This window comes from Zootoca vivipara, chromosome 10 (genome assembly GCF_963506605.1).
Source record: "Zootoca vivipara chromosome 10, rZooViv1.1, whole genome shotgun sequence".
Lineage (NCBI taxonomy): Eukaryota > Metazoa > Chordata > Lepidosauria > Squamata > Lacertidae > Zootoca > Zootoca vivipara.
The window spans coordinates 46,116,727-46,260,905 of NC_083285.1; the positions used below are offsets into that span (position 1 = coordinate 46,116,727).

The 144,179-nt window shown below is 44.9% G+C and overlaps 2 protein-coding genes across 10 annotated transcripts; both read right to left on the reverse strand.

The window, feature by feature from the left end:
• Positions 1 to 422: 422 nt before the first annotated feature.
• TOM1 (target of myb1 membrane trafficking protein) lies at positions 423 to 33,785 on the reverse strand. 4 transcript variants are annotated; one of them, XM_035126694.2, is made up of 16 exons: positions 33,665 to 33,785; positions 24,355 to 24,439; positions 21,680 to 21,758; positions 21,080 to 21,229; positions 20,074 to 20,208; positions 18,291 to 18,437; positions 17,538 to 17,654; positions 17,170 to 17,303; positions 17,023 to 17,056; positions 16,444 to 16,552; positions 15,873 to 15,993; positions 10,281 to 10,356; positions 8,017 to 8,079; positions 3,176 to 3,235; positions 2,002 to 2,041; positions 423 to 1,557 (listed from the first exon to the last, which is right to left on the reverse strand). In XM_035126694.2, exons 1-16 carry the CDS (start codon positions 33,714 to 33,716, stop codon positions 1,409 to 1,411), a joined length of 1,551 nt encoding a protein of 516 aa, XP_034982585.2. In that variant the 5' UTR covers positions 33,717 to 33,785; the 3' UTR covers positions 423 to 1,408. The 4 variants fall into 4 exon arrangements, with proteins under 4 accessions (XP_034982585.2, XP_034982587.2, XP_034982588.2 ...); XM_035126696.2 differs by having other exon boundaries at positions 16,444 to 16,549; positions 33,665 to 33,761; XM_035126697.2 differs by lacking the exon at positions 8,017 to 8,079 and having other exon boundaries at positions 33,665 to 33,761.
• A 2,307-nt stretch (positions 33,786 to 36,092) lies between these two features.
• Positions 36,093 to 53,427, reverse strand: HMGXB4 (HMG-box containing 4). 6 transcript variants are annotated; one of them, XM_035126687.2, is made up of 11 exons: positions 53,233 to 53,365; positions 50,277 to 50,382; positions 49,566 to 49,711; positions 48,469 to 48,544; positions 46,518 to 47,515; positions 44,807 to 44,888; positions 42,813 to 42,877; positions 42,430 to 42,535; positions 41,099 to 41,268; positions 40,109 to 40,231; positions 36,093 to 37,873 (listed from the first exon to the last, which is right to left on the reverse strand). In XM_035126687.2, the coding sequence occupies exons 2-11, from the start codon at positions 50,305 to 50,307 to the stop codon at positions 37,829 to 37,831; spliced, it is 1,842 nt and encodes a 613-aa protein (XP_034982578.2). In that variant the 5' UTR covers positions 50,308 to 50,382; positions 53,233 to 53,365; the 3' UTR covers positions 36,093 to 37,828. The 6 variants fall into 6 exon arrangements, with proteins under 6 accessions (XP_034982578.2, XP_034982579.2, XP_034982582.2 ...); XM_035126688.2 differs by lacking the exon at positions 53,233 to 53,365 and adding an exon at positions 52,993 to 53,132; XM_035126691.2 differs by lacking the exons at positions 50,277 to 50,382; positions 53,233 to 53,365 and adding exons at positions 47,775 to 47,886; positions 48,837 to 48,954 and having other exon boundaries at positions 49,566 to 49,675.
• Positions 53,428 to 144,179: the final 90,752 nt, after the last annotated feature.

Below are 144,179 nucleotides of genomic sequence, written 5' to 3' on the forward strand. Positions count from 1 at the left end.
AAGGATGAAACTGGGTATGATGGGATTTTTAAAACGCAATTTCATGTAATTGCAATTATAAACACCGAGGTTGGGTGAGTGGGAATTCATCGATGTTGTAGAATAGGATGATAACTGTTGAGTGATGAAGTGTAACTTTGAAATGAAATAAAATAGTAAAAGTGAGAGAGAAATTATTTTTAGTTTGGATGTGATGGCTCTAGTAGTAAATACAGATGGTGTCTGATACCAGCAAGAGCACCACTGTTCCTTTCCTTCCACTGCCATCCCAGACAGGATTCTGTTGAGGATGCAGAGCCACCATCTCTTCTTGCTCAGAAGCCCATAATCTCCTCCTGCTCCTCCTCTTCCCCACCTTGCAAGATGGCATTTTACCCCAGGATCCAAGGCCCAAACGTCAGTGAAAGCACGCACATCTCTAGTGAAGTCAAATATTGTCTTTAATAAGGAATATAAAAGGCAAGTCTCCCAGTTACATGGAATAATTCAGTATTTCACCCCAACGAGCTCCACCCATTAACACAGTGAACGCTGTTTCCTCGGTGTGTTTTCTGATAATGCACAAAAAGTGTCCAGCCTCTGCAGCGAAGAGGGATAGCTTGTGAGGAGGAGCTCTAAGGGAAGGTTATGGCAGGGAAAGAGAGATCATGATCAATGGGGGCCGTATGAATTAATTTCAGAAGAGGCTGCCTCCTGGATGTTCCTGTTTAGGAGGCAGGAAGAGCCCAGTTTTAGAAGGATTTGGTACCACTGAGAAGACATGTGCCTTCTTCCCTGTGTTGCTTCATAAGACAGGTACCTGGGCTGGCTACAGTGAACTTGCGTGTTCTCAAAGCAGTCCTTACGCAATAGGCAGTGTTATAACAGAGGCCCACTCGGGTTGTTACCCTACTCCCAAAAGTGTTCTCTGGTCATTAAAAAGGGTTTCCGCTGTTCCTGCTCAGCCAGGGGAGGGCAAAGGATGGAAAAGACATAGACGAGAGGGGAGCTGCTCGGTTTTACAACGCAGTGCAGCTGCCTATAGGGCTGGTAAGAAACTACAGATCCCACTAGCTATTTCCAGCATGGATTCTTAATAGTCTCTTCATCAGGAAAGGAACAACGAAACTGTCTTGCCCACAAAGGAGGAACCCCAAGCCCGCCGACTCACCGGGCGACCCATTTGGCAGCTCTGCAAACCCTTCCCGCTTGTTTCTCTCTTGCACCCCCAAATGCAGCAATGATTAATCTAACCCCAAAGCAGCCTAGAAAAGGAGGCAGGAGGAGAGGAAAGGGTGGGGTGGGGGAAAGGTGTCTCTTCCCCAACACACTCTCCTTTTGCTTCCTTCCTCTCCCACCCCAAGAAAGAGGAGTGCAGTGCAGCACACAGGTCCTCTTGAAACCACAGCACACCAGTCCACAGTAGGGTTCATAAAGCAAACATCGCCTCCTCTTCTTTGTCCTTCTTCCGCGGAGGGCCAGAGCTGCTGTTGGAGGAAGGAGCTCCAGTCGGGGGACTGGGAAGTGTAGGCAGCCGTTCTGCCACTTTTGCTCGCTCTTCCAGGAACTTGTCGAACTCTGGCAAGGAAGAAGAAAAGGGAGAAGGAGGAATCAAATCAGAGTTGGAAGAGCCGTGAGCATTGCTTCTTATGTAATCGTTTCCATGGACTGGAAAATGTGTAATTCCAGATATCTTTGGAGATTGATAGTTCACATTCACTGTTCAGGGGTGCCAATTATAAACACAACGCCTTCATGCAGGACATTTCTACATGATTAAACATGGGAGCAATACATCCCAACAGACCTGTGCAAGGAGAGCCACATTTTGGGATTTTTCAGAAATCCCAAAGATTGAGAAGCCATTTGCACAGATTGCTCATTCATAGAAAATGTTTTTTTAAAAATATATATATAAATGAGTAGACATGGAATCAATCAGCAGACAACATCCCATGCCTGCAAGAATTCATTGGAAACGTAACCCTCAAAGGCAGGGCACAGGGTCTGCTAGCAACTTGCCTTCGCTGGTGACTCCCTTTGGATCCACTGTGTCGTTTCCCTGAGAAAAGAGAACACAAGGAAGTGTGGAAATTATGGCAGATCATATGAAAATGTGCAGGGCTTAATTACATGGACAGAAAATTCCATTTTTATTGGGACAGGGATCTAGTGTGTGCTTACTCGCCTTGGTTTCCTTCACCCATACCAGTAGAAACAGATAGCACTTTAAGGCAGAAACAGGATGACATATGAATAGCAAAAGTCTACTTCCCCAAACCACCATTTTAGTCAAACAACAGCCATTGCCTTTCAGAAAGGATGAAATGCAGCGAAATTAGTTCTACACCAACGTCAGAACAGACAAGACTCCAGGGCAGTGGAAAAAGCAGACCCTGTTTTAGCCAGTAAATGAGGAGGCTGATTCACACAACTAACTTTCCTGTGGCAGGCAGCTTCAGCTATGTTTTGCCTGCATTTTGTTCATGGCAAACTAGTTATCTGAGAATTGAAAACTCAGGTCATGTTTGGGGTTTATGATGATGTAACCCTGGACTGGGGTGTGTGGAAATGAAATGACCCATGGCAGATAGTGTGGCGATGCAAACCACACCTTAGCTCAATATACCGCAAGCATCAGGTGCTTATAGTAGTTTGCAAAGTAGTAAGAATGGGAAGGGGCATTAGAAGCAAAGGAAACTGCATAATGACATGCCAGACCACTGATGCATGTAGCTCAGTGAAGTTTGCCGCAGAGGCAGGCAATGTAGTGCCTTCCAGATGTTGTTGGACTCCAACTCCCATCAGCCCCAGCCAGCGTGGCCAATGATCAGAGATGATGTGAGTTGGAAACAACATCTGGAGGTTTCCAACAGGCATCTTCCAGCCCTACATGGAGATGCCAGGGATGTGAAACTGTGACCTTCTGATGTGCTTTACCCCTGAGCTAGGACCCCAACTCCAGAGACAGAACACCCAAAGGCTGATTCCAGGTAGCTTTGCTAAGCATCTATTACAGATATTTAAAAATAGAAAACTGGCCTCATACCATGTCAGACCACTGGTCCATTTAACTCAGTACTGTAGATACTGACTGGTGGCAGCTCTTTGGGGTTTTAGGCTCTACCACTCACCTAATAAGTACGTTCATAATCAGCCATCACTAACAAGTATGTGCTTTGGCTATGTTACTTACCACATCAGTAGAGAGCCACTGCTCAATATCTTCCATGATGGCAGCTTGGGGGACGGGAACCTGGCAGAGAAAGAGAAAACAACAAAGAAAGGCAGGGAAGAGCATGAATGAAACCCATCCTTGCAAAAAATGCTCTCTTAAGTGACAGCTGCTTATTTTACTCAGCACTTTTTTTTAGGACCAGTATCTGATGGGAATCCATTTCCCGTACCTACGGGACCGCCTCTCCTGGTATGCCCTGCGGAGGACCTTAAGGTCCACAAATAACAATATTTTGGAGATCCCGAGCCATAAGGTGGCTAGATTAGCCTCAACTAGGGCCAGGGCCTTTTCAGTATTGGCCCCGACTTGGTGGAAAGCTCTCTCACAGGAGACCAGGGCCCTGCGGGATTTGACATCTTTCCGCAGGGCCTGCAAGACAGAGCTGTTCCACCTGGCCTTTGGGTTTTGATCTGGGCCATTTTAAAATGAGGCTGCATTTTAAAACCATTTTTTAAGTCTAAATTGTATTTTAATCTGCATTTTAATCAATTGTTTTTCTTTCTTTTACGTTTTATTGTAACATTATTGATGTCAGACGCCCTGAGCCTGGCTCTCACTGGGGAGGGCGGGGTATAAATAAAAAATTATTATTATTATTATTTATCTAATTCCAACATCACTTGAGAATGGTTAGATGATTCTCAGGTTCACCTTTCAAATGGCCTAGGCCTACACCTGACCATGAATGACACTGATAAACAGCTACGTCACGGACTGGGTCTCATGGGGGATATCAATTAAGCAGTAGTTTCAGAAGTGACCCTCAAAGATGGCAAAGTTGTTCAGCCACAAGATCTGTCGTGCATACACAGTATTATCTAATATTATGCCACCTTGGGAAAAAGGGCAGGATATAAATAGAATAAAACCAATTGGGAAGCCCTAGCTGATTTTTAGTCTTTATTAACACAACATGAAAAAAGTTTTTATTTCGATTCTTAGCATGAAACACTAAGAAGGGGCAAACATTTTTTTTAAAATCCAGGATTAGATTTTGGTGAATTGCGACAAGCTGCCTATCACAAGCTGCAATGTATTCCAGTGAACTTCAAATACCACAGAGCAAATCCCTGTAGCCACGGCATTTCGAAAATATCAATATTGCAGTCTTTTGCATTCCTGGTCAATTCAGGACACACCATCCTGTTTTTCAAGCTTTCCTGCATAAATCTAAGAGCAGGCACCCCCAAACTTCGGCGCTCCAGATGTTTTGGCCTACAACTCCCATGATCCCTAGCTAAGAGGACCAGTGGTCAGGGATGATGGGAATTGTAGTCCAAAACATCTGGAGGGCCGAAGTTCGGGGGTGCCTGTCTAAGAGGATCGGAAACTTCTGATTTTATTGAAAGCAGCGAATTTGCACATGCTGAACCACATTCCAGTGCCACAGGGAAATGCCTCAGTGGATTTAACATTTTGCCACCACTTCCTGATGCTAATGCCACTCAATGCTCTCTCTGCCACCACTGAAACAGGCACATCATTATGAGTGAATTGGGATGTGGCATGTCAGATCTGCTAAGGATTCTTCATTCACTTTCTCTCACCCTTCCTGTTCTTAACGGGTCCGTTTCACTTTAAAGTAAAATTCAGTGAGATTGTTAAATGCAATGCTATCTGGACCCCACCCTTCATATTGTCACTTTAGAAAATTGCTATGCTTGCACCTCCAATTTGGAGCACATCTTGGGTCCGGTGGTAAGCCCAGAATTGGTGGACTGGCATGCAAGGTCCACCTGGCCTATCCGTGAACTCCTGGCTATCTTCAGTGAATGGCATGCATTGGAGGTTGCCTTCCTGCATGTCTGAATCTTGGGTACTTGAATGTGCCTGCTCATCTCCGGCATGCCACCTTCAAGATGCTTAAAACCACAGAGCAGCTAATGGCCATGACCTTCCTATGCCCTACTTGTGAACTGTCAGCAGCAGACCTCTAGTTATGGCTAGAAAGCAAATGCTGGATTATCACTTTATGGACCCCGGTGGGACCCAGGAAAGCATCTCATACAATCTTAACACCCATGGAAACGTAAGGCCATGCTAAGACTATTGGACTTAGCTGAGAGGGTGAAGTTGACGTGTGCAATTAAGAGAAAAACCATTGTCAATATTTACTAAAGATTGGAAACTCCTTTGCATGAAAAAGAATTGAAGTGGATTTGCACGAGGATTGAAGAAATTATTGGTTTATAGAAAGAGGAATTGTTGGGTGTTATCCTGGAGTGGATGTCTTGAATATTTTTCTATATATAGCTGACAGACGAAGAATCAGAAGTTCTATTCTTTTCTCTGTTTCTCTCCCCTCCCTCCCTCTTTTATTTCTTTTCTTTTAAATCTATTTTTGGATTGTGTTTTTATTTAGATTAGTGTCTTGGGTATTTGATATTAACCATTGTATACCTTTTTCAAACTTTAATAAAATCTATTGGAAAAAAGAAACAGAAGGCCATGCATAAATTCTTTGGTATTTTAGGTGAAGAGCTGAGCTATTGCTACTGAGCATATAACCTGTATATGCAGTCTAACAGAATTCTGTCTTCATCCTAAACAGAAGGGAAGAGCCTGTGTGATACACTGGATTGTCTGGAATTATACTGTAATTCCAGGAAATGAGGAAGAAGTAGCTATGGCAAGGAGAAAGTCATGCTTCCTACAACGATTCCTTCCAAAATTGGACCCTGTGCTAATCCAAGTTATGGGAAGCTGCTCAAGGTGGAAAAAGTGATCTCCATAATAATGAATTTTCAAAAGTGAGGTTTCCCCTTTCACTGTGAAGAAGTGCTTCCCCCCGTCCTCGCCAGCACTCAGATGATCTCCCAGATTCAGAGATTCTTAAATGCAATAAGGAATTTCTGCTTTAAAAAAGAGACAGAGCGCAGAGGAGAACAACTAGCAATTCCCATAGGTTACCTTAAGCAGAAGTAAAAGCGAACAGATTCTTGCTATTAAGTGTAGGAAATTTTGCTTCCAAATCAAAGAAAAAGTGTAAAAGCAAAATGTCAAACTCCATCTCACCCAAGAAAGAAAAGATCCCTTTAAAGCCATTACTCAGAGCCTGAGCTATTCTTGCCTAACCTTCCTTCCTCTGCCAAGGTAAAAGCTCTTATCTGCCCAGCCTCCACCAGACTGGTTAGCATAACTGGAGATGTGCTGAGGTTTGAGATGGAGTGGCACAATTTAAGAAAACGAAACCAAGATCTCCTTTGTCCCTAGAAGAGCTTTCCAAGACAGAGGGAAGAGAGGCATACACAAGCCAGTTGGTACAGTGTGTGGGCACACCTTGGACAAAGCATCTCAATTGGTCTTCTAATCCTGTAGCCATTTCCCTCCACTGGTTCAACTGTATATATTGAATTTGGAACCACAGAAATAAAAATGACAGACAGCCCAATACTGATCAAGTTACGAGTGTAAGTTCCCCTTGAGCTGGCTCTTATTGGGTGGCAGAATCCTGAAATGTTGGTGCTGCATGGAGGATATGGAAAATGGTGTGTCATGCATGAGCTCCCTTCTGTGATGTGGCAACCTAAGAGCTGGCCAGTAGTACTAACCCATCATCCCATAGATGTTCTCACCTGGTGGGAGAAACATCTCTAGTCTCCAGTGCAGGAGGAAAAGACAGCAACGGATCATGGGTACAAGATGCCTGGCTGAAAGAGGCTTGGGGGGGGGGGGAGGTTATACTAATAGATTCAGAGATCAGTTTTTATTCCACTAAGGAAAGAATGGAAAATCTCTAGCCTGCCAGGCTTAGGGTTGCCAGATTTCAAAAAGTAAAATTCCTGACATCCACAAAGTTGTTGAGCTTTTTAAGGAAGACCCCAAAATTTTTAAGCATTGTTGTTGAACATACCCCCCAAATAGTGATGTTAAGCCAGGGGTAGGCAACCTCAGGCCCGTGGGCCGGATGTGGCCCAATCATCCATGGACGGTCCAGGAATCAGCATGTTTTTACATGAGTGGAATGTGTCCTTTTATTTAAAATGGATCTCTGGGTTATTTGTGATTTCATTTTTTTTCCTTTCCAAAATATAGTCCAGCCCACCACATGGTCTGAGGGATGGTGGACCGGCCCATGGCTGAAAAAGGTTTCTGACCCCTGTGTTAAGCTTTTGGAGCTGTTTCTATTGCTTTTTCATATATCCAGGTTTTCCCTTACATTTTTACGATTTGGCAAAATTTTCCCAGCACCATTTTTACACCCGGAAGCCAGGACATGTCAGGAGTTTTCCTGACATATGCAGCCAGGCCTCTCTTTGCTTCTGGCACTCCAGTATATATCCCTATCCCAACCTGCATTGAACTGGCTTCCTGGCCAGACTGCCATGTTTCAATTCTGTGTGCTGATGAAGATACTCTATTCCCAGTGCACAACAAGGAAGGCAAAGTAGAGGCATGTGTGTCAGAGAAAAAGCATGTGATGTATCTAAATATGCGTGCTTTAGCCCCATCCATTCTCTGTGTTGGTCCTGCCCACTTTGGGCATGCAGCCACAAACTACTGTACTTTCCTCCAAGGGAATCCTTCCCCTTAGAGGGGAAAATATTCTGCACCATTGCACTATGTTGATGAGAACATAAGGCTTAAAAACGGTTCCTTGTTTTCTTTCCTTGTGTTAAGATTTCTCCAGTCCATGAAGCCTTACGGACTGTGGATTCTATTACTGGGAGAGGTTGCTTGACTTCCAGCCCAGCCACATTACTTTCTCTGATGTCTGTCCCCACACACTGTTCAGCCAACACCGCACCCTTGCATAGCAGCCTCTATTTTGCTCTTCCTTGGCAGCGACACATTCTCACCATTCCTTGGCGCATCATCCAGTTTGCGATTGGGGCTCCATCAGTGGAAGCACCTGGCTCTGGCTAGTTGAGAGAGAGTTTGCTTTCAAAGCAGCTGGAAAAGGTGGGAAATGTGGGGCAGGGTAGGGAGAAATGCAGGCGCCTTCCAGGATAAAGGGCTCGTGAGCTCAGAAGGGAGAGCAGCCCCCCCCTCTCCTACAAATTAAAGAGAGCTGGGAAATTTCCTTCCTCCCCATTTTTGTTGAGACACAAACAGAGTGAGGGAGAACCCCCCCAACCGAGCTCATGGCTTATGACCATAAAGATATAGTTGCATTGCCTCCGGGGACGGAAAGGTGTGCAAACCCTAAACCAGTTTCTTTCCCTATGGATGGGAAGGTCTGAGTTGAAGAAGGATGGCCTGCAAGCCTTCTAACCCAGACCTTGAAAACAAGCAGGATTTTAAAGCCTGTGTGATCATAGTTAGTCCAACCTCATATACTTAACAATGCATCGGGCCCAGGGGCTAATCCAGCTGCATTCCTTGCCAGACTGCTCCACACCCTTCTCAAGTGGCTTTGCCTGGCTAGAATGTCCCATTGGACTATAATAATATCTCTTGACAGAGAGACAGAGAGACAAGAAAGAGAAAAGAAACCTCTAATTTTGTGTGGCTGGAATGTAGCCTACAATATGATGGCACAAGTCATATCCTTTGCTCTGCCCACCTTTGCCTCTGGTCCCACCACTGCAAGCCCATCCTATCACTGGCTTGTGGCCCCTGGAAGGTTTCTTAAGATGGAATGCAGCCTGGAAAAGGCTCCCCACCTCTGTATTAGCCCCTGGGTGGATCCCCTAGACATTACATACATGCACAACCTCTTTTTACTGTATTTTTGTGATTTTAAAATGATTATTTAGTTGCAGGTTTTTAAGGCTTTACATCTTGCATTTTGATAGCTGCTACTAACTTGTTACAGCTCAGAACCATAATACACATCAGCAGTAACTGAAAATGGCTGTAGTATTACTGAATTATTATTATTTTTACTTTTTCGTCTTATTGATCGAGAATTGTTTCAAAACGTTACTATTTCTCTGTATGTACTGAATTCTTAAATAAACTGCTTGATATGCTGATGCTTGCTTGCTTGCTTGTTGTTGCTTTGTGCTGTACAATTAGGTAAAAAAGGTAAAGGTAAAGGGACCCCTGACCATTAGGTCCAGTCGTGACCGACTCTGGGGTTGCGCGCTCATCTCGCATTATTGGCCGAGGGAGCCGGCGTATAGCTTCCAGGTCATGTGGCCAGCATGACAAAGCCGCTTCTGGCAAACCAGAGCAGCACATGGAAACGCCGTTTACCTTCCCGCTGTAGCGGTTCCTATTTATCTACTTGCATTTTGACGTGCTTTCGAACTGCTAGGTTGGCAGGAGCTGGGACCAAGCAACGGGAGCTCACCCCGTCACAGGGATTCGAACCGCCGACCTTCTGATCAGCAAGCTCTAGGCTCAGTGATTTAACCACAGCGCCACCTGGGTCCTTGTACAATTAGGTACTTATGATTTAATAGTGTGCAGTTGCATGTTCTGCCACTATCGCTGTGGGGACAGGGGAGATGTGTGAGTCCATGTTTAGGTGTTAATGAGATAGGAAAATACACGAAACTATGTAATTAACCTCCAAACCTGCTCTGATGAACTGAGTGAGCAATGACCTAGGTCAGGAACTGGCGTGGGGGGAGGGGAGAAGAACGATCCCCCTCCGGTCCGCATACCGGCACGCCCCTTGCCCTGTCCCAAAGGTGATTTACGACCTGAGGCTGGCGAGCTCTCAGGCACGCGTAGCAGAATACTCACAGAGATATTAAGCACAGTGTAGAGCCACGAGGTGTGCACTAAACTACTTTATTGCTAAGTCTAGAAACGACAGAAAGCAAACATGTCTTCTCATGTCCGAGAGAAGAGCAGGGAAAAAACCAGTGGCAGGAAACAGAATACAAACATCCGTCTCCCGTGACTCCAGCAGTCCTTCTGCTGAAAACATAAACACAGTCTTGTGACCGTCCAATAGCTGCGCGGTGAGACAACAGAAACCTAACACTACTCCCACTAGCTCCAGCCAGCATGGTCCATAGTCAGGAATTTTGGGAGTTGTAGTCCCCCCAAAAGCCTCATACGGAGGGCACCGTGGTATACATGGACCTACAGCTGATGTCTTGGGAAGGCAGGGGGCTAATCTTTTCCATGGAGTGGTCATGGAATACCTTTATAGTTAGCAACTCACCGCTGCTGTGTTCTGTTGCCGGGCATCCAAGGCTCCAGCTAGTCCTTGCCTGGCCAGAGGGTCTTCATATTTCACCCTGGAAGAGAGAAACAGGTCAAAGAGAGAAAAAACCAAGCGGAGAAGCTACTGAAGGTTATGCGCTATGGCATCGTCTTTGAAACTAGATATAGAAAATGGATGTGCTTGGGGGTCCTGCTTTTCCTACGTACACAGGATTGTTTACATCCTTTGTCATAAGGAAGAACGACTGAAATTTGGTGAACGTCAACCCACACACTCTCTCATTGACAGCAGGGCCAAGCTGGGATAATTTCTGTGAAAATGTTAATATTCAAAGGACACTTACTAACCATTCGGCAATTTTTCAGGCTGGATGTACATGTGCTAACAAGAGCCCCAATGGGCTAGGATAGTCTAAGTGGTCATTATATGAAGCACTGACTTATTTCTAAATGGACACTCTTTGCCCTTTGTGACATAAGCTCATAGACCAATTGGATCAATTGCAGCACCGTGATGTCATCAGGTCTAATATGTGATGCAGATTGGGTGGGATCACTTGACGAAACAGAGAAAGAAACAAAGAGCACCAGGGCAAGAGCAGGGGAGTGGTGGTGAATAGTCACAGACAGCCATGGAAAAGTTTATAGCGTTATAAAAGGTGTCCAGGTTCCAGGGGGTGGAACCTGGACATTGCCCGTTTTGAAGTGGGTCTGAACCAGTGGAACACGACTCAGTTGTACTTAGGAATCCCAACAAATGTGACGATTATCTATTTGGCTGCCATGAGTGCTCAAATAAATGCATGAAAAAGTGAGCAATGCAATTTATAAACAAATAATAAACAAATCCATGCAAGGCAGGTTAGTCTGAGAACCAGTGACTTGCCCAAAAGGATGCCCTGTGAGCATTATGGCTGAACAGTGGATTTTAGCATGGCTCATCTATATCTACACCCAAAGCTTTTGCTATTATACTACCTTAGCTCTCTCACACACATATATACCTTGTTTCTCAAAAAATAAGATGTAGCCATAATATAAGCCATAGCAGGATTTTTAAGTATTCAAGGAATATAAGCCATACCCTGAAAATAAGGCATAGTGATAGGCGCAGCAGCAATGCCAGCCGCGGCAGGAGGAGGAGGAGGAAAAAAATAAGACATCCCCTGAAAATAAGCCATGGTGTGGTTTTTTTGAGGAAAAATTAATATAAGACAGTGTCTTATTTTCGGAGAAACACGGGGGGTATGCATAGTTAGAGATCCCACTGAAACAGCCCTAAAGTTGCACCAATATTCCATGAGTTTTGGGAGTTTATTGTGGATTTTGCAACATGACCTAGCACTGTGAGTATCAGTCTTGGTCCTGGTGTCAAACCCAAGCTCACCCATGTACTAAGAGGTTCTAGGCATACCCTTTCTCTCCATCTCAACCTGTAACATAAAGAGGGACTGCCCTCGAGGGTTTGAAGGAAGGTAAAATGATATAAGGAAATGTGTCTATCACGCACCTTAGGGATAGGCTATAAATAGAGATTATCCCATATAGGCATACTAGCATACTCAGACCATACACAACTCCTTCATTGCTAATATACACCACACATCTAGAGTTGTGTGTAGAAGTAAGTAAATAATAATAATAATAATAATAATACAGTAATAATAATTTAAAAAGAACATTTTGTGCCCAGACATTCCAAATTCTGGACCAAGAAAATTTCTGCACTCTATATTGTTCAAATGAAGTACATATGCATAATTTCTCTTATTTTGTACAACAGATGCTGTGATCTTTACAATCTTGCATGATTTAGCCTGGTATTGCTAATTATGAGTGGAGTCAAGGAAATATGGTGGACACTGAAGCTTTAACCCAACCACCTCTCCACCTCCTGAGATTTCTGCAAACATTGCCTCCACGCTTTCAAGCAGAGCTTTTAAGACACAGGGACTAGAAAACTGCCATTTATATATTAAAAGGGGGGGAAAAGAGAAAGCTGGGATTCTCAGAAAACTAAATTCTGCACTCACTGTTTCTGCACTTTTTCTATGCTACTGCAGAACTGTGACATGCATATAAATCTGAATGCACTTCTGTTCTACCTAAGCACATGCCCTTAAAATACATTCTACATCCCTCCACATTTCTGTTTTGTTTTGAGAGACACAGTGGGCAAACGTATGCGGTGCAGATGGGCTTGGACAGATGTAACTGTTTCTGATTAATCAGTGCATGCACAGCTACAACAATACCTCTGCACTCAAATATCATGACTGCCCCATTTCCTGCGAGAAATACCTTCAGTTTCAAGACCACCCCGCCAACCCTTTGCCCCCACCCTCCAATCTATGCAGATTATTTCTTACACAGGAAGGCCAAAGTTTCCTTGGACGATGATATCCCAGTGGTGAGCTCCCCCAAGCCATGTCTCTGTCCCTCCCATGGTCACCGGGAACTGTTCCCTGCTGGGGCCAAGGGGTTGGGCCACTTTTGCTCAAACTTTTCAAAAAAGAGCTCGTCCGTGAAAGGCCCGCTGTGCACAATGGCGTCAAGAATGAAGTAGAGTGCCACCACCATGCCGCTGATGAGGCAGAAGGGCAAGAAGGGTTTGAGGTGCTGCCAGAAAGTCTGCAGACAGATGTTCATGGGGCTCTGGGAAGACGCACGAGCCAGCTGTGGTGGTTGTCCACAAAAGGGGTCTCGGTCTGGAAGCAAAGTCGCAGGAAGGGAGGGGGAAAAAGGCACAGGAGAGCATGAGGGGCTGTAGAAGAGACAGTCCTGAGATGGCTTGCTGGCAAGAAAAGTAGGAGGCAGATAGTCCAGTTGGGAGAAAGAGGAATAAATAGAAGGAGCCTCTTTATCGGAAAGATCACACTCGTCACAGGAGGATCAGGTTTTGCTGGAGAAGTTAACAGTGCTCAGTTCCAGGGTTGGGAGGAGAGTGGCCGGAGTGTGCGCCAAGAGGTTGGGTTTCAGCATAAGATCAGCTGCTTCCAGCCTTCTCGCTCTCTGCCTTGTTTCTGCACCATTCGACTGCACTCCGCACTCAGCAAACCATTTGCTGAGAACATTCGGACAGCCTGGTACACAGGCTCACAGCATCCTTCTCCCTGTGTCTGGTGTGCTTCCTTCAGTTGGTGAACTCGGCTGGCTCTTTGCGAGGGCAATCTGTGAGTCAAGAATTATAAGCCCTTTCAGCGGCAGAAAGAGCTGCAGCAACGGCAATTAGAAGGATGCTGGCTCGCAGCCCGGTTTGCTAAGTGTTTGGGGTGGAGTGCATTTCGTGCCCAAGCGTAACCGCACATGCCCAAAACAAACATCTGTTTCTACAATCAGTAGGGGTCACTGAAAGGCTTCTTGCAGGTTTGCATTACCGAGCCTAGGACTTTTCCCTCAGACACATCTGTGGGTTTTGGAACAACAAGGCCGAATTTGCAGAGTACAATGGAAAGACCAGATCTTCCACACCTAAGTCCTCTACAGAATAACCATGCTTAGCATTATATAGTACTTCCTGAGCACGCAGAGTGCTCTGCATAATTTTAACCAGAAATCCTTCAAGCAGCCAACCTGAAAGATAGGTCGTAATTATAACCAGCCCCATATTGCAGATTTGGGATGGAGGGGGAAAGGGAGGCTGTGAGAATAGTGGCTGCCCTGAAGCCAACTGGTGAATTCATGGCTGAGGTGAAATTGACCTCAGGAACTTCCTCGTAGAGTTTAGCTGAAGCATCAGGCTCATCCTATTTGCGGGAAGTAAAGGAGATGGGGAATGTTTCAAGCCAAGATCCACTCAGTAGTCACTGGCCATCAATTCCTCATCCCCTTGATGTTCCACCATGATGTCCTGTTGCACAGGGGGAGTGTTCTGGGGAAAACATTTGATGGCCCTTCTTCCCAGAAACCCCCACAGCTCAATGGTACATCATGGTATAGCATGTGAAGAGGCTTCTGGGGGGAAAAGACTGTGGCTGTCAGAAGGAACACTGACTGCCCCAGCTGTTACTGCCATGTGGTGGCTGTGAAATAAGGCATAAGGATGTGAATCCTTGAAATTGTCTCCAAGTTCCACAAAAAGTTTTCATTGGAGACCTTTTGGCCTACTCTTACATTTTGGCTCTCAAGAAATCTAGATCATTGTAACTGGGACAGCAGGAGCAAACAAGGTATGTGACTAAAGATACAGATAATGTATGGTGCAGGGAAAAGTAAACCTCCTCTCTACAGGAATATTCATTCCTTGCTTTAACCCCCCCCCCCAAAAAAAAATAGTTCAAGTCATTTTTGCATGTGTGAGATTTGTTTTCAAAACTAAGGAGAAAAGGGAGATTCCAAAATCTAGAGACTTTCACTCTAGGTTACCCCAGAGAATTTTTTAAAATGCATTTATTTACTTAGTACCGCAATAGCTATTTCCCTCTGGGGACTGTACAAGAAAATACTAAAGCAAAATATAAAAATCATATGAATTCTGTAATGGAAAGAAGCAATGCTAAGTACAGTAGGTGCATTAGAAGAAGAGGTTTCTCTCCTTTTCCAGGCTACCAGCATGGGCCACCATAAGAAACAAAATACAAGTATTGGGTATAGCTGGTGTTTACTCTCCTGGAGTATTCTCTGCAGCACTGACACACAGTTCTGCTCTCCATTTGGCCCACACTGTTAACAATAAATTATCCATTTCACTGCTGCTAAAATTACTGGAAGCCATTAAAGAATGACAACAAGGGGGGAAAAAAGAGTAGTGGAGAGAGTTAAATGCTAATGAAAATTCAAGTCTGCCTTCATTAGTTCTGGTGGGGATGGAAAACAGCAGCAATAAACAAAACAAAAACAAATCCGTCTCCTAAAAGACCAGGGTTTTAAACAGTACAGACAGTCTGCTCTTGAAATCTGGAACTCCACCACCAAAGAACATTCAGACTGGAAAATCAAAGATGGGTGTGATGTTGGAAGACTCACTCCTGCGCTACAAGCAACCATGCAAAAGGGAAATGGAAGCCGGCAAAAGAGCAGGGACAAACATGTAGGCTTTTTCCTATCCAGAAAAACTGGGCATAAGCAGGGCTGAGCCAACAGAGTTTGGAAAACAAAATATCTAACAGCGATTCACTGAAAATAGAAACTATTTGTCCCCAAAGGACTCTGTACTGGCACTCAAGTCCCTAGGGGGCTTCAACGACACATGCTGAGTACAAGCTTGTTTGTTTCGTATCTCTTATTAAACATACTATTCATCCGACAAGCACCCTGGATTTCAGTTTTTCCTTTTCCTACTTGTGATACACTAGAATTTAGGGCTTATCCATTTGCTTAAGCACATGGAAAAAAATATCAAGGGGCAGAGGGCCACAGTTTCTAGCAAAATAAGTCCTGCATTTGAAAAAATAAAATAAAAATTCTGCATGGATATAAATCATATTTTGCACCAAAAGCCAAATTCCTCTGTTTCTATACATTATGCAAACCTGCATAACTTCTCTTGTTTCGGGTATGAATGAATGAACATTCATTCTTAAGCCTGAACAGCCAGCATGCAACTCTTGTATACAACACCTAATTTGCCGCAGCAGGTGCTGTCACTTACTCTTTGCGCTGATCGGCCAAGTTGCTGCCTCGGGTCAGTGCAAACATGTCAAACTCTTCCTCCAGCTTGCCAGAATTGTTGAGGGACTGCAGTCCTGCACTGACGCTCCCGGAACCCAGATCTGCAAGGTGTAGAAAGTCAGGAACAAGGTAACATCTAACGCACGTTCCGATCAGCAAAGCATAATGTGATATACTACCTGTCTGAAAATAGGATCACAGGAGGTTTCATTTCTTTTTGCCGGAAGGGATAATTTTATGAAGGGTTGCATGCGCCATGCCTCCTCTGTAAGCCACCTCTCCCCTCCCTCCAACCCCCCCCCCCATCCCAAGTGCTACTATCAGGGTAAGTAATGAACATCTGCATACGTTTGCTGGCTCGACCTGACTGATTCTGCTACCTTATATTAAATTAATTCTGAAGTTTTTAAAGCAAGGACTGGGGGGACATAAAGAAGAAAAGATACAGAAGCTAGAAGACAGGTGAGCTAGTGGCTCCCAGAATCATGGGGCTGGGGTAGGGGGCAGAAAAGGGAACGACACAGCAGAAGGGAAACAGGTAAGTTACTCACTCATTTCTGCAAGCTGAGATGAAAGCGTGGAGGCGGCTTCTGGGCTTTTTTCTACTGCTTTAGGTCCCACATCAACCAAATTGCTTGCATTTTCTGCATTGCTTAGCTGCTTTAAAGAGACAGAAAGTTTGCTTCATTATTTTGAAACTATTCTCACAGCATTTCTAACCAACAGCAACAACAGCAACAACAACAATAAAATTATCCTTATTTATTACTTATACCCCACCCATCTGGCCGAGCCTCCCCAACATGGTTCTGCTTCAGGAGGCCATGAGTTTTGAATAACTGAGGAAATCTAAGACACCATTCATCACCCAAAATAGTCTGAGAAATTTGGAAATAATGGAATCAGCCTCACCAAGAATAAGACAAAATATCTGACTCCACCACACTGAGGACTATCTTACCCTTCTAAGAAACATGAATAATAATAATAATAATAATAATAATAATAATAATAATAATATATTTACACCCCACCCATCTGGCTGGGTTTCCCCAGCCACTCTGGGCGGCTTTCAACAGAGCATCAAAAACCTTGTTAGCATGCATTAAAAGGAAGGAACACTCATTCACCTTAGCAGGCTGGCCAGATCGGAGCCGTTCGAACCTATGAGAAAGAGAGAGGTGAGCAGATGGGCTCAGGTGGAAGGCTTACACAAGCTGTTTTGCTTGCAAGGAGGTGAGGGCAGGGGAACGAGCAGGGGAGGGGCATGGGAATACCGTTCGTGGCGCAGGAAAATGTTGTTGAGGTTGTCATTGACAATGAGCAGCTCCTCTGTTAGCTGTTCATTGAGGATGCGGGGGATCAGCTCCAGCACACGCTGCTGCATCGCTTTACATGTCCGGTTCAGTTCCTACCCGCGGTAAGAAAACGTACATTGTGAAAACTGAACCAAAAAGCCTAGGTTAACAAGTGGCAGCTAGTAACCAGCCCGGGCTAAAAATCCGTTCCTATTGCTCAAGTCACTGGCACGATGGGTTATTTTTGTCGGCATAAGCTAAGCCCACCTCAGCACTTGCTGGCCTGAACCAAGTTAAGTCCTTACTCACAGCAGCAGAAGCAAACTTGTGTTGCAGCCGCTTCCTACCTGGAGCAGGTCAAGGTCGGAGGTTTCAGCTTGTCCTGGCACAAGCTCTGTGAGCATCTCAGACATCACTTTCACATTCCCATTCACCACTTCCAACTCGCTGCGTAGTTTCCCAATCTGAAAGCACAAACGCCCACCCATTAAGTCCAGCTGGGCTTTCCACTCTCAGAGAAGGACGAAGGAAATTACCTTGTATTATCAGACAACTGATTGACCTAGCCCAGTACGATCTGATCTCTCCAGAGACAGGTTTTCCCCCATCCTGCTGCCTGTGATGTATATCTGTGTATACATACGTGTGTGTGTGTGTGTGTGTGTGTGTGTTAGGACCTGGCCATACCCTTGCTAAACAAATGAGACCTCTGACAGTGCTCCTTCAGGCACATTTTCATTACTGTTGTAACTGTGGAACTTGCAACCATGGAAGAACCGGGGTTCCTTTTAATGAAATAGTCTTTTCTCCATATAAGGAATTGAATGGCTTGTGGAACTCGGGGGGGGGGGAGGGACCCCCCAAGCTGGATGTATTGCAACAACATCACTATACTGTAGAGATGGAAAGACCTAGAAAAAACCCGGAAAAATTGGAAAAGTGTGTGGAATATTCAAACTATATCAAACTGTGGTCCCCCCCCCCCCAAATTTTCCTGGGGAAAAAATGGCTTTGGGAAAAAACAGGTCCCACCCCCCAATTTTCCCATTCCCCCCCCCCTCCAGGCCTTCCCATCTCTATTACGCTGAAGTTGAACCTACCTGGTCTGGTGTTGGTGTGATGGGGGCATCTGTGGTGGCCCCTGGAGAGACAGGGAGAGACACAGGATGCAGAATAGACTCTATTGCTTGAGGAGAGTCTGCTGCTGGTGAATTCCCTCCGGTAGGGGAGCCCGAGGTATATACGGTCTAGAGAGGAATCCGTAAAATAAAAGAGAAAGCGGTTCAGTAAGAGCTGAAAAAAGCAAAGGATATTTATTTTTATTCCAACTTTATTAATTCACCCAGCTACGGCAGGCATCCCCAAACTGCGGCCCTCCAGATGTTTTGGCCTACAACTCCCATGATCTCTAGCTAACAGGACAAGTGGTCAGGGGTGATGGGCACTGTAGTCCAAAACATCTGGAGGGCCAAAGTTTGGGGATGCCTGTTCTACGGTGTTTTCTACTTTCTTTGGTGTTCCTCCGAGTAATTTGTTTATTAATTACATTTATATGGCACCTTTTTCTTCCAAGGAGCTCAAGGTAGTATACATGGTTCTCCTCCCCATTTCATGCATGCAACAACCGTGTGAGGTGGGTTAGGCCAAGAGATGGTGACTGGCTCAAGGTCACCCAGTGAGCTTCAGGGCTGAGTGGGGATTCGAACCCTGCTCTCCCAGGTCCTAGTCCAATACTCTAGCCATTACGCCACAATGGCTTTCCAGTAACGAGCTGGACATGAAGCCCACCAACCTCCTTACATTCTCTGGGCTGACCGTTAATCCTCCTCTATGGATTCCAAAACAGACTGCCCTCACTGAGACGCACCCCAGCCACAGGTCCCAATGAGCTGGCGGAAACTAGGTTTTCATCTCCGTATGTGCAGTGAGGACTCTAGTAACCCTCAATGTACTGCTTGCTTTTTAAAATTGAAGAGACTGAATTAGGTCTTGTACTAATGGAGAAACGGCTGAAAATATACTAGGGTCCAACCTTTCAGGCCAGCTTTTCTTCACCATTGTGAAGTAGGAAACCATTTCAGACAAATCCAAATGTTTCCAATAATCCAAATGTTGCTGTATCTTATAAAATAGCGAATAAACCTATCTGCATTATATCTGAATGCAACAGCAGTGCATACATTATTGCTGAAAATGCAGGGAACATTCAAATTTTTTACACTTTATCTTGAACACAGAATCTGGACTCTCAGTTTGTTCCACTTCTGCAAATGCCTTTCCCTATGGTTCTTCACTCTTCACATTTGACTGGCTTTGTATTTAAGCCCTTCCAGGGCAGTCTTGAGCAGATTGGGCGCCCTGGCGCTGAGGGGCGGAGATCGCTCTGGCGCCCCACCCTTGCAGGGCGCAGCATGGTTTCTGCGCGGCTTTGCCACACAGTGCCCTGCCTACCGGCCCGGCGCCCTGGCGCACCGCGCCACCAGGGCTCTACCTAGAGCCGGCCCTGAGCCCTTCCCTCGTCGCCATAGACAAGAAGCAACAGCATGCAGGCGAGTGCTTGGGATTCCATGCAGGCTTGTGAACTGGATGGCGGAGAAGGTGGGGGCAGTAGCTCACTGCATCTCTCCCCCAAGCATGAAAACTAAGTGGGCTGCCAAAGGAGAGAGGGAACCCCCCCCTCCTCTGTCCCTAGAACAGAACTGCAGCAGGCTGGTGCAAGAGGAATGGAGCTCTCTGCCTCTCTTTTGCCAGCCCCTAGCAAGCTAGTAAATATGCTTGCAGGCTAGTAACTTTTGTGGAGTTATTTGCAAGGCTGCCTTATGCTCTTTCAGGAGCTACGGGCTTAAAAAGACCCTCGTGACGAAAGGAAAGTGTTAACCTTACCCTTTGCGGTGTATGGATGGGTGAGAGCATATCGAGATCAGTCATGGGAAACTCCAAGCCTTTCCTCCTCAGGTCCTCATAAACAGCCACAACTCCTGTCAGGTCTGGTGTACTACGGAATGCATCTGCCCAGGACTGCAGAGACAGAAAACAGGTCTCATAATCTGTCTTCCCTTTCTTAAATTCTCATGGGGGAGAAGAGCAGGGTGTGTTATTGCTAAGACTCTGTAAGAGCACAGAAAAATTGCATAATGTGGTATCGGGAGCAGGATTCAAGTTTCCTGAAAATCTCTGCTTTATTTGTTTATTTAGCTTCTAGGCCTTATGGCTTCAAATATATGTATTAAAAAATGTGTCAACTATGTCAGCTGAAACTTCAGCAGTGGCTGAATAATGTTTGGTAGCTGAAAGCAGGCTTCAGTGCCCTGTCTGCCTTCTTCTTCCTCCTACCTTCCTTCGTCCGACGCAGGGATACATTATGCAAAACAGCATATGCAGAACACATTATGCAAATGAGATAAAATTATATTATGCAAATTGAATCTCTCTCTCTCTCTCTCTCTCTCTCTCTCTCTCTCTCTGTGTGTGTGTTGCAGAATTCAACTTTTCTGGACTGAGGATTTGGATTGTAAAGAGTGTAATTTTTTACTTTTTAAGAAACAGAATACACTCAGACCTGAAAAAAACCTGGGTGTGTGCCTCAGCCCAGGTTCAGACTCAAAATAACTATATATATTGTGGGGCTCACGTTTTAATTCTGTGTCACTGTTCGCATGCAGCATGGTAGGGGCAGACACTGTGCTAGAGAGATTAATGCACAAAGTAGCACCTTGCCATACTTATATAATAATAATTTAATAATTTATTATTTATACCCCGCCCATCTGGGGTATACTTACGTCTGAACTGACATCCTTTGCTCCCTTCTGTTTCATTTGCTGGGAGTTATTTGCCCGCGAAGGAAGGCAACTGTGCACACTTGTTGCAACTCATCTCATGCACTCACCTGTATGAGGGTCAGCACCTTGTCATGTACAATGGCCGGAGGGTTGTTTTTGGGAAGAATAGTTCGCACCAGCACACCTTCCACAAAATCCTGGCTAGCAATCAGCGTGTGGAAGCGGTGGCCACAGTTTTTGACACATGTTTCAAGGACCTGTAGAACCAAATAAGATCTCAGTGAAGGTGTTTTAGGTCCTCCTTCCCATGCAATCCCAACTGGAAATATCAGTATATCCACTGCAAAAGTTCCAAGTGGCAGGCAGGCATAAGGATATGTTTCGGTACCCAGGGTATTTCCACTTGCTTTTGACTAAATCAAACACGCACAACATATTTTTGTAGTCTTTTGGCGCTTCCCCACTGCTTAATCCAAGATTTAACATCCCCGCTCAAAGGTTTTTATTTTATTTTATATACCTTCAGACTATCTCTGTCATTGTTTTAACTACTGAAGTAAACAGAATCAAATGATTATAATGGCACCCTGCCCTAAAACTCCCCCTGAAACAGATGGCAAGAAGAAAATGCAGAAGGCTGCTGGGTCGGTGGGTGGGAAGAAATTGATGGGTTCTTGTGCTTCTTGAGAAAGGGGCATCATACTCACTGTCAAAGCCAGCATCACCTCATGGAAGTTCTTATTCCCCACAATCCTTTTCTTTATGGCTCGGAAAGCATCTTTGGGGCTAAGAACAGAAGAAACAAGATTACAAAAGATTGGAACAGAGACAAAATATGCAGCTGGAATTTGCCAGGCCATAAGGTTTCATCCGTTTTGTTCCTCAGTCACTACTGTTAAGAAGCCTACCCAATTCAACCAGCCAATAGAGTATGCTATGCTAGCCATTCCCACAATATCAGTATCTTATCCCCAAAGTGTATTTGCTTGAATTAGAGGCAGAAATGCAGATATCAACAGGAACAAGAACGGCAAAGAATGCAAAGAGCAAGATACAGATAGGTATAGAAATTTAATACAAATTAAGTAACTAAAAGATGTGCAAGGGAAAGTGTTATTCATGAAACATGTCCAGGTAAAGTCCTATATTGTTGTCTCCTACAGAATGAAATGAAAGAGTCATATCATATAGCATGCCAGAAAGGGACAGTCTTGGGCAAAATCAGAGAAGAACATAAACAGCCCACCTACTGAAGAATATCCTGTTTCAAAGAGCACATTCATTTTGCAAGCTTGAGATCCATTCCACCAGTAGCTTTACAGGAGTAATTGTGAACGGAAGATGAAGATGAAGAATTCAGAAAGCAAGACATACAAACCAAACAACCGTTATTTATTTTGGCATGTCTTGCTTTTTTGACACTTTACAAGCTTTCTGGATGAAACCCAAAACTTTAGCAACACCTAACAAACTTTTCAACACAAGGCACTGTGTTGTGGGGTGGGGCTTTTTTTGGCAGGAGTGGGGGCAGAAGGTGGAACGAGATGCATTGTAGTATAGAGAAAGAGAAGCAGAAGACAAATGTAACCATGCTAGGAGGCAGTGGATTTTGAGAGCAGTTAATGATGGTTGGGGGCTACCCAGTGGTAATCGAACCCCAACTACTGTGCTGTTGCCTGGTAGTGCTGCCAGAGGACTCATGGTTGTGGTGAGGGGGTGAACCAGCAGCTTGCAGCTTGCTGGGGGTCCCCCCCAAACCTGGAACTAGTCAGGAATAGGATTACTAGCTTTCACCAGGCAGAGGGCCTTCTCGGTAGTGGCGCCCGCCCTGTGGAATGTCCTCCCATCAGATGTCAAGGAAATAAACAACTATCTGACTTTTAGAAGACATCTGAAGGCAGCCCTGTTTAGGGAAGTTTTTAATGTTTGATGTTTTATTCTGTTTTTAATGTTCTGTTGGGAGCCGCCCCGGGTAGCTGGGGAAACCCAGCCAGATGGGCAGGGTATAAATAACAAATTATTATTATTATTATTATTATTAACATCACCAATGACACTTAGCATATTAAAAGGGCTTCACAATGTTTATCCCGCTAACAAAAATTAAACCAATGAACCTTGCATCTCCCGAAAACAAATAAAGGCAAACAACCGCCCATGGATTAGACCACATCATCAGATGCACATCTTTTACTCTCACAACAAAAGATGGGGATTCATTAGCCTGAGATAGGTCCCAAGCCCACAGCTAAGCTAGGATGCAAATCCATTTCCCCCCAATGTCCAAGTAAAATATGGAACCTACTAGAACAGACCCAATGAGCCACAATGGTATTGTATGAAAAACAAAAGTGTGTGTGAGTGAGTCATGCTGGGCTCATGGTGGGACAAAGGCCTAGGGTTGGAACAGACATAGGGGCTCCAAGGCGGGCGCGAGGAGATACAGCTGACAGAAACAGGACAATGCAGCCCAAAGCCATACCACGTTGCAATAATCAAAAGAACAAGACGGCTTCCTTTATTTTCTGTATGGGGAGATATCTGCAGCCACGTAAGCACTGAGCTGCATTCCATAGAGGCACCACTCCTATTGCATGTTGTTCTTGCCCTTCCTGAGGTCGCCAGCGAGCCCACTGAGAGTTATTTATAGTGTTCAGCATGGATGGGTTTGGCATTCCTCAGATTTCTGGATGCCTCAAAGCTGGGTTGTTCAGGGTATGTGCATGAGAGAGACAAAAGATTGGCAGGGGGAAATGAAGGATTTGGATGGATTGGAAACTTCAGACTTCTTTGCACCTCTCTGCTATTACTGTACTATCCGTATACCTGGGAGAACCTCAGTTGGAACTGCGTAATGTCAGAGCACTGAATGGGGCCAGGTGAGATTTTTTTCTGTCTCCGTAGTCACCAGCCTGGAGAGTATTAGACTCCCAGCGAGGGAAAAGAAGACAGAGACAGAGAAAGAGAGAGAGAAAGAAACGGAGAAGGGAAAGGAGGCCAATAAAGAAGGAACCCATCAAGCAGTAAGCTGTGTGAGAAAAGGAAAAGAACAAAAAAAGGAAATGCCAGGGAAAGAATGCAAGAGAGTTTAATGCTATGTAAAAAAATTACGGGAAAGAGCTAATGGTATATCTGGCAGCTGGCAGTACAAAAGCCGGCTTCAAGCAGAACGTTGCTCTGGCAGCATTCTCTTCTGAAGGTGTCAAGGGACTTGGGCTTTTAAGACTAATGACTTACATTGCCAACCCCTACACAAGCAATTTTTCCCTGAACACTTTTCCCACTCATACACATTAGCGTAGACTGATGCAAGTCCGTCAGTGAGCATGTGCAAGCATATGGATAAGGCCACTTGTCTTGTAAGCAGCACTGGCTTCCTTACCCTTCTTCTGTCTCATTAATGATATCACAGATTTCCATGTTGAGGGCCCAGTTTTCGTTCTGTAGGGAGCCATCAGTAGCTTTCTCTGGAGGAGGAAGAAAACAGACAACATCCTTAGATTTGCTTTTGAAGTATAGAATCATAGTTGGAAGGGACCATGAGGGTCATATAGTCCAACCCCCTGCAATGGAGGAAACTATTTTCCCCCAATATCTTCTTTTTCACCATTTTATATCCCAGTAATTCTTACTGCTGAATTTACTCTATCACTGCTAACTTTTTAATATGTTTACAATAATTGTCGAAACAATCTATAAAACATACTTCTTTAAATACTTTTTCATCCTGATCTCTTATTCTGTTTGTTAATCTTGTCATTTCTCTACGTGGTACCTCTACTTACGAATTTAAAGCGTTCCGAACGCACATTCGTAAGTCGGAAAAAATCGTAAGCCGAATCCCATAGGAATGCATTGGGAGAAAAAAATCGTAAGTCGAAGCAACCCTATCTAAAAATTCGTAAGTAGAAAAAAATCCTATCTAAACCGCATCCAAGATGGCGGACGGAGCTCCGTTCGTAAGTAGAGTTATTTCTAAGTAGAGGTACCACTGTATTAATTTCGTCTGCCATACTTCCTTTGTTGGTATTGTATCAGCTATCCACTTCTGAGCACATGCCATTCATGCTGCTGTTGCATACATAACAAGAGATTTCTGGTCTTTAAATACACTTACATCTATTATACCAAAAAGAAAAGCTTCTGGGTTTTTAACAAATCAATCTTTTAAAACATTTTTTTCCAGCTCATTGTAATGAGATTTAAAGTCCCAGGCTTTATAAATGGCAGCTGCAGCGGAACTGAGAATGGAAGAGAGGAAGAGGCAAGATTCCAAATATACACCTCCTGTCCAATAACCTTTTCCACAACAGACCTAGAAATAGCCTCCATATGGTCAGAAGCACTGGCAGTCTGTGAGGTCACCATGACATCAGTAGCCTGTGCTGGCCACCGCCAGCCACTCAGCTGCCATGTACCTGAATGGTGGCAAACCCAGCAGCTGCTAAACCTCTGCATCACAACACCTTCTGGTACAGGCCACAGGTCCCCATCCCTCATGTCTCCAGATGCTGGTACAGTAGCCTATAAACAACTGCCTCCTGAGCCACTGCTGTTCCCAGGTCTCCACCTAGTGACAGCTTCTGACTGTAACCAGCCAACACCTGAGCCCTATTCCAGCTTTCTCTTCATGCCGCTGGCTTCATGCCACTCACCCTCTGGCAGTGCAAGGATTCTCCTTGCAGTACAGCATCAAGGCGCAGGAGGGAAGACAGTGACTTCCTTGTTCTTCCTCTTGTGTTGCAAGGAGAATTGCAATGGGGCACTGAAGTGAAGCAACAGTCAGCTATCATGGCCAGCAGCTAGGAGCAGAATCTCCACGCTGCACGGCCAGAGAGTAGGGCAAACAACATGGGGAAGACACAGCAGCCCGTTTGTAAACTTCCAGAAATATCTAGGTTCTTTCACATTCTTAAGGACTCCCAAAGAGGCCCCATAAATCAAGCCAAATCAGGAGCAAATACATGTGAACGTATAAGAAGGAGGGAAATCAAGCTTCTTATTTCCATATGGATCTTGTCCTTCTCATGAGAGGATAGCAGCTTGCCTTAGACAGCAAATTCTGGGATACTCATTACAGGGCAAATTGTATTTTCATTATATTTTTACTGGGGGTGGGATGGGGAAGAGACACACAAAAATGTCATGGGTAAACTCTGGTCGTACAAAAGTGTAGAAGCTGTTTAACTTTTTAACATCCAAATGAATGGGATGAGTAACAGAAAGCAAGGAGGGCAAACCCAGTCTTTTGATGATGTCTCTTTCAGTCGGTGTTACTCACTCACAGCAGAATGTTGAACAGCAAGTTGTTATTACCAGCGTCTCCACCCTGTAATCAGCTCAGCCTTAACCCTTTGTGGCAAATGGGGCAAGTAAGTCTGGGCAGAAGCCTGGACAGTGTACAAAGAGAAAACGGACACCAGCCTAGCAGCAGTGGCACATGAAAGTCTGCAAAACAATAGGCTGAAAGAGGGAAAGAGAGAACAAGTCTATCAATTGTTCACAGTAGCATGTACCAGTGGCCAGTGGAGTAGTGGGACAACTAAGCATTGCACTTAGATGTACAGGTTAGGATGGCCATCAATTGTACATGGAAGTGCTCCTCTGCCTTTGACAGGTATAAGGTAAGAAGAACTTACAACACTTCAGGGAAGTTTTTAATGTGTGACATTTTAATGTATTTTAAATTCTTGTTGGAAGCCGCCCAGAGTGGCTGGGGAAACCCAGCCAGATGGGCGGGGTACAAATAATATATTATTATAATATTATTATTACTCGACTGCATTGCAAATATCAGAAAAGGCTTTCCTAGGAGAATTTCTGAAGCTCTGTTGAAAGGGATGGACCTATCACTGCTGTCTAAGGAGTAGTCAAGGATGTCAATGAGATAAGGAGGGCTGGAAGTATTCTGCACGGAAAAGTCTTGGCAGCAATAGTCCTTGAAGGGTAGTACAGTCGTACCTTGGTTTTTGAACAGCTTAGTTCTCAAACATTTTGGTTCCCGAACACTGCAAACCCGGACCGAGTGACTGTTCCAGTTCGTGAACTATTTTTGGAAGCCGAACGTCCGACGGGGCTTCTGATTGGCTGCAGGAGCTTCCTGCAGCCAATCAGAAGCTGTGCTTTGGTTTACGAACGTTTTTGAAGTCGAACACACTTCTGGAATGGATTCCGTTTGACTTCCAAGGTACGACTGTAAATGATGGGTAAAATATATAGCTGCTGAAGTCATCAGGGCTTGATGATACACTGAAATTCTCCGGATCAAAAGCTAGCAATTTTAGTACCTTTTAAAAACAAAACAAAACAAAACCCAAAACACACATGTGAGATAATTTTAATTCTATTTTCAGAGTATACAATACTCAAACTTCATTAGGTTATTAAGTTTTTATATGTGTTGGAAGCTACCCAGAGTGGCTAGGGCAACCCAGCTAGATGGGCAGGGTATAAATAATAAAATCATCATCATCATCATCATCACCATCACCATCATTATTTTAATGAACAGGAAGGTAATAGCAAATGACAAGGATAGTTAGGGACAGGTGTAGAACAGTAAAGATGCCAAAAGCTACAGTGGCAGAAAGTGACCTATATTATTAGAGCAGGTATATCTTCAGTTTCTGGAAATGATGACAAATGTCACCTATTCTTTAAGAATATAATACCTTTAAAATCTCCCCGCCCCCTAGCAATGAAGGCTAGGAACTTCTTTGAATGGATGCCAGCCTCAGCAGAGGTAGCCACTTTCTGTGCGCCAAGTGAGGAATATGGGGCTGGTCTACGAATGCAGCAGAGGAACAAAACAGAATCAAATGAGCTACTTTAGACTCAAAGTGGGGGATACCACTTTTGAATACCTCTCTGTGTAAAAAGACTCACGGATTGAGCTGCTGAAAAGGGGGATACTGTACTTCAATATTCCTCTTCATTACATTTCCCTCTGCCTCGGTTCTAACTGCAACTTTGCTAACCTCTACCCCAATGTGAAGAGATCTATTCAAGGTCCCAAAATATTTACTTTCCAGAAAGGAATGCAAACAAGCTGCGCATACTCCTCTCGCAGTCCAGGAAAGAGGCTTACTAATAAGAAGAGAAAGTCCAAAGGAGCAGAACTCAGCCAAACAACTAGATGACCCACCAATTCAGAATCCAGTTTTATTATGGCCAACAGCAACAGCTTTGGAAGTTGAAACAATTCCTTGTATTTTGACGCATGTAAAGTACACACAGAAATCAAAGCAGAGACCAATACCAGCCAGTACATGGTGAGATTAGCAAATAAATCCAAGGACAATGCGAGCAACAATATATAAGGAAGGCTGGGCATATGTTGCATATGCAAAGTAAAAAATAAACATAGAAAATCCAAGCTGCTTTCAGAATGAAGGCTGCACATTTGCGCTAGGCACACCGATTGTCGGACAGATAGATACAGATATATTGCAGTATTTCATCTATTTTAATAAAAGTACATAAATGTCCACATGTCAAACTCCACACAACTTTCCATGATGTGTTTGCTGGTCAGCATAGAACACACACAGGCAAAGTTTTACAATGGGTGGCTAGCATTCAGTTCAGTTTACTGCTAGGTTTATTGCAGCCCAAGAACTTAACCATATTCTCACTAGGGACCATAGACTCATATTTTAGACTCAGCCGCATACCTGCAACACTGATATAATACCAGCATAGCTTATAGGATTGTTGGAAGCGTTGCTGTGGTAACAACTGGGAAGCATACTGAATCAAATTTTTCAAAGTGTCCTGTAATAATTATGATTATGATTATTAAGTTCTGAAAGGAAGTAAATGTGATGGAACAGACATCTGTTCTGTGAAGATATAGGCCTAGGACCTGCACCTACGTACCTAGACCAGAAGTATATGGATGCCAGGATAGAACCTTTGCCACTGAAGGTGTTAGGACATGCAAACTGGGGACAGAGCTCAGCTGCCAGCTCGGGTATAGGAAGGCCTCCAAGAGATCTTTGGGAGAAAGGCACTGGGTTGCAGCGCTCACCTCACTTTACTGGCCGAGGGAGACGGCGTTTGTCCGCTGACAGCTTCCGAGTCATGTGACCAGCATGACCATGCCACTGCTGGCGAACCAGAGCAGCGCATGGAAACGCCATTTACCTTCCCGCCGGAGCGGTACCTATTTATCTACTTGCACTTGACACGCTTTCGAACTGCTAGGTGGGCAGGAGCAGAGACTGAACAACGGGAGCTCGTCCCGTTGCAGGGATTCAAACCGCTGACCTTCTGATCATCAAGCCCTAGGCTCTGTGGTTTAGACCACAGCGCCACCCACGTCCCTCTTCTCCTACCTAGCATAAGACAAAGGTGGGCATCTTGTAGATGCAGAACTACCACTCCACAAATCCCTTTAAATTAATTTAAAATAGCATAAAATATTTGACTGAAGTAAATTAACCCAACAAAATATGAAGTATATTATTACCGTACGTTACATTATTTTTCAGTAATCAATTATAAAGGAAAACAAATCTGAAGAAGTGTGCATGCATACAAACGCTCATACCAATGACAAACTTAGTTGGTCTCTAAAGTGCTACTGGAAGGAATTTTTAAATTAAAATAGTTATCAAACACACTTCTCTTCCAGACCCAAAGAGAACACTCTGTTATTACTACTATTTCAACTTATCACCTGTTTTATGGGAACTGTCAGTGCCATTTCCAGCAATTAACAATCCCTCTGACAGACCACAGGCATTCAAGTGGAAGTGGTTGTGGGTGAGTGTGGGTGGTCCAATTCTGACACCTGACAATCAAGCTCAGAGGTTTTTTTAACTGCTTGAGAGGGAGTCTCCTGAAATACATATATGCAAAACCCTTCAACAGCTCCATCAACAGCTATCAGTCAGTCAAAATTTGTCAACAGCTATCAGTCAGTCAATCACCCATTTCCACCACCCTTCTGAGTGATACCCCCCCCCTTTCCCTACATAAGCGCCTGGGGACTTCTGCTTCAGTGTATCTGAAGAAGTGTGCATGCACACAAAAGCTCATACCAAAATAAAAACTTAGTTGGTCTTTAAGGTGCTGGTGGAAGGATTTTTTTTATTTTGTTTCGACTACGTCGGACCAACACGGCTACCTACCTATAGCAAAATCCTTCAACGCTCAACTCAAATTGTATCATCTCACTGCTCCCATCCTTCATCTGAGTGAATGTGGGATTATCAGATAAAAAAGAAAGGAGGGAGCATTACCACATGGGACCTCTGGAGTGACCTTAAAAACTGAGAATGAGCTACACGCCCACTCAAACACTATCTACAAAAGAAGTGGGCCACAGGGATGCTGACAGTGCTACAAACCTCTTCTGTCACTCTAATTGAGCATTTTAAAGAGCACCTTTTTAGACAAGACACTTCATACAGCTAGAATTTTAATCAGTTCCAGCTTCTTATTTGTAATAAATCCACGGGATGGATTTTGAGTTAGTGATTTTTTAAAAAAAAAGGGGGAAGGAGGAAATCCTGGATTTTACTGCTTTGATGAAGATTTACATAAACACAAAGGCTATTCATTGGTCACATGAAGGATCTGGATGCTGGGCTCTGCTTCAAGAGCTGTAATTAGAACCAGCCACACCTTCTGAAAACTAACCCAGGGCAACAAGGCTTCTGCACAGAAGGGTGTATCAGACAGCAGATCCACAGGAGCCCAAATCTCACTAACAACAAACATGCCAAATTGTAGGTTTGCTTAGCAAATGGAGCACTCCAAGCTTCAGCTTGTGCAAGCCTCTCTGGCTTACTTCAAAGTCAGTTCAGGAGGGTGTCAGTTTGCCTCCGGGGTGTGGTGACTGGCAATTTTGTCACACAACATTTAAGTGTTATGTTTTACAGGCCTGTCAGGTTATTTCAGATTTCAGGGGGCTTGGGTATGCTCTATAACTGAAGCATTTACTAGCTGTCCTCAAAATAAGTGCCAGGAAGGATGTTTCAGTGAAAATTCTCAGTGCAACTATCAGATTAAGAATTGATTTTTAACCCTAGCTATTCTCTGTGATATGGTTCAGTGCTGATTACATTGTTGTAAACAATAAATGTGCCTCCCTTGAAAGGGGGCAAAGCTTTTAAGCTGGTTTTCAAACTATAGAATAGGGATTTTAGAAATATCACCTAGAAATAAATATTGCAGTATTCCATTCAGTTTCAAATCACTTTTACTCAAATGATTCATCAGGCACTACTTCACAATGATCCTAATTGGATAGATTTAGTCTTCAATTCAGCATATTATACATTGTTATTAGGAGATATTTTCTGAAGACTGACATTATCAGTACAGTAAAGGTAAAGGGACCCCTGACCATTAGGTCCAGTCGTGACCGACTCTGGGGTTGCGCGCTCATCTCACATTATTGTCATGTGGCCAGCATGACAAAGCCACTTCTAGAGAACCAGAACAGCACACGGAAACGCCGTTTACCTTCCCGCTGTAGCGGTACCTATTTATCTACTTGCACTTTGACGTGCTTTCAAACTGCTAGGTTGGCAGGAGCTGGGACCGAGCAACGGGAGCTCACCCCGTCACAGGGATTCGAACTGCCGACCTTCTGATCAGCAAGCCCTAGGCTCAGTGGTTTAACCCACAGCGCCACCTGGGTACAGTACAGCCAAATCAGTGTGTGCCATGGGGATGAAATAAGTACCGGTAAGTACGAAGAGAACTGTTATTTTATGCTAGCTCTTCCTCATGTTTTAACTTCTGAATCATCCTTCATTAATCAGTCACAAACCCATGACCAATAATCATTTAAAGGGATTAAGTCTACACTGGACAGAAAATGCATGAATTTAACCACATAATATCTATATTCTCATCTTAACTTTTTTTTTAAAAAAATACAGTAATATCCACCTACTGGATCCTGACTCACCAGTGGGTCTGATAATCTCCAGAATTTTCCCATGCACTGTGGAAACTTTAGCTGAACATAGCATTATCAGAAGATGGATATGAATGACAGAACAGAGCATTTAATATCTGCCAGCCTTTAGTGCATCCTTAACTAATGAAAACTGGAGAAAATATACAGGATTAGGCATCCCACTCCACTCCCTCCCCCTTTTTGGTGTGGGGTGCAGTGGCAGTCAAAATTGTGGCGCCCCAAAGCTCTGTGCACAGTGCAACCAAACTGATCACACTCCCCTAAATCTGCCTCTGTGGTGTTCCTGTTTGTGTAGAGTTTACAAGGAATCCCGAGGGATTTAAATGCCCTCAGTTTTATAATCACTTGTAGCACACCTCCTACAGATACCACTGGACTGCCTCAGAAATAAAAATTTCCCTGTCTTCCAATTCACGAGCCAGTATCAGCGATAGTCATCTGCTAAACATCCTAGCAGGCCCGCCACCGGGATCCACCACTTTTTGTGGCTAGACAACCCAAAGTGTCAGGCAGCTGGGTCTCACTGCTGTTTAAATTTCCCACAATGCCCCATTACAACAATGTCAGCTACCCAGTGCTGCTCCTGCCATCCTAGCATATGAACCCATGGATGAAGGACCACAACCTGTGCCTCACTCTCTTGGCCCTCCCCCCCCATTTTTTTTAAGGAAATAAAAACTGGATGTACGGTACATTGCCAAAATATAAGATAAAAAACAAATAAAATAAAACCTACATACAGCAACAGTGTTTTGTGTTGTGTATTACCGGTACTTTGACAAAATACATATTTTGTTATTTGCAAATGGCTTTAGATGGTTCATAAATTACCATATAGCATATGTTCAACACAAAAAACAGTGACAATTTGTTGTTGACAAAGGACCGCTGGACAATAAAGGGCCCCATTACCTTCAGTCGCTTAGGACCTCATCAAACTTAAATCCGGCCCAGCATGTACACATTTAGTGGTTCGCTGGAAACAATATCAAGCCTGTTTCTCTGGAAAGGAGCTTCTCTCTATGTCTCTCCTTGGAACAACCATATGTGACTAGCATCTTTTAGGATTGGCTTCTGAGATCTCTAGGTCAAAGACCAGCTTGCTTGGAGTTTTGCACGGAGGTGCAAACAGAAGGCCAGAAAGCAGCACCTGTTTAAAGTGTCCTGCCAACAAATGCTGTTGCGACACCCGCAGCTTCCTCCACGCCTCTACACAGAGCCACTAGGTTGGCAGCCGAGGGACTTTCAGCGGGACTTTCCCCTGAGTCAGGTACTTGACAACCTCTCCATATTGTCCTCAGGCAGCCCCCTGCCCTCGCTTTGGGAAGGGGGCCGGGGTGAGCAGCGAAGAGGCTTTGGCTCCAGGGGGCGTGGCGCCGACTCGGAGCGGGGCGCGGTCCCTTTAAATGAGAAAACTTTTTATCTAGTGCTCGAGACTCCTCCTGTCCCCCCCCCCCTCACCACAAGCCCCGATTGGCTTAGGAGCGCAGCCCCGAGAGCCCACCTCCTCTCTCGCTCCCTATTGGCTAGCACTCGTTGCCGATCAACATAATCCCGTCTTTCCATTGGCCCAGCTACCCTGAACACCGCCTTTGGGGGACTACAGGCCCCGCCTATTCACAGTAAAGGTAACCCCCCCCGCCTGAGGTAAGAAGCTCGATGTGGGGGGGGGTAGAGAGAAATACGCGCAAACGCCACAGAAGCGAATTTGCGGAGTTGGTAAAAGGAGGGCCGCGGCGAGGTTTGGCGTTCTTACCGATGCGCTGCCCCACGGGAGAGCTGAAAGGGTTGCCCAGGAGAAACTCCATCGCCGCTGCCGCACAGCTCAGCAGAGATCAGCTGACATGGCCCGCGAGAGCGCGTCACGTGACCTCCTCGGGACCGAGAGAGGCGTGTCCGCAGACCTCCCACCCCCGCCCTCGTGACGGAAGCGCCCGGCGCGTTCCAAGCTGAACTTCAAAGGCGATGTTGTTGGGGAGCTTTACGGAAGGGATGACTCAGCGGACCAAGGGGAAATGGAGAGCCCGATCCCAAACATGCTCGCCGGGAAAGCAAGTCCTAATGCGTGTGGGACTTGCTTCTTTGCCAGCATGCTTGAGAGTGGAGGCTTTCAGCGGAGAGAGGTCGGTTGGCTTATGACGGTGGTGGGTGACGTCACAGCGGAGTTAACTGGGACACAAACGCGCACACTCACTCTCCACCCCTGCCCTGTGGTTTGATATGTTCCTTAGGCAGTTGCTGCTTTTGGAATAGCAACGTGGCCAGTGCAGGTCTATGAAACCTGGGGTTTTCATAGATCGTTGTGCCTGCCAAACGAAAATGTTTCTCCTCCGTGTACCATCCAGACTAAAGCACAGGATCAAAAATTTCATCAGATGCTTAAACTGTAGCAAACTAGTTTGGAGCTAGTCTTGGATTAAGAACAAGATACAGATATGATCGGGAAAGATGATGGACTTCTTAGCCTGGCGCTGACTAAAATCTAGTTGGAGAGGCAGGTTCATCAGTTAACACAGCAATTAAAAACACGCATAGAAATTTAAAACTGCTTCCAGCATTCTCGGTCACTAGAACTTCCTTTGGGAGTGTTTAAATCCTGCCTAACCACAAAAAAACCTCACAAGCAAAAGAATCACCCACAGGAATGTTCACTTGAAGAGTAAATGGTTTCCATATTTGACAACATACGGTATAGGTCAAGGATCAGCAACCTTTTTCAGCCGTGGGTCAGTCCACCGTCCCTCAGACCATGTAGTGGGCCGGACTATATTTTGGGGGAAAAAATGAACGAATTCCTATGCCCCACAAATAACCCAGAGATGCATTTTAAATAAAAGGACACATTCTACTCATGTAAAAACACGCTGATTCCCAGACCATCCGCGGGCCGGATTTAGGTGATTGGGCTGCATCTGGCCCCTGGACCTTAGGTTGCCTACCCCAGGTATAGGTGAACCATTGTGTTCTTCAAATGAACACACTAGGATTCCTCATGGCTGTTTCATATTTAGGCAATTACAGCACTGGGCAGTATTTCAACCTGGGCAGCATAGGAGGCACAAAGTCATTCAGAACCACAGAATTTGTAGAGATGGAAAGGACTCTGAGGATCATTTATTTAGTCCAACCCCCTGTAATGCTGGAATATGCAGCTGTCCCATACAGGGATCAAACCTGCAACTTTGGCATTATTTTAAAACATTTATATGCCACCTTTCTGAGTAGCACTCCGAGTAGTTGCATAATAAATTTCAAAAATAGCATAGCTGCCAAGTTATCCCTTTTTTTAAGGGATTTTCCCTTATGCTGAATAGGCTTCCTCGCGAGAAAAGGGAAAACTTGGCAGCTATGAAAATAGTATCAATGAAAATGCGTAACATGAAACAAAATAGTAGTTCCATAGAACCAGCAATTCATGAAAAACAGGTTAGGGAAAAAAGGGCTCCTAGCCAGTGTTGTTTATGTAAAGACACCTTCTGACATACAGTAGTCTTAAACCTTCTGACAAAGTCTTAAGAATTAAACAGAAACCCAATTGCAATCAGTGAGTTAACACAGTGACCGTTACCAGTAGATCATACTGCTTGCTTTCAATCTAAAGAAAACTGGTGGAATGAGTGAAAGTAGAAGGATAGTTATGGACTACACAGAGGCATGTAAAAATTACTAAAAAGAGAACTTGTATAGTTGTGGAGTGTGGGGGTAATGAACAGGGATGTTGTAAAACATTTATTTTTTAATAATAATAAAAAAGTAATTTGCCAAGACCAAACATCTCATAGATGAAATATTGGTGGTCTTGAGGAATATGAAATTAATCGAGATTCAAGTTCCGATTTTTTTTAAAAAAGTTTATATACATTAGGCAAAACATTTATACAATGCAATTTGGACTAGATGGCAGGAAATAACAAATGTAAAAAAGTATGAGGGGTATATTCAAAGCTCTCCAGTACCAAATGTCACACAACACAGATTATACAAATGTTTACAAATTTTAAATAAAAATACATCAGTACATTTATCTTTTAAAAAGTCAAGTTTGCCATAGTGCAGATGGCAGAACTGAAGTAGAGCCCCTTCAACTCTTTGACTCAAAGCCAAATGTTACATGTCTCCTCTAGAAAGTTTCTGACAATTATCCAGGTTTAAAGTGATTGCGCCAGGATTCTCTTCACCACTCAAATGTTACTTGAGACACAAAAGGCTCTGTAAAAATCAAGACGTTAGCTCCCAGCACATGGGTTTGTTTACGGAATAGCACCTAATACAGCTAGCCTGTCCCCCTTGGGGTTAACTAGGGAAAACTTGTGAAGAAAGTGAGAACTTTTTTTATTAAAACGTTGCCAAGAAGTTTGGAAAAAGTGGGCAGAAATAGTTTTCATACACTGAGACTGTGATCCTAAAGTGGGTGGAGCACATGGAATGCAAAGGTGGTTCTATTGCCATATTCAATTCCCTGTTGGGCTTGAGCCAGCCGGGCGGAATGTGGGTACAGTAGAGGCTTTTAAACTGCCAGGAAGACCCTAGGGGTCTGAAGAAAGAGCATGTAATTTATTTATTTAATTTGCTAGTCCTGGAACCAGAATTATCCAACTGTCTTCCACTTTTAAGTTTTCTAAATAACAAGTGGCAAGGGAACTTGGGGCAGAATATAAAGTTTTTAATTTTTGTCTCCATCCAACATCCAAATCCCACCGCTACTATTTCCTTCATTGCCAGCCTATGCCTGAAAAAGGCAGACAAAATGCAATTTTGGCAGGGTATCCAGGTAAAAACACGTAGTTCTCGATTTCCATACATGGTTGGTGGAGGGGATTTTTGCTTTCATTATAAGCTATATACAGAAATATACAATATAAATTAATCTACTACAGATGCAGTATATGAAAATGTAAATACACACGTTAAAAATGCCACACTTCATCCTAGGTGTGAGAGAAGTGCTTCCTCAAAGAGCAACAGGCACTCGAAGCGCTAAATCCTGTGGCTGGGATAAAGGAGCTGCCCTCTCATTCTCTTCCTCTCAGCTAAAAGCCCTTAAATTTCAGCTTAAACCACTGCCTCTCTACAACACACATTTCAGCACCATGAGAGGAGGACCATGTCAGTTCACTGCTGGTGATAAGCAATTATAAATCAGTATGTGAACTGTAAGGGAGCTGGAGGAGCCCCGGCCCTCAATCTTTTATGGTGTTACCTTAGGTACTAGTTTTTGAAGGGTACTGGGAGTGGGGGTAGAGAGATAGCAGAGGGGAAGATAAATTAGCTAAAATCAGGAGGAGTTGGGCCTTGTGGATCCTCCTCTTTAGAATATCCCAGCACAGTGCTAAAATACCATAATCCATTGATTAGCTACAACCTGTGAAGAAGTGATGCAGGCTTTCACTAGGATTTACTACTTATCCATCTTAAGAAGCCCTTGTTTCTCCTAAGAATTTGAGAATTCACTCACCACACCTGCTGAATCTGTATTTAGCAACCTACCTACAACTGGAAGATTTAATGAGGATTCCTGGTGCCAGCACAAGCCCTCAGCAAAACACTATTCCCCTCAACTTTCTTTCCCAGCATTATTTTTAACAACATGCAAGCCAACTCTTCAATTAAACTTGCTCGACTTTTCCAAGTAAAACCAATTCGTTAAAAAACCCCAACCATATTAAGGCTAATCTATCAAAATATTTCCCACCTCTAATTGTAGAGACATCCAATCTGAGATAAAAACCGATTCCCACAAATTACGGTTGAAACTTTTCGTAAAATCAAGCAAAATAGTTACAATTCTATTTGATATGTTACAGACAGAAAAACCTCAAAGCCCTATACATTGTCCTCTGGAAGAATACCAGGATAGTGTATCTGTACACACTTCTGTTACTTGGCAGCATGTTGTTCACTTCCCATTATCCTTTTCCTGTCAGAGTCCAGGCATGATGTATGCAATGTTGTCCAATGTGTTTGACTGGAAAGGTTTGCCAGGGGGGGAGAGAGAGAGAAATGCATATTAAATTGAATCAGTATCTTACAAAAAAAAACCCCCACAAGCATGCTTTTGACATTAATGCAGCAGAACAAATGACTTAGGAAAAACCAAACACCTAAAGACATGACAAGGGTAGACAGAGTGCTTCCTTTGGAGATGCACAAAAGCCTGTGGATCTTTCAGAGGTACTGGGGAATATTTTCATTTGTCCTGGGCTTTGATAGCTGTCACTAAGCCAATAAAGAAATATTTCAGCACCAATGATTTTGTGGCACCCTTTTGGCTGGTCTTGGTAGCTGGACCAAAATCTGTGGTCCTCAGGACTTTCAGCACATGAGCAATAAGCTCCATGATGCTTGCAGGGGTTTACTCCAAGGACACTAGGAGTTAGGTCCTATCTAATTCACTTCTGAGTAGACAGTAAGATTGGGTCACTGATGGTGTGCTTTATCTTTGCTACTCATTGCCAATATGGTCAGCTTGCCTCCCCAGACAGAGACTCAAAATGGCAAGACTCAGCCTTCTGCGGAACTGGAAAGGGGAACAGATATCTTCCTGGATTTCTGTTATAACCTCCAAAGCTCACTGCAAGTCTTAAGAGATGATCTCCACTGCTTCCTCAACTCCAAGCTGGAGAAGAAAGGACAATGGAACATTCACCACGGCGAGCAAAACTGGACTGCTGCTCAGAATTAAGTTTTACTTTACTGATTTCCTGCTTTTTAGCACTGAATGTATTAGCTTGCTGCCTTGTGCTTTAATTTTTAACATGGAAGGTGCCTTGAGCATCCTAGAAAAGGCAGGATATGAATATTTAAAATAAATTCAAGACATGTTTTTATAAAATTGCAGTTCTTGCATAACACAGCTGCCTGCTTGGTAGAAAATATGAACAGCAGGTTGCAGGAGGGACAGCCTTTAATACATGTTTCAGCTGCCTGGGGCAAATGAAGCAACCCTCCACATAATTAGGTGTGCTCCACAGCCAATGTGCTGTGATGGTTAAAGGGTTAGTTTAGAATGGGGGAGACTTGGGTTAAATTCTCATTAGGTGAACTTGAGCCAGCCACCACCTCTCATGCTAACCTACCCCACAGGGGACGGGGGTACCATCTCTGTTGCCTTGCATTCATTGGAGAAAAAGTAGGATACGGATGCCAATTTGTTTTCTAAAATGCACTATACTATCCTCTATTTATTTATTTTACTTTATACAAGCTTTCCTTCAATAACAAAACCATTATTTATTTATATCCCACCCGCCCCAATGAGCTCAAGGTGGCGTAGTTTTGCCCCTTCTCATTTAATCCTCACAACAACATCCCTGAGACTTACCGTAAGTTAGGCTGAGAGACAGTGGCTAGAAAGGACTCAGGTCCTTCCCAACTCTACAATTCTATGACTGGCCCAGGGTCACCCAGTGTGGTGCAGAGCAGGCTTGGGATATGAACCCTGGCCTCCTAAATCCTAGTCCAGCAGTTTAACCACACCACCACACTAGTCCTCTAAATATTCTATTCATATACAGTCATACCTTGACATCCGAACGACTCGACTTCCGAAGGTTTTGACTTCCAAAGTCGACAACCTCGGAAGTCTTTTCGCCCCCCGCGCGCATTCTGCGCCTGTGGAACGGATCGTCTTCGTAAGTCAAGGTACCACTGTACAATGAATACAAAATCTGGTAGGGAGTGTATATTGCATCATCTCACATACAAAAAAGTGTGCTTTGAACACAGGAAAAGGTGGGACTGAAGTGCAACAAGGAAGACATGTGGACGCCACCAACAAATTACATACAAACTGTATGTTCAACCCAGCCAATGGGTGCCAGTATTGCACCCTCCATATGTTGTAAATACAACTCCCATTGTTACTGACCATTGACCATGCTTGCTAGGGCTGATGGGAGTTGGAGTCCAACAGCTCGAAGGCACCACACTGGCTACTCCAGGACTAAGAAATACATGATTGTGCAAAGGGCAGATGGAAAAAAAGACAACTTGAATCCTGCTACGTTCAATCAGCATTTCCTTTCTAGAAACTCCTTAAGCTGTGAGAGAAGAGGGTACTAACATGGGAGTATCCTACATATAAAGCAAAGTGCTGAATGTGTGTGCTACAATTATGGCAAAAGCCATGCCTTTCATGGGCAGAGGGAAGCTGTAAGAAATAGTGTGAGACCTTGGCATTCCAAAACAACACAGAACTTACCAAAACATGTTTGGGGCAGCCGTTTAGTTCAGGGAGCTGGGACGTCAGGCATGCCAAAGGGCCTAGAGCACAAATGATTGAATCCAGGAGCACTGATAAACTTCCTGATACAGCTACCATACCCTGGGAAGGAAAAAGGGAAGAAGAAGTAGTAGTAAGAGATTTGGGAAGCCCAGAAGCAGAGCCTGACTGTAGCAGAAGTAAGTCATATGAACAAAGTTGGAAACAAAAAAACCACCTGAAAGCAAAAAGTAAATAAATAAAGAATACGAATAAAGGGAAATGTACTCAGGAATTGAATATCCAGACACGAAATGTAGTTAAACTAGTAAATAAGGGTAAAATCAATTTGGGTGGATTGTTACTTCATGCCACTTTACAATGCAAGAGCTTTTCACTCTTAATGGATTCATCATTTCAGGGCAAACTGTTTGGGTAGCTGCCAAAATCCCCATTTGGGCATTTTAATTTAATGTCATTAGCAGTAATGCAGGGCGTGTCATCTTGTTCTGCACATGCAGTCATCTCAGAATGATGCCATGAAATGGCTGCGGGTAGTTTGTATACTAGACTAATGTGATCAACAGTTTCCATCTAATCCCTCAAACACAGCAGTAGCCAAGCAATGTATTTTGGAAAACATTTATTCTGCTTTATATATATAAACCTTGGTTCAACCAAACATCTTGACATAGGATTGGAAACCATGAGATTTTTATTTTTTTTAAATGATGGCAACTCAGGAATGAAGCTTGCTTAACCTGCAAAAGTGGAGTCCTGATACACAACTAAGAGCCCTTGGGGCAAATAAAGTTCCACGGAGTGGTGTACACACTCGTTCAATGTGGCACTGAATGCAGTATGCAGAACAGGCAAACTTGTTCAATTCAGCTTATTCCAATTAGTTATCTGAACTTTGTGAATAAAATAACAGCTCTATTGTTTAAAAATGAAATGACTACATTCACGTGCGAAGGTTCCTGCACCTACCTCTGTCTCCTGTAGCCTGTGGCCAATAAGACTTAGAGATTCACCCAGCAATTGCAGATGTGCAGCAACATCTATGGGATCCGTTTCAGGAACTTTGACAGGTGATGCAGAGAGCACTACAGTGCTAGATGGAGACTTCTTATGGGGTGAAAGTGCCCCTGTTAGAGAAGCTGAAAACAGAAAGTAAAACACTTTTTTTTTTTTTTTACTTACAGCCTCTTTGCAATTCTGAAGTGACCTGGAATATCCATTATACATCTGGCCACTTTTCTAATGCATCATTTTCCAGTAACAGAAGTAGCAGGAATTCTTTCCCACCTAACTAGCAGAGCCACTTCAAAGTTCCCTCTCCTCTTATTTCTGCATTTTCCATAATATGAAAACTCTGCATCAACTGCAGAGTTTACATAGCCAAACTATATGGCTATAGAAGTTCAGCCCATACTATTTCTTTAACCCACTTTATTTTTAATGCAGTTTTATTTATTTATGAATCATCTCTTACATTTGGCTCTAGCTGATTCACAAACATACCACAAAACAGCTAAAAAGGTCTTCAAAACAGTACAAAAAGCAAAATATAGGTGTTCATTTTTTACTGTTTTTAAACCTTTTCATCCAGAGGGAAAAGCTTGTTGGAACAAAAAATGTATTCAATTGTTTTGCAGCTACAGTAGCAACAGCCTTAAGGAAACTGAGAATCAGTCTGTCCTTAATTATTCAGGTTTCACATTGTCGGCCTAATTTGTACAGATCTATTTGGAATTTGCTCCAACAGCATTTTCGAGCAGCTTTATATTCTGCACCATACACCACATGTGGAATAACTTTCCCCGGAAAGATCTTTTAAGTGCAGATCTTAGCTTACCTCCTTGAAAGCAAGCATAGTTTAATATGGCCTTACTTATAGTTTGGAAGTCCTGTGGATACCCAGGTATGATTTTCATTAAACTGCATTCCTAAATATTTAAAGCCTTTAAAGTATTCCAAATTAGTATTATTGTCTGTGTATGTGGCCTAGGCCTTTTAGTAAGCAAAGTAAGTTTAGTTTTAGCATAGATCAAAGGTAATGTTCTTTCCCCCCCAAAATGAAATGAATTCAAAATCTTAAAAGGGTCCCTCATACTAAGCATGGATATAGCAATATGGAGGGTCTGCCATCAAAAACTGTGTGGGATAAATACTGATGATCTTTGAAGATCCTGGATTACACACACACACACACACACACACACACACACTCAAAATGGACTAACAGACACCCTCATCTTACACTTGAACAGCCTCATTTTAAGAATGGTATGTAAGAAACGGTGGAATATAGAGGTTACCTTTCAGTTTTGGTGCACCCTCTGAGGAGGTTGCTTTCCTCTTCACTGTTGTAGCCTCTGCTTTATTCTGCTTGTGTTGCAAATACTGCGCCTTCTGCTTCCAAACCTGCAAAGAATAGGGAAAACAAAACTAGTGTTAAAAAAGGCAACATCAGCTGCTCAACCATACAGATGGAGCACTTGTAAAGCAGGATGTCTGGCCAATTGTGTGTGTGTTTGTGTGTGAATCAATACCAAACATTTCCCATTCGCAAGCAGGGGTAGGTGATATGCAATACACAGATTTGGAATATTACCATGGTGGCAGGATTCCAGGAGTGGTACCAAGTCAGTTTTCTGCCTACATGTGTTACTTTCTGTAGAAATGTTTATCAGATATTTACCAGCTTATCTTTCTCCGGAAGCTGCTTCCAAACTTCTGCCAGCTTTTTGCTCAGATCACCAAAATCTAACGGGGAATCAGAGAAATTAAGCCATTCAGAGAAAAGCAGAGATTTTCTATGTACATTCAGTTAACTACTTGAACCGTTATAGGACTCATTGTTTACAATACATATGATGCTAAAATTTCTCATTATTGCCTGCATACATGGAATAACAATCGATGGAACAGTTGGGGGGGGGGGGGAAATCACAGCGAGGAATTTGAGCAAGAATATAAGAAGAGCCTTGCTGGAACCAGAGACCTAGCTAGCCCAGTATCTTTCCCCCACAGGGGCCAACTAAATGCCTATGGAAAGCCCACCAGGAGGATAAAGGGAACCATACTGGGTGAAGTCATCTTCTTCTATTTGAGTACAGTACCACTCCCACTTTTGTTCCCCAATGAACAATATTTAGAGGTATACTGACCTGATTCTGGAGGTATCACACAGCCATCATGAAAAGTAGCCTTATTCTCTATGAATTTGTCTAATCCCCCCTTTTTTATTAAAGGTTTTCTTGATTTACAGAAATCAGATTTGTTACAGATTTGTAAATTTTTACAAATCGGTTTCATTTGCTAAGACATTGGGAAGAAAGGGGGACAGAAGTAGATGGGGGGTGTCAGGTGACGATGTTTCTATTTTACTTAATATGTGTGTGTGGGGGTTTGTCAGTGTCACTTGTGCAGGTTCTCTGTTGTTCCCTTGTGTTCCTTTGGTGGCGAGAGAGGTTGGGGTTGGCCTAGCGTATGGTTGTTCATTTGTGGTTGGCTGCAGTGGTTTTTGTTTAGTGTGTGAGTGGGGTGGGTAGGTGTTTTGGATCAGGTTAGCCATATTGATTTGTATGCTGGTGGTGGATTTTTGTCATTGTCTTCTTGGGCTGTGTATGTGATAAAGGGAACCATACTGGGTGAAGTCATCTTCTTCTATTTGTCCCCGTGTCAGTTTCAGCTTATTGGTTAATTTTTCTAGTAGAGCCGTTTGTCTAATCCCCCCTTTAAAGCTCTCTTACATTAGTGGCTGGTCTGAGTCCATCCCACACAATGTTGTAATGCATGCTACGTGGTCAGGACTTGGGACAAAAAGTGGAAAGTACCAAGAGCCAAGAAATTCAGAATTCTATGCTTGGGAGGATATGTGACAGCAGAATGGAAGGTAATTTCCACTGCTATGCATGGCATTTAATCCTGTCATCTACCCAGAGAAAAAATATTGTATGTCTGCCTAACCTCCTAGTATTCACAATTTAAATGCTAACATGTTTGTTCCTAGCAAGGGTGCTAATCATTTTTGGTTTATGACATAAGCCACAATTGCCCGTTTCTAACAGGGATCTGGAGGTCTGATATGTCTGTGTTTCTTAAGTTTGAAAAAAACCCTTCAGTCCCTTTACATGGGGTTCTGCAGAGGAGACAAGTATGCTGATCTAGACTCCCCAAGCTCCAAAAGTCATGTGCACAGAGCCATCATTGAATACTTTGAAACAGCCTGAGTAAAGGACTTTTGAATGTCCTGCTTGATAATCACACCTTGACCAAGTAGTGAAGAATGGCATTTGCATTACAACTCTTAGTGCCATTTTTATTTTTGCTGCCACTAATACCAAAGAGACTGCCCAGAATGATTGGTTATATGCTTTTTGAAAAAGTGTATCACCCAGATTCATAATGGGAACACAGAGCCTTAGCTGGAGCAGACAAAGTTCCTTCATTTCTTCTCCACAGCTTGTGCTTTCATTTTGCAGTGGCCCAATGGGCAGGATCCAACATCGTGCCAGTAAAAATGTCAGGCATTCCCCTACCTATCTCTCCCCTACCTCTCCTTTCCAAAAGGTCCCCCAATTCTCTGGAGCAGATGGGCTGCAGGGGGAAAGAGAGAAAGTGAAGTGCAGTGTGTCCAAGTGGGATGCCACAACTGGATATCTCCCAAACCTTACCGGACACTTCTATTACCTATTCCTGGATGCTCAGCCACAATGTTCACACGATACTCTTTACAGAATACTTGGTAGGCAGACATGTTCTTCTTCTTTGGCTAATCAGGAAGAGGAAAAAGAAAGCAAGAAGTTTATATTGGAATATGTTGTAAAATGTTCAAGCTCCTTTAGAAATCCCCAAAGAAAATAATCTTCTGGTGCATTCTCTTAGACAAGTTAGAAGTGGGTTAATTTCAAGCTGACTTTTTGTATGATGTATGTTATCTAGCTACGGTACTTATATTCTTACTCAGTCCTTGAGGTCATTGTTGGAGGCCTCTCTGAGTGCAAGTGCCAAATGAGACCCAGAGGATGGATATGAAAGAGAAGATATTCTGTGGCAGCACTGCATCATCTTTCTCAGAAAGGCATGCCTGGTGCATACTTGGTAACCTTTTCAGTAGCAGGCAAGTACTTTTATTTTCCCATGTGTTTTAATGGATTTTTAATCAATAGATTGCTTAGCGTCAAGGTTATTTATATCAAAAAGGGAAAAAGTCAATGTAAGTCTGATTTAAATAAAGTTTCCCACTGATACTTCTTCCTATTTCCTAAACAATGGTGGGAATCTGACTATTGTTAATTTACAACTAAGCAATACCATTTGTTATTATTTTTAATGCATTTTTACAACTTATATATACATTATACAATATTCATCATTTATCTCTTATCTTCAGACTTCCCAGTCCATCTCCTCCATGGCATTTTCGGTAGTCTTTTGTCGGCTGCATATTGTATTATTCTACCCATTCCTTTAGTTAGTGTTATCTGCTCCTCATATGTTCATTCCTACTTGTAGGTTAAATTGACTATTATACCCTGTAATATACCACTCATCTTATCTGAGACTCATCCTTATTTCTTAAATTCACAGTCAGTTACTAATTCTGTGTATTCTATCAATTTATTCTGCCAAATTTCTTTTGTGAGTATCTCTTTTTCTTTCATTTTTTTTGGATATACTGTACCACTCTAGCTGCGGTGGTCATAAACAATACCATTTAAACCACTCTTTCTTTCTTACCACTATCATGCTTCTATCAGCGTTAGTCATTATTGGTTATTACTTAGTTATTATTATTTAGTTATAGTTATTATTTAAGAGAAACACAGTAGATATAATTTTTTAAAAATGCAGTGTAAACAAAAAAAATCTGATTTATTACAAATGTAATTTTTTATCCACACTGGTTTTTTCTGCATTTTGAGGTTTTGATTTTAAAAGTTTCACTGCCCATTTGTACTTAACTTTTATTGATTTGTATCTGATGTGTTGTGTTTTATACTGCAATTTTATTCTGTAATTGTTTTGCTATTCTCATTGCATTTTATCAATGTTTATATACATGACTCAAAGAGCTTCAGCTACTGGGCAGCACAGGGCTGCCATCAATGAATAAAATAGCTACCGTACTTCTACCAGCTACTTTTACCAAAATATTTCTAAAGCAGAAACTGATTTGTTTCAATGTTGAACACATTGGGGGGGGGAGTGTACTCCTTGAGAGTGTTTCTGGTTGTCTGAAGTTCAGGAAGACAACAATCAAGATAATTTATATATTCGGTTCCTATTTTTGAAGTTAACTAACAAAACCGCAAAGAACACTCTAGCGCCCTTTATTTTGGGAACAACAGTCCTCAGCATTTCTAATTACCCACTTGTGCTGCCACTTTTTCCTTTTTACCTTTTCTTTGTCCAATTTTTCAACCTTCTCCTTTTCTTCTTTCTTCTTCTTCTTTTCACTCTGGCCATCTGTATGGAAAACAGGTGGCGGTGGAGGAGGAGGGGCAGGAACGGCAAACTGCGCACTGGTTGGAGAGACTGGGAGTGGTGCTGTTACTTCTGCTACTGCCAGTGAAGAGGAAAGCCCAGAAAGCCCAGAACTCTTTTTGGATTTGGAATGCTTCTTTTCCTTGTGCTTCTCCTTGTCCTTCTTCTTCTTGCTCTTCTTTGATTTCTTCTTCTTCTTTATCTCCCGGTACGAATCATCAATTACTAGCTCTCCAGCTTCCAGTTCACCTCCAGAGGACGAACCTGATTCCGCTTGTGGTTCCAGGCCTGAAAGCTCAAATTCACTGCTTTGGCCTTCGGGGAAGAGGGGTGTGTCTGGGCTAAAGCTCTCAGCAGCTGGAGAGGGATGTGGATCCTTCTCCAGTGGTTTGTGCTTCTTTCGGGATGATTTCAAAAAGCCATGTGAATCATGACTTGGGAGAAACGATCCCTGTTCATCCCGAGCTGACTTCTTAGAGGATTTCTTTGTGGCTGACGGATGTGGAAAGGGCTCCTCTGTTGTGCTTCCCCCCTTCTCCTTAGGTGAGAGGATGAGTTTCATCTTTAAGCCATCAGGTTCACGCAAGGTCAACGTTTCATTGTTCACAAAGGGGGGCTTCACCTTTTTGGACTTGTGGAAAGTACTTTCATCCAAGGACAGGTCACTGCTACTGCCACTCAGCTTTTTCTTGTGGTGTTCCTTCTTGCCTTCTGAATGGCCAGAGGCAGAGAGTGAAGAATGAGATGACTTTTCAGATGTCTTCTTCGAGGACTTGGAGCCTGTGGCCAAAGGCGAGGTGATGGCCTTAAGCAGATCCATAGCAGTGTCAGCAGAGGGTGGGGTTGTCACTACTTTTTTCCTCTTCTTTGCAGACGATTCCAAAGGCAGGGATAACTCAAACGAAGAAAGTTCTGAAAGAGTTCAGAGAAGGAGGATCAATGGAAGTGTACCCAACAACAAACGCATCTTCACTTGCACACCGTCATATCTTCATGGCCTCATGTCCAGGTGAAGATATTCGGCCTTGAACTGCTAAGAACTATCCTACAGTAAATCAATTTTGGTTTATAAATCAGTGAGGCCAATTGGCGAGGCTGAAATATAAGGACACATTGGTTTTTAAGAGGCTGTTTGTTTCTGGTGTATTCAGTAATGGTTGGCAGCTCTTACCTGACCTGTGAGTGGTGTCAGTGCAACATTCTGGGAGAGGGGAGGTGGCAGTGATAAACAAACACACTGACAGCTGATCTTGCCTCTTCTCCTATCGGTAAGCCAGTGACACCTGTGATGGGAGGCCAGGCATGAAAGTCGACCACATGGCTGTTCCCCAAGTTGGTGAGGCTTATTTGACAGCAACACAAAACCAAGCCTCGACCAAGCCCTGTGGAATTACCCTGCCAATGGATTCATCAGGCACCTTCTGTTTCAACCTTTAAATGTCTGCTGAAAACCTTTCTATTCCACCAGGCTTATTCAAGCAATTAAGAATACCCATTTCCATAACAGTTAGCTGATTTATGACTTTTAAACTTTATTTGTTGTTTATTGTATGGTTTTATGTGTGAATGTTGTAAGCTACCCTGATGCTATTTATGAACAGTGGTATATAAATATTTTTGTAAGTAAATGAAAATAAATTAGCAGACAAAGTGAATATGCAATATATGCAGCTGCCTCCCTTTCACTGATTGGCCTCTCCCTTTGGACTGGAAGCTTTGTGGAAAAAGACCTGGCAATCTATCACTTTACCTCCAGGAAGCACAAAGCCTATTGGCAGAACCTTAGAAGTACAAATTGAACCTTAAAATCACCACTCAACTTTTCTCCTTTGCCATATCCCTTCCTATGTTGCTTCCACTCTTACCTCTGTAATAGTACTCATTGGAGTGCTTCCTCTTCTTCTTATAAGCGTCTGTCCCCAGCAAGAAAATGTCACTTTCCTACAAAAGAAGAAAAAGAAGATAACAGCATTTTGGAAATAAGAAAAAGAACCAAGTAATGAAGGCATATACATATTCTTTTCTAATACAGATGATCATAGAATTCACATTAGCTAACATAAATGCTCTCTATGGCATGGCATTTCTGTGCTTTGAAACAGAAGATGGTCTGAGTTGCCATGTGAATTGATATTCTCAAGAGAAAGCAGAACTTCCCTGTTTAAGAGTGGAAAACAACTTTTCCAAGCTGAAGATTTAGAAAACAAAACAAAAACAAAGCTCAAATAATCACCTCTAGACTAATAGGAGAGATTTCAGGTCAAAGGAAATGTTTTGAGGAAAAGCTGTCTGTGTTAACATCCCCAGGGAATTGAATGAGATAGGTCACACCTCATTATTTTTCAGGCTACCTGCAGAATCAGGCAAACAACAACATATCAGTTTGCATCCTGCAACAATATAATGATGACCTATGCATCCAAAAGAATAATTTCTATTCTGTAATGATCATTCAATCTCTAATTCAAACAACAGTTTAAGATGAGTGGATGATAAAAAGTTACATTCATCTCATCCTAGTTTTTAGAAGGGGGTGCCATTTTATAGAACTTTCTAAAATAGGGAAATACCCTGTTTCTCATATTTTAAGGCATCCCCATAAAATAAGCCATAGCAGGATTTTTAAGCATTCAAGGAATATAAGCCATACCCCGAAAATAAGACATAGTGATAGGAGCAGCAGCAATGCTGGCCGCGGCAGGAGGAGGAGGAAAAAAATAAGACATCCCTTGAAAATAAGCCATAGTGTGTTTTTTTGAGGAAAAAATAAATATAAGACGTGTCTTATAATATGAGAAACACGGTAGTATGACTTCTAAATATGTTTCTACAACCCCAAGAATCCTGTTCTCTCATTTCTCTTAATGTGGCATTTACTACCAACAGAGCAGTCCAAATTGGGTGGGAGAGAGGCAAAGTTGGACTGGCAAGCTTTTCCCATTCTCTTCTCAGACTCTCTCACCTTCAGCCTCTTCTGTGAATTCTTCCTGACCTGAGCAGCTATCTCCTCCTCTTCTCGAAGCAGGTCTTTGTAGGAACGTTTCTTTTCTCGCTGGGTTCTGCCAGCTACAAGTCCCACGCCATCAATTCGGTCGCTCTCTAAGCAGTCTGAAGGAGGAAACACTGGCATGGTCAGAAATAATCTATGCACAAGAGAAAACACTATGCACAAGAGGAAGCAAGCAGTCACAGTCACACACACACACAAAATCTACTCACTACTGTAAAGCACTGCCCCAAACCTTTAGGGAAATGCTTTAGGCTGCCGTATCAAAAGCTGAAGCTTTATTCCTACTCTTGGGTTTCCCCCCCTTGGATAGCAAGAACTGAAAAGGCTTCTCAGCCAAATGAGGACCTAGGCATCAGTGTTGTGTTGTGTTGAAGGTCTGGATCCAGTCCCCAATCCAATTATAATTCTACGGAGCTGACAAGGGTTAGGAAGTGTTGCTTGTGGCCAAGCCTGATAAAAATTAATCAGCACTTTGGAGCTATTCCTTGTGAGACTCATGTTTCAATCCAGGTACACTTAACTTTCCGAGTATAAGGGAGGGATCTGGAATGCTGCAGAAACCCAATCCATGCAGGACACTGGCTTTCTTTCCTAGTCTCTCACTCCACGGACGGGGGGTTGTACTTTCCTTGTAACACCTCTCAGATTATGAAACAATCCTACCTTCTTTTTTCTTGGAGTCATCATAAGCCATGGTGGTCCTGCAGGGGCCTGGGAATGTGTTGCCACGCCTGGGCTCCTTCCCCCGTTCCCGTCTACAGGACAAGGTCTAAGAAACAGAGAATGAGAATAACCCTCCCATAAAGTGGAATCATAATGCAGAAGGGGACTGAATGAAGATTTTTTTTAAAAAGAATGAAATGGGAAGCAGGAGGGTGAAGTGGTGTGCCTTCTCAGCAGTTTATCTTTATCCTCCAGACATTCCAGGGCTTGGAGAAAGATCCCAGATTCAGCAGGCGGTTTGGTTCAGCTGATTTTCATGTTAAAAGTCAGGAGAGGAATGTTTTTCAAGGTGAGAGCTAAGCCTGTGTTCCACTAGTTTTAAACAGATTAACACCATGTGATATACAGTATTTCAATGAAACACAAGGACAGTGACCAAATAACTATATTGGGCTTTTGTATTGTTACAAAAATGTTCAGAGTGAGTACTGTATTGAATCCTGCATTTTTTTAAAGGAAAGTGTGTAAGAGCCATGGAGGTGAGGGAATGAGAGTTTTATAATATCTTATTCTAGGATAAAGTGAATTGACTGGAGAGAAGAATTTAATTTTTCAGTCCTGTGTGATGTTCAGTGATGTCAAACTTTAGAAGCTAGTGATGGTGCAGCAATAGTATGCATTAGTCCTATTATTCCCACAGGTGTTGTTCAGAGTACCAAACTGGGGAAGGAAAAGGGAAGGAAAAGGAGGAGAAAGAGAAAACTGAAAGAAGCAGTCCTTTTTCCAGGGCCTCTGCAGCATTTCCAGTCTCTGTCACCTCAGATGCTCAGGATTTCCCCAACCTGCCTCAGGAAGGATACTGATTCAGGAAGTGGGGCACTTGCTATTTCTGTTCTTGAATAATGCTTTATCCCCCTTAAAATGACAGACATGCAATATCTCTCAAAGCATAGTTGTGCGGTTTTTATTTTGAGTCTCACAATAATTTAAAAGGATTCAGCTCCTGGATAAACATGATTTCCCCTGTATAAACCATTTGAATTTTGAATGCATTTATATACAGCTGTAATAAAAATGCTGAATTAAAGCATAGGTTCTTTAAAAGGGGGAGTTTTGACCTCCTTATAGTAATGTATTTTACAAACAATTCAAAAATACAAGATGTTAACCGATATCAGCTGTTAGAGATCTTAATGTAAACTAGTGGGTTAAGTTCCTGAAGAATATTTCAGCCTGTGAATGGAATAATATTTCACCTGATGAAGAAGACTTTGAAGAATAGTTATCTGCATATTAGAATTCCCTCAGTAATTTGTTCTGATGCATATTATTTATGATGCATTCATAACAAATTCACTAACAGAATAAAGGGAGCTCAGAAACCTACCTTGTTTTTGCATATAAGCTAGAAAACAAGCCTCTGCTTCTTCATGTACTTAAAGGTCAGGCCTCACACAGACAATCATACAATAAGCTGTAACTCAGCAGAATTGGTCCATGTACAAAGCAGGGCTCCCTGGTTATAGGCAGGGAGAACTGGACGATTTACAGGATTGACAACTCAATTCTATACACACTTATTTAGCAATAAGTGGGCTTGAACAAAGTAGGATTTACTTCTGATGGGTGCTCACAACCAGCGCTTGCAAGTTACCTTTCAAGTGATTTTAACAACCCCAGCAATTTAATTTTGTTACATCACGCAGCCATCTTTCATAGGAATACTTCTGAGTTTTCCAACTTGCCAGTAGTAAATAGGCTATCAAGCATTTGACTACAATAGTTATCGGAAACAGTTTTAAATGACATGGTGCCCGGAAGAGTGGTATACCACAAGCAGTACGGGAACATTATCGCCCATACCATGAAGTCCACACAGGCATTGGTTATGTGAAGAAAGGCAGCCACCCATTACTCAACTGCAAGGGACTTACAAAGTTTTATAAGATCAGAAAAGGGCAACTTATGTTTCCAGCGTTATTCTCCCTCTAACAGCTCTATTTGTTCACACATCTGGGTTAGCTCAGTTGACAGAGCATGATACAGTACTTTTAAATCTCGGGGTCATGGGTTCAAGCCCCAGTTGGGCAAAAGATTCCTTGCTCCCTTCCAACTCTACAATTCTACTACCGGTAGCAACCCTCTGAATACTGTATTAGGGCCAGCAGATGCCTCTTATTTCCTGATATGACACCCTTACGAGAATAGGCAGACACCCAAGTCCTTGTGGAGCAGCACAGCCCCATGCGGCAAGCCCTCGGCCAGCTCTTTACTCTTGACCTGGAGCCCAACCATGCCCCGCTGCTTCCTTCTGGCCGGGTCAAAGCCTGCATTTCTCCCCCATTCAGCACCAGTCTGCCACCATCCCATTCATTCATTCTGAGCATCTAATCGAAGCTCCACAAAGGCCCCCGAGTTCGGAGCCCGGCAGCGGAGCACATTCCGGCTCGACACAAGTCACCACAGAAGGATGCCAGAGATCCAGGAGCAACAACACCCCTTTATTTGTTAAAATCAACTCCCGCCCCTGCTAGTTTTAAGAAGGGGCGAGGATCGTTTCCATCACTCCCGACAAAGGACAATGCCTCGATTATTATCGCCCCAGTGGCCGGAAAACAGCAGCGGGCGGAGCCTGCGGGGCGTTGCACGGAACAGCACCCGAACCCAGAGCTGGCAAGAGCAGCGGCCAAGCCCGCGACGCCGGCCGCTTCCTCACCTGCGGCTGCTGCTGCTGCCCATTTCTGAACTGCACCTGGTCCAAGCCGCGCAGCAACGCCCTCTGTCGGCAAACCCCGCTCGCCCCCGGGATGCCCAGGCGCTACGCCCACTGCGCATGCGCACCCGCCCCTCGAGTGGGTGGGGGCAAGAACCCCGCGCGACCCCTTTCCCGCCTGCTCAGTTTGAACTGGCCCCGGCCGTTGGCCGCCCTGTGGCCCCTCGCCCTTCGCGCGCTCACCCCAGGCGGGCTTCAGAAGCCTCCGGAACGGGGCGGAGGAATTTGTCGACGCAGCGAGTGGCGGCGGGCAGATAACGGAGCGACCTGCCCCCTCCCGGCAGAAGGTTGTCTTCCCTCCCCCGCGGCGGAAGGGGGTGGGGGAGCGGCCAGACTCAGATCGCCTCGCCGCTTCGAGCGGCCGCCATCTTGGTGTGGGAAAGGGACGCCCGCCAGTTTCAGCCGCTAAGGCGAAGCAGCCGAGCGCCGAGCTCCTCCGCTCTCGACTCCGTTAAGAGAGCAGAGGCTGGAACCTGGCGCCGAGTGCATCGATTTGCCAGGTGTTTGGGCTTCTGCGAGCGAAGTACAAAAGCTGGTGCTCAGGATGCTACCGAGCGGCGGTTCTAGCACCCCTTTGAGTTGCAATTTTTATTTTTCTTCAGAAAATGGGGAAGTAAATGTACAGTAGAATCTGGAGAGCCAGAGTTTATAGGATTGTTTATAGTTCAATCCTAGGCATGTCTGCTCGGAATCAAGTCCCCGTATATGTACAGAAATGGGACCTCCCCCCCCCCCGGTTTTGTGCAGAATTTGGGTAACTACAGTGGAAGTGGAACTACAGTGGAACTTGCTTCCTACCGTAATAAACCTCCGTAGCGTTGCCCGTCCTCAAATACGTGAATACAAAGAGGCATTTGTTAGTGATTTGTCTTTTTGTTTAAAGGTTTCCTCGTGTACCTAGACGGCAGTTGGCGGTGTAGCACAGGTCTCACTACGATTCTCAAAGAAGGTTTAAGCAGTTATGTTGTATAGGGTGAAACAGGGAACTCAACCTTAGTCCAATTTGTGATCAGCTCTTAATTGGATCAGGATGTGGAGCAGGTATGGGAAAAGAAGAGGAAGGAATGACCTGAACTCTCAGGCATACTATGTTTCCCTCCGTGTCCAATTAGAGAATGTTAGCACCCCTTTTTTTTCAACCAAGTGTTCACCCAGTGTTTACTTTCTGCTGGGGTTCACCACTGTTGTTACTCAAAACTGAAAAATGTTTACACTAGCACATTACATCATTACTAACCACTTACACATCACTCCCCCCCAGATGAAACTTGTTAGCAAAAAAAAAAAAGGCACAAATTTGCACATCCTGATCTATCTATCTATCTATCTATCTATCTATCTATCTATCTATCTATCTATCTATCTATGTACTTCTCATAGGGACACAGGTGGCACTGTGGGTTAAACCACTGTGCCGCTTAGGCTTGCCAATAGAAAGGTCGGCGGTTTGAATCACCGCAACGGGGTAAGCTCCCGTTGTACGGTCCCAGGTCCTGCCAACCTAGGTGTTTGAAAGCACGTCAAGTGCAAGTAGATAAAACATGTACCGCTCCGGCAGGAAGTAAACAGCGTTTCCGTGTGCTGCTCTGATTTGGCCAGAAGCGGCTTAGTCATGCTGGCCACATGACCCAGAAAAACTGTGTGGAATCAGACAAACGCTAGCTCCCTCGGCCTGTAAAGCAAGATGAGCGCTACAACCCTAGAGTCGTTCACAACTGGACTTAATTGTCAGGGGTACCTTTACCTTCATGCACTTCTCATAACAAGTAGTACAATTTATGTTGAAATACAATACATTTCACCATAGTGGAGAAGACGGTGACCTAGGACCATGCTTAGTCTGCTATCTAGCTTCTAACATTCAATGGGCAACTTCAGGACCCCACCCTCCTTTCTGATAGTAATTCATATTTAATCTGAGTTAGACCAAATAGCGCTTTAAATAGAGGACTCATCAAATAGAGGACTGGCCTGACATTCATTGCCTATTATCTCTTCTGAGCACACAGCATTAAATCATGAAGGACAGTTTTCACAGGTGTGGTTTTTAGGAAAATGATGTCATGGGCTAAATTTGGTACCCCAGAATAGCAAAATTGATCCATGGGCTGGAGGTTCTTTATCCTGGAACAATATAATCCACTATTGTTTACCTGCTAGTTTCCCCCTTAAAACTACTTCTGCCTCCAATTAGTCATTATCATGAAACAAATCTAGAACTGCTTCAAATTACAGGGCTATGTAGACAAGCTATCAATAAACACAAGTATAGGAAGTAATTCTACCATTAGAGGCTGAAGGAAGTGTATTTTGTATCACATTTGAAAACCAGGATGATGATGACATAGAATAGATGAGACAGACATATGATTAGTGAATAGGGACAGGGGAAAGTGTAGAAAGCTTTTCTCTCTGCTTCCAATAATTAGGCATAAATGTACTTCCTTTGAAGGTTAGTTATAGCAAATGGTTTAGAGGCATGGTTAGGTTGTGTTCCAGATTGTATGTGGGGGTGAGAAAGCATATGTTTTTCTTTCAGTCTTAATCATAGAAATGTCTTGTTTCTTTGAAGGAAATGAATTTTAGTCATTAGAATTCAAAACACTTTGCTACGTAAAGTTACTGAAATGCTGTCTAATACAGCACACAAAGCTTACACGATGAGCTCACTTTTTACTCTAGTTTCACAGAAGTGTTTTGAAAATTCTATTATGTGTCTTCCAAGCCAAATTATGAAAATAATAATAATAATTTATTATTTATACCCCGCCCATCTGGCCGGGTTCCCCCAGCCACTCTGGGCGGCTTCAAACAAAACATTAAAATACAGAAATCCATCAAACATTAAAAGCTTCCCTAAACAGGGCTGCCTTAAGATGCCTTCTAAAGGTCTGGTAATTGTTGTTTTCTTTGACCTTTGGTGGGAGGGCATTCCACAGGGTGGGTGCCACTACCGAGAAGGCCCTCTGCCTGGTTCCCTGTAACTTGGCTTCTCGTAGCGAGGGAACCGCCAGAAGGCCCTCGGCACTGGACCTCAGTGTCTGGGCAGAACGATGGGGGAGGAGACGCTCCTTCAGGTATACTGGAGAAAAGACAATTTCGAGCATTATAGTGTGCTCCCAATTGATCCTCTGCAAGCAGGAGTTGAATTCAGCACCTTTTAAATTTGTCACCAAATACAAGTACTGCCAGGTGTTCAGGAGCTGCTGATCAGAGCTTCTAAATGCATCTGATCCCTGCCACAAGTTGGATTTGCTTAAGGTGCTGAATTTAAGTTTAGCACTGAATACAAGCCCTGCTGGAGTTATCTGCATGTGGGAAATTGCACATTTCCCACATGCAGCTGATTGAGGGCAGCTGATCCCTGCCACAAGCAATAGTTTGCCCTTTTGGTTTATGCACTGCTATTTTAAGTTCCAGTGTCAGTTAATGAGAGGTGCATTCCTTGGCCATCGTAGATTTGAGAACTGGAACAGAGTCCAGTTTAAGTTTTGATAACATTAGTAGATGATTCCTGAAAGTTCCATTGAATTCAGTCAAATTTACTTCTGAATTAATATACATAGAATTGGGCTGTTAGCTAGCATGATACACTTGCATCCAAACTTGCACCTTCACTGTAAATCTGGTATATCTTTTTCCATCAGTGTAAAGCCATATTTTATTATGTGCTGCAGCAAAACAATATTACACTCTTCCACAAGTATTAAATCAGCTTGAGAGGCTTGGATCTGCTCCTGCAATAACACTGCTCCTTCTCTCTTATTCCACCACAATACCGTGTTTTTCCTTTTTTAAGACCCCTTCTTATAACTTTTTTTCCCTAAAAAAACCCACAGGGTGGCTTACTTTCGGTGGGATGTCTTATTTTTTTATTATTACCGGTACAGTTTTTGCGGCTCAGGGCACTGGCTCAGGGCACTGCTGGGCTCTCTTGAGTGCACGGCGCTGCAGCAGCCATTGGTTCCGGGTGGCGGGGCGGCAGGTGTCCTTGGCCGGGCCAGGCGGAGGCCACTGGCTCAGACGCTCCGCCCGCCGCTGCAGGGCGCTCCAAGCTCCTTGGCCAGGCCAGGCAAGGAAGAAGCAGTGAGCCCAGCGTTGGCGGCAAGCACGGAAGCGGCAGGGACGGTGGTGGACGAGAAGGCGGAGCGCAGGGATGTAGCCAGCAAGGCAGGAGCGCGATCAGCTGTTAAGCGGAGCTCTTGGAGCGCCGCTTCACAGCTGATTGCACTCCTGCAGTACATAGAGTGACTCTGTGAGTGGAGGTGCCTGTGGGGGTTGGTTTCCGTAGCACGGAAGTATGGCTTATTTTTGGGATATGTCTTGTATTTCTCAAATGCTTAAAAACCCTGCCATGGCTTACTTTATGACTACGTATTAAAAAAGGAAACGGGGTAATAGTGCTTTTTCATCCTACGGACATGAACAAACAAATAAGGAAATCAGAAAGTCTCCCACACACTGCCTATTTTGGCCGTTGTTAGTTTGCTTATTTATTTTCCATTCCGTAATTGTTTCTGGTTGAAGAAACCTGAATAAAAGATTATGATGACTAATAGATTTGCACATTATCAATGCTCAAACACCCCCATAAACTGCTCTAGTAAAATTAGTAGGATGAACAGCTGTTATCATGCTTTTATTCCAATGACAACTGTAAATGAATTTCAAGGCTTTGTTCACATAGAATTTGTCTATAATATTCAGAGAGGCAGGCAGCTGACTGAGCACAAGAACAGCAAATCTTAGGAAGAGGAGGAGGCAGAAAGAAGGAAAACAGATTTCCCCCTTCCTTTCTGGGTATGTACATCTCTTCTTGAGATAAGGCAGCACAGCACCTGTTGCATAGCTGCCAAGTTATCCCTTTTTTAAAGGGATTTTCCCTTATGCTGAATAGGCTTCCTCGTGAGAAAAGGGAAAACTTGGCAGCTATGACCTGTTGTCTTATCAATATAAAGCTATGATATTTTTAAAATTTGCATTCTTCATTCTTACTTGAAAAATTTAATTTTAAAGAAACCACCCACAAATTTTCCTTGGGCTCAGTAGCCTGTTGTTTCTAGTAGCCAATGAAACTAGACTTTCTCACTTTCTATATATTTTATTTCCTTCATCTACATATTCCCTTCCCATAGACCATTTTAAAATAATGCTTACAGCCTAAGATACAAGACGTAATACAAGAAGGAAAAGCAAAAAGCAAATTCATGTTCCAACTTTTTCATAATGTTACATCATCATGGAGTGGGCATCATGTGGGTGGGCTGGGGAAACCCAGCCAGATGGGTGGGGTATAAATGCTAAATAATAATAATAATTATTATTATGGGCAGCCAAATGGCAATTGGTCCCAGCTGAGCCAGTGGAGAGGTCCTTGCATAAGGAGCTGCTTTATAACACATCACACCATTGGTCAATCTAGCTCTGTATTGTCTACACTGACTGGCAGCGGGTTTCCCTGGTTTCAGACAAGAATATTTCCTATACCCACTTGGAGATGCTGGGGATTGACTTTGGGCTTTTCTGCAGGCAAATCATGCACTCTCCCCGCAGAGCTATAGTCTTTCTCGGTGTTTCACCTCTTGCTCTGATGCAGGAAGATTGAATAACTGCTAACATTCTGTAGCAGCAAAGTGAGTGTCTGACAACAGAGGTGTCGTACAATCTTACCCCTCCAGTCTGTGACTGTTACTGCATTTGCTTACAAGGCACAGTTGTATTGGCTGAGTGAGCTTTGGAATAGATTTAGGGTAGGTTTAAAGCTTGCGACCCACCAAGCCAATTGCAGCCTAATCTTGCACTGTGGTCTGCTAATTGCTTGAAGGTTCCCAGTGTCTACATCAAAAATGGGATTTTCTAGGCCCAGTGAGAATGTGTGCGCAGGAAGTGTAATATGTGTACGCACACATACCTATGTGGAGGACCTAGTAAGATGAGAGTGGTGTCTCTGAAATATAGCAATCAAATTCTACCTTTGGAAATAGACAAAGTGATAGTCTAATGCCCTGTGAAAACCAATGAATCCATTTTGCACTGGAAGTTGACTGCTACTGTCTAATTATGGCAATGTATATGCAGTGTTTCTAGTTATCTCTGTTCTTGATCAATGCCACATTCAGCTCCTTCAGAATAGATTTAATCGTGCCTAGATTTTCTTATTTTACTCATTTCATAAATTGTATATATTGCTTGATTGTAAAAACTCAAAGTGGTTTACAAAGAGACAAGAGTGAAAAGCAAATACTGTATTTAAATAATTCAAAAAATAGTATCAGCAATAAACAAAAAACAGATGCACATGCCATCTCAACTGGGGGGCACAACGGAAAGGGCCTTCTTGCAGTGCCCCCACATTTCTGGAATACTGTACAGTACTTTACCAGCTGTGCTTTGGTAGACCCTAACACTTCAAGATTTTATGATAATCCTTGCTTATGTGTGCTTTTTTCAATTGTTGCTTGCTTATGTGTGCTTTTTTCAACTGTGTTCTTGCTTTTTAAAAATAGTTTAAAAATATTAATTTGGTCTGGTTGGTTTATTTCCCCCTGACTTCTATTGTATTGCATTTGAACTTTACAGCATCTTGGGTCGTTTTTTAAACCTTAAAGGTGGCATACAAATATTTTAAAGGGGGGGGGGAATCATGCTTATGCACATGGCCCCTTGGTGGTGCTGTTAAACAAGGTTTCCACTCCTCTGTCTCTTACACTGCAATTCTGATTAGAATCACACACTTTCTTCCCTGCCACAGTTGCCTAACGTATAATCACAGCAAGACACGAACGCCCTTCCAAACACTGAAAGTCTGCATTAAACATGAAAGTGTGCATTAAACATGAACCAGCCCTACTGAGTAGATTCCTCTTTAAGCAAATATATGTTTCCCCACTATATTACTGTGATATTGGTCTTTCTTCCTCAATTTCTTCGTTTAACTAGATTTCAGATACTGGGAAATTAGAACAACAGCACTAAAGGGCACAGAATGCTGCTCTACCTGTATGCCAGGAACTCAATTTTTCACTAGGCTATACTTAACATGATTATGTTATGAGAGGCCAGCTATACTGAGAGGTCAGTATATTTGCCCCATAGACCAGAAGTTTTCTACCACTGCTGTAGACTAACAGTACTACATTTGGAGCAAGATTTGGGAGCACTTGGCCAGAGCAGTTTGAGTGTGCTCCAGCAGGCCTCTCTTGTTAAAGAATAATAATAATTTTAATAATATTTATAAAATTTATATCCTGTCCACCTTGCCGGATTTCCCCAGCAACTCTGGGAACTTACAACATAAATAAAAACACAACAAAGCATCAAACATTAAAAAACAAAATATCCTATACAAACAGCAAACAAACCAATAAATCAATAGAAACCAATAATAACAACAATAATAACAATAATAAACAGTTTACAGTTATACCCAAATTAAAATAATTTCCAACCCCAACTAAATGTTTAACCAACATCAACATCAATAAACAGATGACTCTATGGGCCAAATTATAAAGCTTATCATATATGTGCAGCTCCTGTCCAAAATGGTGCCCATGCAACTTGTTCATAACTTTTACTCAATAGATCCAGCATCATGATGATCTTCTAGAATCTAGAAGGTCTTATCTGATGCATTCTTCAGTTCTCCATCCCCACTATACATGATTGCTGATGTTTGGAAGGGAAGGGAGGGAGGTCTCAGGCATCAGGGAATCTGATCCCCCCACGGAAGGCTGCCAGGAATAGATAAGACAGGGAAAGTTCTTACCAATGTCTTTTATTCAATATTCACAGACAGAGGCTTAGAAATGCAGCCTCTTGGAGTAATGGTGTTGCTCCAAGTAATTCACCCCCCCCCTTCTCTTCACTTCCTCAATCGTCAACAGCAGCACCCACCTTATTGTGGCCATTTAGGGTCATTTGTCTCCGAGCCCTATGCTCTCCTACTTTCAATGCCCACCGGGTTCTGGGAGAGGGGGGCAGGTCTGGAATGCTAATGTGTCAGCCACCTGCTCCATCTCTGCCTCCTCTTCCTCTCCCATTATTTCCCAACTTTGCCCTTCATCTGCCTCTGTGCTATGACCTCCCGCAAACCACTGTTGTAAATCTATACTGTCTTCCTTTTCTCTGGAAGGTTTAGGCTGGGGAGGTGGCCACCACCACTCCTCCTCTGTCTTGTCTCTGACATGAGGTGAAACAAGTTCTGTTAAAAGTTATAGAGGAAGGAGAGGAACTTTACTGTCCCTAAAGTTTTGCAGTGTTCAGTTCAAGTGCTATGTAGTTGGACTTTCTCCCCTTAATATACCTTTCTGAAAAACTGAAATCTTTTCCAACTTACACACCTTTCTACCTGAAAACCTATTCACTCTGGTGGTTAAAACTGACAAGATTTGTACAAGTTCCTTCCTCCCAATAACTGGTTTTAGGTTTTCTAATCATTGAACATTACTAAAAAAAATTAGATTATTCAGCCATTATTGGTCTAAATGCACTGAGTACCATCAGATTTTGTTTTCCTTTAACTAAATAAAACTTTATTATTATAATAAATAAGCCTGCCTAATATGTCATATCATCTAGCCTTCAGGGCTGTATCCAAGTTCATCAAGTGGAATCAGACTAGATGAAAATTTTCTACCCTTGAGGCTTCTGAATGAAAAGGCTTCTGAACTAAAATGAGATACGAACATTAATGGAGACTCATCAGCATCAGAATAAACTCAAAAATAGACATGACATCTTGCATTTGCATAACTCTGTCAGCTGCTACTATAGAGACAGGGATCTATTACCTCTGTTTATGCTGCTGCTAACATAATTTATAGCAATTTATTCTATAAAAGTAGATTGTAACTCTGTTGGCTGGGAGGGGAAAAAGAAATCACCTTAGCTGCTCTGAAAATAAAAATGGTAATGTGTATAATAGATTTCTGATAAAGTAATTTGAACGGTGAGCTAATATCTAGGCTTGGCTAAATGCATTTTAGTGAACCTCATCACAACCCAGCAGCTAATCTAGATGCATTTATAGACAGAAAGATAATTCCATCTCCTGACCCATGCAACTTTTGTTGAATGGGACATGATATCATTCCACCCACAATATCATATTCTCTAGAATTCCGGAGAGCGGCTCACATCTGAAGAAAGAGAAAGTGCTAGGATAGAGTCAAGTTTTGTTTCATTTCATGTATCTTAATATGCCAGCTATAAAACAAACTTCATTCTTATGCATTTATCCAGTTGTTGAAGCACAATTCAAACTGCCTTAGAGGTTAGATGCTACTTGGAGCTATCCAGGGTGCTGCCCACTATACTTGTTCACCTTTTGGCCTTTTACATTTGCTTTTCTTGGCCTTGCTTATCTGGGTCTGCCTTTTGCTTTGCTTGACTTGATTTTGCTTTCTGGAGCCTGAAATAGTGGTATGTGACCTGGTGCCCCAAGACTCTACGGACTCAGGTAAAGGTAAAGGTACCCCTGACCGTTAGGTCCAGTCGCGGACGACTCTGGGGTTGTGGCGCTCATCTTGCTCTATAGGCCGAGGGAGCCAGCATTTGTCTGCAGAAAGCTTCCGGGTCATGTGGCTAGCATGACTAAGCCGCTTCTGGCGAAACCAGAGCAGCGCACGGAAACACCGTTTACCTTCCTGCCGGAGTGGTACCTATTTATCTACTTGCGCTTGACGTGCTTTCGAACTGCTAGGTGGGCAGGAGCTAGGACCGAACAACGGGAGTTCACCCCATTGTGGGGATTTGAACCACCAACCTTCTGATCGGCAAGCCCTAGGCTCTGTGGTTTAGACCACAGCGCCACCCACGTCCCTACGGACTCAGCTATATAGCTGCAAATAAACATTTTAAGTGTGTTCTAAGTGCAATATACCATGTGACACTAGATGGCGATGGTGAACCTTAGGGAAAATTCAATGTATTTTAAAAAATGCTTAAAAAAACAACAAACCCATTTACAGAACGTTTTTTTATATGTGTGTAGATTCCACCTGAGTCTACTGCATGTTCCCACTTTGGCTGGAATCCTGTCCCAAGGGTGGGACCACCTCTGGGGCAGAATGCTAACTAGTTTCCAAAAGCTCATTTACTGTGATGCAGTTAGACTCCTCAGAGATTTGGGATTGACTGCACCTCTAGATAACAAGTTAGTGGCTAACCTGAATTTGTTGCCATGTAATCTGTGAAATGGCTCTTTCGCCTTTCCTGTTTTTACAAATCATTTCAGCACAGCTGTGTGGTACTGAAAAGCTGTGTGGTATTCTGCAAAGCATCCCCAGTTCCATTGAAGAGGGTTTGCTATTACTGATCTAAGCTGGAGACACTTTAGCTTTGCAAATTTAATGCTTCTCTAGCCACCCCCCTCAAAGGTCATCAACACCAGGAACACCCAATCTAAGGGTAGAACCAAAAATGTATTTATGGAAAGACAACATGGGGCAGTTGCACAGAGTGATACATTTGAGGAAGAGGCATTGCACCATCAGACATGCCTTTTAATTGGAGCTCTTTCCCAACCATTGCTCTTGCGGCGGGGGTGGGGGCGTGCACACACAAAATGCTATACGAAGGTCACAGCGCCAGTTCCTCCTTGGTCAGAGTGACAGAGAGAAAGCAGGAGGGGCAGCAAGAGAGAATGTGTGTGCATGGGGTGGTGTGTGTTTGTGCTTTGAAAATATTGGCAGGAGGGAGACAGATAAGGGACTTTGAGCTAACTCACAGGAGATAGAGAATGTGAAATGAGTGATGGGCTCTCTGCTCACACCAGTCAGAAATAAATGCTACATATATAAGACAAGTAGGCTTATGGTGTGTGAGACAGTGTGTGTATGCCAATGCTCGTCTTAATCCTGTTTAATTTATTACTTAGCCAGCAGAGTAAACAGTGGAGTTAAAGGTTCCTTTTTTCTCCCCTGCCTTCTAAAACAAACAGCTGGATGATATGTGATACCGTCCACAAGACTGGGGGGGGGGGTGAGGTGTCCAGCCTGCCAAGATCAGGCTGGCAGCACCAGCACTGAAACAGACTAGTTCCAAAGTAACTCTAGAGAAGCTGCTTGTTGGCTTCACAATGGCAGCTAAGTCCTGCACAGGAGGGAAAGTCTGAAAATTGGGTCTGTGCCTTGTGCGAGGGATTCCTCTCCTTGCAGGCTGAGCTCAAGTCACAATACAGCAGAGTTGGGGAAGTTGGTTCCTCAGAAAAGTCACGGCCAACAACAATTCCCAATTAAGCTGATACGGCACTGCCACCGTGGTGTACAATGAAGCTGTGACACCACTGGGAATTGAGAGAGGAGAGAATTTTGAGTATTTAGGAAACCAACAAAAGAGTGAAAGAGAGAAGGGTCAGAGCAAAGGACACAGGGTGTGGGTAGGTGGGGGTCATATACCATCTGAACAAGGTGGATGTTTATTTGATTTTTTATATATTTTAGTCCATGTATTTAGTCCACTTCCTATGAAACATCTCTAAGTGATTAGCAACTATATCCTTCTCAGAGGAGAGTGGGGTAGAGGCAGCATCTGACATGTGCTTTAAGGTGCCATTAAAGGTAAAGGAACCCCTGACCATTAGGTCCAGTCGTGACCGACTCTGGGGTTGCACGCTCATCTTGCATTATTGGCCGAGGGAGCCGGCGTATAGCTTCCATGTGGCCACCATGACAAAGCCGCTTCTGGCAAACCAGAGCAGCGCATGGAAACGCCGTTTACCTTCCCACTGTAGTGGTTCCTATTTATCTACTTGCATTTTGACATGCTTTCGAACTGCTAGGTTGGCAGGAGCTGGGACCAAGCAACGGGAGCTCACCCCGTCACAGGGATTCGAACCGCTGACCTTCTGATCAGCAAGCCCTAGGCTCTGTGGTTTAACCCACAGCGCCACCTGGGCCATTAGGACACCAATATTCTAAGACATGTGGCTTCATTATGAGTCATGTTGGCCATCCCTGCCCTTAAATATCAACCACCTAATCTGTCCCATAAGAGATGCAGGGCTCTTGCAGATAATACACTTTCTTGCTAAGGACTTCACATATTCTTAACCAATAACAGACACGATTTCTGCCCTGTTGACACAATGTGCTACCACAGTGCGAGTAAGAAAGACAATCTTGCAGACTGTACGTGGAGCATTCCTTTAAAAATACAGGCTGGCTACTTTCAAAGAGCCCTAGCTTCAGAGCTCCTATAGCTCACTGTTTTGTGCCTGACTTGCTCAGCTGAGCTGCTTTGCAAAAATGAACTAATATTGATACTTGTTTCTGAGCTGAAGGGATAATGCTTTAATCCTTTTAGGGTAGGATTCTGACTCCACTGAAATCAACAGCCAGATTCCCAATGGTTTCCGTGGGAGATTAGGTTTTTGAGGAGGGATTTGAATGGGGTAACTTGACAGAGAGAGGCTTTTCTAAGCAGTGGACACAACATGGACACAGGTGCAAAGCAAAAGAGGTCTGTAGGGCATTGAATCTCTTTAACCTCAAAGGCAATTCTTTTATGACCTGAAAATGTTCATTTCCCTCATTACTCTTACTGCCTTCATAGTCCAAAATGTTATTAGCAAACATATAAAATTAGCCAACCCTCTTTAAAATCTAGCTCTAGTGTTGGGTTGGAGTGACCTCTTGGGGCAATGAATTCTATAGGTTAATGCTATGCTGCACCAAGAATTATTTCTTGTTTTATTGGTTCACAACCTGCTGCCCTTTAAAGTCAGCAAGTGGCTGCTGCTTCTCGTAATGTTGGGGGGGGGGGGTTGAGGTAAAGAGAGAGAATCAATCTATTTTGCAGCAAACCTTTGATCATCCTGAATGTCTCAGACATGCCACCTTGTAACCATTCACCCTTGCAGGCTAAATAGCTCTCATCCTGCAGTCCTTCATCTTATGCAAATTCATCTGCTCTGTTGACCTTCACCAGACCTTCCCAATGACTTCTACATATCTTTCCTTCACTAAACACCCTCCTGAAAAGCAAACTATTCTGACCCACAACTTCTTGTGTTATTCAAAAGGTCAATTCCTATGTCTGCACTGATTCATGATGATGAATGTGATTCCCCCCCACCACATTCCTATTAATTGCCCCCTAATCTTCAAAGAGATGCAGATGCTTAGTTTCTTTAAATTCAACGCAGATGCACCAACTTCTGTTTTTTAAGTAAAGGGATTTCATTTTGTTTGTTTGTTTATGAAATCATTTGGCCCTAGGATCACACTGTGGTCTTGAAGTGTGTCCGCAAACGGGCTCACAATAAAAGAAGAGAAGCACAATAATATCCAGTTACAATACTATAAAACTGTGCTGAAGATAATCAACCAAAACACTATCTGCAAGAAGACAAGAAATTCAAAGCCAGATTAAAAGCTAGGGAGAATAAGATCATCTTAGCTGATTGCCTAAGATTAAAAAAGGAGGAGGCAGCTGAATCTGTTGAGGATGTTCTAGCTCTGATTTTCCTACTCTGAGCAGAACATTGGACTACTTGGACCACCAGCAACACTCTAGGACAGGCATGTCAAACCTGTGGCCCTCCAGATGTTTTGGACTACAATTCCCATCTTCCCCAACCACTGGTCCTGCTAGCTAGGGATCATGGGAGTTGTAGGCCAAAACATCTGGAGGGCCGCAGATTTGACATGCCTGCTCTAGGAATACTCTAGGAACCTCTTTATGGTGGAAGTTCCACAGCTTGGGTGCTGCAACTAAAAAGGCTATACTCCAACCAGCCATATTTCATAGATGGTGGGTCATGGAGCAAGGCCTCTGATGATGACTGCTTTGAGCACATTGCAAGCAGGCACCTGTTAAACTTTGGTTGCCTTTCAGGATCCCTTTTAACCCCAGAGTTCCCTCTCTTCCCTCCCTTCAGCTGGAAGGGTCATCTCATCCAAGCTCTGATGTTGCATTGAAACAAATCAAGGGATTTCTGATAGAATCTTCTCCTTAGCATAATTAACTTGTGGCCCTCCAGACATTGTTGGAATCCAGTTTCTATCAGCCCAGAGATTAATTAATTTAAAGGAATGTTATTCCACTCTTCAGCCAAAAAGGCTTTCAACACAACTTTCAGGATCACTTTTTTTAAAAAAAGTCCTAACTGTCAGTCTTAACATCTAAAAAGACACAAGCTAAGTGGAAAATGGATTGGGAGGGAGGAGGAAATGAGCAAACTCAGCTACAAGTTTTAATTACCAGTTCTTCTAATGACAGCTAGGTGGAAAAGCTCATGGAGAGAACGTGCTAAAAACGCAGTTAATTCCAGTGCTGTCTCCTTGTCCAAATATTTTCAGATGACAGCACCTCTAAAAGTGCAACTTAAGTTTTAGAACATGAAATAGGAACACAAGCTTTTTAATATCATCTAGTTCATATATCAGTTAACACATATTTGCCTCCTCTCTCTCCCTTGAGTGGTATTTGCATTCAAATTTCACACAAAAAACCCCAATCAAAATCTAACACACAGAAAACACACAAACCAATTTCCTCCCATTTAAAACCTAATTGCAGTGGAACAGCTGAAAGAAGAGACTGACATAACTTTCTTCTTCAGGGAGAGAGGCGTTTTCTTGTATTCATTCATGAATGTCAGACAAGCAATTGGTAAGCTGTTCAATTGCACAAATCTCCATTAAATGCAGATGTCAGTCTGAGAAAATATAAATGTTCTGAAGTTTTTTAAAAATGCAAGAGAACAATTTCTGCCCCAAACGGTCAGTGGCTCAGGGATTCATAAATTCAGCTGCACAGATGCCAGTGGTGATTTTAAAATTGTGTCTGGCAAATAACACCCCTGAAAAGGCAGAAAATAGACTTCCATTTCTTCCATGTGTGCATGACCTGGCAACTTTTAATACGATTTCCCCACCCAATTGTCTTCCTTGTCATCTTTTCTAACCCCATGTCACTTTGCCATCCTTTATCATCTCTGCAACCATTTTGCTTATTCTTTTTTGCTCTACTTTTAGACTCAAACTGCTGTTTCCCTCTTTTCTCCTAATTCCCAGTCACAGCCATAGCCACTCAGCCTTGGAGGTGTGTGTGTGTGTGTGTGTGTGTGTGTGTGTGTGTGTGTGTGTGTGTGTACAATCAGAAGATACAAACATGTTGGGGAAATGGTGGGTGCAGCTCCATCATCATCCAAGGAAATGCAGCCAGACTCTCAAGTGGTGAGCCAACATCAATGCTCCATGGACACAGAGGGAACCAATGTGTCCTTGGAATGGGGGCAGGGAGTGCATTCTGCAACACTGGATTCACCCAACATGGAGAACCAGGTAGAAGCACCAGTTGCAGCCAGAGGAAAATCTGAGCTACCCTCTGCTATAGTGGCCCTCCACACATGCTCCTAGGATGGCTAGCTAGAATCCCCTTGTGACAAATGTGACAGACTCTCTGGGTGTGCAGCAGGTTCAACTCTCCCTGTTAACAACGCTAGAGAAGTCTGTTTTAACTATTTGTGACAGTGTTTTATTAAAACCACAATCAGGTGTTTTACTTGTGTGAAGGATGCCCTGTGCTCACCTATTCCCCATTCAGAGGTTCACAGTAATGAGGAGGCACTTCTGAAACAAAACTAGATTAATAATAATTTATAATAATAATATTTTTGTACCCTGCCCACTCTGGATGGCTTCCAGCATAATATACAGAAACACAACAGAACACCAGACATTAAAAGCATTCTGATACAAGGGCTGCCTTCAGATGTTTACAGAAGGTCATATAATGATTTTTCACTTCGACATTTCATGGGAGGGCATTCCACAGGGTGGGCTCGACTACTGAGAAGGCCCTCTGCCTGGTTCCCTGTAACTTCACTTCTCGTAGTGAGGGAACCGCCAGAGAGCCCTTGGAGCTGGACCTCAGTGTGCGGGCTGAACGATGGGAGCTTTATATTTATTTACACTCAGTAAGGGTTTTAAGCTTGATGACTACTCATGCAAAGCACAATTCTTAGTTCCAAGCAAACACCATTTACAGAGAACTTAACAACAACAACAACAACAACAACAACAACTTTTATTTATACCTCACCCTCCCCAGCCGAGACTAACACCAAGTATCTAATACATTAAAAACACAAAATCAAATGATTAGTTTAAAATAAAATTTGAATCACATTTAAAATCATAATAAAATTAAGTGGGAACCCATGAATCATAACTGTAGGGGTAAGGAATTAAAAGTTCACTAGGCCCGGCCACCCGTGCTGGTCCCACACGGGCCGATAGAAAGAGCCAAGGAGGCCACTTACATACAGGGTCCCATAGTATAAGGGGACCACCAGGGGTCAGCAAAGAGCCCAGCAAAGAGCCCAACCTTACAGTGTTGTAGAACACCCCTGAAAACAAATCAGAATGAATACTTAATAAAGACTGGACTAAAGGTGCTTTCAGATGGCCACCATTTTCAGGTGAGATTCAACCACATAAATTCTGATAGCACAATTAAAGCTGATTTGGGGCTCTGGCAAAAACAAACAAACAAACAAAACCCACTCCCCCCAATACCAGACTTTTTGCAATAAGGAAAACTATGGGAAAATGCGCTGGAAAATGTGAGGTAACTCTGGCTTTGGCAGGTCATCTAAACTCCCCACAAGCAAATGGGTATGACTGCTAATAAACAGGCAATGGCGTCTAATCTCTCTGCAAACAGACCAGGTTGAATGCTCATGAAACAAGTCATCTGGAAGCAAACATAGCCTCGCCTTTGTGTCAGCTTTGTGCAATGAGATCAGGATGAATGCTCAATAAAAACAGGTTGTCCGGAAGGGGCTAGAGGAGGAGGAAGCTGAATGTGTCAAAGGAGAGCTCAAACCCAGGCAGGGTTTGCCAAGGCAATTGCACCACCACCATCTGGGCTAGAAAGCACACAGGAGCATATTACATCTCTGCTGATGGCTGGGAAGGGAATGAAGTGGTAATGCATATGCATGCAGGTGCAGGAAGTGACACACGGGCAGGAAGACAGTGCATATGCCACTTGAGAAACAAGTCACTGTGTGCAAACCCAGTGGGCATGGGGAGGCAGCCAACTCCACCTTGCCTGAACCCAAGGGGTTCTGTGGATGCCTTTGTCATGGCAATGGTTTATCTAGTGTTCTGCTGCTCCTGTAACCCTTGAGCTGAGGGGTCTTTGGTACACGGTTGCCCTGATTAGATAGCAAGACTCTTGGGGTGAAATTATTATTTTGCAGGATCTTTGATTTCCGTGGTAGTTCACAGTGCACTCTTGGTTTTCCTTGTCGCTTACGCAGGGCACACACACACACACCCCGCTATTCCAAATGAAACAAAATAGTCCGCAAGGAAAATAGTTTATTCTGTGGAAAATCACAGCCTGCCAGCAGTGCACACATTATAGAGATTACAGCATTAAAAATTTAATTTGAGAAATTCTAAAGCACTTCATATTAAAAACTCCCTGAGATATACTTAGAGAAAATGCTTGTAGAACTCATAAGCTAAGCAATGCTTTAGTTATGAAATGTTAAAGTATGCTTTAATTTATCAAGAACAAGTTTGTGTCACGAATATTACATTTCCATTAATGCAGGATATATTTTTCTGTTCTTTTACTTTTGTCTTTTTTGGCAGTAATTGCTGTAATTTCTTTCGGGGGGGGGGGTTTAAGGGAAATATAAACATGCCTCAATTATATTAATGTATCATTATATATTTTTTGGAGAATCAGTCGGATGATACCCTGGGTCCCTACCAAACCTGTGATCCTGTATCTGTGAGGATACAAGGGAACCTGTTGAACCAGTCAAACTACCAGGTAGTTCCTTTGTTAAGGTAATGGCCCAAGCCGGTCAGTTGTACTCATCATTCACATCTTAAAAAGTGGGCGCTGTTGCTATGGAGACAAATGGATGGGCCTTTCCCCATCTCACCTGGCTGGATGCCACATCATCCGACCTGGGATGAAGAAGCGGCCAAGATGGGGAGGGCTGTATATGTGGAAGTTGTGTGAGTCTGGCTCATACTGGAAGCTGGAAACACGGAGACAAGTGTGCTCTGTGCTGAACCCTGGGGGCTGTCCTGGAAACCTAATAGGGATGCAAAATCTGCTGGTGTGTTAAATATTGCGAGCCCTTCCATCTTATGTCCAGGTTGTATTTATGTGTAAATGAAACCATATGTCCTAAAGACTCCGCAGTCTCTGCTGACCTTCATTCCAAGGAAACTAAACACTTGGTAATGGTGGGAACCTTTGCTTGCAGATTGGGGGTGGCACTCAAAAGTATTAATGCTCAACTCAGTGAAGACTAATTCATAATGAAGTTCTGTCTCAGTCTGCCCCCATCTGCCAGCCTTCTATTTACAACCAGTCCAGTGGGCAGAACTCCGTGTCAGCTTCCTCCTCTTTCTTAGTCTCAGAGTTGACCTTCCACCCCATTTGGAAGGAACACGGTACCTTCTAAAGAACAAAACCATTAAGAGTAGAGCAAAAATTACCTAACAGCACTGTTGAATTAGCTCAGATGCTGTCTGGTATGAGCTAAATTTATAGAGAAGGAGAAAACAGCAACTTCTGGAACTGCTGATCTGGTACGTTCGCTGAGTGCTAAAACACACGTGCCATTATTAGGGTTTTGGGGAAAAGATGTCTGAGAACAGCGTGATCATTTCTATTATTTTAAAAATAGCTTTTAGATTATGCCCTTTATTGAGTTGGTGGCATACCAGCCTGATGGCCATTGCATTTGAATTTCCCGTTACATCCATTTTGTGCCATCAAGGCAAACTCATATTTGCTGATTAATGCTATAAGCCGAGAGATTTGCTCTTCCCTTTTGTTTTGTTATTTTTCTAAATTGAATTTAGCACTGGCAAACGGCTGCACAATAATGGATTTAGAGTTGGAAATATTTTTCTTAATCTCTAGCACACAATGCCTGTGTGTTTACAAGATATGCAAATTTCTTTGCCACTTCTCTCCCCACCCCCCTAATACCTTTCCACAATGTGAGTCACAAGAACATCCCTCCGAGTTAACTGCAAGTTAACCCAGAGAGATGCTCATTGAATTACATAACTGGAATGAACCTCCAGGTTATTTAGCCTAAACCATTGAATTGAGGCACTGGGGTGTAACATTTAAACAGCACTGCCTCTAACACCCAAACACAAGGATATCTCCCCCTGCCCTGGGCAGTAGTGTAGTGGAAGATTTAGAAGTGCAAGACATCCAAAAAGAGTCCAAAAAATGCAGACAGCAGATTATATACATAATCTTACATGCATCTATATACCTATATATATATAGATACAGGGCTGTAGCCAATGAACTCATCCTGTTAGTGAAAGGACTTTCGCTTGCACAATGGAACTTTTCCTTAACTCTTCCAACATGCCCTCATCCACTCCAGAGGGTTAGGGGACCCTCAAAGCAGATAAGGGTTTGTTTGCATGGGGGGCGGGGCGGGGAGAGGAAGCGGAAGTTCAATTGCACAAGCAGAATTCCTTGTGATAATGGGATGGCTCTGTTGGCTATAACCCATTACAACCCTCTCTGTTCCCCCGAGCAATGGTACCTAGCATAATATCAAGTTTATTAGGATCAGCCAACAGTCATGGCAAAGAGTTCTTAGCAGTTAGCCTGTTGGATTTGGGCTGGGTGACCTGGGACTGATGGGAGCTGTAGTTCTTATAATGCAGTAGCTCTCTTTTTAATATATAATGCTTGGTTATAGCTGAGTGCTATGTGCTCCATAACGGGACATGTTCCTGCTACTGCGACTGATGCTGACTCATCTGATCACCCATCAAGCTATGCGCAAGGTGCACTGCATTCAGAGCATCTGATACCTGTAAGCTACAGAACACCTGTGCCTATACTCATCTTTGCTGATCTAAACAGCAGACTGGAATGAAAACACACGCAACAATTTAAGAGTCATAGAATGGAGGTGGTATGCTAGCTCCTCTTCTGCTTTGTAAACAAACAAGTGGGATATTTTCTTTTCTTTTTGAGGGTGAGCTTTGGCGGGTGGGGGAATGATTCTGCCGTATCTCAGCCCAAACAGGGGGAAGTTAGCAGTGAAGGCACCCTAACTGGCTAGTCCCTGCAGCATCACCAACATACCTCCACCCTCCCCAAACCCTGGAGAAGATTTGCATCTATTTTAAAAGGTATTTCTGAGGGATGAACATAAATGTACAAGCGATGTTCATAAAGGTGGCAGACAGCCCCAACAGCTGCATGAGGGGAGGGGCAAGACTGAAGGCTAGTGTGCATTCTATAATTAAAGCTGCAAAACTAGTTTGTGGATAAGTATTCATTGAGGGGCACTGGCTAGCGTAATCCATTGCACAGAATCCTATCCAATTGTAGTTACTATTTTCAGCATTTGTGCTACAAAACTGCACCAGGCCACCGGCAATGAAGGAACCAGTTGTGTGGGCACACTCTCAGCTATTTTCTGCTCCTGCTTCTATAAACAGGAAAGAGCAAGCAAAAGAACACAGGAATCTGCCTTGTAGTGATTCAGACCACTAGTCCATCTAGCTCAGTATTCTCTACACTGACTGGCAGCAGCCTCCCCCAGTTTTCTGACAGGATATTCTCAGCCCAAGCTGGATAATTCCAGGGATTGAATCTGGGACCTTTTGCACACAAAATGTGTGCTCTTAACACTTAGCTCCAGAAAGGTATATTGTACTTAGGGCATGTGATGATGTTCGAGGAGTAAGATTCCTAGGGGCGGGGAGGAAGAAATTGCAGGGCAGAGTTTACAAAAAAGAAATGCTAGTGATTTCATGTCCCTCCTCATACATTAGTGACATTTTGTTATCACAAGTATTATTTCAAAGGTTCTGGAGTATAATCAACAGTCGCCATCCCCACAAATGCGCAGAATAAAATGTGTCTAGCACAAGTGAGAATCCATTTATTGCCTCCGAGTTGCAGGAAACTGAAATTACCGCTTAAATAGCCTCTCAGTTCAAGCGAGGGTAAATCGATGCTGACCGTGGAGAACAAACAGTCCAGATTTTCCCAGAGCTGCAGACCATCATAATTAATCTATTCTTGTCAAATGAATATGGAGGTGTTATCTCCCTTTTCCCTGCTTGCATCTCTTTGATTGTGTACGGTGGGCATTATACAGTACTTGGGAGGTTTGTCAAGTTTTTATTATTTGGGTAATTTCATATTAAAAGGGAAGGTGAAGAAGCTTGATGGCAATTTGGCTGCAGGGCTAGAATGAATTCTTGCAAGCAAATCACTGCGGAGTCATTACTCCTGCCTGCTAAATATCTGGATCAGCTGATGCGCAAATCGTACTTCCAGTCATGCCTGTACAAGATTACACTGAAAAGATTCTGAATCACTCGCTGGCCATTGTGACATAACATCTGCAGCAACTCTGTGTATCCTCATTTGACATGCACATCCACCGTGGTTGAAGCCCAAGTAGGGAACCAATGTGGGCCATTTTTGAAGTACTCAGACCTCCAAAAAGAGCCAGCTGAAACAGTCTAAAGCCAAGTAGCCCACTATCTGAAGCAGTGAAGAGGGTTCTGAACACTGGGGCCTCCTCATATGAGAAGCAAAGGAAGCAGGACCCTCCATAAGATGCCCACACTGCCAATAAGCCTGTGCAACCATCAGATCTGGACATCCTGCCTCAGCGCATAAAGTTCCTCACACCAGTGGCCTGGGTTCTTGGGCACTCTCTGAGCTTGGATAGCTCAGTTGGTTAGAGCTTGGTGCTGATAACCCCAGTGTTGCAGGTTTGATCCTGTATGGGAAAACTGCATTGCAGGGGGTTGGACTAGATCATCCTCAGAGTCCCTTCCAACACTACAATTCTATGATTCTATGATCTCCTCCAGAGCTACAGAAGCATCTATCTCCAAAGTGTAACCACCAAAGTGGTTGGCTAACTGCAAATTAAGCTTCTCTGGGGCATGGGGCGGTGAATAGGAACCGCTGCCCAGATCAGTGCCTGATGGAAAGCCAGGTAGTGTTGGCACCCCTGAAGCAGCAGCTCTCATCCTGGCTTCAGGTTCTAGCCTTCTTCCCAACCTGAGGAACAGGGCTTAGCTTCAGCAAGGTGGTAGCCTCACTCATATGCCTCCAGATTGTACCCTGATGCTTTCCCTCCCAGTGCTCTCCCACCCCCCAAATGTTTAGGCATACTCTCATTTTGACTCAAGAACACCACCATTTTACAGTTCAAACCAGGGAAAATAAATACAGTAAATTGACAAAAGTACAAAGATTCACAAAATGTTTAAGGGTATGTGTACTACTACGTTCCCCCCAGAAAAAAGTACTGTACTGGTTCCGCCACAATTGCAAGAAGCTATTGAACAGCCTTCAGTGTATGAACTCCTCAGATGCTAGTTTGGAACATTATTCCTATTCATTGTCCCTTTGCATCCCTTCTCCTCTTTCTTCTAGCTTTGCCACTGGTTCCTATGTATGCCTTATTGTGGTTGAGCCAGTACATGCATAACTGAAATCAGTACATATTTTCCCCTTGCCATTTTACCCTTCCTCTGTGGTTGATTTTGGATTGTGGACCGCTTGGGGGCACGGAGGTGTCATGCCTGCTTGCTTGTTGCTTATTCATTTATTTGTAATATTTATTTTCAATATTTTTAGCATCCCCTTCTCCTGTGTATAGAGATGGCTCTATATAAATATGAGATGCCATTATAAATGATTTATACATGGTGAGACATAACAATAATGAAATAATACAGCCAAAGTTAAGCACCTTTAGACCCCATTGATTCTGATGGGAGAGTTAAGCATGTGGCCACTGTTTGGATGATCCTGTGCCATATACATCTTCCGTGGGTTATGCAGAGTTATCCATCCATCTGATCTTTCTAAATAGTTGTGGACTAATATTCCATTCCTGCTGCAATATTTCTAGGGCTCTCACCCTACTAAAGATACCATCAGTGGATCATCTGCATGAGTTTCAGCTGATCTAAGTGATCCATCAAATTGGAATGTGCATAAAACCAATAATCCACATTTCTTTGTTTATAGATGATGTATACGTGTTGTAGTGAGCATCATGAAAGAAAAAGGCACTGCCTCATGTCAATGTGAGAATGCTTGTCACCTGCAGCTTTCTTCTTCTTCTTCTTCTTCTTCTTCTTCTTCTTCTTCTTCTTCTTCTTCTTCTTCTTCTTCTTCTTCTTCTTCTTCTTCTTCTCCTCCTCCTCCTCCTCCTCCTCCTCCTCCTCCTCCTCCTCCTCTTCCTCCTCTCCCCAATTTATCAAAACGGCCATTTAGTTTTGAAATAAACTAATCTAACCAATTAGTCAATTAAGGCTGCAGTTCTATGCACTGACTAGGGAATAAATGTCATTGAACTTGGAGGGCCTTAAAGGTAAAGGGACCCCTGACCATTAGGTCCAGTTGTGACCGACTCTGGGGTTGCACGCTCATCTCACGTTATTGGCTGAGGGAGCCGGCGTACAGCTTCCAGGTCATGTGGCCAGCATGACAAAGCGGCTTCTCGCGAACCAGAGCAGCACACAGAAATGCTGTTTACCTTCCCGATACCTATCTATCTACTTGCACTTTGACATGCTTTCGAACTGCTAGGTGGGCAGGAGCAGGGACCGAGCAACGGGAGCTCACCCTGTCACGGGGATTCGAACCGCTGACCTTCTGATTGGCAAGCCCTAGGCTCTGTGGTTTAACCCACAGCACCACCCACATCCCTTATTCCTTATTCCTTAGTAAACAAGTATATGATTGTGCTGCATCAGCTACAGCTGACAAGTTTCAGTTTAATTAATATATGCAGCATAGCAATGGCTAAACTCCTGCTTTTGCTGCTTTGCCCCATGGAAGTTTGAATGGGTAGCAACTTCTTTTAGGGGAGGAGTGAATAGCCCCTTGCTACATTTTTTTAAAATAATCATTATGATGAGTACTAGACACCTACCTGTCCCCATATATGCATCTTGAATACAGAAAACAAAATCAATTTTCAGGCTGGTGGATGATCCTAATTAAATAAAATGAATAATTTATTCAAATAAAATGAGACGTGCTGAGACTCTCCAGGGAAGCTATAAAAATGATAATGCCTTCTGTCAGGAAAGAAATGTGCCAATGCTTGCCTTATACTCAGGCCTTTTTATCTCCATGGGTAACTTAAGACCCTTTAGATGCTGGAGCATCAATATTGTGTGTTTTGGATTGTGCCAATTTTTGTTGTATAATTATGGGTGCTTTTTGCATGAGACACATCATCATAAACACCTTTTTTTCTTTTCTTTTTTTACAACTTGTTTTCTTTTCCACGCAAGCAGGAAACTTCCACCTCCCCCAAGCCCAACTTTTTTGAGATTCTATTTGCAGCCAGGAAGTCAGCGATGCCGAGAGGATAATTTTTCCGTGACATGTGCTGAGCGATTCTTGCATAAAATTGCTAAGCACTTGACAAAGTCATAATCACTAGTTAATGATCCATTATGCAATTGCCATAATTAGCATTCTTATTGATATTACCTTACTGGAATAATTGGACTAGTATAACCTTTATTTGCAGAAAGGGAAAATGGTCCATCAGTGCTGTCAAAAGACTAGCATCATTTGGACATTGTCTCTTTTGAATGGCTTGTGCAAACAGCTTAGATAATAACATGACGGCAACTTGGAATTTATTGCTCAGCACATATACAAAAAGAAACAAGAAAATGCATAAAACATTCTAAGTAGATTTCATTTTAACATTCCCAAGCCTATTGCCTGGTCCTGTGACTGTGGCTTGTTTTAAAAGTTTTTAATACTGAATGTTAAATTGTTGGAACTTGCCCCAGGACCTGCTAGTGAAGGGCAGGTGAAAATGTTTATGATAATAAAGGTAAAGGGGCCCCTGACAATCAGGTCCAGTCGTGTCCAACTCTGGGGTTGCGGCGCTCATCTCACTCTATAGGCCAAGGGAGCCAGCGTTTGTCTGCAGACAGCTTCCGGGTCATGTGGCCAGCATGACAAAGCTGCTTCTGGCAAACCAGAGCAGCACACGGAAACGCCGTTTACCTTCCCGCCGGAGCGGTCCCTATTTATCTACTTGCACTTTTATGTGCTTTCGAACTGCTAGGTGGGCAGGAGCTGGGACCGAGCAACAGGAGCTCACCCCATTGCAGGGATTCGAACCATCGACCTTCTGATCAGCAAGCCCTAGGCTCTGTGGTTTAACCCACAGCGCCACCTGGGTCCCTAATGATAATACTTAAAGCCAAAAAAAGTCCATCATTACCAGGCACTCTGAATTTCGGTTACGAAATTTCCATGACCTGGAAAAGAATAAATTCTGCAACCTGAACTCATGCAAACCTGTTAAATTATTATCCTTTCAATTGGAAACATTTTTTCATTGTAGTTTTTGACTTTCTTATTTGCAGGGGGACAGAGAGGGAAGCAATGGTGTGCAGGAACATATGGAGGGAGAAAGCAGCCGTTGGAGGAAGGCGTGGAAAGTTGCACCAAATGACAAAGCCCTGCTTCTTACACACTTCAAATGCTCCCATACTGGGGCTTCTCTGTGAAACCATCTTGCGGCTGCCAATGTGTGCAGCCTGTACCTGCCATTGGTGTCAGGTGAGTTCCACGTTAGTGACTGAAAGCAGACCAGCTTCTTCACTTGCTAAAAAGCTGTGATGTAAAGTGCTGCAAACTGAGCTCACGGGCTTCTACCTTTCAGCAAGCATTCTCACTTTTTGTAGCGGCGGACATCAATGACCTGTCCACCACCGTTCTCATAAGGCATGTGTGCTGCCATGAAAGGGAATGCAAGATTGCACCATATACTTAAAGCAATATCATACCACTTTAAGCAGCCATGACTTCCCCCAAGGAATCCTGGGAACTGTAGTTTCTAAAGGGTGCTGAGAGTTGTTAGGAGGAAAAAAAAACCAAACCCATTCTCCTCACAAAGCTACAACTCCCAGAGTTTCCTGGCAAGAGGGATTGTTAAATCACTCCGAATTGTAGCTCAGTGAGGTGCTGCTGGGAGTTGTAGTCCAAATCCTGGGCACCAGGTTGGGAAAGGCTGGCATATAGAGAAGTAATTCTGTATCTATATTGGCAAGCCCCAAGTGATACCCATCTCTTGTCTTCTCATGGGACTGAATTTCCCTGAGAAGAGTAAATCAGCAAGCAGACAGACCGTGCTCCTTGCCCAGCCAATCCACTGCTTTGCTGTATGATATATGCTCCCCTGGCTCTCCTTATATTAGGATAATGAGCCAGCACTGACATTTCTGTCTCTGCTGTCAGGCCAGCAGAAGGCCTAGATTGGTCCTATTCCAATATTATCAGGCAATTAACCTTGACATAAGTCTTTTCTTTCCAGAAGCCTGTTAGTGCTCTTGGAAATTCAATTTTTTTCTTGATAAGGGGGATTCAGAGAATGGGTGAAAAATTATCGCCTACTACGAAGGATGTTAGTCTCTTAAATAAGGTGAGTGCAGGTATCGCTGAGCTGCTCTTATCCTCACCAACGCAGGGGTGTGGGGAACTGCTAAATGGAGGACGTTTTTGCCATTCTGTTACAGAATCGATTTAGATTAATACCTACAAAGGGAAGATCACAGTTATTTGTGCCCTGGTAACTTCCAGTTTAAACTACTGCAATGTGTTGTATGTGGGGCTGCCCTTGAAGATGGCCCAGAAATGTCTGCTTGCGCAGAAGGCAGTTGCTGCACTATTGGCCAGTTGCTAGGTACATATCTCCAGATGTTCAGAAAGAACTCCACTGACTTCCTGTTCACGACTGAGCTCCATTCAAGGTTCTCTCTTACCCATAAAGCCCTTCATGACTTGGTCTACTGCTCCCACATCAACATGTTCATGCTTTAAGGCAAGCTTCCTCAACCTGGTGCCCTCCAGGTCCCAGCTACAGGCTGTGGGAACATCAACCTGCCTTTTCAGAGGCTACGTTTCTGGGAGAGCACCTGGACCTTCCAAGTGTCCCTATTTTCCAGGGACAGTCCGGGACTTACAGAAGCCGTACCAGTTTCTAATTTGATCCTGGAATGTCCCACTTTTCCTTAGGATGTCCCTATTTTCAATGGCAAAATGTTGGAGGGTGTGATAGGATGCCCCTATTTTCATCAAAGAAATGCTGGAGGGTACTGTAGTTATGTGACCCCCAAGCTGATAAGTAACTATACAACCTTTAGAGGACATCTGAAGGCAACCATATATAGGGAAGTTTTTAATGTTTAATTAGTTTATGTTTTTTTAAAATATTTTGGAAGCCTTCCAGAATAGCTGGGGCATTTCAGCCAAATGGGTGGGGTTCAACAACAACAACAACAACAACAACTGAATAGGACATCTGGTCCCATCACCTCCTGGCAAATAGAAGGGGAAGAAATGGAGGCAGTGAGAGATTTTACTTTCTTGGGCTCCTTGATCACTGCAGATGGTAACAGCAGACACAAAATTAAAAGACGCCTGCTTTTTGGGAGAAAAGCAATGACAAACCTAGACAGCATCTTAAAAAGCAGAGACATCACCTTGCCGACAAAGGTCCGTATAGTTAAAGCTATGGTTTTCCCAGTAGTGATGTATGGAAGTGAGAGCTGGACCATAAAGAAGGCTGATCGCCGAAGAATTGATGCTTTTGAATTATGGTGCTGGAGGAGACTCTTGAGAGTCCCATGGACTGCAAGAAGATCAAACCTATCCATTCCGAAGGAAATCAGCCCTGAGTGCTCACTGGAAGGACAGATCGTGAAGCTGAGGCTCCAATACTTTGGGCACCTCATGAGAAGAGAAGACTCCCTGGAAAAGACCCTGATGTTTTGGGAAAGATTGAGGGCACAAGGAGAAGGGAACGACAGAGGATGAGATGGTTGGACAGTGTTCTCGAAGCTACCAACATGAGTCTGACCAAATTGTAGGAGGCAGTGGAAGACAGGGATGCCTGGCGTGCTCTGGTCCATGGGGTCACGAAGAGTCGGACACGACTAAACGACTAAACAACAACATTTTCATTGGAGAAATGATGGAGGGCATGAGTTTCTCTGAGCACACCCGCAACAATCCTTTGCATCTGTGAATCAGAGGGCAGATCAGCAGTGACAGGCAAACTGTCTCATCTGCTGTGACTAGCTTTGATCTAAAGGAAACCTATAACTTCCCGGAACAAAGCTTGAAAACCGCTACTACAGAACAGAAAGACCATGGGGGTAGGCAATAGCATCATGATTTGTGTTTGCATTTGTCTGTACAAATTCCACTTTAATCAGGGTCGCCAACTCTCCAACTGATGGAAGAAGACTTCATTTGGGCACTCACTCAGTTGCACAAGCCTAATTGATAATCCAGCGTGATATAATCATACTACTGCTGACGTCCCACTGGAATGCTACCATGGTGCTGGATCCAATAAATCACTGCAATCTTTAAAAGGAGTGTTAAATGAGCACTGCATTATAAACCACAAAGCACATTAATCACCCTGCTACAAACCGTAAATATGACAAGTACATCCATCAACCCAGCACCTTTCTTTCAGGTCCACGTACAAGCACGTTAGTAAGTTAATGGCTTTAGAAAGCCCGCCTTTCTTTAATATACACCCTTGGCATACAGAGTCTTTTATTAATCATGGTTATGGGAATTAAGGTCTTGGCTCAGCTTTTCACAAGTACTACTCAGGCACTAAAGTAATTTGTGGGCGCCTTTTTCTGAATCAAGGCCATCTGTGAGAAACCTCTGCCCATCTAAAGGTGATTTGGCTTATCGATTTGGCTCAAGTGCTCAGAACCCGGATAAGTTTGCTCCCTTGTCAGTCGCACTAGCATGAGCCAATAGTCTGGTGTCAGAGCTGCTTCCTAGCCTGTTAAACGCAAATCCGAACTAATGTAGGAAAGGACTAGCTGGAAAATGAGGAGTGGTGGGAAGCCCCAGAAGAGGAAGGCTCAGAGCCAGGGGAAGAGTGCTGGTGGAACACTGAAGAGGATGGGTGGGGAAAGAATGGTTGGATGCTGGACAAGCAACAGGCTTGAGCGAGAAAGAGGAAGAAGAGGTAGAAAGCACTGCAGATGTAGGACAGGTGGCTGAGGAGTGGAGGGGGCTGAGTCCTACTGTATTCAGCTCTCCTCCTCCCTTGTCTCCAAGAGCAAGAAGGGCTTTGCATGTAGCAGAGCAAATAGCACAGAGAACACAGGGAGCCCTTCCCAGATGGAGTTAAAGACTGCAGAGAAAACTGCTGGTTGGGAAGGAGACATTAGGGGGAAGTGGGAGGCAAAGATTAATTCTGGCAACGGCTTTACTGAGGCCAGTCTTGTCCGTAGGTTTCTCTGTTTGTAGCCTGTTTCCTTGGATAAAGAATCAACTTTATTGCCTGTCTCTGAGTCTCTGTGCTGACCTGCAGCTGAACCAGCCCTGACAGATGCCAACTTTGCTCCTTCCACCCTCCTCCATAGGAAAAGCAATTGGTTTTTTCCTCCCTAGTTTGCAGTGAAGAGATGGAGGCAGCTGGAAAATGCTGTTACTAGGCTAGAGGTGGGAAGCGCGGGGAACATATATTTTTCTCTCTGTTCAGAGCCACATTGTCTTGGGGGGGAATAATGTGTTTGGGGTCACATGTGCGGGACCAAAGCTAGTAATGGGGGGGGGCAGACAGGGGCAGAGCTCAAAAGTGGGCATGCCTCATCCTTTTCACTCTCTTCACACACTCTCTCGGATTGCTTTCAGAGGGCTTCCCCCCCCTTCCATCCATTTTGGTTTGCCCTCTTGCCACTCTCTTTCTGTGTCTTGCCCTTGCCTACCTGAAATCAAGCTACAGGTTTTGCACCCCCTGCCTGGACTCATTAGTCTCATCACAGGCAGATGCTCCAGCTCAGTGGGAAGGTATCGGGGAGGGTGATCTTACAGCCCCAGCTAACTCCAATTTCTATGAAAAATACCCCGCATTAAGCAGAAGTGAAACTTCAAAATGAAATGTCAAAGGGAAAGTACAGCTCTTGATCTCACACTTCATAGCTCAGGCCAGCATTTAGAGAACACCTGCTGAAAATGGGGAATAATTAGAGAAAATTCATGTCGATAATTACAGAACCCAGCAGCTCGCACGTGCTGTAACAGAGTCCAGAGGGGAAAAAAAACCACACACAACCACTGTCCTGAGAAGTGAACCAATTCTTGCATATCTTAATTGGCCTTCATGGACTGAAGGAAGAGAGAGTTGCATGTGGGGGTTACTTTGCTTATCCTGAAATTATCTGACCAGAAATAGTTGTCTCTGAGTGCCTGACCTGCCAACATTATATGCATTCCAGAGGGCCACATTCTAAACAATAACAGACATTGCTGAACACAACCTGACAAAATGTAATAACCCTTAAGCAGCTTTGCAGGGCAAAGCCAGCCATCCTTCCGGGATGAGGCAACCCGGTTAATGAATTGTAATGTTTGGTGGCAGATGGGAGCAGAGCAGGTTGGAGTCTTGTTAGCCCACCTCCGATCTGTCTTCCTGAAATATCTTGGCACACTTTTCACACCAACAAGGTTTCTCATCTTCAGGATGGAAATTGAATTTTCTCTCTTATAGTCCTCTAAAAAAATAACACATTTTCCTTTCAGTACACTTGAACATATTACAGTAAGGCATGGAGCTCGGCACTAACCCCACAATTTGTTGTTGTTTAGTTGTTTAGTCGTGTCCAGCTCTTTGTGACCCCATGGACCATAGCATGCCAGGCACTCCTGTCTTCCACTGCCTCCCGCAGTTTGGTCAGACTCATGTTGGTAGCTTCGAGAACACTGTCCAACCATCTCATCCTCTGTCGTTCCCTTCTCCTAGTGCCCTCCATCTTTCCCAACATCAGGGTCTTTTCCAGGTAATCTTCTCTTCTCATGAGGTGGCCAAAGTATTGGAGCCTCAGCTTCACGATCTGTCCTTCCAGTGAGCACTCAGGGCTGATTTCCTGAAGAATGGATAGGTTTGATCTTCTTGGTCCATGGGACTCTCAAGAGTCTCCTCCAGCACCATAATTCAAAAGCATCAATTCTTCGGCGATCAACCTTCTTTATGGTCCAGCTCTCACTTCCATACATCACTACAGTACTGGAAAAACCATAGCTTTAACTATACGGACCTTTGTCGGCAAGGTGATGTCTCTGCTTTTTAAGATGCTGTCTAGGTTTGTCATTTCTTTTCTCCCAAGAAGCAGGCGTCTTTTAATTTCATGACTGCTGTCGCCATCTGCAGTGATCATGGAACCCAAGAAAGTAAAAATTCTCACTGACTCAATTTCTTCCCCTTCTATTTGCCAGGAGGTGATGGGACCAGTGGCCATGATCTTAGGTTTTTTTTTATGTTGAGCTTCAGACCATATTTTGCGCTCTCCTCTTTCACCTTCATTAAAAGGTTCTGTAATTCCTTCTCACTTTCTGCTGTCAAGGTTGTGTCATCAGCATATCTGAGTTTGTTGATATGTCTTCCGGCAATCCTAATTCTGGTTTGGGATTCATCCAGTCCAGACTTTCGCATGATGAACTCTGCCTATAAGTTAAATAAGCAGGGAGACAATATACAGCCCCAAAATATTCCTATGTAAAAGCTATTTCTTGGCTTTCTATCATATCCTGGTCCAGAGAAGGAAAGAGCGGGGAGGATGGGTGGGTCAAATAGAGAGAGGGAGGGGAGGGGAGGGAAGGGAAGGGAAGGAGGCTGTCTAAGAGAGAGAGAGAGAATGGGGTGTCAGAGTGAGAGAGAGAGGAAAGAAAGGGTGAGAGGGGGGTGTCAGAAAGAGAGAGAGAGAGAGAGAGAGAGAGAGAGAATAAGGAGTGGTAGAAAGAGACAGCAAGACAAAGAAAATGTTACCACACCTATTTTTGGCTCTGAGCACACCTAATGCCAGTATGAAATTCCCAACAGATTGCCCCCAAGGAAATGTATCTCTCAACAGTAAAAGTTTGCCTACAGTTGCTCTGGTGTAACAACCTGGCATAAAGCAAGAACAAAACTCAGTTGAAGGCTATGTGGATAAAAAAAGCCCAGAAGAGATATTATTTGTAAGTGACTCCCAAGGATCTGCTTCTTTAAGACAGGCTGAGGTCTGGGACTAGTACTGGGCCAGTTAGAAAGACCTAGGAGCAGGCAGTGGCAAACTTTGGGCTTTCAAATTTCAGCAGCGCCCTTAGAGACACCAAATTCCATGCCCCGCACCTCTTGCCTTCCATTCTACATTGTTGCTGCAGTGCCTCCTGTGGCTCCCTCTTGGCTCAGCGTCCAGTGTAGGCAAATCAGTCGCACACCCCTAAATCTGCCTCTGGAAGGAGCCATATCTGGTCACCAGGCCTGAGGCTCCCACCCCTGATGTATGCCATATTGAGCTACATGATTTTGTGATCTTCCTTGGTGGAAGGTAGCCTCACAGGGTTGTTATGACTGAGAGGATTAATTTGGGGTGTGTGAGAGAGATCTGTGTCTTCCACCCTCAGCTCCTTGGAGGAAGGACAGGTTAAAAATATAAAAATAATTGAAGGGAAAAAAATCACTCTAGGGATCAAATGGGCAGAATGAACTTTTCCCAATATAGCTGAGAAGCGAGAAGTGCGCAGGGGAGCCTGATTCCTACTGTGAAGTCAGTGCATGGGGAAGGCAGGCTTATCTCTTCACGCCCCCCCCCACTCATGATCAGAATGGAGAGTTTGCGACTACAAAAAAAAGTCTGCCCTGGCACCAATAGAGACACCACCTCTCAGGCTGCTAGCTATGCAAGGGAGCAGGATCTTGGTGGTAATCATCATGGGGAACTGATGAAATAAACCTCCCATGTGCTGCCTTCACAGTAAGAGTTGGGTTCCTCATGCTTGTCATTATTTACAAACAAAAAACAAAAAAACCCCACCAAGGTATGTTCTCGCCACTACGTACTAAGCAAGTGCCCAGATTGGCAACAGGGAGCTACTACTGCCTGTGGGGAAGGGCTTCTCTGCCGTTGACCCCGAGTATGAGCAGCGGCAAGGAAGATGGCATCCTCAATTTATCAAGCACCCTAATAAGACGTCATGTCAAAAGGAAATGGAGAAAATTGCATTTGGCCTTTGTGGAGCGAGACGGCAGAGAGGCCACCGGGCTATGTAACAACCTGCCATCGGACTCGGAATTGAAATGGATGACAAATGGGCTCAGGAGATCAAACCCCAAAATGAGTACATGTGACCCCCCCATCCTGGATAGGCTTTGCACACCCTTGACAGAGACCTGAGGGGATGTCCTTTTCTGAGACTTTTGCTTGTCAGGGCAACAGAAGGATGATTGATTTAAATTAAACTGAATTGCTTCTGTCAGTCTCTTGTCACTGACACTTCCTGCTATTCAGTCAAGGGCTCTCCTCGGGTTCCCAGAAGCTTCTTTTGACCAACTAAACTAGGTGACAAGGTTCACAAGTCGGAATGTCACACCCAGGAGATGGCATCAGCACTGCAGATTGTCTGGTTGGCCTCTTATGGAGTCAGATCCACAATCGGGCCTGCAGTTATGGCAGGAACACACGACTTATGGTGCTCACACTTCTGTAGGCTATATTGTTCTACTGAGTGAAGCCCCAGCCATGAAATAGACAGGTGGGGCTCATTGCTCTACTGTGTATTCCATCTATACCTTGCTCCCTTAACCCCTTTTCTGAACCAACCTTAAATGCTGAAAACTTTTCATGAGGACTTTGCTTTTTTGTTTTAAATCAGAATCTGAAGCAGGAATGTGGCAAACTGAATTTAAGATTGGGAAAATGAGAAAGCAAGAGAAACTGAACTGGACAGATTTGTCTCTCCCTAGAAACATGTCCCTCAAAAATGACAGCACACAATCCATATTCTCCTACGGGACCGCCTCTCCTGGTATGCCCCGCGGAGGACCTTAAGGTCCACAAATAACAACATTCTGGAGATTCCAAGCCATAAGGTGGTTAGATTGGTCTCGACTAGGGCCAGGGCCTTTTCAGTACTGGCCCCGACTTGGTGGAACACTCTTTCACAGGAGACCAGAGCCCTGGGGGATTTGTCATCTTTCCGCAGGGCCTGCAAGACAGAGATGATCCGCCTGGCCTTTGGGTTGGATTCAGTCTGACCCCTGTGTTTTCCTCCCTCATGGTTTTGATTTATGGACTACTTAAAATGAGGCTGCATTTTAAATTTTAATATTGTATTTTAATCTGTATTTTAATTAATTGTTTTCTTTTATGTCTTATTGTAACTTTATTGGTGTTAGCTGCCAGGAGCCTAGTTTTGACTGGGGTGGGCGGGGTATAAATAAAAATGATCTATTATTATTATTATTATTATTATTATTCATGTGACTTACATCAAGAAATACAATCCAAATATAAAATCACATACAAATTAAACATCTTAAAAAGAAATTAAAAGTGATCGTACAATAAAACCCCAACCTCCCCACGACACCACACAATCACAAGAAACTACTACGCAGCAGGAAAACAGAATTACCAATCAAATGACTGGGAGAAAAGAAAAGTATTGACCTGGGGATAAAAGGAGGATAATGTCAGCACCAGGTAAACCTCTTTAGGGAGAGTTTCCACAGGCTGAGGAGGACCACTGGTGTAGAGGCCCTGTCTCATCAAGGGCCACCCTCCACACATCTACAGGAGATTGACAGGCTGACAGGGAGAGAAGAGAAATTAGACTCTTTGGATAACTCATCTTTGTAAGGTTTCTGCCATAAGACTGTTGTATCACTCATGTAAATAGCTGTGCTGTCTGTCTCCCATATGGCTGATAGGAAGGGTCATGCCTTCTGTTACTTAGGTTGACAAGCCTACTACCAGTTTGCAAACACAGTTCTAGGTTTCTCTCCCTCTCTTTCTCTCCCCCCCCCCCACTGCAGCTGATCTTAACACAGCAGTAAGGCGGCAAGGAGGGTCAAGTTTATAAATGACTATGGAAAGTTGGTTTCCATGGCTGCCAGCAATTACTGTGCAGACTTAGATGAGTGGCGATTACAGCCCAGAGCTGTTTTTTTTTTAAATGCACACCAGCGAGGCAAAATAACAAATGACAGATTTAATTCAGTGCTACAGAAAGGTGGACACCGCTCACTTCCGGAACTGAAGACTTCTCTATCAGAAATGTTCAGACAGATGCCTTTGGTCAGATGCCCTCATCTCCCCTGCAATGCTGAACCTCTTTTGTTTAGACCCTTGAACTCTGTTTTGGCCTTCTAACCCTTGTGAAAGGGAAATAATGTGAATGCAAAAGACCACTCTCCACGGCCACCCAGCTCCACTGACCTCCATGTGCTGGAGGACGGAGGTCTGCAGTGAAGAGGGAATAGGTTCCCCAGATGATGTAGAACCTCAATTGCACAGAGCAGGCAAAGCAACTGGTAAGCAGAGCCAACGTCTCCTGGTTTTGGTCCCCATCCTCCTCCCTGTTGAGTTCTACAAGGGTAACACTGAAACTAAGGAGGAAGCTGACAAAGTGTCATCCCTTGGATTGGTTGCAAGTAGGAAGATGGGCAGGTGGGGGCTGACTAACGGCAGGCTGAGGTTGGTGGGGGCAGTGCCTTCTTTGTCCTAATGGACCAACCTCCTGTGGCTAGAATTGCTGAATGGGATCATGCCATTCTTAGAAAGGTGTGTACAAATGGGAATGAAATAAACCCGTGGAGAATGGAGCAGAATCACCTCTGCTGGCCAGGCCCATAATTTCCATGTGTTTATTGTGGGTTATATTCAATGCTAGTCATACTTGGAGTAGGCAAGACTAACTTTTTACTCTAAGTAGAACTTAGTTGGATGCAACCCTATGTCGAACTTAGTTGGATGCAACCCTATGTCGAGTCAGTAGACCCAATCTGTATACAAAATATATCCACTCTCTATCCAGCAGAAATGTAACGTAGACAGAATGGCTGCATCCGCATCAGTAGTGGTCTTATGCTCTGATGTTCTTAGTACCAGGCCAGGGCTCCTAGCCTAGCCAAAGATGATGTGTGAGTTCTGCTTCCTCTTCTATTCCTGGTTTAGGAATATAGGATGCCTGCCTTATACTCACTCAGACTATTGGTCTATCTAGCTCAGTATTGCTGGCAGTAGCTCTCTGGGATTCCAGACTGGGTTCTCTCCCAGTCCTACCTGGAGTTGAGGGAGGTTTGAACCTGAGACCTTGTGCATGGCCCTTGCCATGGTTAGAAGGTGCGCCCGGCCCCTCCTGCCCCTGCCTCTCCCTATGATGAGCCTATTCTACGTAGATGCAGGGACGGCACAGCACACACACCTTCCTAGTGAGGCTGGTGGTCGTAGGAGATGCACGGACTCAGCTTTGACTACTTGAGACACCCTTGGGCTTGTTCAGTTCTTTCTTGCATGGGACACCAAAGTCACCATGGCTGTGAAGAATGAAAGGAGGCATGCAAGTGGAAGATCAGCCCTTCTCACTCCAAAAGGGGCAAATGCTCTCTCTCTCTCTCTCTCTCTCTCTCTCTCTCTCTCTCTCTCTCTCTCTCTCTCTGTGTGTGTGTGTGTGTGTGTGTGTTTAAACTGTGGGCTAAATGATAGCCCCTTTCATGGTCCTGGGTGCCAGCTTGCAGGTCATGTGGACAGGGAGCAATGCTGCCACCAGAACATTTCCGCGTGCTGCCTGCCATTAATATAGTTGTCAGATGCTTTATTTATAACATTATAAACCCATATTGCAGGGCCATTCATTACTATTAGCAATCAATTAATAACAGATTACCATCTGTGCTGGTGCAACTTGGTATTGCTATTTAAACCACAATAAAGGTTACCCAATTAAGCAATGTATAGTGATTAATACTCCTAGCTGTGGGACTTTACTAGGGCATTTCAAACTACCTTCACACCATCTGTGCATCACTGAAATGAAGGAGAGAGAGAGAGAGATGCAGTTCTGCTGTTGTAGGAAGAAAAGCATTATGAAGATTGAGAGCTGAAATATGCCGAATAATAGCAGAACTTTACAAGCACCAAGGTGGCAGTTCTAAATGGGATTTAGCCTAGATTTAGCTTCAGGCACCCTACCATGAATGCTGAAAGAATGTCTTTGCAGCGGCATGGTGAAAGCTGGAGGCTATGCCTGGCAGATACACACAACTGGCATGCTACAGATTGATGCAGGCGAGAGCCAAGAGGCTAGTTTTATCCCATGGCCACAAAGTGATGCAATGGCCATGAGAATAGTTATGTCACTGGGTGGTATCGGTGTCTTCACATACTGTATCCGTCCAGAGCCTTCACAAGCAAGTAGGCTGAAACTTAAAATATAAATAAATGAATCCTCATAAGCAAAACAGGGAACTCATAAACCAGTCCGTGATCACAGAGATATTACTGAAATATGAAATTAAAGGATGGATATTAGAGTATCTAAGACTTCAGACCCCAGGGAGGTCACTCTGGTGCTGCATATGCAGCAGTTTGACTTCACCCCTGGAGGTGCACTCCATTGCCTCTGAAGACAGATGGATGCCAACAACTTTAGCTTACCTTTAGATATGATGCTCCATCACGACCATTTTTATGCAGAGGGGTGGATGAATTTGTCAATTTTTGTTTCTCATTTTTCCAGTTTTAAGTTTCCAACTTTCCAATTTCCACATCACTTTGCAAATTCCTATTTTTAAATAGTCCTTGTAAGGGGGAGAGAGTATAGAGAACCTCCCCCTCTCATCAGGAGTAGCTCCTCCCCAAGCAGCGATGGAAGCACGGGCTCTGAAGAGGCTAGTCAGGAAGCAGAGTGTGTGTGCCAGGTCTCTGGCAGCATGGGAGAGCCCCAGCTCCACAGGTGGGAAGAGAGAGAGGCAGAAAGGGGGGAAAGGGAAAGCATGGAGCGTAGACCTTTCCCCCTGGTTCCGGAATTACGGAGGAGGAGAAGGGGGAGGAGATTCACTGTCCCAAGGCTATTATGTTGGGAGAAATCGCGCAAAGGGGCAGTGCCGGATTCTGGATCGGAATGAGCAGACGTGTTTCCAACACCTCGTTACACTGTAAATAGAGTGCACCAATAAAGATTGTTAAAAGACAAGCATGTGGAAGGTTGTTACTCTGGAGTAGTCACAACAACCCCTGACAGTCCTCATGAAGATTCACCAGGCTTTTAGCTTGAATTTCTCCCAATACACACATTGTTGTATCCAATTTTGCCCAAGACACACATTATTGCAAAGCATATTTTTCCTAATATTTATACTTTATTTTTCCTAAAGCAAAGCATTTTGTGTGATATTCACACTAATACATGGATTTTTATGCGCACTTTGCTTTAGTACATACCTCTTTCTATGCATTACTCATCTGGAGAACGCCATTGCAAAATTCCAGAGAAGTGAAATTTCCAAAAGACTGCTGTGTTTTAGTTTGCATATTGCTTTGGAAAGTGCAGATTAGATTGCACAGAATTGCACTAAGGGAAGGGGCATCAGTAACTGGAGGTAGGTCTGGGCTCATTTTGTTAAGGCAAACCCCTCTGTGTCTGCAGCACTGGAAATATTTCCACACGCTGGTGCCTTTGAGTCTCAGTGGAGGGGATTGCCTTCCTCTGGGAAGTGGGCTCTATGCAACTGCTTAAATGGCAATATAGAATGGAGGGTAATTTCAGGGCACACACAAAATGTCAGCACTCACACCGCCTGTTTTAATGCAGGCATTTCAAAAAGGCAAAAGAAAAGATCAAGGCATTGATTTCCTTTCTTCGGGAGGAACTTGAAAGGACAGAAAGGCAGTTGCTTGCAATTTATGATGCTTCCTCTCTAGTGGCAAAATGGGTGATACAAAGAGAAGCATCATGGTTACTGCATAAGCACCAGTGCATCTACAATATCTTGTGAAATCTGTACAGTGGTACCTCAGGTTAAGTACTTGATTGGTTCCGGAAGTACGTACTTAACCTGAAGCGAACTTTCCCATTGAAAGTAATGGAAAGTGGATTAATCCGTTTCAGACGATGAAAAACACCCCCTGAAACAGCAATTTAACACAAATTTGACTGTCTAACGAGACCATTGATCCATAAAATGAAGGCAATAATCAATGTACTGTACTATAAAATAAATAAGACAGTATTTTAGATGAAAAAAAATAACATTTACAGTACAGTGGTACCTCGGGTTAAGTACTTAATTGGTTCCGGGGTGCCATTCACACCCTGAAAAGTACTTAATCTGAGTGGCGATAGCGTGTGTGCGTGAAGAGCCGATAGAGCGCTTCTGCGCATGTGTGAAGCGTTCAGACCGCTTCTGCGCATGCGCGTGCGGCGGAACCCGGAAGTGTTTAAACACTTCTAGGTCCGTGGAGTACTTAAACTGAAGGTACTCAAACTGAAGCGTATTTAAACCGAGGTATGACTGTCCTGGGACTAATGGCATAATGGACCCTAGGGAAGGATGCTAATGTTGCTGGACTCCAACTCCCACTACCACTAATTTTTAGCCATGTTGGCAGGGCCATTGGAAGTTGGAGTCCAGCAACTTCGTCAGGGCCAGAGGTTCCCCACCCCCCTCCAATTCTTCAGCGCAGGTAATCTCTGCTTGCTTAATCCCAAAGCAGATGGCTAGATAGAAAAATTAGATTGCAATCCTAGGCATACTCATCTAGGAATAAACATAACTGAGTGCAGTGGGATTTGAATAAACAGAATAGGATTGTTTTGCATATCTCTCACGGTATTAGGATATGGAGTTTATAATCTCCAGGATCTATTTTAGATTTTAGGTGGCTAAAATTTAGAGTTATATTCCATATAAAGAAGGGTGGGGGAGAGAAAATAAGCCAAACAATCTTGTCAGTGGCATGACAGACCCATTTGACTCACAGGCTTTAATTGTTTCTCAGATTACCTATGTGGAAATGGTCAAGTACATACCTGAGGAATGGTACAGGGCAAATCTAATAGGAAGGGGATGTTGAAACAAGTTCATTTCACCATTAGCTGCAGCCACTTCATCATTTCTAGAAGAACTAATGGAGTTTAGCTCAATTAATATAAATGCATTCCTTTGCATTTAAAGCAGAGCAAAATGCCAAGACATATACCTTCATTTTAATGGCACTTTATTGTGGGGCTACAAAGGATGTCTTTTTTTAAATAAAAAATCTATTTATTAAATTTTCCACTACAAATCACATCCAATCATATCCAAGTTAATTATACGATTCCCAATTTAAGAAACAACAACATTCCAATTATGCCTAATTATTATAATAAATTTTGGGACTACAAAGGATGTCAAGGAAGTCCATTTTGAAATCTGACTCCAGCAGTGGAGGAAAGTGGTTCTTGTGGTACTGTAGCTGGAGTAGCCCTAATCACTACTTAAAGGTAAAGGTAAAGGGACCCCTGACCATTAGGTCCAGTCGTGACCGACTCTGGGGTTGCGCGCTCATCTCACATTATTGGCCGAGGGAGCCGGTGTATAGCTTCCAGGTCATGTGGCCAGCATGACAAAGCTGCTTCTGGAGAACCAGAGCAGCACATGGAAACGCCGTTTACCTTCCCGCTGTAGCGGTTCCTATTTATCTACTTGCATTTTGACGTGCTTTCGAACCGCTAGGTTGGCAGGAGCTGGGACCAAGCAACGGGAGCTCACCCCGTCACAGGGATTCGAACCGCTGACCTTCTGATCAGCAAGCCCTAGGCTCAGTGGTTTAACCACAGCGCCACCTGGGTCCCTGAGGGTCACTACTTAGTCACCCTCAAAGTGTTTATTTCCCCATTACCATAGCTGCCAAGTTCTCCCTTTTTTAAAGGGAAATTCCCTTATGCTGAATAGGCTTCCTTGCGAGAAAAGGGAAAACTTGGCAGCTATGCCCATTACTACTGGGTTGGAGTACCTTAGAGTACCCTCCAGACCTCTCTTTATGGCTCTTTGAGTCCTCCTCAGGCATGTGGGGAGGCAGCTGCTCCCCTAAATGAAGAAAATCAATAAAAAATAACTGAGGTTCTGCCCTCACTAACATGAAGCCCGCCCTGCCCCGCCCCCCCAACATAAATCCTGCTGGATGAAGGACAGAAAAGTGTGTTTGTAGAAATAATCCAACTGTAGGAACCCAATACATACATTGTTTCTCTGCTCACTTTTTGCAGACAGCACCAGCAGACAGCATGTTGTGACCCTCACAAGGTTATCCAGAAGGGAATGCAGCCCTTGGGATGATAAAAGGGTTATTCAGCCTTGTATCACTAATACATGTGAAATATACTCGGAGTCGAGAGTGAATTTCATGCTCTTTATTCAGCTCGTATTCATCAAGGAGAAGAAGAGAAGACGAATGGCTCTTTTCCCAAAACCATCTGCTTATATACATTATTTACACAATGGGCCTTGCGTGATTGGCTACTTCAGGGCTACACCTGTGGGCCAATTATATTGTGGATTGACTTCTGCCTGCAGCCTGATTGGCTGCTCCTACAGGCCAATCAGGTAGCAGATTCACTTCTGCCAGCCGCCTGATTGGCTGCTCCAGCAGGCCAATCAGGTTGCGGATTCACTTCCACCTGGAGTTGGATTGGGTAGCTCCCGCTGATTCTGAATCCTATTGTTCTAGGATTCAGCTCCGTACATAACACCCCTCCCCTCTAAGTTCCAGTCCTGCCCGGGAAGTTGCATTCGTAGTCCCCAAGGTCTGCTGGCCGCCTCCGTGTGCGTTGTGGCCTGGGGTGTTCCTTGGTCAGGGGTTCTGGTTCTGGCTCGTGTTCCGAGGCTGCTGGCTGTGGCGGGGCTGTCTGGTCTGGCGCCACTGAACCACTAGGTTGTGACTCTGGTTCCGGTGTCCTTCCAGCCTCGGGGCGCCCCTCTGTGCCTACTGCTTCTGCTTCCCCTGCCCACCCCTCTCGCTCTACAGGCCTCACTGCCCTGCTGTCCCCTTGGGATCCCTCTGTCCCGCTCTCCTCCCGGGTTCCTCCTGGGAATCGTCGCCGTAGCTGGTCGCAGTGGCGGCGCCAACATTGCCCCCCTTCCGTTAGTACCTCGTACGACACGGGACCGGTCACCTTGGTGACTGTGGCGGGTACCCATGCTGGGCCTGCCCCAAAATTCTTTGCATACACTGGGTCCTGGGCCACAAATGTCCGGGGGTTCCTGCCTTTCCCCACCACTACCTCATCCTGAGCTCTGTCGGGGTGAAGTCGGTCCAGTCTAGTTGCAAGGCGCCGGCCCATGAGTAGTTCAGCTGGGCTCCGGCCCGTCGTTGTGCTTGGGGTGCTGTGCTGTGCTAGAAGAAATGCGGCAAGGCGGTATTCCCAGTCCCCTTGTGTTATGCGGCGGAGGCTGTCCTTGGTGGTCCGCACCATGCGCTCCGCTTGGCCATTGGTGGCAGGGTGGAATGGTGCTGAGCGGATGTGGCGGATGGCGTTCTGCGCTGTGAAGGTCTGGAACTCCTCTGACGTGAATGCGGTTCCATTGTCTGAGACGAGGGTGTCAGGGAGCCCGTGGGTTGCAAACAGCTTACGTAGTACCCGGATGGCTGCCGCCGTAGAAGTGGACGGTACCAGTGCGACCTCCAGCCATTTGGTGTAGGAATCCACCACTATGAAGAATGTTTTTCCCTGGAAGGGGCCAGCGAAGTCCACGTGCAAGCGTGACCATGGATGTCGGGCGGACTCCCAGGGCTGGACTGGGGCCCTTGGGGGATCCGGGCGGGATTCTTGGCAGGTCTGGCAGTGTTGGACCCAGGCCTCTATCTTTCTGTCAATCCCCGGCCACCACACATAACTCCTGGCAAGGGCCTTCATCCTCACTACCCCTGGGTGTGTCTCGTGTAGGGCTGTGAGGACCCTTTTGCGGAGGGGCTGGGGAACAACAACCCTGCTTCCCCATAACAGGCACCCCTTGTGGGCCGACAGTTCATGTTTGCGGTTTGTGTAGCCAGCGAATTCTGGCCCGGGGCTGCTGCTGGGCCATCCTCGCCACACCCAGTCCAGGACCCGGGAGATGACCCTATCTTTTGTGGAATGGTGCGCAACTTCTTGTGCCTGAATGGGTCGGTCGGGAAGCAGCTCCAGGGTCATAACCTCTTGCGCAGGCGCTGGGTCGGGGCCTGTTTCTGGTAGTGGTAGCCTGCTGAGTGTGTCTGCGTGGCCCATCGCCTTCCCAGGGCGGTGGATTAGTGCATACTGGTAGCCGGCAAGGAAAATTGACCACCTGAGGACACGTGGAGACAACACTTGGGGGGTCTGCTTCTCGGGGGCAAACAGGCCAAGCAACGGCTTGTGGTCAGTCACTATGGTAAAGGGCCGCCCGTACAAGAAATCATGGAATTTTTTTACGCCCTTCACGATTGCCAGACCCTCCTTGTCAATCTGTGAGTAGTTTCGTTCGGCTGCAGCAAGCGTCTGGGAGAAGTATGCCACCGGCACCTCTCTTCCATCCGGGAGTTGGTGTCCCAGGACAGCGCCGATGCCATAGGGAGAGGCATCGCATGCCAGCACCACTGGCAGCCTCTCGTCGAAGTGTGCCAAGACCGAGTTCGAGACGAGCAAGTCCTTGACTGCCTGGAATGCGGCCCTTTGTCGCTGGCCCCACACCCAAGGGGCCCTTTTATCTAGGAGTCTGTGTAGGGGCTCCGCTACCGCTGCCTTATGGGGAAGGAAGGCATGGTAAAAGTTCAATAGTCCCAAGAATGACTGAAGTTCGGGCTTGCTCTTGGGCGCTGGGGCCTCACAAATGGCCCGTACCTTGTCACCGGTTGGATGGACCCCTTCTGCGTCCACCTTAAATCCCAGAAAGTCCACCTGCGGCACTCCCAGTAAACACTTTTCCCGCTTCACCTTGAGGCCCGCCGTCTGGAAACGGTGCAGGATGGAGCGGAGGCGGTCCTCAAATTCCTCTGGTGTGGGCCCGGCGATCAGTACATCATCGAAGAAGGGGGTGACGCCAGGAATCCCTTTAAGGAGAGAGTCCATTAGATTCTGGAATATGCCTGGTGCCACGCTAACGCCAAATTGCAGCCGCTTTACTCTGAATGCCCCTCTGTGCGTCACAATCGTCTGAGCCTCTGCTGTGGCTTCGTCCACAGGCAACTGTTGATACGCTTGGGCCAAGTCCAGTTTGCCAAAGATTTTTGACCCAGCCAGGGTGGCGAGGACATGGCTGACCACTGGCACTGGGTATGCATGGGCCGTGAGAGCCTTGTTTATGGTGCATTTGTAGTCTGCACAGATGCGGACCGAACCGTTAGGCTTGACGGGTGTGACAATTGGAGTTTCCCAGGGGGCGTTGGGCACCGGCTCCAGCACTCCTTGCTCCACGAGCCGGTCCAATTCCTCGTCTATGCGGGGTTTCAGGGCGAACGGGACCCGGCGGGCCTTGTGCCTGATGGGTCGTACAGCGGGGTCTAGCTGTAGGGCAATGGGGGGTCCTGTATATCGTCCCAATGCCCCATCGAAAACCCCTGGAAACTCTTTGCATATGGCGTCCACGTCCACTTGTAAGCTAGTGCGGTTCACCCCGGTAACGGCTAGCCCCAGAGGTCCAAACCATGCCAGTCCCAGTAAGCTAACGTAGGGGCCCTTAACTACCAGCAAGTCCAATTGTTGCTTTCGCCCTCGATATTGCACCCAGAAGGTCCCCACCCCCATTGTAGGGACCTTACGTTTCTGGAAGTCCCGGAGGGTGAATGGGGCCGGCCTTAGTTTGGGACCCCCATTAGGGCACAGTTCCCTTAATGTTCGGGCCGAGATTATGGATAGAGTTGAACCCGTGTCCAGCTCCATGCGGCATGGGGCTCCCTCTATCTGTACCTCTATATAAATTTTCTCTGTGCTGGGATGGGGCAACTGGAATACCTGGTAGTCCGTGATCTCCGTCGAGTTGCCTTGGTGCATGGTGCCGTGTGACCTGGGGCTCCTGGGTCGGTCACCTGATGCTTGTCGACGGGTGAGTCGAGCCCGACACACCCGGGCGATGTGTCCCAATTTTCTGCACTGCCTGCACTCTGCGTTGCGGAAACGACAGGTCCTCCTCTCGTGGTTCTCCCCGCAGCTTGCACAGTTCCCTCCTTCTCGTCGAGGCTGCTGTGGTGTGTGTGCTGCTTGAGTGCGCCGCTGTACTCGGTGTACTTCCTCCCTGTCAGATTCGGATTCGTCGGTGAGGTCTTCATGGTAGACCCTCGGTTGGGATGGCGGGGCCGGTCGTGCCTCTTGCGTTGACCTCTCGGCGGCTTCGGTTGCCAGGGCTTCCTCCAGAGCAATCTGGAACGTGAGGTCTTTTTTGGCGTAGAGGCGTCGTTGCAACATCTCGTCCCTCAGGCCACCGACGAGGCGGTCACGAAGCATGTTCTCCAACTCTGAGAAGTTGCATAACCGGGCGGTTTGGCGGAGGGAGGTCACAAACCCAGTTATGGTTTCCCCCGGGGCTTGCCGCTTTGCGTAGAAGGCATTTCGGCAAGCTACCACCGAGGGCTGTGGTGAAAAGTGCTCTTTCAGCCGTTCCATTATTGTTTTGTAAGAGACGGTAGCGACATCTCTAGGTGCAAGGAGAGCCCGGGCGATTTCAAACGTCTCCTCTCCACAGACGCTGAAGAATGTCGCCCTCTTCATGGCATCGTTGGTGACTTCTTTCGCTTGCAGGAGGAAGTTGAAACGGGCGGCGTACCCTTCCCAGTCTCCTGATGCTGGTTTGAATGGCGAGAAGCTGCTGTCGGTTGCCATTCTGGGTTCCTTGGGTCCTGGAGCTGAAGCCTGGATGCACGGTGTGATGCAGCGGTGCAGCAGGTGGCGGTGCTGCGGTGCAGTGCGTGGTGGCAGTCAGCTCAGCAGGATCCCACCTTCGTCGCCAGTGAAATATACTCGGAGTCGAGAGTGAATTTCATGCTCTTTATTCAGCTCGTATTCATCAAGGAGAAGAAGAGAAGACGAATGGCTCTTTTCCCAAAACCATCTGCTTATATACATTATTTACACAATGGGCCTTGCGTGATTGGCTACTTCAGGGCTACACCTGTGGGCCAATTATATTGTGGATTGACTTCTGCCTGCAGCCTGATTGGCTGCTCCTACAGGCCAATCAGGTAGCAGATTCACTTCTGCCAGCCGCCTGATTGGCTGCTCCAGCAGGCCAATCAGGTTGCGGATTCACTTCCACCTGGAGTTGGATTGGGTAGCTCCCGCTGATTCTGAATCCTATTGTTCTAGGATTCAGCTCCGTACATAACAACATGTGAGATACTTACCCTCCAACATGTTCCAGCAGAAAACAGGGACACTCGTCTACTGGGGCTTTGCTCCTTCGCAAGTCGTATGACCCTCAAGAGAGCGCGGCACCCCAAAATGTGTTAATCCTGTGTTAATCTTAGCTTTCTGATATCCAGAAGAGCCAGTGTGGTGCAGTGGTTAAGAGCGGGAGATTTGTAATCTGGTGAACCAGGTTTGCGTCTCCGCTCCTCCACATGCAGCTGCTGGGTGACCTTGGGCTAGTCACACTTCTCTGAAGTCTCTCAGCCCCACCCACCTCACAGAGTGTCTGTTGTGGGGGAGGAAGGGAAAGGAGATTGTTAGCCGCTTTGAGACTCCTTTGGGTAGTGATAAAGCAGGATATCAAATCCAAACTCCTCCTGCTAATCACTGGCTTGTGTGCTGTTATTTCTTCTTCTTCTTCTTCTTCTTCTTCTTCTTCTTCTTCTTCTTCTTCTTCTTCTTCTTCTTCTTCTTCTTCTTCTTCTTCCAAAGGGTGCACTAGACAGGAGAATATCTCTGTGTAGCTTAGTGTGGCCTGTGTGTATATTCTGAGATGCCAGGGCAATTACTTCCTTCCACCAGCTGGCATTCTTGTTCTGAAGCTGGTTCCAGTGAATCAAGGACACTGTGACATGCACAGGGAGCACTGCTCTACAATTGCCAATTGCGTTAAAGATTTAAAGTGCCGTATAAGTGCTCAGTTTTATCATCATCACCGCCTCCACTGTTTCCTACCCTGCGTCGTCGTCTCTGTTTATTGATGTTTGCATGCTTCCCTCTGCCAGAATGTGCTGTTTCTTTACACCATGGATTAGGGAGACTCAAGGAACATGAATTATTCTTGCTGTTCAGATAGTTCCTGTTTGGTATTCTGGTGACTGTAAAGAAAATGGATTTGTCATGTAGCTAATATAAACAGTGAGAGGGGTTTTTTTTTGTACTTTGAAAAAATTATGAGAACTACCTTGATGCTGTCTCTTTAATTATAAAATGTCAGTGCTGCAACACTGTCTAGGAGAGAGAAGGGATGGCTCATTTCAAGCGTGCAACGCCATAGCTCAGAAAGGAATGCTCTTGATCAGTGCGCATTGCAGGATGCCAGCAGCTCATTAGGCAATTGCATGTTCCCGCAGACCCAGAGGTACTTTGATTTCCATAATCATATTGTTTTCATCTTTTAATTATTGATAACGTTCTTAGATGAACATAGACTTTCAAATATATATTAAGCCATGTGGCCTTTTTCCAGGAACGCAAACAAACTTTGGAGGGACCAGAGCTTTTTCCCCAGCCGGAATTCATCAGAACTGCGTTCTGGCACCTCTCAGGTGGGTGCCATTGCCATTATAAGAGAACAAGGGAGGCATCCCTGGTGAGTTCTGGCACCTCTTTTTCTAGAAAAATAGCACTGGGAGGGACCCGGCGCAGATGAGATGCAGTGTCTGTAGACTGATCTTGCCCTTTCTCAAGGAAAAGAAGTATTGGTTGTGGCTAAGTAGCGGCATCATGACTTGGAGGAAGCCTGCACAACTGTGATCCGCCAAACCAAAATATCGATGGACTGTGCTCCAAGAAATGGTGCTGGACTACAACTCCCATCAGCTCTGATGCTTGGCCATGCTGACTGGAGCTGATGGAAGCTGGGAGCAAGGCTGCTGTGGAAGCTGCAGCTGGTGCAGAATGTGGCAGCTAGGCTACTAACTTATGGTTACCATTTTCCCCCCAATGAATCCGGGGACACTTTTTTTTTTTGGGTGAAGCTGAGTAGCAACAGGGAGTCAGTAGTGGGGATGGTGAGGCAAAAGATCCTGGACCCAAGCACACATGCATATTGTCTAAAGGTGCAAAGCCCTTCTTTCGCACCCTGTGAAACATAAATGCACAGAGTTAAAAAAAAACTGGGCAACGGCCGCCCACCCGCAACTCCCGAGCCTCCCCCGATCAGTTAAAACAAAGGGGGAAGGGGGCAGGAGATCTGTACTGCCGGACGTCCCCGGTTCCCCTTTGGCAGTAGCAGCGGCAGCAGCAGCCAGCAGCCTGGAACCAGCTTGGTAGCTCAGTTGGCTCTGGCTGGCTTAGGGGGTTCTTGCTGCTTGCTGCTGTGGAGCCCACCAGTTTGCCTCCTGGAAGTCCCCATATGGTGTGTCTTGTGCGCAACACATCATATGGGGTCTTCCGGCGAGGAAAAATGGCGGGCACCATGGCAGCGAGCAGCGAGCAGCTCCTGAAGCCAGCCAGAGTCAACTGCGCTACCAGGCTGGCTCTGGGCTACTGAGGCTGCCGCTGCCACGTTTCCCGGGGACAGATTTGCAAATCTGGGGACATTCTAGTGATGGAATTTATCCGGGGACAGATTTGCAAATCCGGGGACTGTCCCAGGGAACCGGGGATGTCTGGTAACCCTATGCTAACTAGAGCCAATTACTGTCGCCCAGTAGCACCCTCATTGAATGATCTGAATTGGCTGCCAATGTGCTACACAGGGACAAGTGTAACATTCTGATGTTAGTATACAAAGCCCTTAGCAATTCCAGAACCAAATACTTGTGAGATTGCTCCCTAGTTGGGAATAATTGCCTGGTAGAACAATGATTCCCCATCCTTGCTCTACACCACTTTCCATGTTAGGTGGTGACTAAATGTGAAACCAATAGCCCACCAGGGCTTTATCTATAACCTACCTTCTCTCTCCCCACCTTCCTCACTCTCAGCAGGACTGATATGCTTTTAACAATTGCGTGTCAGAAAGGGATGTGCGTTCTGTCAACATCAGCCTGTACTAACAGAAGAACACTCTTTACCAGCTGAATTGCTGACTGCCGTGCAGCCCTTAGACACAAGAGCCTGGCCTGATTTAAGGAATTGACTTTCAGAGCATACCTGCCAAGTCTCCCGCTGAAAAATGCGGGATCAGCAGCCGCGCGGCACTGGAAGTTGTGTAGAAGCAACTTCCGTGGCCGCTCTGCCCATGTGTGGGCACCGGAAATCGGGCAGAGTGGCACCGGAAGTCACTTCTACGCATGCCCAGCGGCCATCTTGGTGACGGCCGCCGCCATGTGGCCGCCGGGCATGCGTAGAAGCGACTTCCGGTGCCGCTCTGCCCAATTTCTGGTGCCCACACATGGGCAGAGCGGCACCCAAAATAGAGGCTCCCTGGCAGGTAGGAAATCTGGGGGATTTCCGGGATTTTTCTCCATTCAGGAGAACAGCGGGAAACGGACTAAAATCCGAGGGTTTCCTGCGAAAAACGGGATACTTGGCAGCTAAGTTTCAGAGCAGAGTGTGTGTCATCCTTTCAGCCTCGAGCCACACTTAATTAATGAAGCACTGGGGAAACGACAGTTTCTCAACATCTTTGTGCTAATGTGTAGCCTTTTGCATTTTGTTTGTTGATTGCATTGTTTAAAGAGCGACAACAAATGAGCTCTAAATTAATTCCAGCAATCATAAGAGGAGCCTGCTGGATTAGACCAATAGCTCATCTAGCCCAGCATCCTGTTCTCACAGTGGCCAACCAGATGCCCATGGGAAACCCACAAGCAAGACATGAGGACAAGAGCAGTCTCCCCCTAACCTCTACAAAACCCCTACAAACCCCTACAAAAAAGCCCTTAGTTGTGCTGCCCCTAAGGAGTCCAAAAAAATCAGGCAGCTGTGTTGATACATTATATACCCTCAAATTCCAAGATGTTTTTTGACTAAATATTGCTATATAAAGACAATAATTTAATGGGGCTCCTTCACTATATCCCCAAGGAAATCAGTTCCATGTCACCAAATACTATCTCAAACATACTGATTGCTTTCCCAGTCCCCACAACAGCATTCTGTTTCACCTGCAAGCATCATGTGGCCTCCACAGACTGCACCCTGGACAGGAAGAGTGCATTGCTTAAGGAAACAGCCTCCAAAGCTAATCTGATTATTCCTTTAAAAAAAATATGCAGAGGAAAAGCAATAATCCTTTATGGCAATTAAGTGCTTTAGATCAGGCAGGGCTTGAGTGGTTCAATCTGGCTGCTCTTTGGACAAGGATGCCTGAAGACCAGTGTCAGAAAGTGACCACTAGGTGTTGCTATTGTCTGAAGGTGGGCAGTACGGACAAAGCGTGAATTATGCAAACCATTCTCTCATCCTGTTGCATTTTCAGTAAAAGCGAAACAAAGCAAAACTGTGTAACAATTTAAATTAACATTTTTAATAAAAAAAATCTCAATCAAGATGATTGCACAGTGGTCAGGTTTGCACATAATGCAAAGCCAAACCATGACATAGCTTGAAACAAAATAAAAAAAAATTCCTTCCAGCAGCACCTTAGAGACCAACTAAGTTTGTCATTGGTATGAGCTTTCTTGTGCAAGTGCGCATGCACACAAAAGCTCATACCAATGACAAATTTAGTTGGTCTCTAAGGTGCTGCTGGAAGGAATTTTTTTATTTTGTTTCGACTGCGTCAGACCAACATAGCTACCTACCTGTAACATGACAAAGCTTGAAAGAGCAAACATGCAAGTGCTGGGAAAGGACCATAACCAGTGGTAGACCATCTGCTTTGCATACAGAATGCCCCAGGTCCAGTCCCCAATAGCATCTCCAGGTAGAACTGGGAATGTATCTGTAAGGGGGAGGGCTTACAGAGAACAGCCCCCCCATCCGAAGCAGCTTGTCTCCCAGCAGTCATGAGAGCGAAGGGTCTGATGGAGGGAGTCAGGAAACGGAAAGGGAGTACCAGGGCTCTGGCAACATCCAAGAGCCCCTGCTCCATAGGCAGGGAGAAAGAGAGGACAGGAATCAGTCAGACCGGAGACCCTTCCCCCCAACACCGGAATTGAGGAGGAGGAGGAAAGGGAGGCGCTTCTCAGTTCTGAGGCTTTTATGTTGGTCTAGAACGTGGAGGGGGGCAGTGCAAGAATCTGACTCGAGCGAGTAGACATGAAACCAGCAGTTCGTTACACTGTAAATAATGTGCACTAATAAAAGCTTCTGAAAGACAAGCATGTGGAAGGTCGTTACTCAAGAGTAGTCACAACAACCCTGACAGTATCCAATCTGAAACCCTAGAGAGCCACTGCCTCTTTGTGTAGACTAGGCAGTGCCGGTCCTCCCATGAGGCAGGGTGAGGCAACTGCCTCAAGTGGCAGAATCCACAGGGGCGGCAGATCTTGCTGAGGATCTTTATTCCTCCCTTGTTCCTGATGTAGATCTTCTGTGAGGGACAGGGGATATCGCGAAGTCCCTCCCCTCCTGAGTTCAAGCCCAGCACTGACCACAGGGGAAAGCAGAGGGAGCTCTGATTCCAGTGGGGAAGCAGGAAGTCGGGTCCGAGGCTCAGGCAAGGTAGCGGAGCCAGGGTCCCAGGTGGGACAGGAAGGGGCAAGTAAGGGGGGGAGACCCATCCCTCCAACGCCAGAATTACGCAGAAAGAGGAGGGGCAAGAGGATGGGTCTTCCGAGGCTTTTGTGCTGGGGAAAGACGCGCCAAAAGTCATTCGGAGGTTCTGATACCGACTGAACACATCACTCTGTGTAAATAGCAATGACTTTAGCACTGTAAATACGCAGCACCAATAAAAGAATAAAATGCAGAGCTGCGTAGCGTCGTTACTCTGAAGTAGCCTACTCCGGCCACTGTGACAGCAACCTCCGAATCTTTTTTGGGCTACTTTGGAGTTGCCGGGATGAGCGTGCCAGAGGCGGAGAAATGGCGGCAGCTCGCTGAACAAGCGCAAGAGGAGCTGCAGAAGCTGCATCTGCAGGCACAGGGAGAATTAAAGGCAGCAAAAGAAGAGACTAAGAAGGTCCAGGAAGAACGGCTACAACTTGTGGAACAGGTGAGAGCGCTTCAGGAAAGAGAGCAGCAATTAAGGGCGGTGGCGGTAGACCTTCAAAGCAAGCTAGATGCAGAGAAAGACAAGGCGGGAGGGGCTCCCCAAGTCCAAGTGCTGCCAGGAAGGAGAGCAGGGACCCTTGTAAGCAAGTTCAATGGAGACCCGAGGGAATATCATGGCTTTGAGACTGAGATCGTGTATGCTCTTGAGCTGCACCAGAATGAGTTCCCCGATGATGAGCACAGAGTAGCGTTTATTGTGGAACATCTGACCGGAGCAGCCAGGGAGTGGCTAAGACCGTTAATCGCAACCAAGAATCCTTGCATGAAAAATGTCCAACAATTTCTAGAAGGTTTGAGGACGATGTATTCGTCCGATAGTCATTTGGACCAGACTAAGGAGGAACTGCATAATTTACGCCAAGGAAATATGACAGTTCGCGCATATTGGGCGAAATTCACCATGCTGGTGCACAGACTGGGGTGGGTTTTGGAGTCGCCTCCTATGCAAGCTGCGTTTTACTTGGGTTTGCACGAGGAGGTGAAGGATGAACTCTCGAGAGGTCCAAAGCCCAGTACTATGGATCAGCTGAGCAAAGCGGCTCTGGCGGTGGGGGTGAGACAGGAATCCCGGTGGAACGACAAGCAAGCGACGCGCGCAAAGCGGGCTTGGTTCCCACGGTCGCAAGAGAAGCCACTCCCTCAACAACCCTTTCAAGCCACGCCTGGAGCCAGCCAGGACCAGGAGCCCATGCAGATTGATAGCGCGCGCGCGCGGGCTTTTCAAACCCCAGCGGCGCCAAGACGCAAGGAGGGAAGGGGCGGGAATTGCTTTCTCTGCAACTCACCCCAGCATCTCGTCAGAGACTGCCCACATCGCAGGGAGTGGCAAGGAAAGGCGGGAACGGTGGTGCCCTCCCCCACTGACGCAGCACCACAGCAGGGAAACGGGAAAGCCTGGCTGCAGGAGACAAGGGGCAGCAGCCAGGCACAGTCTGCAGACAACAGCCCCAGCCCGCCCTCCCGCACAGAGAGGAGCAGAGCCAGCCCACCCCTCCCAGAGCAGGAGTGGTTTTAGAAGTGACGCTAACGCTCCCAAATGGCTATCCCCTGACGGTCCTCGCCCTAATTGACAGTGGGGCGTCCGCCAACTTCTTCTCAAGAAGCTTTGCAGAAGAGCACCAAATCCAGCTTTTGCAGTTAGATTTTCCTCTGCACGTGGCAACCATTGACGGCAGGGAGCTGCTGGGAGGGGCCATCACACATCAAACCCCCCCCATGAGAATGACGGTGGGAAGGCACTCAGAGACACTGGCGTTCAACGTCACCACCATCTCAGACCCCCCCATCGTCTTGGGCATGAGCTGGCTGGCGCGCCACGACCCCTCCATCAGTTGGCACCAGAGGTGCATCACGTTTGGGTCGGACTTTTGTCTGGAACATTGCATGCAGCACCAACCAGGGGAGGGGCCTCCGATAGCCACGGTGGCCACCATGCATATCAAAGGGGGTGAGGCGATACCCAAGCAGTACTGGGACCTGCAGGAGGTCTTCAGCGAAGCGGAGTCCGACCACCTACCCCCGCACAGGCCTTTTGACTGCCAGATCAACCTGGTGCCAGGGGCGACGATACCCCCAGCCAAGCTGTACGCCATGTCAGACCAGGAGCTGGAGGATCTGCGCGCTTTCATCGACAAGAACCTCAAGCGGGGGTTCATAAGGGAAAGCAAGGCAGCAGGGGGCAGCCCGGTCTTCTGGGTGGACAAGAAAGACACGCAACAGCGCCGTCTTGTGGTGGATTTCAGACGACTGAATTCAGTGACAGAGCCAGTGGCTTTCCCCATGCCCAGAGTGGATGATCTCCTGACAGCGGCACGCAGGGGCAAGATTTTCACCAAGCTGGACCTAAGGGGGGCGTACAACTTGATCAGGATCCGGGAAGGAGATGAATGGAAAACCACGATGTTCACGCCTCTGGGCTCTTTTGAATATCTGGTGATGCCCTTCGGTTTGCAAGGGGGCTCAGCATGCTTCCAAGCCTTCATGCACCACGTCCTGGGGTCCCTCCTCTTCAGGAAATGCTTGGTCTTCCTAGATGACATCCTTATCTACTCGAATGACCCAGTGCAGCATGTGAAAGATGTCAGAGAGGTGTTGCAGCGACTGAAGGAGAACCACCTGTATGTGAAGCTGGAGAAGTGCAAGTTTCACACCAAAGAGGTGGACTTCCTGGGCTACAAGCTGTCAGACAAGGGGCTGGCGATGGACAAGGACAAGGTGCAGGCCATCCTGGACTGGCACAGCCCCAGGACGCGCAAAGATGCCCAACGCCTACTAGGCTTCGCTAACTTCTACAGGAAGTTCATCAAGAACTTCTCTCGCGTTACGGCTCCCATCACGGACTGCCTGAGAGGCAAGCAGAAGTTCAGGTGGACACCAGAGGCGCAAGCAGCGTTCGAAAGCCTCAAGAGAGTGTTCGCCTCAGACCAGAACCTGTTCCATGTGGTGCAGGACGCGCCCCTACGCATTGAGACAGATGCTTCTGAAAAAGCTGTGGGCGCCATTTTGTTGCAACTGGACGCCAACAGGGAGTGGAGACCCTGTGCCTTCTTCTCTAGGAAGCTGACACAGCCTGAACGCAACTACACAGTGTTTGATAGGGAACTTCTTGCGATCTACGCTGCGTTCCAGCACTGGCGACACTTCCTGGTGGGCGCAAAGCACCCCATCCAGGTGTGCACAGACCACAAGAACCTGGAGTTCTGGAGAACGGCCAGGGTGCTCAACCAGCGGCAGATACGGTGGGCAGAGTTCTTCTCGAACTTCAACTTCTCCATCCACTACATCCCGGGAGAGCAGAATGTCAGGGCGGATGCCCTCTCCCGCAAGCCAGAGTACATGGAGGAGGAGGCGCCACCAGCACCCAGGCACATCTTCCCCCCGTCAGCATGGTCCTGCGGAGCAGCAGTGGTGAGCGAGGCAGAACTCACAGCACTGACGGCAGCGGATGAATTTGCCAACCGCATCTTCAGAGAACTGAGAGGGGGGAGGGAGCAGGCTAAAGACTTTGCAGAACGCAGGGGGCTGCTTTTCTACAAGGGTGCACTCTACCTGCCCACCACCCAGCTTAGACGTACGGTCCTCAAGCAGATGCACGACAACCCAACGGCGGGTCATTTTGGAAGGGACAAAACCGCCCACCTAGTCATGAGACACTTCTGGTGGCCAGGGGTGCGGGAAGATGTTCGAGACTATGTACGGGGCTGTGACACCTGCCAGCGGGCAAAGGTGGTCAGAGCAGCGCCAACAGGCTTGCTGGAGCCTTTAGCCACCCCACACAGGCCGTGGGAAGTGGTGTCCATGGACTTCATCACAGATCTGCCTTCTTCCAGGGGCAAGACCGCAGTGTTGGTGGTGGTGGACCTCATGTCCAAAATGTGCCACTTTATACCGTGTGCCAGGGCGGTCTCGGCAGAAGAGACAGCCAAACTGTTTGTGGACCACGTGTTCAGACTGCATGGATTACCTTTAAGGGTTATTTCGGATAGAGGCCGCCAATTTGTTTCCAGGTTCTGGAGGCGGCTCATGAACCTCCTGCAGGTGGAGGTCAGCTTGTCGACAGCTAGACACCCGCAGACCAACGGACAGGCGGAGAGAGTCAACGCCATTCTGCAGCAGTACCTGAGATGCTACGTCAGCCAGCGGCAAACAGACTGGGTGGATAGACTGCCACTGGCAGAATTTGCCTACAACAATGCGGTGCACGTCTCCACAGGGGTGTCGCCCTTTAAGGCCAATTACGGGCGCGACCTCAGATCTTTCCCAGAGAGGGAGGGGGAGGAGGAGGAGGAGGGCCCACAGGCTGAGGATTGGGCAGAGGAACTGGAGACGGTGCACCAGCAGCTCAGAGAACACTTGGAGAGGGCCAAGGAAGCGTACAAAAGGGAGGCAGATCGCCACAGGCGACAAGGGGAGGTCATCAGGGTGGGGGACAAGGTTTGGTTGTCCTCAGAGGGCCTGCCCACCAGAGGGAGGTGCAAAAAGCTGGCGCCCAGAAGGCTGGGCCCCTTCACAGTCACGCAACAGGTCAACCCGGTGGCATACAGGCTGGCACTGCCAGAGGACATGAGGGTGCATCCAGTGTTTCATAGATCGCTGCTGTCGCCGTACAGGGAAAGCAGCAGGCTCCGAGACAGCGAACACACCCCCGAGGGAGGGGGGGAGAGGGGAGGCAGGGAGCAACTCAATGAAGCCACGGCCATCCTTGATTCACGGAGGGGGGTGGGGGGCCTGGAGTACCTCATGGCATGGGAGGACGCTCCGCCCTCCCAGAATGAATGGGTCCCCGCCACTCAGATACAGGAGGAATTCTTGGTGGAAGAATTTCACGCCCTCTTTCCCCACAGACCCAAGCCCTGGCACATGGAAAGGGAGGGGGAGGAGGAGGAGGCACGGGAGAGCAGCTCACCATGGCGCTGGGAGGCGGAGTTTGAGGAATCGGAAGACGAGGTATGGGTGTCACCAAGATCCACCCAGTCAGAGGCAGAAGCAGATTGGCAGCACATTTTTACCCCCACCAGCTCAGACGCCACGGACTTTTTGGGATTCCAGTCCTCCCAGGCGGAAGGGGGGGCCTCGCAGGACTGGGCGGAGGTGTTCACACCAACGGGCTCGGAAAGCACTGAGTTCCGAGGTTTCCAGTCGTCACCGACACCTGGGGGGGACCTGGGGAGGGGAGAAGGGGAGCTTGGAAGGGGGGTGGATGTGAGGGACAGGGGATATCGCGAAGTCCCTCCCCTCCTGAGTTCAAGCCCAGCACTGACCACAGGGGAAAGCAGAGGGAGCTCTGATTCCAGTGGGGAAGCAGGAAGTCGGGTCCGAGGCTCAGGCAAGGTAGCGGAGCCAGGGTCCCAGGTGGGACAGGAAGGGGCAAGTAAGGGGGGGAGACCCATCCCTCCAACGCCAGAATTACGCAGAAAGAGGAGGGGCAAGAGGATGGGTCTTCCGAGGCTTTTGTGCTGGGGAAAGACGCGCCAAAAGTCATTCGGAGGTTCTGATACCGACTGAACACATCACTCTGTGTAAATAGCAATGACTTTAGCACTGTAAATACGCAGCACCAATAAAAGAATAAAATGCAGAGCTGCGTAGCGTCGTTACTCTGAAGTAGCCTACTCCGGCCACTGTGACATCTTCACTCACCCCTTCTTCCGTGGCAGGGAGCTGGACACCATTTTGTGGTTTGCTTCAGGTGCCAAAATGTCTTTGGCAGGCCCTGAGACCAGGGAGCTGGCCCATCCATTAGCCTCGATGAGGCAGTTACCTCAGGTGGCAGGCTGGGGACAGCTGGGAGAGGGCAGAAGATCAGAGCTCCTGAGGAATGTAGCTCCTCCTTCTGATCCTCCTTTTTTCTCCCCTGATACCTTCAGAACACCAGGGCTTCCCCAGGTGTCCTGCAGCCACATTGGGTGGTATTGGGGAGACAGTGCCATTTTCTATTTCACCTCAAGCGACAGAGCATCTTGAACCAGCCCTGGTGTAGCTAATACTGAACTAGATGCACCAAGTGTCTAATTCAGTATAAGTCAGCTTCCCATGTTCCTATATGAAGGAAATTTCAGCTGTTTTGCTCCTCCTTTGTGCTAGTTGGAGAGAACAAATGTTTCCTCTCCTAGGCCTGAGTGTTTTTGTGCTTTGGTGAATTACCTTTCCTCCCCATGTCTGTCTCCAGGGTCAATAAGATGTACCTTCCTGTTGAGGTTCCCCTTTGAGGATTGTTTGGTCTTTGGTGTAATTGTGGCAATAAACTCATAACATGGAAAGATAATTGGGACAATAAGGCGTAGAGATATACTTAGCTGTAATGAATGCTAGTTGCCATGAATGCAAGAGGGGTGTGGTGGAAGGTTTGTTCATACATTTGTGCTCCTGGCAACAAAAGGCCTTAGTGTTTGCAAAAGCCACATTAGTTCTGCATGAGGAGATGGGCTCTTTCTCATCAACCTATGACCGCAGAGTCCAGGGCTGAGATCAAGATGAAACAGGGCCAAATGCTGTCGAATCGCCCCAATTCCCTTATACTATGGAGGCAAGGTTCTGGTACTGATCTGTTTTCCGGTAGAACACCAACACACCTGCATGTTCTAAAGCAGGGGTCCCCAGACTTACCGGCGTTTGGGCCGGTTCCCACCGTGCCGATCGCACGGCGGGCCGGAGGACGGGGGAGCGCACGCCTGTGCGGGCCGCTGGGTCGGGGGAGGCCCATATGCATGCGCACAATGGATTTTCGGCGCTTTTTCCACCCTGGAAGAGCGCTGCCGTGCTGCGCGCCGTAAGAGCGGGCGGCGGCGGGGGTCGTCGCGGGCCAGATTGGCAGGCCAATTGGGCCGCATCCGGCCCCCGGGCCGTAGTTTGGGGACCCCTGTTCTAAAGCAATCTTCTACCATCACCTGGTTTAATTTCCCACAGTGCCTCAGAGTGACACTAAGCAGTGCTATGTTTCTAGGAAAAAAGGTGGCAGAACGCCTCCCTTGTTCTCCTGAGAGGTGCTGGAACTGAGTTCGGGTGAATTCTGGCTGAAAAAAGGCCCGGGCACTATGTCGGCATCATTCTGACAAGAGAGCCTGCATGGTGTAGTGGTTAAAATATTGGAATAGGACCTGGGAACTTCAAATCTCCACTCAGCCATGAAGCTCATTGGGCAACCTTGGGTCAGTCACTGTCTCTTCAGCTGAGAGTTGAATTCAGCAGGACTTACTTCTGCATACATATGTGCTGTTAACTGCCCAGTCCTATCATATGAATGCTCTCTCTTTCTTTTCAGGCTGCATTTTCAGCAAAAGCAGCCTTGTGCATTCCAGCCTACTAATCGACAAGGAAGGGATTTAGCACTGATGTAATCTCATCAAAGTAAATAGCTTCCATCTCTGAAAGTGCACAGTCAAAAAAGTCTCCTTTAATCACTGGCTTGTGTGCTGTTATCTTCTTCTTCTTCTTCTTCTTCTTCTTCTTCTTCTTCTTCTTCTTCTTCTTCTTCTTCTTCTTCTTCTTCTTCTTCTTCCAAAAATCAAGCTAAATCACAACACATGTAAAAACCTGATTGCTCTTAGGTAGGATGTGTCATCCTGTGCCAGGCTGTCTAGAGAAGGGCATTGGTTGTAAAGTCCTTGATGTCTTCATATTAATTGGGTTCTGCACTGGTTAGTCTATGCTTTTAGGGAATCAGAAGAATATAGGAACTTGCTGTATACTAGGTCAGGTCTGCAAAATATTACTGGAAATCTCTTTCCCTGGCACTTCAGAATACAAAGCGTATTCTAGTTACTTATCACATTTACGTACCACCTTTTCTCCAAGGTGTCAGATGCTCTCCCACTCTAGCCTTACAACATCCCTGTGAGAGGAGCTATGCTGAGAAAGAGTGCAGACCCTCCAAGTGCCCCTATTTTCTAGGGACAGTCCCGGATTTACAGAAGCTGTCCTGGTTTCTGATTTGATTCTGGAATGTCCCGCTTTTCCTTAGGACATCCCTATTTTCATTTGAGAAATGTTGGAGGGAATGTCTCTATTTTCATCAGAGAAATGTTGGAGAGCATGAAGTGACTAGCCCATCTTGGTCACATTCATAGAGTGGTGATCTCTCTTCACAGGAAACTCTGGGATTTGTAGCTTTGTGAGGCGAGTTGGGGTCTCCTAACAACTCAGCACCCTTCACAAACTACAGCTTTTTGGGGGAAGCCATGGCTGTTTAAAGTGGTATCATGGTGTTTTAAATGTATGGTGTGGCTGTGGACTTGGTGAACTTGGCTGAATTAGGGATTTAAACCCAGTTCTCCCCAGCCCTAGTCTGACACTTTAACCATCCTGTGAGTGCCTGCAGGCAGGGGCGGATTTCAGGTCCTCCTGCCCTCAGCTCCTGCATAGTTTTGCAGATACAGGTAGGTAGCCGTGTTGGTCTGGGTCGAAGTAAAATAAAAAAATTCCTTCAGTAGCACCTTAAAGACCAACTAAGTTTTTATTTTGGTATGAGCTTTCGTGTGCATGCAAACTTCTTCAGTTTTGCAGATGTTTGCCATGTATAATTCATGGCCGGCAGCAGCAAAATGAATTATGCTCAGTACACAAATAGAGTTCAGACGTTTGTGCTGTAGAATTCATCCTAGAAACCAAAGGGTTGCTTCTGAATGGGAGAGGTGGTGGAGATTTCAAGATGTCTATCAGAGTTATATGTGGTGGAAGCAGAGGGCAGAGAAGAACATCTCCCTGGGAAAGGAATGTTAATGGCTCAAAACCAGAAAGTTACATTTCTCCCTTCTTGGACAGAATGGCTTAATAAAGTTGGAGATTTGGATATAATGGCCAAAATAACGTTGTGTCTAAGAGAGAGAACTGCAAATGAATCTAGAAGTATATTATGGAAAAAACTGGTTGCTTCTTTTACAATATTATAAAGAAAATGACTACCTCCTGTGTAAGCAAATCTAAGCACGTTTTGAGTTTTCCTACATGAAATGTTCTAATTTTATGTTGTCATATTTTCCTGCAGAATACTATGATCTTAGTAATTTTTTCTGGAGCACTTTTGTTGATTATTGTTTGAGAGAGAGAGAGAGAGAGAGAGAGAGAGAGAGAGAGAGAGAGAGAGAGAATTCAGTTTGAGATAGTGGTTGGATATTTTGAATGAAATCTTGAGAATCAGGCCCAGTGACAACACACAGCCCATGGCAGCTGCAAAGAGCCCACTCATGATGTCTGCCTCTGGCCCCCTTTAAAACTGGGCCTATAAAGTGTTTGGAGGCTGCCATTAAAATTTCCCACAATGGCCTAGAGTGGTGCTAGCCACCCTGTGCTGAGAACAAACATCAAATGCATGCCACCAATAATTTGAAAGCAAAAATATTTGGATACATGGTCAATCTTGTGCCACTGACTATTTCTACCAGAACCGGAAATTGACACCAGCTCATTATTGTGATGTCTTCATGTTTCTTATTTGGACATCTGCACATCTCCAGCATCTACTGTGATCCAGATGGGCAGGATGGCAAACATATGAAGGGCAATGGCCTTCGATGCAGCAACAAAAGCCAAAACACTCCTTTCTCATCAGCAGCACTAAGCTGGGACTCAGAAGCTTATGTAGAATTTGGCCCACACAAAATATTTAACCATATTATACAAGCATTCCAGATGCAGTTGTGGACATGTGGCAGATGCTGATCAGTCATTCCCGGAAGCAATGACAAGTGGGGAATAGGGAAAGAGAAAGAGAAAGAGAGGGAGGGAGGGAATGATTTGCATTGACTCTTTCCAAGAATTAGACTAGTCACCTAGAAAATCATTTCTGTTTTCTCCCATCATTTTACCCTGCAACACACCTAATTGAAAAATCTTAGGTTTGACATTTTGAAATAGCTTTTGCATTATTTCACCTGATTATTTTTAAATCCGTTCAAATCTTATATTTGTATTTGGCCTGCCTGAGGCAGCACTCAGGTGTAGTGGCTGCAAACTAATATGATATCATTACTTCAAAGGGAGGTGTTGTCAGCTCACTTCAGTATATGTAAGACAAGAAACAAAAAAGATTGACTATTTGTTGCAATCGTTGTTTCAGTTTCTTGTGGAAGAACAATCCTTTGACTTCTGAACAGACCAGAACTTCATGTTGAAATCTATTCTTTAGCAGGAGAAACATCAACACCTGATGTAAATAATTTCCCCAACTGCCCAGTAGCAAACACCAGGACTGGGGAGAAATTTAGTTTAGTTCACATTTTAACACAAGTCTAGATAATTTGCACATCTCCAAAACAATATATGAAAAAAAAACAGAGCTACAGTTGTTGTTGTTGTTGTTGTTGTTGTTGTTGTTTAGTCGTATCCAATTCTTCGTGACCCCATGGACCAGAGCACGCCAAGCACTCCTGTCTTGCACTGCCTCCCGCAGTTTGGTCAAACTCATGTTGGTAGCTTTGAGAACACTGTCCAACCATCTTGTCCTCTGTCGTCCCCTTCTCCTTGTGCCCTCAATCTTTCCCTGCATCAGGGTCTTTTCCAGGGAGTCTTCTCGTCTCATGATGTGGCCAAAGTATTGTTTTCCTCTATTTCTTTGCATTGCTCGTTTAAGAAGGCCCTCTTGTCTCTCCTTGCTATTCTTTGGAAATCTGCATTCGATTTCCTGTATCTTTCACTATCTCCCTCTCATTTTGCTTGCCTTCTCTCTCCCACTATTTGTAAGGCCTCATTGGACAGCCACTTTGCTTTCTTGAATTTGCCAGTGTGGTGTACTGGTTAAGAGCAGTAGACTTGTAATCTGGTGAACCGGGTTCGCGTCCCCGCTCCTCCACATGCAGCTGCTGGGTGACCTTGGGCTAGTCACACTTCTTTGAAGTCTCTCAGCCCCACTCACCTCACAGAGTGTTTGTTGTGGGAGAGGAAGGGAAAGGAAAATGTTAGCCGCTTTGAGACTCCTTAGGGTAGTGATACAGCGGGATATCAAATCCAAACTCCTCCTCCTCCTCCTCTTTTTCTTCTTCTTCTTCCTTTTCATTGGGATGGTTTTCGTTGCTGCCTCCTGTATAATGTTACGAGCCTCCATCCATAGTTCTTCAGGCACTCTGTCCACCAAATTTAAATCCTTATAATAATAATAATTTATTATTTATACCCCGCCCATCTGGCCGGGTTCCCCCAGCCACTCTGGGCGGCTTCCAACAAAACATTAAAATACAGAAATCCATCAAACATTAATAAGAATAATTTATTATCCTTATACCTGTTCTTATCCTTAAACCTGTTCCTCACTTTCACTTTGTATTCATATGGGAGTTGATTTAGATTGTCTCTTACTGGCCTAGTGGTTTTTCCTACTTTCTTCAGTTTAAGCTGGAATTTTGCTTTAAGAAGCTGATGATCTGAGCCACAGTCAGCTCCAGGTCTTGTTTTTGCTGACTGTATAGAGCTTCTCCATCTTTGGCTGCAGAGAATATAATCAATCTGATTTCGATGCTGCCCATCTGGTGATGTCCATGTGTAGAGTCGTCTCTTGTGTTGTTGGAAAAGAGTGCTTGTGATGACCAGCTTGTTCGCTTGACAGAACTCTATTAGCCTTTGCCTCGCTTCATTTTGAACTCCAAGGCCAAATTTGCCAGTTGTTCCTTTTATCTCTTGACTCCCTACTTTAGCATTCCAATCCCCTGTAATGAGAAGAACATCCTTCTTTGGTGTCATTTCTAGAAGGTGTTGTAAGTCTTAATAGAATTGGTCAATTTCAGTTTCTTTAGCACTGGTAGTTGGTGCATAAACTTGGATTACTGTGATGTTAAAAGGTCTGCCTTGGATACGTTATCAAGATCATTCTATCATTTTAGAGATTGCATCCCAGAACAGCTTTCGCCACTCTTTTGTGGAGGGCCACTCCATTTCTTTTATGGGATTCTTGCCCACAGTCATCTGAATTGGTGGTCATCTGAACTGAATTCGCCCATTCCCTTCCATTTTAGTTCACTGATGCGCAGGATGTCAATATTTATTCTTGCCATCTCATTTTTTACAACATCTAGCTTACCAAGGTTCATGGTTCTTACACTCCAGGTTCCTATGCAATATTTTTCTTTAGAGCATTGGACTTTCCTTTCGCTTCCAGGCATATCAGCAACTGAGCGACCTTTCGGCTTTGGCCTAGCTGCTTCATCAGCTCTGAATCTACTTGTACTTGTCCTCCACTCTTCCTCAGTAGCATGTTGGATGCCTTCTGACCTGAGGGGTTCATCTTCCAGCGTCATAACTTTTATACGCCTGTCTTTGTCCATGGAGTTTTCTTGGCAAGGATACTGGAGTAGCTTGCCACTTCCTGCACCAAGTGGATCACATTTAGTCAAAACTCTCCTCTATGACCTGTCCATCTTGCGTGGCCCTGCATGGCATAGCTCATAGCTTCTCTGAGTTGTTCAAGCCCCTTCACGACGACAAGGCAGTGATCCATGAAGGAGAGAGCTACAGTATACTTTGCAATTCACAGCTCTGTGAATTTTGCAATGCAGTTCTCCAATTAAAAAAAAAACCCAAACCATAATGTGTATATTAAGGGGAAGTGTGTATAAAAATATTAGTGAACACAACAAAAATGCATTATATTAGGCAAAATTGCATACCAAAATATTAGGAGAAATGTGCACTAAACTGCTGATTAATTTTCATGAGGACTTCTTTAAAAAAAATACAATAAAACTGATGTGAAAATGTAATGAAATGGGCTTGAGATTGGAAAAAATAAGGAAGAAAACGCAATGGACAAATTAGTTTATCCCCAGAGATCAAGTGTAAGTGCGCTCATTTTGCACTATAAAAATCTGCATAGTTAGTGTTAACTGCTTTTATTTGATTCTTCTTCCAAGGAGCTTGGGGTGATGTCTTTCACTTGCATGATTCACTTACCCTATGCACATGACAAAAAAAATAGATAGGCAGGTACATTTTGTTCTGACAATGTCTATTACACACATGGCAATAGAGTTCTTCTTATTTGGTGATCACTCATAGCCGAGTAAGATTGTCTTCCATGAACATGGTCTTAATAGTGAGTCCATAAGTGACCGTGGAGGCCAATTCTGGATTCACACGTCCTACCACAGTGGGGACATAGGTTTCTGGGCAGGAGCTGATCAAGGTGAGGGTTTGCCAAATGTGCCTTCCTCTTAGCATGTTTCTCCCTTGCGTCCTGAGTTCGAGTGTCTTCAAAGTCCATGACACCTTTGGTAAAGGCTGTTCTCCAATTGGAGCACTTGCAGGCCAGTGTTTCCTCATTGTCTGTGTTCATACGACATTTTCTTAGATTTGCCTTGAGAGAGTCTTTAGACCTCTTTTGTTGACCACCAGCATTACGCTTTCCATTTTAAAGTTTGGAATAGAGTAGCTGGTTTGGAAGATGATAAGCAGGCATCTGAACAACATGACCAAGCCAATGAAGTTGATGTTGAAGATCTTTGTTGGTGATCTTTGCTTCTTCCAGTACACTGGCATTAGTTCATCTGTCTTCCCAGGTGATATGCAAAATTTTTCATATTTAATTTTTATTAAATTTTATAAAAAGAAAGGAATAACATCCATATAATAATACATTGTTATAACATCCGTATTCTAAAATAGAAAATTAAAAAATTAAAAATTAAAAACAACAACAACAACAACATATACATTCTATTTTTTCCTCATTTTAGTAGGGGACTTCCCCGGGTCCCCCTTCTAATGGTTCATTGCATATCATTCTTGGCAAATTCTATATCTTATTATCCAAATCTAACAACAATATCCTTTTCTCAATTTTACAACTCATTATAATATTCTAACCTATTTTCAATTATCTTTCACTTAATTTCTTAACCTGCAACTTCACAATTGCTTATAATTCTCCTCATACATCAATTCTACAATATTTTTTAATAATAAATTCTAAATTTCTTCCATTCCTCTTCCACCTTCTCTTCTCCCCGGTCGCGTAGTCTTCCGGTCAGGTCAGCAAGTTCCATATAGTCCAGCATCTTTATTTGCCATTCTTCCACTGTAGGTATCTTCTGTGTCTTCCAATACTTTGCTAGTAATATTCTGGCTGCAGTTGTGGCGTATAAGAACAAATTTACATTTGATGGAATCTGTAAGGGGGAGAAAGTATAGAGAACCTCCCCCTTGTATCAGAAGTAGCTCCTCCCCAAGCAGTGATGGAAGCGAAGGCTCTGAGGAGGCTAGTCAGGAAGTGGAGAGAGAGGGCCAGGGCTCCAGCAGCATGGGAGAGCCCCGGCTACACAGGAGGGAGGAAAGAGAGGGGGATAATGGGGAAAAGGAAAACATGGAGCGTAGACCCTTTCCTCCGGTTCCGGAATTACGCAGGAGAAAGAAAGGGAGGAGATTCACTGCCCCGAGACTCCTATGTTGGAGAAGATCACGTGGGGGGGGGGGCAGTGCCGGATTCTGCATCGGAATGAGCAGACATGTTTTACACACCTGTCTCACTGTAAATAGACTGCACTAATAAAAACTGTTTAAAGACAAGCATGTGGCGCGTCGTTACTCTGGAGTAGTCACAAGAACCTCTGAGATAATCTTTCGAGGAGTTGGAGATGGTGTTTATAAGCGGTCCATGTTGCACAAGCATACAGTAAGGTTGGTAGTACAATAGGTTTGTAAACAAGCATTTTGGTTTCCTTGCAAATGTCCTGGCTCTCAAACACTCTGCACTTCAATCAGGAGAAAGCTGCACTCGTGGAGCTCAGGCGATGCTGATTTTGGCATCAATGTCGGCCCTTGTGGAAAGATAGCTGCCCAGCTAGGAGAAGTGATCGACATTTTCCAACGTTACACCGTTACTCTGGATTTGTGGTGCTGCAGAGGGGTTATTTTGTGCTTGTTGGTGCAGCACTTTGGTTTTTTGGGTGTTGAATGACAGGCCAAGCTTGTCGTAAGCTTCTGTGAAGCTATTTAGGATGGTTTGGAGGTCATCCGCTGAGTGTGCACACACTACGTTGTCATCAGCATATTGAAGCTCTATGATGGAAGTATGGTAACCTTACTCTTTGCTTTCAGCCTACTGAAATTAAAGAGTTTTCCATCTGTTTGATATAGATTTCTACCCTGGTGGGGCATTTACATTTGATAATGTGTAGGATAACGGCAATGAAAATAATAAATAGAGTTGGGGCTATAACACAACCCTGTTTAACACCTGATCCCACTGTGAATGGTTCACTTTGAGAGCCATTGTTATCTGTGATTGTTGCTGTCATATTATCATGTAATACATAACCTAAAACCATCCCAATTTGAGTGGGACAACCCAGAATTACAGAAGCTATCCCAGCTTCCCACTGGATCATGGAATGTCCAATTTTTGATCTGCTACTCTGGCGTGAATCAGCTGGCTCACGTCACAGTGCCAAACTAAAAAAAGATGCTCATTTTTTGGTCTTGCGTGTGAGAGCTTGGGACTAAAAAACCAGTGTCCTGATTTTGATCAGCGGAATGTTGGAGTTTATGGTAATATCCCTCACACCTTTGCGTTATTGATGAAGATAATAAAAAAGGAATGCCATCGCATTCACACAAAAAGCCTGCAGAACTTCCCCTGCCAAAATGTCAGCTCCTTCCGTTTCCTTCAACTTATAGTTCTGCAAGATATGAAATAATAGACACAGTTAACCATAAGCTGAAGAAAATGGAAGGAGATGACATTTTGGCGGGGAAAGTTCTGCAGGCAGGCCCTGGAACACTGGAACTTAAACTTCTTTCTCTCTCGATTCCCGCTCCAGCAAATGAAAATTTTAGCACACTAGTCATAGATTAGAGCTTGAAACTGCAAAAAGTGTGGTGATCAAACCCCCATAAATTGCTGCATATATGGTGGCTGATTTGTCAGGGGTGGGATCTGGGGACGGGAAATGGTTAGAGCGGTGGTAGGGATCACTTTTCAGTCTGAGGGCCATATTCCCTTCTTGGGCAACCTTCCAGGGGCCACGTGCTAGTGGCAGGAGGGTGGGTGCTGCAGAAAAAAGTGGGTGGAGCAACAAATTTTAATTTTACCTTTGCACAGTAGTCTAGTTTCAGGTTTCCCATTCCTGAGCTAAAATTTAAATAAATCTGTGGCCCTGATTTACCCTAATGCAAGTGCCAGGTGTGAGTGCAATAAGACTTCCTTTGCAGTTCCTTTTCATTAGAAGGAATAAACATTTGGCATCCCATTAATCTTCCTCTCCTTCCTCCTTCTCCATCCAGGAAGTGCCAAGTCATTTTCAAGACACATTAAATTGCCAGAAGAACTCCCAGACAAAGCCACTCAACCTGCTGCTCGTTTGGATAAAGTTAATTACAGCGAAGATTAGAATCTACGGGGCTTGATTAGTGTTGTGGAGACTTAGAGAATCACACCATCCTCTGAGAGCTGCACACCGCCTTCCTCCCCACCTCCTCCTTTTTTTTGTCTCTTCTTATTTTCTTCTCCTTGTTGTGCTCTTAATTGTTTTGTTTTCTCATATCTTGCATATTTGGCAAGACGTCCAGGATTAGTGAGCTGCATTGCCCCAAGACAGAATTTGCTGCTTTCTCGATTCAGCTGGAACGGTTTCAATTTGGAGAAGAAGTGCAAAGCTACATCACTTCCCTCTGTTTGTTTTGAGATATATGTTCATTTTTAATCTCAAATCCACGGCTAGGCAATACCTTTAGGACCTACTAAAAGGTTGCAAAGAAACGAGCAAGGTTTTGAGCTCCTCAGAACTCTTCACCAGACAGAGTGTCAAGCAAAACAGGGGGAGAGGAGATGAGAGTGTGGAGCAGTTGTCCCACCAAGACTAAAACTTCTGCAAGTGCAAACATTATAGAAAGTGGGATTACATCTAACTGCCCTGATACCATCATGAGTACAAAGCATCACAAATAAAAAGGACACCTGGAGAGACGCAAAATAGCTGCTGAAGTTTGCAGTAGAAGCAGTGTCAGAATTAAGTTTTAAAAGAAGCCCAAAGTGTTGGGGACGACGACAGCTAAGCCTGAGCCCTTGCTTTTTAGGTTTCCCTCAAATGTAACAAGTATCTCCCTGAAAATAAGAACCAGAAGTGCATCCCATAGAGTGGAGGGTGGGAGGGACATTTTCAGCCCAGCTTAAAATGAGCAGTTGCCTTTTCAAAACAGTAGTACCAATTAGGCCCAGCAATGAAGGGACTAGTGTACTATCCAGATGTTGCTGAACTACAACTTTCATTATCCCAGACAGTCGGCTATGTTGGCTGGGGCTGATGGGGAGCTGGAGCCCAGCAAATATCTGAAAGGCCACAGGTTCCCCATTCTTGCTCTGGCAGTAAATTCTGCAATGAAGTCCTGTGCCTTTATACCGTTCGCACTGCTGAAGCAGCGGAGCAAGCACTCTGATGGGAAGGAAACAGGAGCGAGCGACTTATTGCCAAGGTTCTGCCATAGTAAACTATCAGTGCTTGAGAGCACATAACAACAACAACAACAACAACAGCAACAACAACTTATTATTTATACCCCGCCCATCTGGCTGGGTTTCCCCAGCCACTCTGGGAGGCTTCCAACAGAAATATTTGAATACACTAATTTCTTAAAGATTAAAAGCTTCCCTAAACAGGGCTGACTTCAGATGTCCTCTAAAAGTCTGGTAGTTATTTTTCTTTTTGACATCTGGTGGGAGGGCGTTCCACAGGGTGGGCGCCACTACCGAGAAGGCCCTCTGCCTGGTTCCCTGTAACTTGGCTTCTTGCAGCAAGGGAACTGCCAGAAGGCCCTCGGCACTGGACCTCAGTGTCCGGGCAGAGCGATGGGGGTGGAGACGCTCCATGTATGAATGTGCCCTGAAATGTACCTGTGGTGATGTAGAGGCAGTCAGGGATGTGGGAGGGAGAAGGGAAAGTTTTATGGAGTAAGAAAAGAAAAAAAGTGTGGTAACAGACCTGGTGGTAGATGCAAATTAAACACTTTTCACTCTCCTGAATGGAGGGGTAAAATATTTATGCGTAAGAGTACGTGGGAGTTTTGTGTATGTGCCGGGGCTGTTTACATGCAGAGTAAAAGATTTTTAATGGATTTAAAGTGCATTTAGAAAAACCATAGGTGAGAAGGTTTCCCAGTATATAAAGTACTACAAATTGGTGTTTATTTGGTGCAGCGACTCTCAGAGTGTGAGATACATTTTCCTAGAAAGGCATGGCTAGCTGCCAGAAGACTGCCAAGCTCCTTTATAACTCCTCCAACCGGAGCTTAAAAAAACACACAAGTTGAGTAGTAGATGTACTTGGCAGGCACATTGTATGTGTTCAGAGGTACTCTTGCCTTTATATTAACTTTACCAACAAAGCACCCAGCGTCCATCAGCTTCTGCAGGAGAAAATAAAAGGAATGTAACCAGTTATTTTACTTATCTATGAGGGTTTTTTCTTTCTTTCAAGTGACAACTTGGCCTTCTCCCTGTAGTCTCTGTGCATCAATGATCAAATAGTGACTTATGAATGTTTAGTTCCTATTCCCCTTTCTGGGCTCTGCATAGTGCTGAGTTCTGCATAATGCTCCCTCCAAATAAATGTTAAGTAGTACCAGCAGTATTTAAAAATCTTTTAGCATCATCCCACTATTACTCAGCAGAACCAATTGCCTGGTTTAAGGTTATATTACATTGAACTTTCCCTTGCATGGATTATCCGCTTGCAAGTACTTTATCTCTGCTTTTCCCACAGCCACATTTGAACTCTGGCCTCAATATGGAGACTACAAGCCTTTAAAGAGCAAATCCAAATGTGTGTGCTATGAGGAGAGGTGATAGGAAAGCGGAAAGGGGAAGATGCAAAATGTGAAATCAATTTTGAGTCGCCTAAAGCCACACTTCTTCTTTGATGGCTATGAAGACATCAGGGGATATAGCAGCATATGTATTGACATTTTTCTTCAATCCACAAATGAAGATGGAAGGGACTTCTTGGAATTCCTATGGTAGGAGCTTTCACAGGGAAGACAAGTGTCTAAAATGAAACAAAGGACCCTGTAAGGAGATTTAATTAAAACAGGAACATTAAGGGAACTTTACATAATCAAGCAAACAACCGAACAAACAAACATCAGAGAGAATTTGTGCTTAAATTGTATAGTATTTCAATGGCTGGTTTCTACCCAGATGGTAAAAATGCAAAACTTTTAGAATTGCTACTGACCTTGGGAATGTTCCTCAAGACAAGCACCAAGGATACATGTCTGCTGATCTACTCATTCAGAAAAAGCACATTGTATACTTCCGGGAATGGGTGCTACTATCAAAATGTTGGTGCTGTGTGGGAATCCCTTGCAGATGACTGCGGTGCCTGGAGACAGGCAGTCAGGGTCAGGACCCCAGGCTGCCATCTTGATAACATAGCACACAAGTCATAATTAGCTGGAAGAATTATTGCAATACAAACAATTGGCCTCAGACGTCTAACCAAGCGCCCGTGTCTTATGAGTCAGTTGACCTTTCTGAGGAGTGCTTCCTGGTTCTGCAGAATATCCTGAACCTATGACCCTTACGTTTCTGGTTTTGTTTCCTGTCTAATACTTTCCCCATATGTTTACTCTTTGGGCTCAGGGGTTTAATTGCCTCCTCTTCCGGTGAGGAAATAATACCCCTCCTACTTTCCGAAGCTGCCTGTGCTTCTTGAGCGAGCTGACTTCTCTCCTTCCCACTCTCTGCTAACACCTTATCTACATCCCGTTCCATGCTCCCAGCTGTCTGACTGCTTCCTAACTCATGCTGTGTTTCTCTACTTGGGGCAGATGTGTTCATGACAGTCAGGCTGTGCATCCATAGCCATGACCAGAGGAGGACCGACCACTGGGAGGAGCACAGAGAGAAGAAATACCATGGTGCATCTGCATCAGCACAACCGGATGCCTTCATCTGCCCCAGCTGCAACAAAACATGTCTCTCCTGTATTTCTACAGTCACAGCAGGCGCTGTAACTGTTATGTACTGAGCTGATTCCTAGAACAATAGGATCCAAAATGCAGCAGTCTGATTGGTTCGCAGGAGCCATCCAATCCAGCTCCAGGTAGAAGTGAATCCACAACCTGATTGGCCTGCAGGAGCAGCCAATCAGGCTGCTGGCAGAAGTGAGTCTGCAACCTGATTGGCCTACAGGTGCAGCCCTGAAGTAGCCAATCACGCAAGGCCCATTGTGTAAATAATGTATATAAGCAGACATTTTGGGGAAAGAGCCATTCTTCTCTTCTTCTCCTTTTGCTACTACAAGCTGAATAAAGAGCATGAAATTCACTCTTGTCTCCGAGTATATTTCAGTAACCTTCCATCAGTTTGACTTCAGCTCCAAAGGCTCACTCCTCCATTGTCTCTTGAGACAGATGCTAACAAAGGTGATTCCTGCTACAGGATACTTAGAGTCATAGATTCCTTAAGCCATCAAGATCTAAGCAGGAATTCTAATAACGTTTACAGATTTACACCATTTCCTTCCCTAACAAGCTTTTTTTTGTGGCATCAGGATCTTCATGTGGGCTCTAACAAGGGAGCAGAGGTTTGTAATAAGTGGGCTCGTTGAGTTAATGAAGAGCTCAGGACTACAGTGCAGCTCAAACTGAGAAATAAATCATTTAATATCTTTTTCAATCATCATGTATTATAGAGAGTGTGTGATGCTTCTTATTTTTTGGGGGGAAACTCTGTAGACCAGGCATGTCAAACATGCGGCCCTCCAGATGTTTTGGACTACAATTCCCATCTTCCCCAACCACTGGTCCTGCTAGCTAGGGATCATGGGAGTTGTAGGCCAAAACATCTGGAGGGCCGCATGCTTGACATGCCTGCTGTAGACTATGCAGGAGCTACATGCAGTCCCCACACCTCAGCTCTCTCGTGGCCTCTTACTCTACTTTGAGCTAATATGCTGCTTTATTACAGGGTAAACCGAGTTGTGCAGTAATAGGAATACCGTGCCTCTCAGCATTGTGGGGAAGACAAGGGACCTGTGGGGGACCTGTGGGGAAGACAAGGGACCTGTGTGTCTGCTTTCCAGATGCTAACTTCCAGGTGAAGTTGATGAGAAACTTTGGGGACCCTGCTCTCCTTTCTCAGGGTTTCATTTTTCAACTGGACTAATGCTGGACATTCCTCCATATACAGGACACCTTCAAATAGAGCAGGACATATGGCCACCATTTTCCTCACAAAACCCTATGAAGTCATGGTGTGCCACCCCCCTGGAGTGGCCAGTGGAGAGGGGTGCCTTTACAGTTCCAGCCTCGCCACCACCTTGCGCCTCTCAGTAAGTGGCAGTGGTGCCTTTGTTAGGAGGCAATGCCCTTCCCTCCCAGCCAGATTCTGCCATCTCCCTTCATAGTGAAAATGGAAACAGGAGTTGAAAGATAAAATGGTCTCGCAGGGAAGCTCCACATAGAGCCAAAAACACACTTAGAAAAGTTCCGTTCTCATCAGGTTTTTCTTTTAGCATACATCACTTTACCCTCTGAGAGCCTTAGACCATGCCATCTAATCATGAAAGCAAGTGTCTTTCCCAGTTCTGTGTATTCCTTGACTGTTTGTTTGAAAGAGAAGGGATGACAGCATTAAGCGTCATTGCAAAAACCAAGAATCGACCTTCTTCATTAAAGGACAATGATCAAAATTCTGTAGGAAGGGGATGTGAGTATCTCAACCCTGTATCCTTTTGTCTATTCCCTTTGTCTGTATTGAAATGCAGGGACACTGTTAAGCACAGCAGCCCCCCCCCCCCCAAATGCCATTGGATACTCCCAGCTGGGTTTTTGATCACAGGAGGGACTCACACTGCAAGGAGTGCTGGCTCTCACATTGCCCACCTGTTCTGTTTCTCCCGGAAGGCAGTAAATTGAAATAACAAGAGTATCCTTATACTGTACAACCTGAAGCTGAGCAAAGCAGAAGCAGTGGGGGGTTCCAGAGGAATGCTTAGCTATATTCTCATATTTCAAACATAGCTTCTCGCATCCAGTGTTGTCTGCATAAAAGAAAATGTAAAAACGTACATGTAGGTGGCTGAGTTCCGCACTCCACAAACACCACACAGATCCTGCAGTCTAGATTATGCAAATTGTGCACATTTGCATGCTGCTTGCTTATTTTGACTAATTTATGCTGTTTCTGTTAATTGCATGGGAGAGACAGAGTTGTGGATGGTATTTTCAAGCTTGCCGCTGCTGTCCTCAGAGGTAGAAACTTGGGTTTTAGAAAGGACAGCTGGATTTATCAGCATGATTCCTTCTGAACCAGATCCTGCACCTGTAGTTTGGGACATGTTGATAATTATATCCTAGGTAACATCCATGCAACTGTGCTTTCAAGTAAGTTGGCAAAATTCACTACCCTTTCACAGAATTCTTGATTGAATGATAAAAAGTCCATAAGCAGGTGCATGTTTTGCAAACTTGCATCCCCCCCCGACTTGCAGACAAAATAGCATCTTCTATCTGTATATAAATGATCACAGAAAACCGGGTGGGAATCATTGTCCTGCAACTACGTATTCATTGTGCTCTTGGATGATGTGGTATCTCCAGTGCCACACAATGTCATGCACATTCACACCCACATGTCCTATTACAGCAAATTTGGCATGACAGTTACACATCTCACTCTGTGCTTAGTTGCAATCAAAGAGACTCAAATAGTAGGATTTTGTAGCATGGGAAGCCCATGACAGCTGTCCATACTCCTAGTAAGGGCTGTCATTCAAAAAGTCAGACACTTCATTGGACCAGCAACCAACATCTAGTCATGAAGACCTCACACCCAATGAAAGCAATGCTGTTATCTCCACTGGCCTTATGGCTTTTGGAGTGGAGGGGCAGATGGCAGGGCAGTGTGGGCTGAAACTCTTGGTGCATGCTGATTGTGGGGCTCAGATGTGCTGAAACAATTCATTTGACACCCCCACCCCCAGATCCATGCCATGCAGATGTGTACTGATGACACAAGCCATCATGAATCAGAAATGTTCTCCTATTGGAAAGAAGGCCTGCCGTGGAGAAAAGGAGGCAATCCTTTTCCAGTGGATTGCCTACCCTCTCACAATGGTTGAAAGGTCTTCTGTTAGGGCACATGTTAAGTCCTTAAGAGCTGGGTGGATCATGATCCTGCATTGTCCTGTTCATACTGCTTATCTTAGTAACTCATCCAAAGCACTTCCACCTCCTTGTTTTTGAGAAACTGCTCCACCATCTAATCCATCTTGCAGTCAAAAGCCAGCCAACCCTCCCTGATATCCAGCCTAAATTTTTCCCTTCTGCTCAGTCTTCTGCTCAGTCTGCTCATTAGTCTTCATTTCTGTGACTTGGTCCAGCCCCCGCTATTTGCGTCTTCTCCCCCACCTTCATCTTTACCCTTCAAGCCCTTTCGGAAGGTGATCTGCTAATCTCCAGGTTGTTGCTGTTCAGCCGACCTAAGCATACTCTTAATTTCCCCCCTCATCAATCAAGATTTCCTGTCCTCTTAATCATTTTTACAGCTCTTCTCTGGACTCTCTCCTGCTCATCAACTTCTCTCCAAGTAGCGAGGGGCCTTGCGTGAAACACAAGCTTGAGTTGTGGTCTCATTGCTGACATCAAGATGAGCTATCACCTTCCTGCTCATGTAGGCGAGATGCTTCAAAAGTCAATAGCAAAACAAACTCTTATTAAAAATAAAAACCCTGTGTAGATCCTGTTCTTGTCCTCACTTGCTAGAGCAGTGAAAAACCATTTAACCTAGTGATCCAGAACAGTTTGATTTCAAAGTGTCAAGGAAATGCCTGTTGTCCTCCCAGGATAAAACACCCTCATTCTATAGTGCAGAAACAGGGAACTTTTTTTTTCCAGTCTAAGGGCCTATTCCCTCGTGGGCAACTTTCTCCTTGGAGTGCACTGTCAAGACCACATCATCCACACACAACATCTCGCAGATAAGAACCTGCCATATTTTTGTTTTGGCGTGGAGATCTGTCAGGTTGAACAGACCCTCATCACTCTTTGAATGGAAGTACATACTTGTGTCCAGTCGAGCTGAATGCATAGAAGAGAACCAGGGAGAGACATTTGGAGTGAGAACACAACCCTGTTTCATACCTACTTCCATATATCCACAGTGTCAAGAATATTTTGTGTATTCTCTTATAAATAATAAGACAGTCCCTGCCTTTAAGCTTACAATCTACAAGGTGAAACTCGGAAAATTAGAATGTTGTCGAAAAGTGCATTTATTTCATTAATGCAACCTATATATTTTTTTTAATTTTTTTTTACAAATGCTTTCTTTTGGAAATCCCACAGTAATAAAACAAATAGTTACAATAATACAAAAATAAACATCGCCATTACATTTCACTAAGTACATTCCATTTATAATTGACCCGCCTAACAACAAATAATTACAATTACAACAAATAAAGGCTTGACATATCTTGCTGTGCATGTCATGCATCTATCTCACATATTGGTTTCACCTTTTAAGTTGCGTTACTGAAATAAATGCAGTTTTCGACGATATTCTAACTTTCTGAGTTTCACCTATTCAAGACACGACACAAAAGGAAAATGAATTTGGAGGCAGAAGGGGGAAACATTGATTTCAGGCACTAGTTCTTAGATACAGAATTCGTCTAAGTACTCAGTCTTCTGTCTAGGTGTTAACTGTTGATGGGCAACTTCAAAACCCTTGTCCCCCCTTCCTATGGTTCTTCTTCTTTTTAAACTGGACTTGGACCAAACAGTCCTTCAAATAGGATTGCATGGTAGGATAAGTGGGTAGATCCAACTTCCCTTGCTCTTCAACTCTTGTGGCCCAGCTGCCTGCCTGCCTATCCTACTCTATCATCTCTATTGTAGAAGCTAGGTTTGGGCTCCATATGGTTGGGCAATGGTACAGCTCACAAGCGCCAAGCTTAGTTCCTCTTCACCCCACCATGCGTGAAATATCAGTGTGTCAATTAGCACACAGATCTTTCAATACGGTAGGCAGCACCAGGCTTCCATTACCATGAAGTCGGTGTGGAATGCTTCCAGCACCCACCAACAGTCTGTCGAGGGAAATTTGGCTGACAGTTGTCAGTAGCAGCTCATCTTCCTTGTGTAGCTATAACTTGGACTAAAGTCCATCACACATTACCCTTATCCATATTGCCTTGCGTAGTTCTAGTTAATTTGCTCTCCTTTGCCACCATCCAAAGCCACTTCCAGCAATAATTGCAGCCTGGGTTCCTTTCCGGCATCGACTTTCTCTGCTTCCAAATCGCTTCTCAGATGAATTTCACTTCATTATTTTCTCACTGCCCCCTTTTGAGTGTTACATCTCTATCTTTACCAGTGTTTGCAATGCCTATTGCTTCCCTGCCATCTGTGGAAACAATTCATGTGAAGCTTGTTGTTTTAAGGGTTTCCCAGGTGTAGCTACGGCACAATGCTGTTTAGAAATGCTTGGCTTTGTAAAAGAGATATCATCTGCCGAGGGCTTGCAGCCTGTACATTGAAGTCTGGCATAGACAATTGTAAAACACTGGCTTTTGCTGGGGGTGGGGAACCTCAGGCCTGAGGGGCAAATGTGGCCTCTCTGTCCACTTTGAAACTCTTCCCAGGCTACACTTCATCCAATGTCACACCCCTTACTAGCCCTGATCCATCCCATCCTTGAACCCCATTCCTGGCTGCAACATGTCCATCCATAATGATACGCTTCAGATTCAGATGCAGAAACCCCTGAATTGTGCATGGGTTGCTGGAAGCCTACCATACAGAGGGAAGAGTCATGTCCACCTGCTTCTCTATCCACTGATATGTGGCCACTGAAATGTGGCCACCAGGCTGAAAAAGGTTCCCCACCTTGGCACGGGATACAGCAGTGTGACTGAAGGCATGTCAGGTTCAGCTAGGTGAGGCATCTGTTGACCGTCATCCCAGCAAGGAGGCAGGACTTCTGTGGCCTGTGAGGAAAACGCCTGTGTTTGACTTCATCTCACTGGCTAGGAAAACAGGGTTTGCATATGTAAGAGAGTGATGTCATCAGGTTGGGGTTTGGGGGAAGAATGAGCAAAATCAGAAGAATGGTTGAGGGGAAGCCTGATTTACCCCATTCTGAAGTGAAATTATTCGCATTAGCATCTAAAGAAAATGGCTCTCGGAAGACCATTAAGTCCAGTCTAAAATCACTGTATTTTCCTGCGTATAAGACTACTTTTTAACCCAGGAAAATCTTCTCAAAAGTTGGGGGTTGTCTTATACGCCGGGTCGTCTTATACGCAGCTGTAGAAGCGATTTCTGGCACTGCAAACATTTTGGAAACGGGCAGCGAGGCGCCGGAAATCGCTTCTGCGCATGTCCAGACGCAACTTTAGGCTTCCGGACATGCGCAGAAGCGATTTCTGGTGCTGCGGACATTTTGGATATGGGCAGGGCAGCCGTGTCCGGCCCACAGACGATCGTAGGAAGAGGGGTAGTCTTATACGGCAAGAATATCCCAAACTCTATATTTTAACTGGAAAAGTTGGGGGTTGTCTTATATGCCCAGTCGTCTTATACACCGGAAAAGGTACCTAACTGTACCACTAGTATATAATCCCATTTACAATCCCTGGCATCGCTTGATAAAATACCTCAGCTGTATTGGATAAGACCCTGAGGCCCTGGCAAGCTGCAGACACCCTGAGTATATAACCGATCAGTTCTGACTTGGTATAAGGACCCCTGCATTTCCTGAAAACAGAATCTTAACAAGGAACAGAGGAAGCCTCCTCTCAACATGCCCTAGTTAGGGATGGAGGAGAATTTAATTTGCTTTATTGTTTAAAAAGTAAATGAATCCAATTTGCACCTTTTAGACCAATGCACAGATTGGAACACAATTATTTTTCAGATTTTTCACTTCTCTGAATTTTGCAATGCACTTCTCTCCTAAAACGAACAGAAAACAAACTGAGTAAAATGTATATTTTAATATAAAACACATCCCTGAAATGTGCACACAGGAAAAACACATGTCCGAATGCTATTTTGTGATAAAATACAGGTATGCATGTTAGTACATACTGCATATGGAAATGGGGATGGAATTGACTTATGAATCACCTGCAAAGCTGGCATGGATCAGACAGAGAGCAAAGTAACTAATTATTTCCTGACCTCTATCATCTTTGGGTTCTTGATTTTAACACTTGGGGATCAATGAGCTCTTTCCTCTTTAAGACCCAGGCTTAGCTTCTGTGGCTGGAAGCATTAAAAAAAAGTAAGTTTGTGGGCCTGTTTCCTGGCTGCCAGAAATTGTGCAGACATTTTGGCATCTCTGAACATGTGGCTTCCTAATCCAAAGAGCTTTGCATACGGAGATATCTCCTGGAAATATTCCATACTGCTTGTGCTTGCTAATGACTTAAAAAAAAAACAAGCTCAAAGAACAGGTGGGGGAGAGGGTCAGTATGGTTCCATTTAAATTCTTTTCTCATACAATTTTAAAGCTATTTATTCTCCAGCCCCAAAATGGGATGTTCTTTCCTACGAGGCTACCTAAGCTGCAAATCTCAGCTGCCAGCTGCACTTCTAATGTAAATATAAACAACATTAGAGCAACTCCTGGTCCCAAGGTCTCTTGGCAAGCTGGACAAATAACGCATTGCCTGAATACAGTTTGGCTTCAGTCTATGCAGGAAGGGAAAGAAGGAAAGGGAAACAATGCAGGGAAGGCAATTTCTACAGTCTGCATCTCCAGGTGACAGTCATATTAAGAAAGCGAAATGCAAAACTGGAGCATGCAGGCAGAGTGCTCCTGGTCAGGATATTCCATTCCGTTCCATTCCCCTTCACACCAGGCTTTCCATTCCCTGCCCAGGCATTCCACAGCCACTGAGCATGCTCAGTTGGCTGTTTGGGAGGGGGTTCTTACCTAAAGCTTCTTTGTACTTCTGTAAACCTTTGGATTCCTTGAAGTCTGCCAATACCACCATCTTTTGCATGAATAGAGGGGCTGTGATACTCAGAGACCTGAGGGAGAGAGAAAGGGGAAGTCTCACTGCATGAGTGGAAGTTTTAATATAGTGATGGGTGAGACCTTCCCACCTCACTGCAGATTTGCTTGAGTAGCAGCTATGCCATGTTCACACCTACGTTGTTTTGTACTGCTTCCAGCATCCAGAAATGGCTATTGTATGAAATAGGATATGACAGAAGAAGAAGAAGAAGAAGAAGAAGAAGAAGAAGAAGAAGAAGAAGAAGAAGAAGAAGAAGTAGAAGAAGAAGAAGTAGAAGAAGAAGAAGAAGAAGAGTAGTAGTAGTAGTAGTAGTAGTAGTAGTAGTTTGGATTTGATATCCCGCTTTATCACTACCTTTAGGACTCTCAAAGCGGCTAACAATCTCCTTTCTGAATAGTTATTTCTGGATGCTGGAAGCTATACAAAACAACGTAGGTGTGAACATGGCACAGCTACTACTCAAGCAAATCTGCAGTGAATGGATTCATTGATCTGCTTCAGGAGGGCTATAGTCTGCCCAGTTACAGTTCAGATCCGCAGCAACAGTCATTTCTGAATTTACTGCAGATAAACTCTTAAAAAAAAGTGTGTGTAGGGGGGTGTTCATGTCATTCCAACAAATCCTCCCTGACCGTAAACAGATTGTGTGGAAGTTAATTCACCTGCTACACAATGAAACCTTCTTCCACACAATCTTGTTAAGGCTAGAATTTAAAAGGGGAAAGGTAGAGCAGCCTGTACTTTGGCTGGAGGCAAACATTTCAGAAGTACAACAGATTCCTACTAACAGTGATTGGAAAAGATGATTGCCTGTAGTTTCATTAGTTGTATGCATAAAGCAGGGCCTTCTCTAGCATATGCGGCATCGGGGTGCAAAAAACTGCCCAGAGCCCCCATTTTTTTTGGGGGGGGGGCAGGCCAAAGTTGTTGAGCTTTCTTTAGGGGGGCAACTCTTTCCCATGCCGCTGCAGGTGGAGGGAGGAGAGCAATCCCCACAGAGGCTTGGGAGGGAAGCTGGGTGCCCTGGGAGGGAAGCTGCACGCCTCATGTGAGGAGCGTATGTGTGCTTGGCAGGCCTCTCAAGTGCCCGCCAATCCCAGGTGCGCAGGAGGGCGGAGCCACCTAGCTGCCTTTGCGCCCGCAGCAGAAAAGCCTGCGGCGCTCTGATGGGCTCTGCTCCACTCGGCAGCGGTTGTCAGCTGGCCTGGCTCTTCAATCCCCGGACTTCAAATCTCGGCCCTGGACTCTGGGCCTGGCACCCCTGAGAGCCCTGTGTCTGGGTGTCTCGCACCCCTAGCACCTATGGGTAAACCGGCCCTGGTGTAAAGCTTACATATTGTATTCCAAAAGCCAAGAAAGACTGCTGGATCCAGACGCTCACAACTCTCACCATCCCCCGTGATTGGCCATGCCAGCTGGGGCTGACGGGAGTCCAATGACATCTGGAGGGTCACAGTATCCCCAAAGCTGTGCTAGAAGGTGTTGTGCAAGCTTTCTCTTCCCTCACACTCAAACCCTCCAGGCTTAGATTCATCCAATGCACTTCAGTTCTTCCTCCTATTCTTGGGTGCCAGTTGGCTAATACCCTTATTGATCTTTGCCATGCAACACTCACAGCTATTAAAACCCTAGCACTCCACAAATGTAGAGTATGGTTGAGACTTATATGACACGTCAAGAACCCATCCTTCCAAGCAAATGAAAGCCAATTCCCTACAATAAATGTAGTCACACACCGGTATGTTTAATGGACAGATGTCAGAGACCTATCGCTTTTCCAGGTAAGTTGTGGCAAGAGCTAACAAAAAAAAGGTTGCATGCTGCCTGCCCTAAATTTAGCTGTTTAATTTCTTTTAATCTTAATCTTATATTTCCCTAGGTAAATACTCGATTTCCTCTTTAAATACATCCCTCATCCACATTCATCTTTGCTTACCCTATCCAATATTCACCATTGCTTTCTCAGCTTCTGTATAGTTAGCCTTTTCACCTTCATCTGTAAATCAGCTTAAACTTATCAGTTTATATTATTACACATGGTTCTCCTCTTTTGACTACTAATATGTCAAGAAAGGAACATGGTATTACAGGTGTGGTTGTAAAAACCACATAAAGATAGATTACAATTTCTCAGCAACATGATATACATGGCAGTTCTCTGTAAACTGCTCAGTGCTGTACTGCAAATGAATGGTTTGGCATTAACTGCATTGCAATCCCCTCCCCATATTTTTTTTTTACTTTCAGCCAATCATCTTCTCTCTTTCCAAAGCTTAAAGTCTACCAGATCCTCTGTCTCAGTTCACTTTGCCTGCCTCCCCACCACATCTATCGAAGGTTGGAACTGTATGCACACAGAAGACCCTTTCATGTTTCTATTGATGGCTACAGGTTCTCAACTCCACGCCCCCCTCTATGTGCTCAATATATGTGCTGTGGGGAGGACAAGTGAAAAGGGGATCTCGTAGGCAAGATTTAAATGGTTGGGATCAAAAACATTTCAGTTCAGTGGGCGATACGTTTCATGTGGCAGGGGCTGCAATGCAAGGACTTCCATGGTTAGATGTGCAATCTAATGGCGGCTGGTGCCCTCTTTTGTTGCGCATGCTCTTTTTTGACAATGCATAACCAGTCACCCTTAAAGGCAGGCCATGCATGACACATAGGACATTGCCCTCCCAACTCCTCATGGCTGTTCCCACACCCCCAACACCTTCTGCCATATCCTTTGACATTCTCATTCCCCAAATCAGGCCGTCAGGAGGGGATACCCTTCCGATCCAGTGCTCTGGTGCTCATCAGCAGAGTTGTGCCAGAGTGCTGGACTTCCAGTGCGACCCTGTGATGAGCGCCAGAGCACCAGATTGGAAGGTATTCTGGTGCTCAACAGCAGGGTTGTGGCAGAGCTCTGTTGCGACCCTGCTGACTCGCGACAGAGTGAGGATCTTTCGGTCCAGCGCTCTGGTGTGAGTGCCGGACCAAAAAATTGGACATTCCAGGATGCAAACAAAAGCTGGGATTGGCTTTTGTGACTCTGGGATGTCCCACTCAAAATGGGACAGTTGCGGGGTATGCTTTCTGCCTAAGGCAGGCATGTCAAACCTGCGGCCCTCCAGATGTTTTGGACTACAATTCCCATCTTCCCCAACCACTGGTCCTGCTAGCTAGGGATCATGGGAGTTGTAGGCCAAAACATCTGGAGGGCCGCAGGTTTGACATGCCTGGCCTAAGGTGACTGCCTCATCTGTCTAACAATTGGGCTGGCCCTCCACAAGAATGCAAAATACAGAGAAACACGCCCCTCCCCCATAATTGGCAACAGCTCTGTAAAGGAACCAGGGTAATTTTAGGTCTCACTGTTGATCCTCTCATAAGTTAACAATCCACGGTCTCCAGTTTGTATGATTTCCCAGCCATTTAAGTGGCTGTTTAGGGACCTCTTTTTCTTTCTTTTTTTTCTTAGCAAGGCAGTTGACAAATGTGCCTTGCACAACATATGTAAATGGCAACAATTTTTCTACTCTTTCTCCCCCTGCCCCCTCCCTCTGAGTGCAAAAGGCCCATAAAACAATTAGAGCTTAAAATTGGACTCCTAGCAGAAAGGGAGAAAGGGAGTTTATGCCTTGTTAAGTGTAATCAGCTCAGTGATAAGGGGGGCTATTTCAGCTGTGTCTGATATAATTACATCATAAACTCCACATTATAACCAGAGCAGGCAGAGGTGAAAAGGTAAAGAGAGAGTAAGTAATCGGTTGCCCTTCAAGAGATGTGGCAAAGATAAGTTACCGAAGAAAGTTTTGTTAACTGGGGGGGGGGGGGAGGGAAAGAAAACTCCACATACATATCACCTTTCCAAAAACGTAATTCCATTGGAGGTTACATTTGTGTAAAGTGTGGATCGATATTGGGTTATTAAAAGGCTAGATTGGCATTTTGCTGTTAAACTGAGTCTGCCAGAGTAAAGAACAGTGCAAATGGAAGCGTAGTTATAAGTGGGACCTGGGAAAAATGGTTGCAGTGTGTTCTCATCACCTAACTGGAATTCAGGGCACCTGCCATCCAAGATTCTCCATTCTATCCCTCCCTTTCTTGGTCACTGATCACGCTCAATCCTCTCTGAGCTGGCTGTTGGTTTATTTCCCTTCCTTAGATTGTTCCCTTTCCCTGTCAATCTCAGGATCCTTCAGCTAAGTCGATTTCTCCCTCATGCAGTCTCATTTTGGTTTCAGTCCTGTTGGCACGCACCACTAGGGTTTGATATTAAACAGAGGGATTTGAGGGTGCCTCCGTGAAAAGAGAGAGCCAATCTGCCAGGCTTCTTTAAGACTTGCACTTTTATTTATATCTCTTTATATGTGGCAGGTGTCTCCTATTTATAGGACTGGTGCTCTATGGCCATGCTACCAGATGCATAGAAAAATACATATCAATAGCCGACATAAAACAAGTGTCATGATATAGGTGGAATACAAGCTTCATTAACATGAGACCCCAAAATTCCAGACCCTCCCAAAGTTTAGTGCTGTGAACCCCACATTTCATGCCTGCCCCCAAAACTAAGTAATTGACACATCAATTCAGGGCCACAAGTTAAAAATCCAGCCTTGTCCGACTGACCCCAAACAAGTGCCAATGCTTGGTGCTAACTTTGTGCCATTTTGTGCCACCCCATAAACTGGGTAATTGACACGCAATCCAGTGGCTAGTGGCTGCTGTTCTGATTGCTGGGTGATTTAAGAAGGTGTGTAGTTGGTGTTGGTGAGCCTGTCCACCTGTCCTCTGTAGCTAGCTAGGTACCCCGGCAGTGGGGTATATTGAGCTCTACTCTACAGTGAAAAAAGAAATGCATTTCAGCATCCTGACTGTCTCCTGTCTCTCTTCCCTTGGACTAGCACAGCAGTCCTCAAATTGCTTTTTCTGTTGCCCTTGAAAACTGCTTTGGGGGTCCCAGTGGACATGCGTAATAATATTAGTACAGTCATACCTCATGTTGCGTCTGCTGCGGATTGCGTTTTTCATGTTGCGAACGCGGCGGACCTGGAAGCGCTCTATCATGCTTTCGCGCATGCGCAAAAGCGCTGCTCGGGTTGTGGACTTTTTTTTGGGTGCGAACGGCGCCCTGAAATGGATCGGGTCTGCAACCCGAGGTACCACTGTATATTGTTCTAAAAATCAAATCACAAACATAGCTCACCTTTAATAACTGCACCTGTCTGTTTTAACACACACTTTTTTTTGTAACTTAGCTGAATGTCATGATGGTAACAAGAAAGAGAGAGAGAGAGAGTTATTGCAAAACATTCTTTCCAGGAAATAATTAAAGTACAACTTTGAAATGTATTGATATTGAAGAAAACTAAACTAAACTAAACTAAACTCCTTCTCTCTGTTTCACTGCGGGACTTGCAGGAGATAGGAATTTTAACAACACTGCCTGGTAGTTACATACATTCCAGCTTACCTCTAAAACAACCAGTAAAATGGCCGGAAGATGACTACCTGGAGTGCACTACCTCTAAGCACCATCTGTGTATCTGTTGAAGGCTGAGATTTTTACACGGTGTTTCTATTTGCCCGCTGGATGCCTGCTCTGGTAGGTCGCCGGTGAAAAAGCAGTCGTATAGAAAAGGCCATTAGAGCTTCTTATGCCTCTCTCTATGTGCACCACTATGCATTTATGGATCAAGCAGACTAGGGGAGAGGAATCTGACAGTCGTTGGGGGAGAAAAGCACCCCCCCCCTAAAAACAGAGTTTAAATCCTCCCCTAGTGTGAGAGAGGACCAACAACAACAACAACGAAAGAGGCATGATGGCACACATTCAGAGTCAATATGCGTGCTCTGAAACACTTGGCAGAAGACCTGTGTCTGGGCACTTCAGATAACTTCCCAGTAAGCATGAAGCGCTATCACAATAGGAGCAATGTGGTAGAGGTGATGAGGAGAGCAAGCGGCCAAACACACATTAGAGGACGATCACCAAACATGCCTTGCAGCAGCTAAAAATTAGAAGGCAATTTGTGCGGTGGCGATATAGTTTTAAGCTCCCATCGTAGCCCACAAGGTGTGAGTAAATGAGCATTTGTTGCTCCACCCACCACTGAAAGGTTTGCGTAGAAGGGAATGTGGCCCATGGGCAGAAAAAAAACATGTTCCCCGCCCCGATATATCTGATACATTACTTTATATTGTGTTTCCTTCCCTTCTGGAAGCTTTCTGCATGTTAACAGGGAAGCTCTCCTATGCGATGTGTTATATCTAATCTCTCTCGCCCCAGTTGAGTCTAAATTCAAGCAGCATTTAATCTTAGGACTCCCCATTCCATCAAGGCAAACAGGAGAAATGGTTACACATGCACGCATTGCTCCAGACTGGTGAAATGCACGGACCTCCTGCCAAGATAAGGAGTGTCTTCTACCTCTGGAAAGAATTCTGTGCAGCTTTCAATTCAGTAGGGAAGTCTCTGATGTTGTCAGTGAAGTACTGATTGACAGCTGGTGTCACAGTCTGCAGGGAGCCAGAAGTTGGTGCTTCCTTAAGTAGCAGAGCTGGGTTGACAATTTTTCACCCGAATGTCGAGACAGAAATTTCCATATGGCATTTCCCCAGGATTGGGAGGATCCAAGCACACTAAATGTTACAAAAAATTAAACCATATTTTGGGGAAATGATAGGCAGTATGATTCCTGTGTTTCGTAATGTGGTCGTATCATGTATCATTTGGGCATGGATTGCTCTTTTTTGAAACAGAAATTCCTCACCCACCTTAATTCTACCTGCATGAAATATCACATTTGCCTCACAGTCAGCCCTGCGAAATTTCAGTTCTGTGAAAATTAAATGGAGGAAGTAATGACGGTGCAAAATGAGGGCAGAATGGCTATTCCAATCAAATAATAGGGATTAATTAATTAACAGCGCTTTAATGACAATGAAATTTCCCCCATGGCAGACTAACCGAGACATCAGCTTCCTAAAGACCTTAAGACTGGTGGTGTATGCCAGCAGTCAAGCAGAGGAGAAATTATGTTGTTAATAGTCTGAAAACATATTATACTGGAATGATAATGACACTTATTTTTAAACATGACACGTATCAATTTGTATCTTTCCTGATACATTGCAGCCACCTGAAGAAAGTCTATGGTAATTTTAATCATCGCATGTGTGGCATGGAAAATCATCGTTATCTAATGTTCATAATCCAAATGTCCTGAGATTTTGGATGTGTAATGTTTTCCCCAGTGTGTGTACATAGGGATAAACATTAAACATGCAGTTGGGGTGTGGGGAGGAGACATGCTGTTATAAGTCCCCCTAAGCACTAGAAATAAATAATGGTTGGATTTTTATTTATTTATTTTGGGGACTGAAAGGAAGACTGCAGGCCAGTGGAAAAATACAGGCTAAGCTTCCTTTCCAAGCTAGTGCCTCACCTGGGATAGAGGCGTGAACATGATAAAAGGGGGTGATGGTCCATTTGAGAGTAATGTTGGGCTTGGGCAGACAGAGGATGCCAAGGTGATAATGATGATGATGTGTTTGTGAGGTGACAGGAAAAGAGTGCTTTTAGCAAGGCGTGCTGGGAAGAAGGGAGAAAAAAAGTGAGAGATCCATCTTGGCCAGGTTGGGGAAAATGCATTGGACTCCAGTGCTCTATCAAGCTTCTCTTGAGATGACCACGCTGTAAGATCTGGAATCCCTCCATAGAAATATGTCTAAATCATATTTCTTAAAGCTACGAAAGCCTCTGCCATGTCTTGATTCTCACTGGAACGCAGACCCTGGGTGAGTGCCTGGGACCCTCTGGAATTTTGCTACAACTCAGCAGAGAGTGGGGGTGGCGCCCAAATTTTGTAACAATATGCAAGTTACCCGGGTGCATTGCCTTCTTCCTCCTCCTCTCCTTGCTACCCAATCCCCCCTGTTTCGAGAACCTTTGGGTGGACACAGTTTTATCTGAGGGGATCAGGGGTGGCCTCAGTCTGCTGTGGCCAATTCTCAGGTCAGACCTCCATCAACCCAGTGCAGTTCGGGATCGAGGATTCATCCAGAGCTGGAGCACAGCTCTCAAATGTACTGATTCGACACTTGGCGAAGCTGTTACTATAAACAAATGGACCTGTGCAGTTGCTATGCACACCAAAGACACAACAGGGTTGAAAAACAAAGCATTGACACAAAAAGGACAATCGTTTAGCTTGTGCTGAGAACACTGCTGTAGTTGTTACGAGGTGTTGAAAAAATACCGCAACTTGCCTTGCTGTTACGATGTAAGAACAAGAACCCTGAAGACACCACTAATGTTTTTGTTTGCTTGTCTGAGATTTAATATGGACAATATCCAAGCTCAGTGTAAAAGCCCCCCGCCATGATTTTCCTCCAGCCACTAATACCAGCAATTTATTTATATAGTTATTATTTCAATTTCTAGCTCAGTCTACAGTGATTCACAGTCCCAGGATAGGTTAGGACATAAAAGGTAAGCAACAATCCAATCAAACCAAGCAGATACAAATATAAAAGATATAAAGCATCAAATAAACATGTAAAATAATCAAGAGTCAATAGTGCAGCAGGCAGGCAATCCAAAGGTTTACAGCCTGGAGTTCATCGCGTTCGGTCTCCTCCTGGGAGAGCCTGAGCAAAGAGGTGTCCCTTGAACTGGCGCTGAAAAGTAAGCCGTGTCGGTGCCAGGAGAGGAAATGGCATCCCTTGCCTTTGAAAAGTGTGACTGGCAGCACAATGACCATATAAATGCCTTTTAAGTCCATAAGCACAGCAGTAAATGCTACCAGTGACTCCCTCTGTCACCCAGGGTCAAACTTCCAAGTTCTGATAATGCACTTTGTAACAATTGTACTTCAACTGGCCATTTTTATTTGGAAGAGGGAGAATATGCTCCTGATCCTCTGTTAGTTTTCTGCTGAAGATTCCCTTCCTCCGCTGGCTGCTCTTTGCTCCTGATGAGGCTGTTTGTAGTCAGTGGGTCTTCAGGGGCAAACAGCTGCTGGAGAGGAATTTTTGGGGAGTGGGAGAGCTGTTCTGAAATGGGTCCTCAGCCTGGATCAGGAGCTTGCTCCTGGTTTTTGAAGTACCGTAGCTTTTTCTTCAAAGTTAAAAAAGTAGCCTGTATTTAGGCATGCTTATTTTATTTTATTTTGTTTTGTTTTATTTTGTTTTACAAAATTACATTTATTGTGATGCATAGTTTGGCTGTCAGGACGTCAGTAAAGGAAGGTTTTCAATTAAATCAGTGGAACCTTAACTTTGCTTGAGGTTTTGTATCATTAGTTGCTATTATTTGTCTAAGAAGTCTGAATGCTCTGATGTTCTTGATTGACATTATAAGGCTGACTGCTTTCCATCATACATTGTTGCTGTTCCACCCACATATTCACAGTGTGTCCCGAAACCTCTAACTGGGAACAGTTTGCATTTCCTTTATCTAAACTACCAATCATCCTGTGTTTAAGTGCATGCAATACTTTATTTTTAAATAACAAGCGTTGGACACACATTTTTATCCTCAAGTAATAAAATGTAATGGAAGAATTTACAGTTGGGGTTATAAAGCAATAACCATTGTAAAACCATTTAGCAGGGTTCAGATGAAGGTGAAAGGAGAAGTTCACAAGTTCAGCATCAGACTTCGTTTCCCTAAAGTTCACCCCTTATGAGTTGCAGGTTCCATGTTGCTTTGAAATAATCCTGGCCACCCTGGTCTTCTTAGACAATTATGTCTTGTTCTTGATTTGCTTGGTTCTTCTTCTTCTCTTGATTGCAGGTGAACATACTCAAGAAGTCCGACACTTTCAAAATCTGTTGCAAAACATGTTTGTAATATTCTTGCTTGATCTATAACCACCTGTTCCTTTCATGCAAAACTTGCTTTGCTAAGCCCCCTTTGCTAATGGCAGGGTGGAGAAAGTTGTTGCCATCGTATACCTAAAATCCACTCGGTAGCTTTCTTTAGGACTTTCCCCCTCCCTCTCAAAATACTAGAGTTTGGGACAACCCAATGAAACTGAATTTTGGAAGGACAAACAAAAGAAAGTTCAAGTTCAATTTTTATTACAGCAAAAGCCAGCAATACAGAATATCATAATTCCAAACAGAAGAAAATCAGCAATAACATCGCCAGAAATAGAACAATTACACAAAAGGAATGTGCAATGTGTCATTCAATAGAAGGGATTTACGTTTCCTAATAGCTAAAGCGCAGAATTTGGCCACGTCATATGATACTGGGCTTGAGGAATCTGCCAGAAGGAATTTTCGTAAGATTTTTGGGGGAAATTCCAAATAATATTGTAAGGGTGTAAATTTGATAAAAGGGGTAAAATAAGTCGAGCTCGTTCTTCACTATAAAATTCACAAAATAAAAGAATGTGAGCGACAGATTCTACTTTGTTAGACATGCAAGGGCAAAGGCGCTCATGAATTGGTACCCGAATAAATTTGCCGTACAGCACCGCTGAGGGCATTGCCTCAAAGCGGGCTCTAGAAAAGGCCCATCTATAAGCTTCATTAGTGATGTTAGATAAATAAGGGGCAGCTGTAAAATTAGGCCACGATTTTAGACATCTATAATTCTCCAGAAGTAAGGCATGAATTCCCACTTACGTACATCCCTGCTGGGCTGCCACAACCAAGCCAGACCTCTCCTGACCTCACACCCTTCCATTCCATCCCTATCCTGAGCTCCAGGTGCTCAAAGTGCCAATGCTTCCATACCCCACTCCCAATGTCCCACCATTGGTTCCTCAAGCAACCTTAGCAGTCCTAGCAGCTTTAATATCCTTATTGTGCTCCTTTACTTTCTCTGTTGTTGGGAAACAAAAAAGAAGTAATTAACAATGTTTTATCCTAAGCTTTCAGCTTGTGTGTATCTGTGGCATCTCAGTTACAGGTAGGTAGCCGTGTTCATCTGACGCAGTCGAAAGAAAATAAAAAAATTCCTTCCAGGTCTCCAAGGTGCTACTGGAAGGAATTTTTTTATGGTGTGGCATCTCAGATCGCAGTATTTTTGACCTGGAAGCCAAATTGTCACAAGTGATGCTGAAAACCCATTTAAATTAAGATATATCAGTTGTAAAGGTAAAGGGACCCCTGACCATTAGGTCCAGTCATGACCGACTCTGGGGTTGCAGTGCTCATCTCGCGTTATTGGCCGAGGGAGCTGGCATACATCTTCCAGGTCATGTGGCCAGCATGACAAAGCCACTTCTGGTGAACCCGGAAATGCCGTTTACCTTCCCACTGTAGTGGTACCTATTTATCTACTTGTACTTTGACATGCTTTCGAACTGCTAGGTTGGCAGGAGCTGGGACCGGGCAACGGGAGTTCACCCCATCGCGGGGATTCGAACCGCCGACCTTCTGATCGGCAAGCCCTAGGCTCTGTGGTTTAAACCACAGTGCCACCTGCGTCCCACAGTTGTATCAATTGTAGTACCTGCGTCCCACAGTTGTATCAATTGTAGTGAACATGATTTGTTCGGGGTATGTGTGTGTGTCAAAATTGAAAGGGAGCTGATTTTAAACTGGGTGGTGGGTTGTTGTTGTTTACTTAGTTTAACTTTAAACTTCACGCATATGTCAGGCAAGCAACAG

Coding starts and splice junctions, on each gene's coding strand:
- TOM1 (XM_035126694.2), bottom strand. CDS start 33,716: ATGGAGTTTCTCCTGGGCAACCCTTTCAGCTCTCCCGTGGGGCAGCGC. Junction 17,057..17,169: donor ATTTTCCTGCGCCACGAACG/GTATTCCCATGC, acceptor TCTTTCTCATAG/GTTCGAACGGCTCCGATCTG. Junction 2,042..3,175: donor AGTGGCTCTCTACTGATGTG/GTAAGTAACATA, acceptor CTCTTTTCTCAG/GGAAACGACACAGTGGATCC.
- HMGXB4 (XM_035126687.2), bottom strand. CDS start 50,307: ATGGCTTATGATGACTCCAAGAAAAAAGAAG. Junction 49,712..50,276: donor TGACTCCAAGAAAAAAGAAG/GTAGGATTGTTT, acceptor TTCCTCCTTCAG/ACTGCTTAGAGAGCGACCGA. Junction 42,878..44,806: donor GGCTGAGCATCCAGGAATAG/GTAATAGAAGTG, acceptor ATTCCCCGTTAG/ATTTTGGTGATCTGAGCAAA.